Raw genomic sequence first — 111,167 nt, forward strand, 5'->3', positions numbered from 1 at the left:
GGAGCTGTGCTGAGCGCTGAGGAAAGGTTTCCTCCAGCTTTGTTTTCCCTTTAAGCTAAAGGAGATGGTGGGTTGAAGAAAACTCTGTAGCAAATTTGCCTTGCCCGGAGCAGAAGCTGAATGAGCAGCTTTCAAACAGATCATCTGCTACCACGAACCAGGCGACAGGCTCAGTGTGAAACTTTAATCCTGTTCCAGACGACAGACACAGGGACAGGCTCATTCTGTTTGAAGAGAAGGTGTGGGTGAGGGAAAGGAGATTGGGGGCAGGACTGAAAAGACGTGGGACCAAAATAGTTTCATACCAGGAAATAAAATTGGAAGAGATTTGCTTCTGAAAAATGTGTTGCTTATTCATAGGGGGTTTTTATTTTTGTTTTTTTGGTGGTTTTGTTGTTGTTTTTTGTTGTGTTTTTTTTTTTTTTTTAATTAGGGTATATTACAAATACACGTCTGTTTAGTCCCAAAAAGGGATTAAAGGAGCTCATGAAGGTTGTGTAACTATTTCCATATTAATTGCCTTGTCTGAGAAGCTTAACTCTTTTTTAACTCCACTTTGAAAGTGACATTGTGTAAGCTTTGATTTCTGTTACAAAATTGACTATTATTTTTTGGAGGGATGCTGGTGAAAAAGTTGTGCTGTCTCTTCTTGATCAGGACTGTACCTCTTCCTTACTGTCTGGGATGGAGAACAGTCAGACAGTGCTCTTCTACCTTTTCATAAATGTCTGGGCTTCCAGAATAGATGAGAGGAGCCAGCTGGCATGTGAAGTTCTTGATTTGATGGTATACAAAAATCTCTTCAAAAACCACACTGAGAGCAAACTTAGAATATTTTTGTCGCATGCTCTGCCATTAAGATTTAAAAACATATAGCTCAGAACTTGCCCAACTGCCAGCTTGCGCCTGCACAGAAAAGCAAAGCACATGGTTTTCTGAATCGTAAAACGAGTGCAATCCTCTCGAAAAACTGCCTGGCAAAGGATGAAATCCCCTAATGGCATTTGCAGACGTGACTGTAAGAGAGGCTGCCTAATGTCAGGAGCCGAGAGTGCTTGAGCTTTTCTTATTACTATTTGCTATCAACAGTTCCATACCTTTCATGACTCCTTACAAATATCATTTTGAGACGGTGGCAAACTTGTGCTTCTGCAGATGAAGCTGAGGAAGAGGTGGTTGCTCTACCCTAAGACTTGTGTTGGTCCATGTACCCTGGGAAGCAGATGAAAGGCCCATTTTCCTCTAGGACTTCGATCCATGTTTACGCTTAAACTTCTGATTTCTGTACCCCTTGATGATGATGAGAAAAGTTGGTGTGCTAACAGGTTTGTTGATGCTGGAGTTGCAGGCATCCAGCACCTTGCAATCCTGGGTGATGTTAATGCTGACCAGAGGCAAGCTGGCTGAATAAAACAAACCTCCAGCACAACCCCAGCTGATAAGGAGAAGGCACTGATGTTGTTTGGAGGAAGTGGATATTCAGACTGAGGAACTGGTAGTCTGGAGTTACGCTCATCAAGTCATTAGACAATGAAGATGGAAAGGAAAGGTGGAGAGCTGGAAATGCCACTTGTCATGCCTGGTTGCAGAAGGGGCATCACTAACACCAGACAGATTAACAAGTGGGTTAAAGTTTCTGCTAAGAGGACTGTGGCTCAAGCATGAAATTGTTGTTGAGCAGAAGCGTTTTGGAGATTTGCAAATACCCACTGTAAGAACTAGGCTGCAGTAATTAGCAGTCACAGCACGGAAGCAGAAAGGATTCATGGACTGGGGTGGGAAACACCGCAAGGCAAATATTTCTCAAACCTTCCTTTGAAAGCTGTTGAGACTAAGCCGCTCTGGCTAATCGTCCCCTCTAGCCCTGGCTGGAGATGGGAACCAGAAGGGGTTTTGCTGTTTCTCTGTCAAACACCTTCTGGAACATCAAGGAATGAGCTTTGGCTTCAAACAAGCCATGGAAAACTTCTCTCAAGGAGCCACCTCACCCTTACTAGACATCAGTCTGTTCTTTGCCTTCTAAGGGGAGGGGTCCCTGTGCCTCTATACCAGTTACCTCCACAAGCTGACAAGTTAGCAGATGAAGTTCATTCAGGTTAGAGCAGTCAGAAAATATTTAATTGAGACCCTTCCTCCCCATAAGTCTGCAACCCTGCGGGCAGTCCAGTGCCAGCAAAAAGATCATGAGCGTGTTGCCAGGGGTGCTCAGCATGATCAGCCCTTACAGTGAGTTTCTTCATTTAAGCTGAATGACAGAAATGCCAACCCCATTTTGGCGTCACTGGAGACCAAGCTAGAGGTAAAGTTGCGTGTGATTCTGCAGGCGCTACCCTGGATCTCGCTTGCCAGCAGCTGACTGACCTCATCTACTTGTGAAGCAAACTTCAGCAGTTCATGGAGAACACCCGATAGCTGTAGTGTAAGAGGCACGATAAATTTTAGTGGGCAGAAGAAAACAGCGCCCAAGTTCTTCTCATCCTGCTTCTTGCTGTCCCGCTGCCTAAGACTCAGATCTGCAAATCACTCCGGTGATGGCTACTCAGAAAACAGAGTTGAACTTTCTTTCAAACATTATGCTCCTTCAGGGCAAAGTTAATTGTTTTCTCTCGTGTAATGTCTCCAGTTATATTCAGAGAATTAGGATGTAGGATAGACACAGAAGCTAGAAATTTCAGCAAGGCAGCTTTTATTTCTTTATTAGATTGTCTGTTCATACTGTCTTCAGCATGGGTGCTCCTTGGGCTTATTATTGATGATGAATAAGAATAGACTGTGCAGATTAACACAGATGGTTGTAGCCTCAAGACTCAACGAGCTGTAACCAAAGAAAATAAATCTCTGTTTTCAAGGAGAGCCTTACACAACAGAATTTCATGTGGCTCAGCTGTATTCAAAGTGGAATATTAAAATTGCTGAGCAACAAATTGAATGGCTCATGTTGTGAATAGCCATGTTGTATGGGTAAGTCGCTTACCACAGCCCCTCAGATGGAAAAAACCTCAACTATAGTGTTTTCTTTTGGGTTAAAACAAACAAACAAACCCATAAAACAAACCCACGGTGATTCAGAAATCATTGGAGAAAAGCAGTGTGGTTCACCAGAGCTAATGCTGAATTGCAAAAGCAGCGCCACTGAAAATTTTCACAGAGGAACCCTTAACCTCCTGCTACAGAAACTGGTGTAAAAGCTAGAAAATAGGTTCCCCTTTCCCTTCAAAATCTCTCTTGTGTTTTTCACTCTTCTTGTTTATGAAAACATGACACAAGGGCACCATTCTGGTTCAAACTCCTCTTTGAAACCATGGAAGTCTGTTTTAAAGGAGTCAATGCAGTGGAAAACAGCCGATATGGTTGTGTAACCTCTTGCTGCCAGTGTCTGGGGCTTCAGCAGCCCAGGGCAAAACAGGGAGAGTTTTCCAGACTAGAGGAAACTTGGCTCAATCACGGTGTTCTGCACTGTGATTTAATAAAGCACATCTTCTTTTAAACCAACGCAGATTAAATTTGCTTATCAATCAGTCATGATACTCTGTTCACTGCACATGGGCTTTGGGCTAGGTAAAGCTCCCTGAAACAGATGGTTGTGCTGGTGGGAATGTCTTAGCCTGTGACTCCAGCTAAGAGGAGGAAAATCATGGAATATTGCACCAGCTCCCAGTCCACTCAATTGTTTCATCCAAAGGTAAAGACTGGAAGGGTTTTGCAAGTTCTTGTGTTTTTTTCAGGGAAAGGAGAAAAGGGAACATACTCTTAAATAGCCAATGTCTTTCACGTTGGTCTGAGAGACTTCATGAACTCACTTCATGACAAATTCTTTCATAGGCTGGAGGTTCGACCATCTTTCCTTAATAGGAAGGTACAAAGTGCTCTGAAATATTTTTGACCACTCCAAAAATATATTCCTGCTATAGAATTCTATCCTCATTTTCCGTGTGATAGTTTAAAAACAAACAAAGAAACCAAGCCCATGGCATGAGATTTCAGCTGGAACATTCTTTAAGGTTTTGGGGTATTTTTGATGTAGAATCCATTAAGGTTCCGTGTCATTATATTGGTTTCATCTCCTCCTATTTTCTATAGTAGTCTTAAGTAACCATAGTTACAATTATGCTAAAAATAAATATTTCTTTTACTTTATTGCTACACTGTTCACTGAAAAAAAGAAAATATGAGGGCAGTATTGTAATTAAATCGATCAGCAGGTTTAAGACCAGCAATTCAGCATGGTTTTCCAGCTTTTTATTTACCTATTTTTTCCCCCTAAGAACCCCATTGCTACGACCTAAGCTCAGTTGCCCTTTGAAATGTCAATTTACTGGCTTCTGCTCTGTGGGCAGCAGCAACCCAGTGTAGATGGGTTTCCATGTGCTATCATGGGCTTTTCTAATGTCTGATGAGATCTTCAGTGAAGGTTGCTGTAGCGCTTTCTTCCCTTTACTCAGCTGCTTATTTTAATGAAACTACAGAGTGATGTCCCGGAGCCTCCCTTCACTTTCTCAAACTTAGCGATGAGTACAAAAGTGAGTGGAGAAAGCCCAAGTGTCATCAGATATGTCTCAGATCTATAAGAAGTTAAGGAGAGAATAAGTTGGGTGGTTAGCAAATTTAACGTCATGGCGATCAACGTCCTATCATATATGTTCAAAAGATCAGTTTTGCAAAGTGTCTGAACTTCCTGCTGGTGAGGAATATTTAGATTTTTCATCCCTGTGGCCTTGAAGACTTTCATGGTACCCTTCTTTATCTTCCTAACCAAGGAGCTGCTTTGGGTCACACACTGCCATTTCTTTAAAATTTGTCCTTAATAATTGTGCTGCCACCATCAATTAGATTCACCAGATATTTTTCTTCCTGACCTCCTGCAGCTTTAATCTGAAATTTTCCATTTTCCTGCCCATGGACACCATCACAGCCTGAACAGAGTCCAATTTTCCATTAATGGACACAGCAGGCTTTTAAAATGAATCAGACAAGGGTGGAGTCTGCAGCTCGGGGTGCACCATGTGGAAGAGTCAGCCAGACCCAACTCCCAGTACTGCATAAGCTTCTTCCTGCTTATCTTTGCATTTACTGACATAATAAAAGGTGAACCAAGAGGAAAGAAAAAAAGAAATAAAGAAAAACCCCACCTAAACAGCAGCAGTCAAGTGAAAAGCAACTAACAAGGAATAAAAGAGAGAACATGATGTCATGATTCTTAATCCATCTACATGATCCATAATTTAAACTGTGATACCTGGAATGTTCCGCAGAGAGTGCATTTGAATGCAATGCCTCATACACTCCACTGGTTGCCCACGAAAGTACTGATGGGCATTCAGTCTCTGTTGCTCGCTGGAGGACGTTTCAAAATAGCTAGGAGGGTGTTGCTCCAGAAGAAGGCATCAAATATTGAGCACAGAGTGCATGTAAATGCCCTGGAATTGCTTATAAGCTGGAGTTGGTCTAGTTTTGGCTAGAAAAAAATGTTCACAACTAGCAGAGACTGAGATTGGAACAACTTCCTGATGTTTGCAAATGAAATGTGTTGGACTTCGTCCATGTGAAACATCTAACTCATGCTTAGATATTTTCTTAAAATGCTTATGTTCCATGAGAAGCTACAGTGCAGGTAGTTGGTGGGCTGGATCATGGGAGGCCAAAGCACAGACCTGGTGCTCTTTGAATAGCTCACTTTTGGCCTTGGGGCCAGAAGGTAAGTTTGCTAATGATTGTATTTCAGTCATGCTGTTCTGTGCCCTTTTAGTCACAGAATCACAGAATCACAGAATGTAAGGAATTGGAAGGGACCTCGAAAGATCATCTAGTCCAATCCCCCTGTGGGAGCAGGAACACCTAGATGAGGTTACACAGGAAGGCGTCCAGGAGGGTTTTGAATGTCTCCAGAGAAGGAGACTCCACAACCTCCCTGGGCAGCCTGTTCGAGGCTTCCCAGGTCCCTTTAAGGTCCCTTCCAATCCCTAGCATTCTGTGATTCTGTGAAGAGTATAAAGGCTGGCTCATTGGTGCCGGTGAACTGAAAAAGTGTAAGTTTGGACCTCGTGTTGGTGGTTCTGGAAGCCTGGTTTGGGTGACTTCCCAATGGAGGTACTTTCTAGTGTTAGCTAAAGCAACATGTCACTGCACTTTGCAACTCTTGGAAGAGGATTATTTTCACCTCTCTTTTCTCCTTTCAGTATCTTGTCTAACTAGATACCTGACCTTTGTTAAGAATACCTGCTGCCATGGAGGACCCACCCACCCCATAGTTCCCATGCAGAAATATTTCAGTTTCAGGTTAGATTAAATACTGATATGAGTTCAAGAAGTTATAAATTAGTCACCATTGAAATTTGCTTGTGAAGTGGAAGGCTTCTTCTGGTGGGAGGCATTAAGTCCTGGAGCAGTGTAGCAGAGAGAAGGTTCCTAGCTGGTTTGAGATGATGCTCAGTAAGCTTATGGAAAGGGTTGTATGACAGGCTAGAGGAATGCATACGAAAAGTAAATTCATTTCTGATGGGAGCCAATATTTAGCACTCACTGAGCTACCCAAGTCAGCAGCAACTTCTTGGTCCCCCCTGCCTTGCTTTGAAGGCATGCAGGCCATTTTCCAGGGACCTGTGAAGTGCCTGCTCTTTCCCAGTAGCACACTGGAAACATTACTTCTCACTGTTGATCCTGGTGTTTGCCCTTAGGGGGTCTGGGCAAGGCATTTTTTGGTTTACAGTGACTGAAAAGCTCTTCTCTGAGCTCGTCTGGACCAGCAGGCTCCAGGCTGAGGCAGGGAGTCTTTGGGTCTGTGGGCTCACAGTAAAGTCGGTGGGAAGGAACAACATTCAGGGTTTCAGAAAGACCTTTTTGCTTGTGTACATGTTTCTTTGAAGGGATGCACCTGAATTTCCTTCTTCCCAATTGTTTTTTTTACTCCTTCACTACAAAGTTTAAAATATAAGATGAACCAATTAAGGTCAAATTCACCTCCCACACCTTTCTCCCCTCCCCAAACATGCAACTTGGGACAGATTTAGCCTCAGCTAGTGGTGGTGGCATCATTGCTGTGATTGCTCAGTCTATCACTTTGCTAAACTGCTGTTACCTTTTTTTCCTTTTTAAATTTTTTTTTTTTTAATGTTTATGTGGGGCCTGGTGCCAAAATCCTTTCGTGTCGTGGGAAGGTGTTATCATTTCCTACCAAACTACTCCTCACTGCTTCCAGAAAAGGGCTTATGCTGTGAGCTACACATGATGGGGCAGGAGCAATTAGCTGAAGTTCTCTCATTTAAAGACATTACAGATTATCCCAAAGATGTCACTGCTTGTGAGTAGTTTCGGAAAGTGATTAGTAAAGCGTCTTCGTTACATTTCTATGTTCTGAGATCTGTGTAAATCCAGCTGATGTTCAAACTGCTACAAATCTGACTAGAGGCAGGTTGAGGTAGGGAGCCAAACCTTTAGCACATCTTTATTAGAGTGGAATGAAAATGCAAAATAAGTGGGTGCTGTTTGTCAAGACCATCTGGCCTACCTAAGTGTTGGATTTAGGGGAGAAAAATAGCTTGAATGCCAACAGGTGGTGGTTAATTTGGTTGTGTGCACACTCGTGAATGTCCAAAATTGAACTTTTGTCCTCTCAAGTGGAAGCAACTGCTCGTAAGCTACAACTGGTACAGGGGCCAGTTGTAAATTTTACTAACACCTGGACTAAAGTGGTATATCCCATGTTCTCCAGTGAACAAGGAGTCACGAAACGGGGGCACTGCTGAGCGGTCTGCATGTGCCTCGTCCTTCTGCACACTGACAGTTTGGACTGGGAGGACCAGGGCCTGGCAGATCCAGGAGGAGGAGCTGCTGCCAAAAAGAAGAGCTTAGAAAAGAACAAACCAAAAAAACAATGGTTTCAGAAGAAGAAAGTGAAGATCTTGGCTGGAGGAAGTGGGGACTCTGCAGGGAGACAAATCCCACCATTGGCTTATTTAATAAGCAGCTTTATGTCGCAGAGGAACAAAAAAACCAAAACCATTTGACACATAGAGATGGGAGAACAGAACACATATTGTCACCGATGAAAAAGAGCCTGGGTTTTTTGTCTTCTTTTTTAAACTTTTATTTATTCTTTTTTAGAAAAGGAATAAACTCTGCATGGTAGAGTGTACGGTATATAATTTCAAAACAGAACAAGTGATATGGAATGGATTATTTTCCCCAACTATTTAAAGTTAAACCTAAAATCATTTGTAAATCAACACTCATTACCATGTAAGACAAAGGCGAACAATCAACATGTTTTTTTTTGTTTGGTACAGATTTCCTCTACCACTTCAGCTTGAATTTCCCAGGGTTGGGGAGGAAAGGGGGGCAAATCCTGCCCGTTGTCCTAACCATAGTCGTACTGACCAAGCTTTGTGCTCTGAGACCTAGCATCATATGGCTTTATATACGTTCCTAAGTGAACAGTGCAACATCGTCACCATCTTAAGTGTTTATTCCACATTCAAACTGTAACTGAACATCACTCTGGGTTTCCCACCCCCAAACCAATAAGAACAGCAACAAAAAGCAGAAGTCTCCAGCAATCAGATTTCATCCCAGAAATCTGTGTAAACTGTAGATCAGGGTTGGGTAGCAGCACAGAAGACAAAAGATGTGACAGCGTGATTCAATAGCGTCTCTAAAGACTACTGTAAGACTGTCATTCTTTAGTCTGCATCTTGCAATCACAATTTGCTTTTTCCCTGCAATACTATAAAGCAACACAGAAATAAAAAAATCAGACTCAAAAGCAAAAGGTAGAAGCCTTTACAGAAAAGTACAGCTTCTGCTTAGCCTTGAGTGGTCGCTATTAGAAACAGATCTCTGCAATCAGAAGCGAATCTTGAATGTACATACACAATTTTGGTGGGAAGGGATGCAGCCAAGGATGGAAGCCCTTCTAACAGACCTGCAGACCTTTTTGGCTTGTAAGTCAACACTACACTGTCTTTTTGGGCTGAACACACTGGCAGGACAGCCGTAGGTGTTGAGCACACACCAGGCTCTTGGCTTCTCTGCTCCTTGGCTGCGTTGGGGCCAGGAGAAGGAGGATGAGGAGGGAGCAGGAGTGCCGGTGAGGGCCCCGTCCTCCCCTCGCTCCGCAGCCGGCCGAGTGATGTGTGTGTTGCAGCGGGGAGGTTAAGTGCACGGTTCTCTCTTTACCCCCTCCTCCCCAATCCTGTTGGAATGTATCTAATCAGTAATTAGATAAGTATTAATAATAACTATAAGCTAGTATTGTCACCCTCCCCCTTTAAATGGAGGGAGAGCAACAGCATCAAACAAATACCCCTTTGTCCTGACATGTATTACCTTTCCAGATCCTATAGAGCAATCATATGCAGGCGTTTTGCATACTAGAATTTAAAAGAGTCAAAGGTGGTAAAGAAACGAGATGTTTCTTGGCCTAACTGAAGGAAATAATACAACTGATTAAAGAGCAAAAGAAAGTAAGCATTAGTGTGTTTACATCCTCTGGTACATCCCACTTCTCTACGTTCTGCTTACAAGCCCTTTCCATGCTCTGCGCAAGCACTCCCAAACTTAGAGAGGTAAGGCTTCAGCTAAAATCTCATGGCTGAGATTTATTTTTATGCAAATACTATAAATGTATTTGATTTACTGGATCCGTGTGGGGCATGCCAAGGGCAAGGCTTGTTAAGTGAACCAGTACAGGAGGAGATTGGACAGGGGTGTAATCCCGCAGGATAAGAGCAATTGAACGATGTCCGTAAGCATGGCACTAGCTTAGTGTGTATGGAGCGCTGGGGAGCCTGGATGAAACCCTCCAGCTTTCTGGGTGTCCAGTCAGAACCAGGGAAGCTGAGAGAAGCTTTACTGTAAAACTCCAGTACTGAAATGCCTAAAGGAACTGGACCTCTAACTTCAATGGGCACTGATTTTAGGTTTTGTACAGTCAACTCTAGTTAAAAAACAAAACTGTAATAGCTGATGCCCCTGCTGTTGGAGCCTTAAGACACCTGTTATACTGCTGAGCCCTACTCTTTTTTTTTTTTTTTTTTTTTAATAAAACACTGTTTTAAGATAGAGCACAATAAATGTGCTTATTACGCACTCTAACATAGAGCACAGAAATACAACACTACAGAGTGCAAGTCTAACCATCTCCACAGTGGGAAAAGTGCGAAGGTTAAAAATATGCATGTGGCTTAACACAAGATATTTTTAAAAAACATGACATGGAAATCTCATACTAATGCTTTCATCTTTATAAACATGACTGAAAACTTAAGGTCAGTTGCTGATCCTTCTCTCATAGTAGTAGTAGTGTAATCCTTTCAAAGGTACAACATTGGAAAGATTAGAGAATAAAAAAAACCCCAAGTGTCCAAAAATGATCCCATTTACCACTTTTCCAGTAGTTATGTTTTTCAAGAAGTAAACACGTAAGGTCACCTTGATCTTCGCCATCGGTAACTGATCCACTTGGAAACAGCTAAGCCAACCACCTGGACTGAGATCAGCTCAGTGTCGCACACGCACACACACACAGCTACACACACAAACACCCCACAGGAGAAAGTGCACTTTCAATTGCTCATACAAAAATAGATTGGCACATTCTTTTTTGACACAGTGAAGAGAATCCTCTTTAAAAGCTTTTCCACAACGTTAAGAAGTCCTTTTGGAAGTCGCAGCAGGTCTGTAGAAAAAGCGCTATGAGAATGCACTCACGTGGGCTTCCAGGGTTTGTGTGATGGAGAGAGGGGTGGTGGCAGGGGCTGCCCTTCTAATTTTTGCCTACTTTTGTAGCTGTAGTCCCCACAGGTAGGGTCACTCACCACCCAGTTTCAGCACATCAACCATTTACCAACAGCTCAGTCTTCACCTGCTTCGAGAAAGTAACGATATGTGAATTTGTCAAAGCTGAGAGCCTTACGTCGACGCAGTGTTTCCTATATGTTGCCGGAAAAACTGGTTTTGGGGGGAGAGAGAGAGTGTGAAGTGTTAGGAGTCTGATTTTGCATTTCCAGTAGTAACTGTGGCTCGGGAGAGCCAAGCGGGAACAGTCAGGAGCTCCTTCCCCGCAGGGCAGCCAGTGCTAGGAGTTCTGCACTAAGCGTCTGTAGTGCGGCATCACCTCGTGCTCGGGAAGGTGGAGAGCGAACTCCAAGGCCACCAGCACTGGGAACTCGAAGGCGATCAGCTCTCGCCTGTTCAGCCGGAACTTCTCTTCCAGTTTCTGCAACAACAGCCAAGGAAAAAAAAATTCTGAATGAGGATTTGACTTTCTAGCGCTTTCTTATAGACATTATTCAAAACACAGGTGCTGCTGGCATTAAACCTCTGTCCTGCTGGACTTGCATGGCTCTAGGTTCAGAAAATGAGAGCAGGATGAACGGGATGTAGTGATTCCTTCCCATGAAGGTGAACTCACAAAGCTTAGCCAGCCATGCAATTTCTGCAATGTTTGTTGTTTCACTCATTCCATCTCCAGCAGATACATCTTCTAACAATCATGGTGATGACCACTGCTGGAAGAGTAATCTCCTGACTTCGTGCAAACATTTAAATCACTTGTGTAATTCAAGACACGCGTCTCGTAACTGCCCACAAACTTCTCACGCTCCTTAAAATTGCTAGGTTTCCTTCCAGCATCAGACTGTGTTATGACACCCTACTGAGGAAATTATTTCTGCTACAATGAGATACATTTGATCTTAATACCTCAGAGGCAGAAGGTGTCACCTGCAACAACCATGAAAACAGTGAGTAATAGGAACTACTGTCCTCAAGGGGGATGAGATGGGTTTCATAGTTGGATTTCTGCTGTAACATACTAAATCTTCCATCTGTTGTTTTCCCTGGAGCTGGATGCTACAAGTAGGCAACCAGCTGTTTGGGGGTATTTCTCCCCTCCCTGTCCTCTTCTTCTGATCTCCCTGGCCTGCTACTTCTTTGCTCTCTGGTCTACTGAAAAGCTCAATGTGTCTGAAGGATGGACCAGTGTTTCAGGATAGCAAGAGAGGTCAGATCTTCCAACTCCCACGGGGTTGATTTTTCTTTTTCTGGTTATTTGGACTGCATTCTAACAAACTGACTGTTAACCCAGCTCTGTGACTGTGGCAGAAGGACATGAGTCCAGTCCTGCCCTCTGAACAAGTTCCCATGTCTGTTGAACTGAGCTGGTTTTAGCCAAGCACCCAGCTACCTGCCCTGTCTGCTGGACTAAATCAGATTGGCATCTCAGTGCTTGCAAATGGATTATGGAATAACACTCCCCTCTGTTAACTTATTCATATGGATGGGCTAGAAGACCAAACACCATACTCTACAAAAAAAAAAAGTGGGGGTAAGGTGTTCTAGTGGGAACACTTCTTTAAGTTTTCTTGCCCAAAAGCTTAACTTGATGAAAGAACTACAAACTTGATAACCTGCTAGACTCCCTCTCAAATTCGTATCTGCATTCACCTCTCGAAGGAAAGTCCCTATTGACACTCTTGAAAACAAAAGCAAAATTTATTTCCTGAGGGTTAACTTTTGACTTGTATTGACAGAATGGTGGTCAGTTTCCTCTCAGACCCCAGAGTTTCTGATACCAGGGCCTTCAATGACATCACATGAGCCTCCCATGTCTCTGCAGTGACATTGATCAGTATTACTTCCACATAAATGTGTAACAAAAAAATGGTATTTAGCTGGCTGTACAGCTGGAAACCCAGAGGAGAGCGTGACCACTGACAAGCATGCTTGTGTAGACGCCACACCAACACTTCATGTAGAAGGAATACAGGAAATCTATGGATACGTACATCTATAAGATGCTTGACTTCATGTTTTCTGAGGTCACTGCCAATTTTGGCTGCTAAAAGAACACAGGCTCCAGCACATAGCTTTCTATTCTGCTTGTTCAGCTTCCCCTTGAGAGCGAGCTTCTCAAAGTAGACAAAGGCCATGGCCACTGTGGGCTCTTCAAAACCACATTCTTCTTGTGCAAGCTTGCGCATTTCTCTCTTCAAGCTGAGTAAAGAGACCAGTGAAATATGCTGTGAACTGTGTTTTAAAAAGCATTTCTCATTTCACCCGAAGAGCCATCCTTTCAGAGATTCCTCCTTAGTCAAATGGAGGGGAAAAGGAGAACGTAATTTACTGGGCAGATATTTTTATGCTCTGTTTTGGGGACACATTTCATGGCACATTTTGACCTCACCCTTCCCCCTCACTGCCCCCAATAGATAATTGTGTCAACTGAAAAGCTCTGACAATTTTAGTAACAATATTTCACCAGAAATCTTAAGCTGCATGGAATTTATTTAGTAACAACAGCTTGATCGCTTGTGCTCTGTCTGCATCTTTGCTGCTGCTTAGAGTTGGTCAAATCCAAACCGACAGTCCTTCCATGTACCCCAGTATTGTCTGTTTACAGAGCAACACGACTCAGGATCCTTACGGCTACTTCAGTCAAATGAAATTATCATTAGTCCAGTGAAGCAATATGTCCAGCCTGCTACACTGGAAACAGTGATGAAATATTACAACTTTCCTGTGAAGCTGACCACTTGTTTTGCTTCTGGCCATGCTCTCTGAACAAGGCACAGAAGTCGTTTCTCTTTCCTCAGTCTCTTTTTAAGCTAAGTACCGTGAGCTCTGAGACTCTTCTGTGTTATTTTTCTGGATGTTTTAATATAGTGCATGCTAAACTTGCAACCTCAGTCCATTAGATGCCACATTTGACACCTGAACAGTGCATGTTTGTACATTCCCCTATCTTGTTTACTCAGCCCACTAATCAAAGCAATCATCTGACTTGCTGTGCACCTCTGTCCGTCCCTGCTCTGGAAGATCAATCAGTGCTGTGCTTCCCCTCAGGTACAACAGCAATTGCACCGAAATGTGAGACAGCTGCATCATGTTGCAGCCTCACCAGGCTTTGCAACCTACCTTCTTATTTTACTGAGGGTTAACTTGATGTGAGGGAACTTCTCCTTAAAGGTCTCATTCATGTCCTTCTTGAGATCTGATGGCTTCACGTAGTCTATGACTGTGGTCTGTAACACATAGTCAAGAGAGAATTACTCTTTTAGTTTGTAACAAACAACATCACTTGATTCCCAAAAGCAAGGAATACCAAACAAGTGCCTGTCAGTTCCAATGCTTTCAGTAGAAGGGAAAATTAAGTCTGAATTAAGGCAACAATTTGTGACTGCTCCGTCAGAACAAGTGACCTGAAATCTGAGATGACTGTTGAGCACAAGCCCCTAACAACGCATATTAGGATCCTTCAAGTATTGCTGAGAGTGAGTTTAAGCCAAATGTGGGTGAATAAAACCTAGCTGAGAAGTCTTGTTAAACCAAAAGAAATCATTACAATAACCAGTTTGATGACCAGATTTTGTGTGCGTATCTCCGTGAGGTTCTGAGACATATTGTGAAATTCTCTCAAGTTGATTCTTCAAAGGAACTGCTGCTACAAATTGACTGCCATTTGTGATAAAAGAGGTGATTAGCCTACATGTCAGGTAATTCAGTAGAGCGCAAGGTAATAATACGCTCATAAGTCACACAGTAAACAGACAGAAATACTGAGTTAGGACAACATTCAAAGTGTGCAGCCTCTTTCCATTATGTTGAGCTTCCTATTCCTTTTTGTCACAACCTAAAGAATTTCCCCAGGCAGCAGAGGGCCCTCCAGGCCGGTACTGTGACACCAGTGCTGGCATCTATGGGTGCACAGCACTTCTCTCATTCCCTCAGTCTTCTTTCAGGTAGCATTTTGCCCAAATCCTCTCTCACCTCTCACCTGGCCAAAATCTATCAGCTGCACAACAAGCCAACCCTCATTTTGGGGACATGCCAAGTTTCTTCCTGCCTTTCACTGTTCTGGCTGTTGGACAGAAGCAGAGGAGCCCCAGGGCAGCCAGGGGACAACCTGGTCCCCAAGCATCCAACACCTGGACAGCTTCAAGCACAGGCAGTGGGACAGCAGCAGACTGCAGGGCACTCTCCTTCCAGTAAAATAATTTTTCCCTTCTAGTTTCTGTTTATGATTAACCTATATCATGGCAAAGGGCCATTAACACTAAGCAACAAGAGGTGGAAAGAGGTGTGAAAAACACTTGCCAAGTGTTATGCCTTTACAGAAGATGCGCCCTTGCTGTATATATCCTCATGGGAATCTAAATCAGCCAAAAAGACTGACTGCATATGCTTGCAGGTTTTTTTTTTCAACAATTAAAATAGTATATGGAAGGGCTTGGGGAAGAGAGAGTGTAATGGATCTAGAGAGCAACTGGACAACTCTTGTTATCCGATCATGTCCTTGGCTGGATAAGAAATTAACACAAAGGGCAGAAAAACACACCTAACTTGTCCTGCACTTCATTTAGGAGCTATGGTACTGAAATAATGGATAATTATAGGAATCTAAAAGAAAGCAGAGTACATGTTTCCCCTAAATAGCGCACAGCAGTATTTGAGAGAAACATACAGTAATAAAGAGGAAAAAATAAACTTCTTGCCACAGGTTGCTGCTATGGTCATAAATATGTTTTAAAATGTGGGCTCTTCCACTATCGGACTTGCAACGTGAGCAGCATCCTCTTTCTAGATAAATTACTCCCCACTATGTCCTGACAGGCAGTTCTACCGGGCACATCACACACAACAGCTGCCTGCTGTTGTCCCGAGTAGAAATGCTTGCAACCCCCCCACCCACACAGTTACGTGTTAAGCACCAATCCAAATTTTGCTCAATAAAGAGGACAATTTAAGGGATTTCAGTCCTATTAAGGAAAGCTGCCAGTTGTAAGAAATCATCAGAAAGGAGAAAGCCACATCAAACCCCTTCAGCTACTCCTGCTGCCCTGCCTGCGTACAGATGAGCCAGAGCACGGGTCTGGGCAGAAGCTGCAGTGCCACTGAGGTTAAAAACTCATATGCTGTCTTGATGACATGCTACCATGCTTGAGTAAAAGGAAGAGAGGAGAAGACAGGCAGGAGAAACCTTGCCCTGCTGCTCAGGGCTGGAGGGAAACGCTTCAACTGAATGTCAGAGTCTGCCTGGTTTTAATCTTGCTGAGGTTGGAAAGACATACGCACACACCCGTATGGTCGCGGCTCTTTGTCACAGACAGCTTCTCATGTGCTTTATTTCACCTGGCCAGGGCTCAGCCCTCTGAACCAGAAGAACAAAAATCTCACCAATTACTACTCTCCTTTCCCTGGGACATCAGTGCCTGTCTGCCTACTCTTTGGTTTTGTTGCCAGATGACCATCAGCAAGTTGGGTGCTTCTGATGCTTACACAGATATACCACAAGTTTGTGCTATTAAGAGAGTTCCTCTTAGCACTGCTGTAAGAGGACTACTGAAACAAGGCACATAACATAATTTCGAACAGTGCCATCTGATACTCAAAGTACAGAAACATCGGTCCACACTGCTCTTACTTACAGAGCCAAGAGACAGTGAGCACATAAAGGTTACCTGCTGTTAATTCAAAGATTATTTTAGTTACTACCAGCATTTTTTGGTTGTCTTGGGCAATCCTAAAAAGAGTGAGCTCGGTGTTACTGTGCAAAGCTACACGGCACTTTATTTCATGCTTCACTGCAAACCTAACTGCCTGTTGTTTGCTCTCCATTATCACGGAGCTCCTTAGTTTTATCTTAATTACCTCCTGCAAAATGATCACAGGTTTTTCTGGCAGACTTGCCTTTGGCCCTCTCCAGGTGGTCATCTTCCCTTGCACAGAGGAGGATGCAATCACTCATGAACCTCCCGTGCATGACAGATACCACTTTGCAGCCGAAAGGGCACCACAGTGGAGGGAAAGCACAACCATCCTCCGGACTCAGCCAAAGGGCTGCACAGAAATGATGCTGGACAGCAAGTTTCAGTTGCTTTCACCTCTAACAAGTGGGTGCTGGTACAACCCCAGCTATGGGGTGACTGCACAGAGAGGGAGCAGCAGCCCCCCGGGCTACACCTTTCCCCACAGCTGCTCTGCAGACACCCTCTGTTTTACCCAGGACTCCTCCAGCCCCTGGGAGATTTGCCAGAATTCAGCTAAATTCTCTTTAGAAGGAAAAAAGCTTTTTTTAAAAAAAAAAAAAAAAAAAGTTGTTTAAAGCAAAACACTTGGAGGCTTGAGAATAAGCAGACAGCTTAAAACTGAAAATGGTAAGGAGGTATGGCTATTTTTAAACACAGAGATTTGTCAATTTTGTCCTGTTGATAAGAATCTTGCCCTTCCCGCCCCCCCAACTCCAAATACTGCTGCTTCCTGCGAGACAACAGTCTCTACGATATAAATCACAATAATGAAATCCAGATGAAAGCTGGTGCGTGCTGGTTTTGATTCATGTAACAGGATAACGGCAGCATGTTTGAACACACTGGCTCTCAGGCAGCTGTCTCATCTTGTCAGTGCCATGCTGGAGAGCTCAGCTAACTGCCCTTGTTCTCAAGAAAAGGAATTGTGCAACTTTTCTTTCCTCCCCTTGAGTTTGGTTTTGTTTTTTTGGTTTTTTTTAGCTGCTGCAGATGTCCAACTTTGTCTAATCAGTGGGATTTGCCCAGCTGGTGCCCACAGAAATGCATGTACATGGGACCCTGCCCACCAGAGAGGCAGGCAGAAAAAAAAAGTTGACAGGTAATTTAAAAGCAACGCTAAATTCATGTCTATTGAGTGATGGAACTAGCTACCCCTTCTATCTGTTTCTGACCAGGTACCTGAGCACCCCTCTTGCTGTCATGCCCTGGCTGGGGCACAGCACCCACAAGCCTACACAGAAATCCTGCTCCCCAACCCCTCTCCTGCCCAGGGCACCTCCTGCACCCCATGAACGGCTTGGAACTGAGCAACAACCCCGCCCACGAGGGACAGAGTGCAGGAAACCTCTGGGGTGGCCCAGTGACCCAACAAGGACCAGGTGGGATCTGACACAGTAGGGCTCTGACCTAACGTCATCCTTCCCTGCCTGCTCTCTGCTCAGCATTTACATTTCTCCTCACTCTTTCAGGCCATTGCCTGGTGCTTGAGCTGCCTGCATGTCCCAAATGAAGCCACCATGTCGAGGAGAAGATGTCATAGAATCATAGAACTGTTTGGGTTGGAAGGGACATCTTCAACCAGGTCAAGTTGCTCAGAGCCCCGTCCAGCCTGGCCTGGAATGTCTCCGGGGATGGGGCATCTACCACCTCTCTGGGCAACCTGTGCCAGTGTTTCACCACCATCAGTGTAAAGAATTTTTTCCTCTTGTCTAGCGTGAATCTCTCCTCTTTTGGTTTAGAACCACTACCCCCTGTCCTATTGCAACAGGCCCTGCTAAAAAGTCTGTCCCCATCTTTCTTATAGGCCCCTTTTAAGTACTGAAAGGCTGCTAAACAGCATGGATTTTTGTCTGTCTGGAACAATTCTAGTATTGCCCATGTAGAAGCACCGTTCAACACTGATGTGCCAAATTTTACAAAGGGTTTGCAAATATTTCCCTAAAAGGAGCACGGTGTTTTTCTATCCAAACATGCTTTCTTACACCCAATGTTATTCCCCACCAGGCAGGCACTTTGCACTCCCAGAGCTGTCAGACACACGAGCAAGGCACTGGGAACTACCAAACTGTCTCTCTCATACTCTAATCTCGAATGTTTGTAACTTCTGTCATCCAGAAACGTCTGTCTTGTTTCTCACAGCTTATTTGCACAAAACACATTTCACTTCAGTATCCAGCCATACTCCTTTGTCAGCTCTGTTCACGTCCTCTGTATACAAATCTGTGTATGTATATTTTAGTTTAGCAATAGAAGTTGCACAAGACAAATGAAAGCCTTGATATACAGTAGATGCCTGGACAACATGACAAATGCTTTGGCTGAAGTCTGTACTCTGCACACTTTTTGCATGGCTGGCAGTTTTGAACTTGGAGGTTGGCTTGTGTGTTATTCACGAGCGTTTTCAAACAGCTGCTTTCTCATAGGAAAGCTGTATATATAGTTTCATAAATATGGGAGGAGGGAGGATGCCTGAAATGGTTGGAAAGACTGGCAAAATGAAATATTGTTGAAAATAAATCCTACTTTGGCATGCTACCAGTAAAAGATGATCTAGCCTTGGATGCTTCTACCTCCTGTTTAAGAAAGATAAAATCAGAATAGGTGAATAAAGTGAAAGGTATATGATAGGTTCTCTTCAGCTGTCATTACTGTGTACCCCTGATAAATCTACTTGACAAAGGGCAGACAGAAGGTTGATACCTTTAAGAGACTTTTGGTAGGTCAGTGTTAAGTTCTCAACCATATAAGAAATGAAAATATCTCTGCACTGCCTGGCTACCTTATATGTAGCTATAAACTGTCAGCAATCTAATGCATATACTTACGGATGACAGTGCATATATATGGGAAATCCTGCTAGAGCAGAGGCTTAAAACAGTGATAGAAAATGGGAGAGATTCCTTCTTTATAATTAAACAAAAAAGAAATACTAAAAGAAGATGTTTTTGTTGTTAGAAAGGTATTAACATTCATGGATTTTAAACTGAAAGATTTAGAATTTCACAAAGCAAATAATCTCAAAAGTGTCTCTTTGAATTAAAGCACATGGAAGGATGCCAATTATTTTATACAGTTAACACACTGAAGTAATTCTCAATTAATACAGTGTGTCATTGTTACAAAATATGTGTTTATTGGAGCCTCAGCCAAATACAGCATCAAACACATAGAGCACAGGGTTTAAATATGAATATACATCACCACTGTGATCCTCTGCTCCTTGAGGCTTTTGGGTACAAGGTCAGTAGCCGATAAAAAAGCAGTCTGGAGATGCTTAATTTACAGCTACGGAAGCAGCTCGAAGAACAGGGTGACGGCACCAAAGGACGCTGGCTGTAGCGGAGCACTCCTGACCTTGATGCTCCTTGGGAAAGACAGAACGGGGGAGCGAGAGACCGAACGCACTAGATCATCATGCAGGGCTTTTGTTAGACTAAACGGCCAGGGCAGCAAGCAGTTCTAATTTTAAAAGCACACTGAAGGACTAATATTTAATAACTCAGCCTGGCTGTGCTCGACACTAGTGCTGTACCTGGCAAGCACAGGGTGATAGTCAGCCCGCTGTAAGAGCACTGCAGACTTTTGCGATGTGCTTTTTTATTAGTGGTGTAGAGATGTCAATTTCTTTTGACATAATTAAACCACTAACCTGAAATAGTAGTTAAGTACCCAAACCAATTTCCAAGTGTATCCCTTGGGCACGGACAGATGGATATATTGCAGGGATGTTATTACAGAAGGGTCACTCAAAGTCAAGATGCTGCTTTTCTTCTTTCACTGCAAGTTTTGGCAGCACACAGCAGCTAGGTAACACGTTCCTGTGTTTCTGTGTTACCAACAAAAGCAGGACTGCAGGGTCAGTCTCATTCATGTTTCAGAGTGAGTTTTCTCTTGCATGGAAGGAGTTTGTTTCTGCTGACAAGAAAGCGTGGAGGCCAGGGAGGCACTGGGGAGGCTGGACATATGCTGGTCGACATGAGACTCGAGCAAAGAAATTACTGCTCTGTCTGGTAGATAAAGTTCCTGTTCTAGAGAGATTTAAGAATCTGCAAGAATTCCTGTTTTAGCAGTATCAGCCAGGAAGACATCTGTTAACCATGACATGATGTTTCCCTCCTGCCCCCAGCATGAAATTTTTCTACCTCTCACTGTTTATATTGCGGCAGAGGTTGTAGATTCTCCTAAAAGACGACGCGAAGGGAAATAATTTCTCCAGGATAGACCCGAATTTTAATATGACTAATATAATTAATAGAAGCCATAGAGTTTGTGTTGGGAAAGTATTGAAAGCTGCTTTTTCAGAATAAGTCCCCTGGCAGGCTGTGGGTATTACTTTTAGAAATGCAAGAGGGAAGTGTACACCCTTTCAAGCCACGAACTGCACTGCAAAAAAAAAAAAGGCCAAACGAAAAGCACTTCTCCTTCCCCACAGCTTTCTTTGAGGAGTAAGCTTGGCTACTCCTTGAAAACAGCTGAGGACTTGCGGTTAAAAACACTCTGCAAGCTAGGACTAATTCAGTTCAGTAAACTTACAAGACTATAAAGTGATGAGAAACTCAGGCTCTACAAAAATGGAAGGAACTGCACGTCAAGTGCTAACTGCATGTATTTCAGAGTAAAATCCAAGCTGGACCACACATTTTGTTCGTCTTATGCCTCGAGATAAAGCCTGCAGTGTTTACTGATGCTGCATTCACACAGACCTCCACAGAGTTTTACCAGTGGTGTAATTTTGTCCTGCAGAGCACCAGCCAGGCTCCCAGGAGTAATATTGGTGCATGTGGCTCTATCCTGCGGCCAGCACCGCAGCCCAGCACCCAGCCTCGCTCATCCACACCGCCACACGTTCACCATCCTCTTGCACACCTTCCCCCCCTTAATTGCTCTGAGAACCATGACTGGGGGGTGTGTGTGGGGGAATATCTACAAGCTCGCAGCTGCCAAGCATTAACGCTAAATGCTGGCCAAGTAACAAAACTTTAATTACAAGCTGCAGCGCTCTCCACACACAGCAAAATGTTCAGCGCTGACATCAGGGCTGCTCTCAGCTGCTCCGGCACTTGTGAGAGGCAGTAATTACAGATATATTACGCTCAGGACCAGAGACTGGTTTAAATCTGTGTACAGCAGCTCTCCAGCCCTGTGGTCATTTGGCAGAGGTCTGTCACTACCATGATGGCTGTGCGCGGTCAGGGAAGAACCACGGGTTTCTCACTCTCCTCACACTGCAATTCGCTTTAATTGCAGCATATGCTGATTTTTATATTTGGGGAAGAAAATGACTTGAAATCACAGTCTATTATGTTCCTGTTCACACTGATGTGAACTGCAAGGAGGGGGAATGCCAGCCGAGTCAGGAACATCTTATGTGGATGTGAGTAAAGTCTCCTACGTAGCCGATATGGCCCTATATTCACCAGCTGGATGCACAAGCCCTCCTTACCCACAGCCCAAGCTGCAAAATCCTATTTAACCTGCAAGCTCCCTGGGCATTCTGGCACCACCTTTTCTCGCTTCTCGTGGTTGAAAGAAGCACCAGCCCCTTGTGAAATCTCTCACCCGAGCACTGAAGAACAAGCACCCACTCTTTGGTTTCTTGCAAAGCTGTGCAGCTCCTGCATGGCACCACAGCTATGCTGCTTCAACCTGGGGCAGACAAACACCTGGGACAAAATGGCTCTTGGCACAGGCTTGTGATTTCCACCACCAAAAGAAACACAGCACTTAATGTCCTTCGGCCCTTTCTTAGGTTAGTGCCTGCCTTCAGAGAGGGAGATTCAAGTGCTGCAGACCCAGGCAGTGGGTCTGGCAGTGCTGAAGTGATGGCTTAAAGGCAAATTCGGGCAAAAAAAAACCCCAAAATGTGAAATAAGACATTTTTCCAGACACAGCATTAATTAGCCCCTAGAGAAAATGAGAAATCAGGGAGAATCCTGTCAATGCAGACATATTCTAGACAAACAAAGACGCTGATTTTAGCAATTGCCCTTGAAATCCATTCTTCACCTTTAAAGCATCTAATCATACCTCTGTCACAGCGGAAATCCCCAGTCAGCTCCTTACTGCAATAGAAGTACCTCAAAATGCTGTGGTTAACCAGCACATAGAACAGAAGCGCATCGAACACCCGCTCTTGGGCAGAGATGTCCCTGACCTATTTTGGCTCACCTGACCCCATCCATCTCAACATCAAGTTGAAGGGGATCAAAGATCTCAGGTGATCTCAGAGGACTCACGACCTGGTGCACATTCGCGGCCTGAGGAAGGTTAGAGACACAACCATGACAGCTAAGGCTATGTCCACTTTGGATGCCAGTTAACGATATCTTTCTCTTTGAGGGAAGGCAGTTCCCTGTCCATGACAGTAACCATATCAAAACCTAACAAATATTTTCCCACTCAGCTGCCATAAAAGGCTGACACTTTGTGGGTTGGCAGCCAAAAAACAACTTGCCAACCCTAAAAGTAAAGCTGTTTGAAAGTAAGCAGAGGACATACCTGACTTCCCATTTGAAAATCTAGTACAAACACAGCCTTAGAGATCAATCAAGCCTCTCTGTGCAACAGGCAGAACATTCCTGCCAGCAAGGAGATAAGCTTCAATCTATATGGAACATGTAAAATCCATTCATTTTGAAGAAGCAGCACCCAAGAGCCCTATTATCAAATAAAGACCAGGGTGGGAGGCAGAAAAGAACCAACAAAGATTGCATGTTTATACACATGAGTAGTTTCCTAAATCCAATCTCTGTTCCAAGTTAAGTGAGAACATGGATGACACTTTGGCCCTCAATGTATTAAATCCCATCCTATTTGTATATAGATAAGAGTACTAGGTCAACACTTTGTGGGGAAAAAAAAAGAGCTTTACCCCGTTGCCTACTACTACTTTGGATGTATAACTCACACAGATATGTGCTCACACTCATACGATGATGCTACATCTTGCAACAGTCCTGCCAAAAGAGCACAGCGGCCTACAGACTTGGTGCAACCAAAAATAAGGCTATGGAAGTCTCTTGCCACAGAAAACACAGAGTTAGAGCACAGATCAAGGAACCGTTACACGTCTGTATTTTTACGGGTTTGGATGTAGTGAAAAATGTACAGGCTTTGCTTGTGATTGCTGCAATTAAAGGAAGGACTATCCCACGGTGAAATAAATACCTTGGAAACAAAGGCCCTATTAGACACTGAAACACTGTTCTGAGGACTGAATGATAAGCATCAAAACACAATGTAACTTCATGACTTCAGAAAAACCCTAACGGGCATCCTCCTATTTTGTAACAGATGACAATTAGAGCAAGCATAAATTTTCCTCCAAATGCGAGAGAATGAACGTATTGTTCTAACAAGCCTTTCATCTAAAGCATTTATGAAATACAGCAGTAATAAAAGCGTTTACTTTTGTAATACCTCCATGAGTTTGTTTTTACACGTCCCAGTAAGTAACTGTCATTTAGAACAAAGCATTCCAAACAGCTGTTATTAGTAGATTAATAATAATAATAATCTTCTTAAAATATGGCCAAATGTAACATTAACCATCAAAATATTGTTACCAAAATTTATCTGTGCTACACCATATTTTGCATGTCACCTACCATATATGAAGGAAATATTAAAACCCGCTTATGTTTGCCACATGGCCATTGGGGATCATCTAAAAGATTTGGGTCATATTCAACAAAGTCTCCCAGGTCGCTACCTATAAAACAATGGTAGATACAAGAAAGGATCAATTACATGAAGAAACCTCTGGACTTAACAGAAGTGGTAAATGAGCTCACAAATAATACAAAAGATTACCTTCATACAATATTTTTGAAAGAGTCCAAAGATTTCTCTAAATTTTGAAGACTCTTTTCAATACTAATAAAATTTGAAAAGATACAGAGGACCTACAGCTTATGAATTACCTGGTAAATGTGAATTTAGGGCTTAGAGAACTACAAAATTATATAAAGCTCCACAATGATTTCTATTTCTGGCAACAAGTTTTCATCTGTTGATGCAGATGTTTTGATTTGTTTCATTTGACACGCCAAAATATCCTAAGCATATAGTGCTTTGGCTTATGTTTTGTGACCAGTTTTGTAAACAAAGCCCCTTCCAGCCTAACAAAGGTCACAAGTATTATTTACACCTTCAGCTTATGACTATCGTGTTGCCACTGTACATTTTCCATAGCAAAGGAAGGTAACGATGAGCCTGATGCATGAGGAACAAACAATGCCAGTGTCAGGAGGAGGCACGTCAAGTGGCATTGGGGTCTAGAGATACAACCAGCAGTCTTGTTTACTTAACTTTCTGTCATCTGTAAGCCAGCTTTCCTCAACAAACAGGGAATGAGCTGTGATCCACCCACGTGAGACATATTTTGCTTAATTTAAGCAAAATAAGGGGCTAAACCATGAAATATGTCTGTCTTTCACAATAACTGCCTATCATCGGGGTACGTAAGGATATTAAAACACGCTTCTTGAGAAGTTACCTGCGTCAATGCTCCCCTGGGTGCTGTTAGCTCTTGCCAAAGAAAGGCTACGATGGCTTGCATTGCGAAATTGGGAGAAGGATGAGGTGGAGTCGATTGTGTTCCTCCGAGTTCCCAGAGCATTGGTGGGAAATAGGAACTGTGTGTAAGAAACCGTCTGAAAAGAAAGAACGGACAGACAGTTACTATCAGCCCAGCTCAGCCGCAGCATCGTGCCTTTGGTGCATCCCAATTGGAAGCAAGGGAAGACAAATTAGGGGAGGATTTGCTGGATTTAATGGTTAGGCACAGATGAACAAACACCAGTCACCTACATTTGTTTCAATGCAGTCAGTTTATCCATGCAAAAAAAAAAAACCTTTTGCAAAGCCATTAGTTCTTCAACAAAACCAAACCACCAACACGCACACACATACAAGCTCTAAATACCCTGGATTTAAAAATCCTACTCAAGGGTCAGATTTTAAAATATGCCAATTTCTTTTTGTTTGTTTGTTTGTTTGTTTTCAACAGGGCTTTCTCTGTAGCAGGTTTCAGCTGCTACTTTACTTAAACAGCATCATATATATGGGCCCCTCAGCACAGAGCTGCCAGAGGCAAATCACCTGAACATTGCTAAACTTGAGGACTTTCTTCAGTATTTTTCTCCTTTAGGATTTTGTCTGGCAGAATCTTATTGCTGTCACAAGTGAGCTACTGGTTTACAGTCATGGTTGAGGGAGATCATTTACTACATCCCAATATGGACGAAGTGTGAATGAATAACTTGTGACAAAATTATTTTTAGAGCATACCAATTCTCTGCTTGCACCGTTGGCCAGGAATAGACTATGTCTTGCTTCTTCTAGGTTTATTATCCAAAAATAATATTATATTGAAGAAAAAAGTCGTCTCAGACTCTAGACTGGTTTATAAGGAGGTCAGAACAGGTATCAAATAAATCATGTGAGCTTTCATTTATTTATAAGCTGACAGATTGTCCTCAGGAATTTACAGCCTGTGGTCTGGCCTGACACCTGGTTAGGTGAGTGGATCATGTGTAGCAGCATTGACCTAGGGCCTTTAAATCCATAAATGACAGCAGACTGGGTAAACTGAACTGTAAAAAGTAAATCAGGCTTTCAGAAAAAAAAAAAAAAGTTTTAATTTATGATTAAAATTGTCTCTCCTCTGTATATTTGTTTAAAATGGATCACTTTCCCTAAAGGTTCCTAATTGCTTTTCTATTCAAGTGAGTGCACTCTTGGATTTTGAAATACTCATCAGATTTGTACTACTGTCTTCCTGCTCTTTGGAAAAACATACTGTTAAACAAAATTTATTTTATTAAATAAAATTAAGAGCAAACAGACTTACAGTTTACAACTCTCACCAGAAATTATTTTCAAGCCTCTGACAATATACCTCCTGTTAAGAGCCAGGGGAAGGCTGCGTGATTCAGTAATGCTTTACAGACTCAGATGTTGCCAGAGGCAAATTTCTTCAAGAAGACAGAGTTGTTTGCACTGACAGCTTGGGCAGTCCTCCCGAATTTCAGTTTTCACATACTGTGCTTTACCTATTGTGTTACACTGCACGTTACAATTTATTTTTATATCTGTGCTTGTTATTTGTTAAGCCATTTTTTCCCTTACTACACAAGATCTAAGGAACTGAAGAACCCCCACCTTCCCATCTGCTCCGAGCTCCACACCTTCAAGACCAACTATCTCCTTGAGAGACACTCCTGCAGAATGGCACTGGCGTCCACCATCCAGCTTCATATCCCTGGGGAACAGAAAACAGAGCAGAAACAGCTCTTAATACACATGCATGCCTTATTCACCTTCCAGCACCCAATGCTACAATAACCTATAGCAGCATTAATCCAAACATGCCAATGCAAAGCACAGCCCGGATAACTTTTCCTACAGGAAGCATTTGCATTGTCTAAAATACATTATAGTGATTAGTTACAGAAAAAAACCCACTTTGTTCCAGGTTGCACCTCATACCCCACCTATGGTGTAAAGCAAGGTTCCCAGTAACTGGGTGCCTCTGACAGAAGCTGGCACTGGGAGGGAACTTGGAGTCCTATAAACTTCAGGTGAGACCCAGCAATTTAGCCTAAACACTTGACAGCCACATGTCCAGCAGATGGACACTCCCAGAGTACAAACCTATGTCCCCCTACACCGTTGGACAGAGGTAATTGTCCATGAAAGCCTCCGGGAGGGATTCCTGCTCCTCTGGAGAATGTCCGAAGCCCAGTGACCCTCCTGCTGGAGGCCAGTAGGAGAAACCCAGCTCTCCCTCGCCTCGGGTGGAAACCTGGGTATCTGCTTCAGGAAGAGTGACCCACTTGGCATCTTACATGCTAAGGACAACCTGGCTGTAACCCACGCTTTAGCCTCACAATTGAAATGTGAGTGAAGGTAAAAAAGACTATGAGCAAATTAGTGCTCTGCAAATGACAGCTGTATACAACTGCAGAGTATTCATCTCACAGTATTTTCCTGGCTGATTTCTGCTGAGGTCCAAGTATGTGATTAAAAATCTGTGTGGGAGAGATGCTGACACTGAGGCAGGGAGAAGCCATGCAAGCTCTTCATCCTGTTTCAGGGCTGGGCTTTCTCCTACTTTGTCTCTGTACACTCTGTTTTTTCATCTTCCCTTTCCAACCTGTCATTCATTTTATTTCTCTGAAACATGGCAATCGGCGAGTCCCCAATAAATCATGCACTTTACTGCTAGAAAATCCAACATGTCTATCTGCTGGAAAACATACTTCTGTGTCAAAGGAAAAGACTGGATCAAGTTTCTAATCCCAACAAAGCCCTCTTAGTTTCTTGATTGGGATTCACTTAGCACAGTGTCACATTATCATTCTTGTTTCCCGATATTGTATTACTGAGGGGTCAGACAAATAATTACGTAAAAATAACCCTCTGTCAGAAACATGTGATTAGCCTCTCCGCTCTTGCACAGAATGTGCATAAAGGTACTATTTCTCATAGAGATAAATGCCAAATAATAACCATTTCAGCAGGGCTTATCCAAGAAACAAACACACAACCTGAGGAAGCCTCCAACCCCAAAAATGGAAACAAAACAAAAATCTTAATTACCTGACATAGCGTAAGAACAGTCTAGTTTCCTTCAACTCAAAACTTTACAGACACAGAGTAAGGAATAATGCCACTACGACTTTGAAAATAACTCATGGAGAAATCTCTCCATGCAATTAACAGACTAGGATTGGTAAGTCTGTAACTCATCAAAGTAAAATCTGACACCCTTTGAACAATCAGCACAGCAGCTTTTAAATAAGTAAATAAATAAAAAAGAGCAGCTCTGGGGACTGAAAACAAACCAGTGCTCTTGGAGCTGGGGTCAGAGTCAGCTGACAAGTGTGAACACACACAGGAATGATCCCTGGGCATTAGCTGAAGATCAGTGGATGTTCAGGCCTCCATTCTCCCTCTCTTTCTGGTGTTTCTGAGGAAGACTCTACCTTCAGGACCCTGGGAACAACACCAGTTATTATCCCTCATCCTGAGTAGCAAGGGCTACGTAGCTTCTACTGCTCGTGTACATATGCTCTGTATTTCCAGGTAGTATATGATTGCTTGTGTTGTAAACCAGAGTAATAAAATATTACTGTTTGGAGAGAAACCTCTCCATAAAACAGAATTAATCTCTGTCTCTTGAGGAAAATCGAAACTGAACAATGTGCAGTTTCTTATAAATGTATAAATGGAGAGGTTCATCCCAGCTTTTGCACATCCTCCTCTCACTGGTAAAAGATCTCAGTGAACACTTACTATGGAATTCCTAGGTGACTTTACCTTATGCTTTTTGAATTCCTTATTACAACAACCAACACCAAGCTAGTTAAGCTTTTGCAGGACAACCTTTGTTTTTTTCCCTCCCTCCTATTACAGACAAGTAAGTTCACAAATGCCTCAGCAAGCCCAGAGGCTGCCAACCTGCTGCTGTGGGAGCCCCAGCACTGCTGCTTCCTCCCCACACATCCCAAAATCCCAAGAGCAACGAGGAAAGACCTGGGGTTTGCCTCTGCTTTGCCCTCTCCAAACGGGTGAATTTTTCTGGGGAACAGTCAGGATGGTTGTTTGGGTACGGCCAGCCCAGCAGTGCTGTCAAACACAACCACCAAGTCCTTCAGGACACATGCCCTTGTGTGGCACCACGGCCAATGGGCCCCATGGGGCAGGAGCATATGGAGAATAGGCACTTCATATTAAAAAAAAAAAAAAAAATCAAGCTTTCACTGTGTTTAACTTATTTAGATTACTGATAGCACTGAGAAACTGCACAAACCAACAGCCAGTAGTAAAAGGTGATTACAAAATGCAGAGAAGGAAAGATGGTCCTTGCCAAAGAGGATTTTAAGCAAAGAAAACTTACTTCTTCCTCAGTTTTTATTTTCCTCTATTTTCCGAAAGTGCTTTTTAAAAAAGTTTTCGAGGGATTCAAGTTGACAACGAAAAGCATAATAAATAATGGGAACTTAATTCTGCTACCTTCAATTTCTTTGAGGAGGGAAAGCTTGACGAAAAGAGAGGATCAGGGTCCTTAGGACGCAAAAAACTAGATCCCACTTTCCAACGAAGTTTGGGGAGATACCTTGATTTACGTCAGTGTCAAGCTCTAAATATTCTATTCGTGCATTCCATTTCCAGAAAGCTGAGCAGCGTTACAAGCTACGCTCAGAACTAAGCACATCATTTTAGTTGTCCAGAACTGCAGAAAAAAACTAAAGTTTCTCCACATAGTGAGAGTTCACAGATTTTCTTGGAGCAGTACTGGGTGACTTGGGATCGCAAATGTGTTGTGGGATGGTGAAAAGTTTTACCAAGCAGGTAGATAAGAATAAAAACAGGAGATCTCACTCTATCTTTTATTAGTCAGGCCAGGATTAACAAAATATAAATTGCATACTATTACCTTTGGAAGTATAACATTGCTTTAATGAATCAAACGTTATGCTTTGATGTGATCTACAAAGCCTCATGGAAGACTCCTGCTGGGCACTTGCTCTTTAAATGACAGCAACAGTTGAACACTTTAACCTGTGAATAATTTAGGAGTCCATGAAATATTAAATAGATTTCCAGATACATGAAAAAGCTTTCTGCTCATTGCAAAAGGAATCTGATAATTGTTAGTTAGAGATCTAAGCCTTTTGTGTCTGTATTTTATGCTTAGTGATTCTTGACCATTAAGATTTATTCTAAAGGTGATTCATGAGACATCAAGAAAATATCCTGTTCGTCTCCTTCACTGTAAATAACTTCTACTTAATGTTTCTGTTTATATGCACAAGAACAATGACATCTTTGGAAAAGATGCGCTGCCAGCCAGCCCAGCAGCAGATTTCCCGCTGCCTGAGACTGCCTGCTTTAATTGATCGAGAGCTTTCAGATCCTAATTACCATTAGTGTTGCTAGAACAACTCCAGCGGCAATTTACAGGGAGAGTAGGTGGAGAAACTCCTGGAAAGATGGGTCTGATGGGCCAGTCTCCTTTTTCTCTCTCCAAACATATTCAGGTGTCAGCACGTTAGCTTTTGTGCTGATGTTTTGCCCAACGTGGAGTTAAAGTTCAAAATGTTAACGTTTTAGCTTTTTGGGATTCATTGCTTAATTTCAACCTAAGGGAACACAGGGCACCTCACAAAAAGGCGCAACGATAGCTCTATAAAATTAATATATGGGATTATTAGTTTTGAAATGTCCTATTGTGGGAAAAAAAAACAGATGTAGATGTCTTTCCCTAAAGCTGACACGCACTTGGGTTTTGATTGTGTTTGATTTGGGAGAAGCAAGTAAGGTTGGCAATGGCAAAGAAAAGCAGGGCTATTTCAGTTTCTCTGTCATAGGCTAAAAACAGATAGTTACTCTTCCCCAAGCCAAGATTGATGACTTAATCAAAATTGCCTGGCATACAAAATCTGTTGGGCATGAATAGCAAGGAACTGGGTAACAAATCTGGAGGGCATAACAGAGTATCCTGCTTTGCTGTGAGCTTATTGCTACTGTTCTTACGGCAATCTGGATGCTCTCTTTTCTCCTGTAAATATTCCCATCTTCCACACTCACTGAAATGCTTGTTACCTCACCTGCCAAAGTAAGTGACAGCACAGGTGCGGTGCGTGAGACAATCTCACCTAAATGCTTCTTTTTGCCTCCTTTTGCATACAACTTTCTTACCCAGTTTAAACAAACAAAGATCTCGGAGTTTAGATAATGAAGGCCACTGGGAATGCCTGGCCTATAGACTCACTGATTGTTGTGGCTACATGTTATTTGGGGTGATGGTATTGAAAACATCTTGCTTGCAGCATCATTGAACTCTGGCCAGCACTTACTTAAATTCAAAGTTAAATTCAACAATGATTTATCTTCAGAAACTGGATGAAGCTGGTTTGTAACATTTCTGAGGGCACAAATTCTTTTTATCTAATTACTTGCTGCTTGACTTCAGAAGAATGGTCCATTTCCTGGGCTCCAATCCATTCAATTACCCATATTGTGTCACTTCCCTTAACTGGAGGCAAGTTCAGTCAGATAAATACCAATATTCTTGTCAAGACAGCAATATTCAGCAGCTCTGCCTGCTGCAGGTAAGTTTCTAACCACTTAACAAATTCACTGCCATGAAGAATAAAAGACGAGGTGAACTGGCTGGTTTTATAAGGACACGCACTGCCTGATGCTCTGGATTTTCTGCCCTGTAGCTCATCACCTCCAGCCCCAGTGCCACTGCAAGCCCAGAGGCTGAGAACGGGATGTCAGACCAGCCGTGCTGCAGAGCTGCGTCCCTGAAACACCACCAGCTCTTCTCCTGCCCCAGGGACTTTCAGATCCATCTCCTGGGCGGGACTTCACAGGACCTTGGAAACTCTAAAAATGTTCTTATAACATCGCAAAATAAAATATCATTCAAATAGGTATGATTTCAATCTGCGAATGTTTTTGCCATTAACAAAAGCAAGCCTAAACAGTCACTTTTCAAAAACGTGGTTTAAAATTATGAACCATTATGATGCCAAATTAAAAAACAGAACTATAAACCCAATTAACTTCATTGCTGTTTTTCCTGGGGGGAAAGACAATATGGTACCTTCTTCTTCCTTTTTAAAACCACTAGCAGTGACAGACATACATGACCACCTACTTTTTTAAAAATGCTTACGCACCTCAAAATACTAACAAAAATCGGATTGCTCTCAGTTCTCTACGAGTATCTTCCGAGCCTTTCTTCAAACCACATGGAGCAACTCCAATAATACGCATGAGGACCATCAGAATTGTACCATCTACTTGGAAGTTAAGAAATGGTGTCTAGAGAAGCTTCAAGAGCAGGTAAGCAATGGAGAACGGGTTCCCTTCTTCCTCTGCCCAGGAAATCTGCCTTTTCAAGGGTAGCTATCTGGAGGCAGAACTGAACCTGGTCCTTCTCCATCCGAGCTGGGGTCACACGGAGGGTTCACAGATCGCCGTTGCACAGACCGTGCTGGGGAGTGAGGTGGGCACAAATCTGCAGGCATGTTCCCCTGTGCTGGCCACAAGGGACAGCTGGGTCATAACAATTCTTCTCTGGGGACATGCACAGGGACCCTGGCACTCAGAGCACAACCTGCATAGTGCCTAAAGGGCTAATATCTGCTGTGTCTGATTCCTCAGCTCCTGTCTCAAAGGGCTGAAATCCAGTTCACCTGAAACCACCTGCAGCCCATCTCCAAAGGAATGATTCCTTCAAGTCTTGTTTAACCCGTCTTCAAACAGCTCCACTCTTTGGTCTGCCATGACACAAATCCCCTCTGAGGGGCTAGAGCAGGTCAGCATGTGTGTGCATGTGCTGAGTGCGTGTGTGGTGGGGCAGCTACTTGTTCATGACCTGAGGCATCTCCCCCTGTCCTGGAACAGCACCAAGGCTCAACTCCACTTGCCATGAGCTTCCACCATGACGACCTCTGACAAAGGAGGTGTGTGACACAGTAGCTCAGGGGGTGCACAAGGTGCATCTCTGATAACTGTCATTACCTCCCACTTTCTGCCCCTCTGCAGAGCTATATGGAGATTAATTCTCATCTGCCGAAAGGAAGATATGAAGTGGATGCTAAGCCAGAAATCCAGTTTCAATACCCTTTGCAAAGTAGCTCTTCCATCTTTCAGAGCATTATATTTCAATAAGAAAGAGGAACTTATTTTTAAATAAGAGGAACTTGAAGAATAGTATTAGCATAATATTAGATATGATGTTTCAAATTTGTAAGTATTATTAAAGAATACTGCAGTGTCAACACGATCCACAGTAAAACATCAGTGAATGGTGAGAAAGCAGAGGAGAAACAGTTTTTATAAAGCACAAGTACCTCTTCACAGTGGTAAAAAAAGTTTAGTCATCACTACTATATCTCCTCATGCATGTGTTTTGTTTGTAAATGCTACCACAAAATCCCTGTGGTAACAGCATGTGTGTTTCACAGGTGAACAAGATGTTCAGCAGAAAAATCCACATCATTAATATCCTTTAGTCAGGAAGATTTCCAACACATTGAAAAAAAGAGCAGCAACTGCACAACTGATCCTGCAGTACCACCGTTAGCCCTTGAACTGCCTCGCCTCTAACCTTGTGCATCACACAATGACTTCGTACTTCATAAAAACATAAAGCCAAGCATTCAGCCAACAATATCAGTGTTGCTGGGTCCTGTATGTGCTACCTGCCTCTGCAAATCAGCCTGTAATGATGATGAGTGTATGTGTGTGTGTGTCAAGCAGAGGCAATAGCACTGTTACAGCGCTGTCAGTACAGGGCAGCTCTCTTATCGCTAAACCCTGGGTAGGGTCTGATGACTCTGGGCTCTTAACACTGCAGGACACTGGGGGCCAAGGGAAGCCAACAGGGAAGACACTCAGTGTCTCTTTCAGCTTCTGCCTTGCACTATAGCCTTCCTTACACTGCTTTCAATGTCTTCAAGCTTTGCTCCTGCACATTACTCTACTCCTGGTCATGGAAACGGGTGACGCTGTGCCAGTCTTCAGCCAGAATGGGGGCAATCTTAATGTAGCCAGACCTAGAGAGGAGAACTTATGGCCCAGATCCACAAAGTACCTGCCTCTCGGTGACTCCAGGAGGAGATAACATGTCTTGAAACCTTTGTTAATTTAGTTTTAGTTCTCTCCTTTTTACTTGCACAAAAGCACTATAAGCTAAAGCATTGGGTTTCCATCAGATGCAAGATACAGACAAAATTTTGAAGGCAGAAAATTCTGGGGATTACTTCTGTTCACGACTTCTTTCTCCCCACCGCGTCACTCTTTGCTTTGTAATTTTCACTTCTGTTCAGCATGACAAAGAAAACTAGAGAAAGTAATTGCCCTGGCACACACTGTCCTAGCTTCTCAGCCCCAGCAAGTACCACCAGATGGGCCTTCTGAAACCACCAGCAGTAAAAACCACCATTGATCACCGGCAGCCCCTGTACTGCTCTGGAGCACGTTTTCCTTCAAAAACCTGCTGCCAGCCATGCTCCAGTGAGCCGGCAGCTGCCCAGCCAGGGAGGGGAACTTGGGAAACCCAGGGGACAACTCAAATTTCATCTTCTCATGTATTTCCACAGCTCTCCTCACCACACACCCCCAACCTTCATTTGTATTTCTGCAACCATTGAAAAACACAGTCTGGGGGCTTGGGGAGGGTTTTTGCTATTGTAACTTGACCTCAGCATGAAGGTGGGCAAGAAAAGGACACAGCCAGAAGGATACTGCTTGTGTCTCATTGTAAGGGCTGACGCCGCCCCATCCACCCTGGCCACGTAGGCAGAGTTTCGCTGTGTCTGCAGGATCTGCCTTTCAGACAGGTTTTTCAAACAGGTCTGCTAGTGCAGTTTATCTGCCAGCATTGATACAGTAGAGCTCTTCTGAGCTGCATATACAACATAACGGGAGCTGTCAGCCTCTCCGAAACACAGCTGTGCCTGGAGCTCTCTCCGCTGGCCACGGTGCCCGCAAGTCGTGGTAGAGGTGGAGAAGCAGCAGCAGCTCCGCCGTGTGCTCCTCTCACAAGGAGCAGCCTCCCCTGTGTGCGTGTCCGTCCCATTCTCCTGCACTCCTGACACGGCTTACTCCAGCCTGTGTTAACTGCAGACAAGCCAAGGTTGCCTGCAACAATTTCTTTTTCTAAACTATTCACTAATGTTTGCAGAATGTAAACCAGTCAGGACGTTTTGCCTGGGAACACACGTCAACGATCCAGAGATTCAGAGAAATCGAAGCTAAAGGGTGCAGTCGCTACAGCACTTCAAAAGGGTACTAGTGTCTCCACCTTCTCCTACCACACATCCAAAATTTGCAAAGAAGCATGCAAACACTGTGCAGCCCAAACAGAGTGGCTACAGTTTATGCCATACTGCCTCATCTGTTCTTTGCACCAGCTGTTCCTGGAAGGAGGTACCATTGAATTGTTTCTCTCCTCCTCTGATGCTCTGGTAGAAAGACAGAGGGCATCTTTTTAAAAATTCTTGCCTTTTTAGCAAAGGGAACAGGGCTGGATTGTTTTGTTCTGGCACTTGCAACTTTCTCATCCCATGCCCTTCTTGCTGCGTAAGCATAGCACAAGACATGACATGCTGAAATAATATTTAGGTTTGCAGCTGAGCTTGTTACTGCTCTAATTTAGAAACTATAACCAGTCATCAGCATTTCAAAATATATTCAATTTTCAATAAAGAGGCAATTTCCACAGGCCAATGACCATAAATGAATGACAGTGTACCCAAGAAGAACAAACAAAGCTGTCAGTCTGTCAAGAATTTGCCTCATGTGTCATCCCCATTTAATTAAGGGAAAAAATGTACTGTAAGAGACAGGGGAGTAAGTCAACTCTCCTATAAAGGTGTCTCCTTTCTTTGTGCATTAAAAATCATCTCCCTTTGTTTTGAATTACTGATGCAAAAGCAACTTGTGGCACATCATCCTCCAGAACTGAATAGATGGCTGAAAAATACAAACCAAATTCATCCTTTCTGCACTGGATGAATTTGACTCTGGATGATTTGTGGGTCTTTCGAATGCACCTCAGTGTATCAGCTGAGTGTTCCACACAGAATTTAAGCCTCGCAGGCTCTGAGCTGACCCCAGCTACAGGCAACTCCCAGCTTTCTGGCAAGTGGCCGTGGTGGCCAAGCTTCACCCTCTGCCCCAGGGACATGGAGCTGCCACCCACCAGCATGACCCTTCCCAGCTTTGTGCTGTGCCTCTGGAAACACCCAGCAAGCCGTGCCCCAGAGCCTGCCAGGCAACGTGTCCTAGCCAAGTTCAGTTTCTTCCACTTCTACAGGTTCAGTCCAAGAGCAAAAGTCTTCTCAGTCTTTGGAGAACTGCTTCAATCCAAATGAACTTTTCTATCAGAGGTGTCGCATCTCAGCACATTGAGGGATGCATAGCAGCTCCAGGGATGTTGCTTATACCAGCTAAGAACCTGCATGGTATTATGGCCGAAACAATCTGTTCTAGCTGACTGAACGATCTGACTAATGGTTAAATGTACAATAAAAGGGTATTGTGTTTAAATCCAAATATTTCTCTATAGTTCTGAAAATCTAGATACAGTAGCACCATGTTTGTGTGGGAGAATAAGAAAGCTAAGACTCCTTATAAAATAAAAGCTGCGATGTCTAGAACACTTGTTTTGTCAAAGCTGAGTGAAGTCAGAATACACAATAAAACCAGTGTATTTTTCAAGAACATTGATTTCAGGAGGGTTTAATAACCAAAGGTACCACAACACATATAAATAAATTGGTGACTGAGAGCTGCAGTTTCAACTTGGTAATGTTCCACAAGGCAAATATATCTAAGTGCATTTATCTCTTCTTAGAGCAGATACATAAAAGCATTAGCCTCCATCATGCTGTTGTCTTGTTATCAGGTCTACATGCAGTCCCAGAAAGACTATGTAGTACATGCATAAATATACATACCCGACTTGGGTACAGTCTCGATATGGCAGCACTGAAAATATGCTACAGAAGGATCTTCTGCTGCTGATAAGGACTATTCTAAAATATAAAAGAAAATAAAAGAAATCAAAGACTAAAATTTTAAAATCCCACCACAATAAGCAAAGCAACAGACGTTACCGTTGAGAAATCTGTAATCATAAAACTTCCATCGTGGGTGATTTCTCCCTCCTCTTTTTTATCTCACAGGTAGGCTACCACGTTACTGATTCTTCACAGAAGCACTGAAACCTGTGCCATACATTACACAGCAAATGAGTAGTGGAGTCCCAACCCCTCCACAGGCTTTCTAGGAAGACTACCTGGAGTACATTACTTGGAACCTGAGACAGATGTTTTTCTAGTGAAAGGAGGCCTAGTGAGAGGAGTCCACCCAGAGAGGCAAGGAGTCGTTCTGGCAACTCATCGCTATGGCTGAAACCAAACAGACAAAACCCCGGTGACCTACACCAACAACCACCTGTGATGCACACCACAACTCCATGGGTGACTTGGAGTCTGCATTTATCGGACAAGAATTTCCAGCTGCTGGTCATGATCTTTCTCTGCTAAACCAGACGACTCCCTTGATTTTCAGCTTCCTGTTCCTGCAACAGACTGATTCATGGATGAAGTCAAAGTTCACTATTGTCATAAGCTTTCAGATCCTTTCACTGTTTCCCAGGTTTCTCCTTGAGTCTTTTTCAGTTTTTCCCCATCACCCTTCTTGGTCTCTGGGCAGTAACACTGGCCTCAGTGGTTGCACAGATGGCGAAGATAAACATCACATCTTTCAGTCTTACCTTTAAGATCAGTGTCTAACCCTGACAAACCGCCAGCCCCTGCGCTCAGTAACCACATCAGCCCTCTTGGCTCTGATGTTGCATTGACACTCAGGCACAACTGATCCCACCACCCCTTCTCCTCCAGTGCCGCATCTGTCTTGGTTACTAAACTGTCCCTCCTCTAAACACAGTTTGCCTTCATTCCTTATAGGCAGGTAGCTCAAGATTTGGCTACATAAAAGCACACATTATCTGCCTGCACAGAGCTTATCTCAGAATCCAGGCCACTCTTACCTCAAATGCCTTGTATTTTTAACCAGTCTCCAAATCTCTGTATCATCTGCAAAGTCATTGTGTGGCCTTAAATCAAATACCTTAGAGCAACCTACTTGTTTTACAGTCACATTGTTGCCTTTAGCCATCATACTCTGAGGTATCATTAGGCAACATTAAAACCACCCTGAGGTCAAGACCCACTTTACATTAAACTGTCTGGACCACCAGTAACTACATTATTATCGTTTTGGGAGACACAGACTGGCAAGAAGCCAAGAGAAGCTTGTTCAAGACCAAAGATACAAAATGCCAATAAATAACTGATTACTTATAAATATAGGATCATAGAATCATTTCAGTTGGAAGAGACCGTCAGGATTGAGTCCAGCCATAACCTAACTCTAGCACTAAACCATGGCCCTATATCCTTTTTCCTTATTATCTTCAGGACACCACAATTGTACAATATACGCTAAAAAGACCCTTTTTCCCTTCTAGAGTGGGCCAACAGGCTGCATCCCCTCAAATTCTTTTGAGACACAGTCAGGGCAGCTTGTGCCATGTTCTAATCTGATTAGTTTTAGAATTTACTGGTGTTTTACCTTTCTAAAAATCTTCACTTGTGGTCCAAATGCTAGGACCTACTGCTAGGTTGGTTGTCAGGGCTACTGCACTCCCTCACCCTGCTCTTCAACATTGATTTTTTCTGACATTATCTGCTACAGGTCTGTATGTGAAGATTTCAGCTGAATTTCTCATTCTTTGTCCTACTCTGGTCAAAGCTGGACAACAAGCGCTAGCAAGCAAGTTCTTTACTGCCCAAAAAACACTATATGCGCCTACGAATCTCATACCAGTTACACTGTTATTAAAACACTGTTTCCTTAAGGGACCAGCTTAGTCATCGTTCTTGGAAAGGGCTTAGATCCCCAAGAGAGCTGCTGTATGTAACACTTGGGAAAATGCAGAATGATCAATTTTCCTTCTCCTGGATCATTCTGCTAGAGCAATCCTATTTTCTTCCTTAAAAGCATGTTTAAAAGCAAAGTGGTATTTACCTGCTAATAAAGAAAGGTTTCTAATAATAGACATGGATACGGCATTAGGAAGTTCTGCAGCAGATAATGTATGATTTCATTGTTTGTCTGAATGCTACAACACCCTTTACCTATGCTAAATATCTCAGATCCCATAAGATGGCCTCATGGTGCATCACTAAGTTATAAAGCAGGGGGGAATAATTTTTCACATTTGAGAAAGGCAGCAAAAAACCCAGCATATGATTAATTTTGTGCTTGCTACTGCTCACTGCTGAATGGTTGCTACTCACAACAGCTTGCTTGTTCACTGGAAGCCTTGTTTGCTGATGTATGAAACTTGGCACAGATTTTGAGGCTGACATCAGAAATCAGCTCTGAATTCCAAAAACCACGGTACCCACTAAGCATATTGCCCCCACTCCCTCTGGCTTCTTCAAGAAATACAGCTCTTCCACAAACGCCCTATACCTCCCTAACAAAAAAACCCAAAACTAACCAACCAAACAAAACCAAAACAACCAAACAAAAACAACAACAATAAAAACAAAACCCCCTCAGTCCTTAATACTTAAACAAATTAGTGCTTCCATGTCCACAAGCAGAGACAACAGAGGGAAGGTGCCACCAAAAAACTTGTTGTGTGTATCAGGAATCAGACCAGAAAGGAAATAAAAAGCATCAGCCCAGCCTCTATTTTTTCAGATTTCTTTCCCAAATATTGCCTTTCTTTCAAAAAACCAACTGGGGGACTGACTTTACGTAAAGATCTCCCAGGCAGAGCAGGAAAGGAGCGCACAGCTTCCACTGCTAGAATGCCACAAAACCTGCTGGCGGGGGCTGGTTCGAAACAGCCTTAGGAGCTGGACTGGAAGAGAAGCAGGGCAGGCAGCGGTCAGAAGCTCATCACAGAGGGACAGAACTGCATTTTACTTGGAGGTCTGATGATATGCATGGAAAATAAAAATATTCTGAGGGCCAGCAAAAGTTTGCCAGAGCAGAAGGTCCAGAAACTTGTCGTAAAGTGCACTTTGAAGAAGGTGTGGTTGTAGCTGGCTGCTGTTCAAGAAAATGGAATTGCTGTTTATGGGAGAAAAGCCTTCTCCTGGACTTCAGTTCTTCAACAAAGAGCATCTACAACCCTGTGCAGCAGTGAATGACTTATCTCTGACGTAAGAAGCAGTTTGAGTCAAAGTGGGTTTACGTGCCCTGATTGCTATTGTGCCACCTAGACATCTTTAAAATGACTTCATGAAAAGGTTTTTACTCACTAACTCTCATATTTCACCAAGAAGTTGTACTAATTACTATGGTTCAGAGCAACCATTCTTTTGCAAGAGAGCTCTGACAATGTGTAACTGTCTGAGACTGTACAAGCTAATCTTGCAATTTCTTTAATGAGGTGTATCCTATGAAACTACAAAAACTTATTGAGCATAAGGCTCTCAACAGAATCAGCAATTCACTTGACTTGAAGAAGATAGCAATGTCTGTTTTCTCTAGCATCTGTCTTAGGTTTGAGTGTGTTGTACAAAAAGGCTGCCATCAGCCAATGTGATGTATATCGTATGTACCATACACATGCAGAATATTGTAGCCTCTTCTTTCAGAGCTCATTGATGATGTTTGACTACCAGGGCTTTGCTGCCCCGCATACGAAGGTGAAACACAGAAACCATGGATGCTGTCTGGGTAGCAGAAATGATTTTGCAGTCTCCTGAGCTCAAGCTGGGGCTGCTGGAAGGTGGCTGAAAGTAATAAGGAACAATCAAAAGGGCACCAAACCAGACATTTCATACCCTACGGATGCTGTTTGGCCCTGGCATGGAACTATACGTATACTAACAAAAAACCTGAGAAAGCTATAGCATGGGGGTGGGAGAGAAGCACTGTTTTACTGCTTTTATATCTGCTAATATAGGATGACTCTAGAAATGTTCCTGTCCCACTCTCACCATGAATTGCTTGTTCAGCTGACTCAGGTTGTTGCTTTGGTGGTCTGTTTCTGCTGCATAGGGAATCTTCTGCTTCACAATTTATGGAAGATACCACCAACAAACCTGCTGAGTAAAGTGGGTGAAACCACATGCTGGTTGCTACTTGTATGTGCTATCTTGTATGTCAGGGTTGCCTTGCCTTTCTCTTTTAAAGGAAAAATTTATTTTGTGTTATTTTACAAGACTGTTTTGACAATACAGTCTAGGAAACCTAATTTTCTAGCTCCTTTAATAAGCTACATCCTAGAAATCTGAAGAAACCAGTTTAACTAGTGCACGGAACCATCAACAGGAAGATTTAAAAGGACTGGCTGATAAGCTGCAGTCTGGGCACAGGTGACTTCTCCTCTGCGCTGAAATAGATCACAGAATCACAAAATGGTTGAGGTTGGAAGGGACCTCTGGAGATGATCTATTCCAACCAAGCTGCCAAAGCAGGTTCAGCCAGAGCAGATCGCACAGGAATGTGTCCAGGCAAGTTTTGAATCTCTTCAGAGGAGGAGATTCCACAAGCTCTCCGGGCAGCCTGTTTCAGTGCTCCGTCACCCTCAGATGCTGCTAACTTCTGTATGGACATGATTTCCATCCCTGCAGCTGGATGTGAGTCTAGACTGGCTTCTTCCACCCTGCAGCAGTTTTCTGCAGGTCAAGTTCCTTCAAGTTTTTCCCAGCTCTTTGGAAAGCTAAGTATGCAGCTCAAGCCATAAAGCAGTTTCCCAGATCACAAAACTCTGAGGAATGAATACCAAAACCTTTTCTCTTTCATTTTTCCAGAATCAGCCATCAATGTCATCAATGGTGAGAGTTTTTTCTGCAATGTTTGTAGAGATGAACTCTTATTTTAACCACAGCCGGTCCTGCCTTGCTGCTGGACTGCCAAAGGCTGTACCCAGAGCATCACTGCCCAGCTGTGTCACCCCCATGGCTGAGAGGGGAAGAATTCTCACGGCCACAGGACAGGGACACCTCACTTCACAGGCTGAGAGCCACAAATACGAGCAGTTAGAAGACAAACAAGCCCTGAGCTATCTTGTATCAGACATAGTGTGGCCAGCAGGACTAGGGAAGTGATTGTCCCCTTGTACTTGGCACTGGTGAGGCTGAACCTCAAATACTGTGTTCAGTTTTGGGCCCCTCACTACAGGAATGACACTGAGATGCTGGAGAGAGTTCAGAGAAGGCAACAAAGCTGGTGAGAGGTCTGGAGCACAAGTCTGATGAGAAGCATCTGAGGGAACTGGAGCTGTTCAGCCTGGAGAAAAGGAGGCTGAGAGGAGACCTTATCACTGTCTACAGCTACTTGAAAGGAGGTTGTAGCATGGAGGGGGTTGGTCTCTTCTCCTGAGTAGCAAGTGATAGGACAAGACGAAACGGCCTCAAGTTGCGCCGGGGGAGGTTTAGATTTGATATTAGGAAACATGTCTTCACGGAAAGAGTTGTCAGGTATTAGAACAGGCTGCCCAGGGAAGTGGTGGAGTCACCATCCCTGGAGGGGTTTAAAAGATGCACAGGTGAGGTTCTTAGGGACGTGGTTTAGTGCCAGTGTCAGGTTAATGGTTGGACTTGATGATCTTGAGGGTCTTTTCCAACCAAAATGGTTCCAGGGTTCCATCATCCACACTGCAGTTTTCTTTGCTGTGACACTCACAGTTACAAGCCAGAGAAACAATTACTGAAAGCGCTAGCTATTTTAATGACCAGCTATCAAATTCACCACTCAAAAACATATTCGGTGTAGATGTTTTCAAAGCTGGGATCCTCAAGTTAAGTGAAAGGCTGACATGTCACAACAGAAGGCTCAGGGGTTTTGGAAAAAAGTGCAGAGAGCCTGACTCCAGCACAGCTCAGTGTCAGTGTCGTGACCAAGCACAAGCTGCCTGGAACGAGGTCCTAGGCATGGGAAGGAGTCCCAAGAGGTGTTTCTATCCACTGCAATACCATGCTCCTATGGTCACAGGGAACCAGGAACATCTTTAAAGGCATTAAGGTACTCAGAAACTCTGTTGATTTTAGGATGAACACATAGAGCAAATCCACTTGGATTTCCAGAGGTCCTTTTCATCTAGAATTCCTATTAACTTCAGTGACTGCAACAGCATTCAGACACCTCAGAAAAACAGGGTATGTGCTCAGATTACTTACTGCTAGACCTAGCTGGCCTTTGGGGTGACACAAAGTATTGACTTTGCTTTTTATTTTTAGCTAATATTGCTGTGGCTCTTTGTCTATAGGATGAAAAGCATTTCCAAAACTTTGTATCTTATTCTTATTCTACCTGTCTTCTACATAAAGGGATCTTTTTTATTATTATTATTGCGGAAATATTCTGGAAAACTGTGCCTGCTGATAAAGATTAGAAGCCAGTTGAATAGCAGAAGCTTACTCACTGTTTCCTTAGCAAGAAAAATATTCAGTTATATTATCAGACATAACAACTGATATATAAACTAAGACAAAATGCTAGGATATATCCTACAAACACTTTTTTGCAATGGATTGAAAAAAAAGTTCATGAATCAAATATTTATTCTTTTTTTTCAGGTGACATTTCTATCAAGTTTATGGCTGTTTTTTATGTAGGCATCTCAGAAATTAAACATTCTCTGTGGAATAAAACCTTAGGAATAAGTATTTTCTCCTATAAGAAATTCATAAAGCATACATGTATTTAAGCACAAAACAGACTGAAATTAGAGGGTTGCTTTTCAGCATTTGACTCCACATGTATTCGTTGTAAAGATAATCATTGGCTGCTAGTCAGACAATAGTTAAGTCAACAGTTCTGCATACGTCTGGTTTGCTACAAAAGCTGTTTCTTCAAAGCCGTCATCTCTCAGAGCCACCTTCTGCAATATTTATGTTGATTACTACCTTTCACTTCATTTAATTGTACATGTGAGAATAAACGTGAGGAAAATTTTGCTCAAGCCAAGTAACACCTACCAGAATTCAATTCATAAAACTTGCGGTTCAATGTAATGTCAGAATTTCTATTGACCTGGTTCCATGTTTGATGGAAACCACAGGCTACATGCACAAATTGGTCCACAAGAATGTACATGGTTCTTGCCCACAGCAGTTGTATGAGAACAGGCATGTGCAAGGGTCAACTCTCAGTGGGATGGTTTAGTCTACGTGAAGCCTGTTCAGACAGCCTATTTCAAACCTATTCAGGTTTGGAAGGACAAGAATAAAATCATGAGGCACGTGGGGAAATTGTCTTGGAGAAAAAAAGGAGAGGGCAGGTGTTGTCTTTATAAGCAGGGAGGAGCTAGTTTCCTTTCTGAGCTGGATGATGCTGCCATAAAGAACCTATTTTGCTGATGGGAACACCGTGAGAGGCAATGTGCCTTTGCAGTAAGGGAAGTCCCTGCTGACTGCTGCTGTACAGGTCCCACTGGTGCTGCAATCTAAGCAGATGCATCCCTCACACAACCTCCAGGTGCCCCCCTGTCTGCCTCTGCCCCAAAAACAAGGATCCCACTCCTCACCTTGCCACCACCACCCCATCTGGGAGGACACAATGGTGTGACCGGGATCTGTCACGTTTATAATTTATCTTGTAAGACTCAGGATAACCTTAATACCTTTCCCTGAAGCTGTTTTCCTGAGTTACTTGTCCGCTAAGCCTCCCGCCAGAGGCAGCCCTGACAAGCCACCTCGCTTGACGCCTACCCTCACACCCACTAATAGATGTCGAAACGTCATTCAGCCATTGCTAAACTTCTTCCCAGCAGGTTCGTCCTCTCACACTTAGCACCTGGCACTACTCTCGAAGAAACACAAGTAGACAATGCATAGTTTACTCCCACTGATCTTCATTTTACGCAAGTTATCTGCATTATGGAGACACAGGTCTTGAAAATCCACAGGCCAGCACCTCCATTGACTCTCACTTCACCCGAGGAAGAAGCATGGACTGCAACCTGCACCTTCACAGACTATTTTAAAGCCCATTATTATACATTGGCTTAAGCAGCAATAGCACACTGTGCCCTTGCACGGAGACGCTGACCCTGCCCTTTCCCTCAAGCACCATGGATTGCCTTTGCAGAAGCAGCCTTTGCATGCACAGTACCTGCCGTTTCTGGTGTCATGTTGCCGCATGTTCTTGATAAAATGAACCTTCTTAAAGTTCTTTGGTCTGGGTGATCCTGAGAGTGTCCGACATCTGAAAAAGAAATCAGTTGGGGGGGTGGGAAAGAAGAAAAAAATAAAAGTATTCAGTTGCCTGCTGTACAGCCAAGAAGTCTACACAAAGGCAGGAAGGAAAGACAAGACAAATGATTCAAGTCACCCTGTGTTAGGAATCAGCAAGAACAATAAAGACAATAAGTCTGGAAATGCGACAGCTCAAATAAAATAATAATAATAAAAAAAAAAGGCACCACCACCCCTCCCTTCACACACATAAAAATACATAATAGAAAAAATCTCAGCAAAAAAAAAATTTCCTGTAATCTGCTGTGACAGCTTAGCCCAAGCTTTCAGAGGAAAAAAAAATAAACTAAAACAAAACCTGGTAAAGATGGGATTTTTGCCCTTATAGCAACACACACACTTCTGTATCCTCCTCAACTATTGATAAAGGAGTTACTAAGGCAAGTTCTTTCTTCTTTTAATTTTAGAAACATTTAAAATCTCTCATTTGCAAGGATAATGCCTATTTGCTTTTTACTCTAAATATTACTTTTCACATTCCTGACAGCATAGAAAACAACTAAAAATAAATTGCCTCGGGGAAAAAAATACCTTTCTTCAAAACATTAATCCTTAAATCTATTTTACATCCAAATGCACTTTTTAAATTGCAGTTAGAGAAAGAAATTGCCAGAGGGAGGAGAGATGAGACAAACAGCAATATCCCCCCCCCGCTTCCAGCTTTGCTCTTTTTAATCAGCTGAAACCACAATGCATGTGGAAGCTTTTTCTCTATCTCAGTGCTGTTTTCTTGCACGGCACAGCACAGTGTGCAGGCAGCGGGGATAACTCCTGTGCTCGCTGCGGGCCCAGGGCTGCTGGACCGCAGCCACTGCATCCTCTGTGGAGACAAGGGACAAGCATCCTCCGCCTGCAGACAGGACCAGCACAGTCCCTCTGTGTTGAGGCTCCCTAATCTATTTTTCCCATCCTCCCCTATGCTTAGGCAGAGTTCAGCAGCTTCCCAACCCCAAGAGTTCCTTTTGTTGGACTGAAACCACAGCCCACCAGTCCCAGGCCTCCAGAGACTGTCCCCAAATGCCATCATGCTGCACAGGCACACCCTGAGGTGGGCTCCCATCACTTTGCCATTTCTGCCTTCCTTCTGCTAGTAAACTCCTTAACATTCCCTCACCCTCGGGTTGCAATTAGCCTTGTTACTTTCTTCACAGGAAGATAACACCAAGAGAGAGGTTCTACCACCAATTCTGCAAATTAGCAAGTAAAAATACTGCCTGGCAAACCATAATTTGTTTATATCTTTTGCCAATTATGCGTTTGAATCATTTATGAGACTGCTTCATAACATGCTGGTAAGCATTCAACAGTAAGCTTGGTAAAAATAATCAAGTCTTGGTAACAGGCCAGTTGGTACAGCCTCTGCTATTAAGTCTTTGCTTTGAGGTGGGGAGAGACAGCCAAACTGCATGTAGATAAACAAGGCTATGGGCTAAACGTCAATATAAACCAGCTGAATTGCAGGTCCCAAGATAAAGAGTCATTCAAAATCAAGCTGCTGCCTTGCTGAACAGCTGACCTGGAAGCATACCACGCACCGGTCAGATTACTGCTTAGCCCGTTTCTGAACTGTTAAGCAGTTGCTCCGTTTTCCATCACCCTAGTGACTAATTACTGCAGTGCCCAGAGAAGCTGTGGCCTCCTGGATGCAGGAATAAAGCCGCACTGAAGCTGCTGATATAACAGGGATGGGGCAGATTTATTAGTGAGGCAGCAGTCACAAACCCACCAGCCAATACAGAATGACAGTAATGTTGGTTACTGGAATAAGACCATGTGCGTGAAGAAAAAAAACCCTATAAAAATCCATAAAAAATAAGAATACTAAAAATACTACCCTTCAAAAGCTTACTTTATTAGACCAGCTTACTTAGTTTTTAAAGGTATTGCATTAGAAGCTAGTAATTCCTGTTAGTGATAACCAAATTTCTCTATTAATCAAATCTGACTTCTTATTTCCTGACATTTAATTTAAATACTGACTTTTTACTTAATGCCCTAAAGCCAGGGAACGTGTAATTCATGTCACCTACCACCCTGTAGTGTGCTTGAGGTTTCACTTTACCCACTATGAAGAACGTCTTAACGTGAACACCCAGCTGGTTTCCCATACGCACAGGGACAGTAGGTCTGTCTGTACACGTCTTACAGACAAGTAACCGAAGAGAGAGTAAATAAAATGACCTTCGCAGTGGGGCATTTTCCTCTATGTCCTCCAGAGTCTCCAGAGAAGATCGCTGGGAGATCAGCCGACGTCTGCAGAGAAAACAGAACAGAAAAGAACACCGTGGGTTAGAGGGCATGAGAAGGTCCTCAGAGCTGGTTATTTAGTAATGCTGACAAACTGACAATCACTAGCCGAGGTTTACCTTTGGATATTAATCAGTTTTGTTCTGTTCTCCTTACCTTACTAAATCCTATTGATGCCAACCAGAAGCAAACTTACTCCAGACAAGTTTCTGTAGCAAAACAGAAGTTGAAACTTCCCAACAGCTCCTCCTCAGTTTGTGCTTTCTGGTTTTCCTTCCTCCAAGGGTTTAACACCCACCTAACACCAGTCCCACGTTTACCATGGTAGAGCTTGCAATGCTACAAGTACAGTTCTTTGATAAAATAACACAGACGTAGATCTACAGAGTGCTTGTCATTCACAGTGCCATGCTTCTCTTTGCCCCGTGCCTTTTTTACCCAATAAAGGCCACTCACTTCTCAGTGATGTCCATCTAATCTCTCCTCTGAGGACTGACTGAAGAGAGATGAAAGATGATGGAGCAGCAGCACCGGGCACAAACCAGCAGCTTAAAAGGGAGCTCTGACCACCCCTCTGAGCAGCATGGATGAGTTCAGTACTGTTTTAAACCAGTTTTCTGTGGCTGAGTCAGATCCTTCTTCCACCTCCCATGAAAAGAAGTAAGGAAATCCTAGCATTCCAAGTTTTCTGACTGTTCTAGAGGGCAAGGAAGAAGCCCCGGTACAGGCTTGGTTTTAGCAGCAACCTCCAAACACCCCAAAGGCAGCACAAAACATGGAGCTGCACCCAGCCCTCCAAAAACCACTGTAAATATAAAAAAATAAATTTAGAAAATACAGCCCACCTAAAGGCACGTAATGAAAAATTAAGCTGGCCACCATCAGAACCACCCCGCTGGTGGGTGTCAAGCAGCTGCGACAGCCACTGTGCCCCAGTACGGTGAAGTATGAGTATGAATTTAAATTATAAAAGTCTTATTGACTACCACTATTTTTTTCCCCAACTACCTTAATATCTTTCCTACCAAGCTGCCTTAACCCCTTGACCTGCAAACGAAGAGTTTCCAGATCTCAATGTGTTTATACCCCCGTGCTTGGTAGGGTACTTGCACATTAATGTATTCCTGGGCTGTATTTTCACAATAAATTGTTTTCTCTGATGCCAGTGTAAGCAGCTTCTAATCCGTCTTGCAATTTTCTAGCCTCTCCAGTTGTGCTGCTACAACTGCTCCAGCAGCTGTGCTGCAAATCTGATTACTGAAATGTTTTTCAGTTCAAAATAACCCTGATGTTCAGTGGTTCAGTTTACTACTAGTTCAAACACCACATTTCTATCGCAAACCCCCAGACAATACATTTCAGGACAGTTTGAATGTGCATGTGGTTTTTCGTGTACTTAAAAAATGATTTAAAAAAAAACCCCTCAAACAATTTCTAGAGCAACTAAGTGTGAAGCGTAATCCTCTTAGGAAAATATGCAAACCTAAATCCCCTCAGGTTTCGTCTAAATTAGAATTTTAGAAGATCTGGTGCAAGACAGGATACACCTTCAAAATTCTAAGAAAAAGTCTGCATTTCAGAGTGTGCTGAACTTGCTGGCATAGACAAGGAAGAAGGGACCAAACATCTGCCTCTTGTGCCCATCAGTGCTGCCTCAGCTCCATCCATAGTTGGAGGACACAGAGATGCTCTTACAGAGAGAAATTCAGATCAGGAGGTGCTCCCCCTCAATTTTCAGTTGCACTGGTCCATAAACAAAAGTTAAAAGGTTCAATTACCAGCATCGCTGATGTAGCAGATCATTGTTGTTGCTTTTTAATACCTCTTTATACATCATTAGCTTAATAACACACTTAAATGATGGTACCCTCCCATCTCGTGGTGTTACAAAAGCATACTTTGCGTGTTGTTGGTCAAAGAGAGAAAAACAACAGTACAGCCTTGCTACCTTCTTCATATCAAATTTATTGAACTAGTCACACAGTATTTCCCCTAGATGCCTTTTAGATGCCATAAGGCGCTTGTATACCACCAGATGCATATTCCAGCTGCCACTGCAACTCTCCTCCAAGCCTCTCCTCACCCAAAGTTATGCACCATCCTCAACTTCATTGCCAATGGCTTGGCAGAGATCAGTTGGAAGATCCTACATTTGCCTCTGTTATTAAGGCAGATGCATTGGTTGGCAAAAATACATACAATTGCATTTCATTAACTCCAGAGCAGCTTTAAAGGCTGGTCATCCAGTTGCCTGTTCAGATTCCTTGGACTTTCCTTGCTGGTCACAACTTCTTAAACCCAGCACCAGGGATGCTGCCTCCTGGGTTTTGCTTGATAACCTTGAATGCAACAATGGCTGGATAGGAATCACTGCCACATCTCTGGCACAAAGGAGCTCACACCGATTTTCAACAGTAGTGATTCCGCAGTATTTTGGGGACCTACCATGGCAAGAGAGTCTGCACAGAGAAGTGGGGGATGCTCCTTGGCTCACCCACTCATGGGAGAGGAGCACGGATACCTGAGCTCCCTCTCAACTAGTGTGAGCATAAATGTGACTCTGGATAAATTCATCCAGGAAGGAAGGAAGGAAAGAGATAAACACCTCCAAATCACCAGCAATGAAGAAGCATGGGTCCCAGAGAAGCCTGCAGTGATATAAATGGGGGCTGCCCCAGCCCAGTCCCCTCCCTGTGCAGTGAGAGAAAAGACATCCAGGCCAGCACCCAACCCAGCTGAAAACTGCCACATCTTTCACTTGTCCCCAAAATCATTAGTTTTAATCAGTTCAGCAGCCGTGAGGCAGATTTGCAGCAACTCTGCTGAAATCAGTTCACTCTGCCCAGAAATTGCACCCTCTTTTCACTGAAGAGCTCAGTTGCGATGAAGTATGTGCAATTACTCCACTTTATCTCAAATCTTTATTTTGAAGCCTAATTAAGGTGACCTAAATACTAACCTTTTATAAGCTTTCCACAGCTGGATATTATACAGAAATGCCAACTAATGAACCCACCTGCTGTGAACAAAGTCACATCCTGTGCCACACACATAGGGGAAAAAAAAACAATTTTGGAAAAGCAAAGCTTTTGAAAGGGTGTTCCAGGGAATACAAGCAAAACCAGTTTTTCATTGTCCTAATTAAAAATTAATCACCTCAACTGGTGTTTAATATTTAAACTAATTTATCATCTTCAGTCAAGTAGTCAGGGCTTGTCTATACAACACCTAAAAGAGTTATTTTTCAAAAACTGGCTGAAGTGCTACAGCAGCTGGTATATGTAGACACTTGCACTGAAACAACCCAAAATGATTTATTACCACACACCACCATTCTGATTCAAAACTGTGTTAATACTTATTTTATAATAAAAAAGTCCTATTTCAATTATCATTAGGGGAAAATCCTCCTATTGTTAAGGAAGAGTTCTATACACAGACCAAAATAAAGTACCACTATGTGACTCATACAGGATTCAGGCTTTGGGTAAGTCTTTAGGTAGATGCATTTTCAATATAAAATGCTTTAAAACTTGTGCAAAGTAAATGTCAGCCAGCTAACACACACTAAAATGCAACTGCCCTTCATAACAAAACTGAAGATGTTTCAGTAAAAACGTTAATTTCTCCTAGTTCACAGAAAACCTTAAAAAAAATTCTCCTAGTTTAACTACCACATTCTAGGTATACCAAACTCACCCCTCTCTCTCTCCACACCCCCATACACACAGAAGCAAGCAGTTTAGCTCTGGAAAGATGACAACCTCCTGGTTCTAACCATCAGTCCCTGTAAGGACACTGTTGGTCACAGTCTTATCTTACAGATTTTTTTTGTTTTAAAATCATGTAATACCACTTTCCCTTAAGCACCTATCTAAAAGATTTTTTTCCTGTTACCTCCCTGTTCCCTCTGCAATTGTTACATGAGTCCAGAAACAACCGATACCCTACCATCAAATTCTAAGCTCAGTCCAAAGAAAGAGACTTGAGATAACTTGATGCCTTGGTATTTTAAACAGCTGTTTTCTAAGATACTCATAACCCTGTTTGCATACTGGATTTATCTGTGACCAGCTGTCTCAATCTCTGTGGAAGTTTCTTAAAACCTAAAATGTTGCTTCCGTTTCCCTCCTCCAAAGTCTGATTAATATGTGACTCAGTTGCAAAAATGAAATAAAATACAAGGACAAAAAAACAGAAAGCATGTCTGTAACCTAAACAGCAAATAGCCAAAGTGAGCAGACTGCAAAAAGATTCACTGTAACCAACCCATCAGTTGGTGGAAAATTATCTTCACTGTCAATTGTTGCAAAATACTCAGCTCAATTATGTTAAATATGCAAAATCTTAAACCCCATAGACAGGAGGTGATAAAAAAATGGAGCTGCAATCAGAACACCAGATAAATTCATCCAGGAAGGAAGGACGGAAGCCAATGATAATCCAAGAGATAAGGAAAAATAAATCCATGTGTAATGACTTTCTAGCACAGCTACAAAACCAGGAAGAAAAAGTTGCATTTTAAATAGACCTAATTTTTGTGAAAGCTGTGGGTGCAAATCCCCCCTGCTTCTGTTGAGATTACAAACCTACAACAGCTGAAGCCGGCAGCGTGAGTGCCGCTGGCTCCCAGAACAAAAGCATCCCTCTGGACAAGCTTCCCCACTTTGTCTGGGACAAATTAGTCCCCACAGAGATGCAGAGACGGTGGGACACATGAGTACTAATCATCTGAAGGTCTGCTGACTGCGTTAACTCTGATGGGGGAACCTGGGAGGGCAAAGATGCTTCAGATTGTTGGTAGTTCATGTGCCCAGTGGGTCACCTCCTCCCTTCAGATAGCCAGGGAGAATTAATGTGTATGAACAAGGGTCACGGAAACATCAGGACTATTACCTTCTGGTCACAATGGTGTTTCTAATATTGTGGCTTAGGAGCATCAGAGAAGCGCAAGACTGCTTGGTGCTTAGAAAATGTTGAATTCCTTATTTTCACCATGCCTTCATCACAAAAGGTGTCTCCTACACACAGGAAAACTATGCTAGATATATATATATACACAAGGGGAGCAGAAAGAAAGTCGTTAATATACTTGCAGTGATGGGGAATGAGATCAGGATACTGATAAGGATACATCAGGGTCTGCCTAGAGGTGTAAGTGGTGGGTTTTCCTCTGCCATCCATCCACCCTTCTGAAAAGTGCCAGCTCAAAGAGGAGCTCTTGTCCAAAAGCCAACCTACCACTGCCCAAAAGCCAAACTAGTCCTTTGCGAGCACTTCATGGGGAATTACCAACACATGCTTTGGACATGCAGCTCCCACATGCATCACCTTGATCCTACCTCTATGGGAAGAGCAACCTTAGGGCTGTTTTTTCATTGCGTTTCATATTGTTCCCTCCAACATCAAAATAGCTTGAACAGTAGAAGGAAAACAACGAGAGTATTCAATGAGATCTAAGATCAGGCTTCTAGGTGCCAGAATGGAAAAGAAAATATTTAAAGTAAATACATCTATTATATATTACAAGTAAATATGTATCTATAAACACAGTTCTGGTATACAGTCCACAACAAACCCTGGCTGTTGAGTATTCTAGTTCCTTCAGCACATGCTGGCCACAAACCTATCTTGCAAGCAACCCTGAGTTTTGAATAAGGTACATTTACCATTCTCCTCTTTAACTCCTTCAGAGTTAGGATTTGAGTACAAACAGAAATGCAGTCTCCTGGGCCAGGGGAGCAGGTTGGCACCAGAGACCTGCCAGATGCAGGCAATGCCCTGTCCCTTTGTCACCCCGGGGGAAACCTAAAAGCCACTCATCTCTGAGTACTCCTCAGCCTGCCAGCTGAACGCCCCTGCCCGAAATCCCAGGCTGAGCTGCTGTCAATTAATACACTCTTCTGAAATATTATACAAGACATCAGCTGTGTACGAATCCCCATTCGCTTCCTGACCCCTGACTGCGTGGCCCAGCATGAACCCAGATGAAAGACCCGCTAATGAGTCACCTCTCGCCCTCCCTCTGAAATTTTTACTGGGATTCTTAAGTCCCAGCTCATTTCTTCCTATCTCTGTGAATATCACAGGAAGACAAACACAGGAAAAACAAACCCCGAGACTATTAAAAATTATTAAGGGAAACAGAGTTTCCAGGAGCTGCCCAAATCGATATAAAGCAGTATTTAATTGTGTGCTATCATAATTACACAGCAGAACCATTCTCTGCAAAGAACATCAAACTCCATTTAGGACTTCCAGGCTGCACAGTGCGTTGGCAAGGTTGCCCACAACAGGAGTTAAAAGCGTCTGGCACATACTGAAAATGGGTTGTTTTGTGAATCCAGCAGCTCAACCCAAACACACAGAATCTACCAAGAGACCTCAATTTAGCTGTCACCTACATGCAGGGAAGATGTAAACACGGTTTAAGGCCACAACCTTCCACAGTGTGCTGCGAAGGAAAGTCTCTGACGCAGAAATCCTGAGCTAGCAGGACCCGTGACAACCTGCTCCTCCTGGCATACGTATTGCAAGGAGAGAGACCTTCAAACCTTAGGCTTGCAATAGTCAAGAAAATGCCATGCCAAATGCCTCCTCGGTCTCCACCAACCTTCTAGGGGTAACCAGGAAGACAGGCAGAAAACAAGAATGTAAAGGTGAGCTATGGCATGAACAGGACAGACTCCTCACAAACCAGATGTCGCCCCTGCACTGAGTATCCTTCCCATATTGCCATCCAACTCCTTCTCCAAATCTCATCCTCCCGCAATACCCAAGGCAGAAGCTTTGAAATACACAGCACGCAAACTGCTGCCTGCTGACCTGTCTGCATTTAATATCTCGACGTAACAAATACGTCCGTTGCCATCTTGAGGGTAGGATTTTTTTGTGCGTACAAATCACACTTGTGTCAAATACAGAGTGCAAAAAAGAAAGAAGTAAGAAGGAATGAAGGAAATCAAGATGACAATACTGAAGTATCCCACTGACCTTTCACATAATGCTCTGTTCACAATTATGTAGCTTTACACATGTGATCCTTCAAATGGCTCACAAAATTCTAGCACAGCTTTGTCACAATGTCCCAGAGAGATCATCTGGGTCTGGTTATCTCAAATATAAAATGAGGAATACCAGTACTGTGAAGAGATGGGGGACTTATACTAGAATTGCTGAGAAGCAAGCTGTTGACTGACAAGGCACCAGAGTGTGAATGTGTATACACAAGTGTGCAGAAAAACAGAAGGTACGATAGAACTGGTTTTTAGAGTCTTTCACAGTTCAACTTGATATATTAATTATTAGTCTTGCTGGAAGACATTATTCTGGGAGGAAATGCATTCAAAATTAGGCATTGATATGAAATCTCTAGTAAGGGAAAAAAAACAGGATTGAGTCTGGGAAGAATGGAACAGTAATCACCACATGTTGTTGATTCTGGGGGCTCTTTCATTTTCACCTTCCCCAGCTGGATTTCCCATTCTCTAAAGGCACATCGTGTTTGAAAATCTACCATCTTCCCTCTGCAGGCAGCTGCCTCTGTACCCAGTCCTCCTCCATTACCCAAGCCATAACGACGAGCTAAAACTGCAATTCAGTAAGATTCATTTAAAGACAGCAGAGCTCTCACATATCCTGAAGCACCTAAAATCTACATCCTCTATTATCTGTAACCAATGATTTACAGATTCACTGTCTTCACTTTACTGACTCTGCAGCAATGTGAGAAAATTCAGAAGGCTTGTGCGCAGTGATTTATTTTGAGTATGCCTGAGCACTGCCACAGCTATATTTTTCAGGCCAGCCATTACCTCATAACCTAACACATATAATCATGGTATGACATCAATGGGCACCAGCTTAATTAAAGACACTCAAAACTAGCAAAGGAGCAAACAATGAGATTAATCATCTGTCCTTACGAAAACAAGGATGCTTGCCAAAGCAGATATAATAACACTGTAAAGAACATACAAATTATCCATCTTTATGTCCTTTTTCGACAGTAAAACCCACACCATAATAGCCTTTGTCTGATCAACATTAGTCTAACAGATTCTTCATGTGTTGTTTCTGCCCAACAAACTCTGTGCATTGTAAAACAATACATATTTAGGTCTATCCACAAGCAAGGGTGCTTCTTAAAAGTCACATACTAAGGAGCTCAGTTCTTACAAGCTCAAGAAGTGGGCCCATGAACAACTCATGAGGTTCAACAAGGCCAAGTGCAAGGCCCTGCACCTGGGTCGGGGCAACCCCCGGTATCAATACAGGCTGGGGGATGAAGGGATTGAGAGCAGCCCTGCAGAGAAGGACTTGGGGTACTGGTGGATAAATGATTGGACATGAGCCAGCAATGTGCACTTGTAGCCCAGAAGGCCAACTGTATCCTGGGTTGCATCAGAAGCATTGTGGCCAGCAGGTCAAGGGAGGTGATTCTGCCCCTCTACTCTGCTCTGGTGAGACCCCACCTGGAGTTCTGTGTCCAGCTCTGGGGCCCTCAGTACAGGAGAGACATGGACCGGTTGGAGAGGGGCCAGAGGAGGCCATGAAAATGATTAGAAGGCTGAAACACCTTTCTTATGAGGACAGGTTGAAAGAGTTGGGGTTGTTCAGTCTGGAGAGGAGAAGGCTCCAGGGAGACCTTATTATGGCCTTTCGGAACTTAAAAGGGGCCAATAAGAAAGATGGGGACAGACTTCTTCACAGGGCCTGTTACAACAGCATAAGAGATAATGGTTTTAAACTGAATGAGGGGAGATTCAGGTTAGACAGGAGGAAGAAATTTTTTACAATGAGGGTGGTGAAACACTGGCACAGGTTTCCCAGAGAGGTGGTAGATGCCCCATCCCCGGAGACATTCCAGGCCAGGCTGGACGGGGCTCTGAGCAACCTGATCTAGTTGAAGATGTCCCTGCTCATTGCAGGGGGATTAGACCAGATGACCTTCAAAGGTCCCTTCCAACCCAAACTGTTCTATGATTCTTCCCTTCTCTTCTCGCTAGGGACAGATCCTGGAGCCAAACAGCATAATTGCTCTGGGAAAAGTAAACTACCTTCTCTTTCCCTCCATCCCTGCCACTGTGACTGGACACAGTATCTTCCTGTAACTGGGCACTGGGTTCATAGGTGGTAGAGCAAAGGCTTAGATCACTTTCTTCTCTCTCTGTTGAGGTCCCTTGCTCAGCACCGCAAACCGTAATTGACACATTCCCAGCCTGAGGTTGCTCTCTCCTGGAACAGATCTCTATTAAAAATGTAAATGTTTTCAGAAATTGGTTTACTCCATTCAGAACATTTAGTTCGTATGATCTGCAGGGTGAAAGACCAGCTACAAACTGAACACGACGGTACAGCTTATCACAGGTACACATACAAAGAATAATTATGGTTTAGAGAGCGACCTTTAAGAAACTGGATCTCTGCAAGAAACATTCCTTTCTCCCTACTCCCAGTAAGCAAGTATTACAGGGATCCTCATAATACTGGCAACATTTGGTTGTGTAGCTGTATCAGTTGCTCACTGTTAAGGTACTGTGGTACAGTAGTGTCCAAAATTTAGGTACACTTGCCAAGAAGCCTCCCAGTCTGTTTTCACAACAGAGAGTACCCAGCAGTCTCCCTAATTAACTTTTCATCGACTTGGCAAATGCAGCCTACATCTGCAGGCTGGGGAACTGCCTTTCCCCGGATCAGTATTTCCCCAGGAGCGGACAACACAATCGGCAGAGGCTGCAGACTCAGAAAAAGCACCTCCCCTGCTCCCTGGTGCAAACAGCCTCTTCCAAGGCCAGCATCCCCCGCTCACTCAGGGAACACGTGCTGCTCTGCCACCCTAGAAACAGCTGGATGTGAAGATCTGAAAGGGTCCCAAATTTATGGCCTTTTATATCGTTACATTCCACACATACTCTCAAAGAGCTGGGTTAGCAGATGTACAAAAATAATGCTTATTCTGGTAATCTAAGAAGTCTCCTGCTTAGTAAATTATTTAGTTATTAATCAATTACTATTATTATTAATTATATATTGTCTATTACATATTATATGTTATATATTACATAGTAATTATATTGTATTATGTATGATATATTAATTATATATTATATAATAATTGATTATTAATTATTTAATTATTAGAGGACTGAATTTTTCTGGGTGCCAACTAGTTGGCCAGCAAATACCCCACCCTGAAAGAACAGTTTTCAATCAGTTTTGGGGGAAAAAATAACTCAAAGAAATGTGAACAATGCCCTTAACAACATGCTTTAACTTTTGGTCAGCACTGAAGTGGTCAAGCAGTTGGACCAGATGATCATTGCAGGTGCCTTTCAACCGAAACATTACATTCTATTCTATTCTATTCTATTCTATTCTATTCTATTCTATTCTATTCTATTCTATTCTATTCTATTCTATTCCAGACTCATCAACACACCAAAAGTGAGGAAAGCTGCAAAAGCACTCTACTAGACTGGGCATACTTACATTTTAAGTTATCAGAGCAATAAGAAACATCTCAGTGCCAAATTTGGCCAAAAAAGTCAGTTTAGAGGGCTGCTTTAAGACCAGCATTTTAGAAGGCAGCACAAGACCCAAATTTCACATTTACGTACTTGGCGAGCTCCTCTGCCTTGGTTCGCCCACATCAGCGCCATGTTCACTATCTCCACATACAGCCATGATGTGCCAGAAGCGCCAGAGGCAGCAGCTCAGGCAGATGCAAGAGCCGGCATCCCTCTTAAAGCACAGATCACTGTACGAAATAACTCCAGTGATGATTCCTGACATGTTCAGTCTCTCCCCAGCACACCCTAAAGATACATTGCATTCGTATTTACGCAATGAAAATGGGAAGAGGCTGGCTGGCCTAGTGTCACAGTGACCTACTTCAAATGTCTCTTGAGCCCGTGACCTGATCTAATCTACAGTACATATAACAAAACAAACAGATAAAGCAATCATTAATAATACAGTTACAATCCATCCTCTGGTAGAGATGATTAATGGAAAATGGGTTCACACCCTAAACCTTATGGGAAATGTGGAGGATCCAAATCACCCAGCTCTTTCCATTACAAACAAATTGTTAACACAAATGTTAAGCTGCCTGTGCCTACACATTACTTCAGATGGGGACCTACACACACATGAGGTGGGAGCAAAAAGTCTAAAAATTACAGTAAAGTTCCAGGAGGGGCAGTTTGTTAGTGGATCTCACTCATCTGCTTCCAAGGCTCAGCAGAGGCAGGGATGGCTTCCACAGTCCCACATTTGATGATGGACTTTTCCCTTGTCCAAAGGGATTGCCATAAGCTTGACCAACAAAGCATTTAGAAAGGTGTAAAACATCACTCGACATTTCCAAATCTTCTCAGCAGTCAAAGATGGCTGCCTGAGGCCCCTCTCTCCAAATGTCTGGGAAGCACAGGAGACCTGAAGAACACCTGGCACAGGAACAGGAGGCAATGCAGTGCTCGGTCCCCTCAAAGCTGAGGTGTCCTACCCTTACGTAGCCTAAATGATTTCCAGGGCCTGGCAGGAGCAGTGTTGTGGTTACAAGCGTAGCTATGTTAAGTACAACCTTAGGGAGAGTAACAGACCTTGGGATGGCAAATTCCATGACTACAGATGCAAGAAATTATTTAGGTCTTCTTCAGCTGAGACCCTTTTTAAGGCAATGCAGAAATAGATATGTTTGATATTTAAGGCTTTGCCTATCTGCCTGGAACAAATCAATCACATTACCATTTCCCTAGGGTGAGTAGGCATAAGGATAAAACCTATGTGGATGTAAGCTAACAAAGTTTTCCTGTTTTTCTGGTTTCCTTTTCCTTTCTCTTCTCAAAATCGCTGCACTTCCACCGGCACCCTTTAGAGACAAGGGACCCAAGACTTTTTTAAGAGTTGTACTACAGCCTAGTCCTCTGTGAATTGGAGGATTTTTCTTGATAACATAAAACAAGGCACTTTGTCATCTGACTCAGTAGCAATCTTAAAGCTCTGCAATGAATTGCAATGAACTTGCAGCTCATTAGCAATGAATTCAGTTGATGAAAGGTTACAAGGAACCAAGGACAGTTTTTACGGAGCATCTCCAGGCAGTTTTTCCAGGCCATCAGCTCTCTTTGCTAACCAACGAACACATCTTGCACTCTTTAGAAAGTCAACTGCCTGTTTCCCCATAAACTCCCCCCAAGTATTGCCTAATGAAACGCACAAAGAGTCCTTCTCATGCTAAGGGACCACATTTCAGGATTCTGCTCACATGTTTTACTCGGGGATGCTTTGATGTAATAGCATGGGAGAGAAATTTTGAAGGATTTACAGATTAATCAGCCAGAGCAAAGATGTGGGTTAGGACTGTGAGAAGCGTGCTCCTCTGGGATATAATCTGCAGCTCAACTTACTGCAGATGAAATGAAACACGCTTTGGGAATGCAAATGAATTAGGATGTTACAAAAAGTAATTCGATTTGGACCAGCAGGGTTTTAAATTTGGTTAGTTACCTACAAGATCTTTATTTAACTGTAAACCTGGCACAATACCTAGTATGATCACCAATTTGGACTTCACTTTATTACTATTTTAAAAATTAGGTTTGGTAACTTATTCTAACAGGTTCTCAGGTCACATCTATATTATATATATGTATATCTCTATGCATTTACACACTCATGCATGCTGTGTAACAGATTTGCAGAACAGTGGGATGTTTCATACGCATAAAAACAAGGCTAAGATTTTCATTCATATCACCAGTGTGGAAGAGATAAGTGGAACAAGACAGCTAATTAGTCATTCTCCGTTTCAATCCTCAATAACCACAAAGAGAACTTGTTTTTTTACTGCAGGCATTGTCTTACATCAAACAATTTGTAGATAAGAAAAATAAGTTCTCTTCCTGAAGGCATATAAGCAAGTATTTTGATACAGAAGATGAAAGAGCATTAGAAATTAACTGTAACACTTCTTTCCTTCCCTAGCCACTGGAGTATGTCCATTAGGGTGCATTGCTAACATATCACTACATTATCCAGACTGACAAATTTTGCGCAGTCTGCTGCTTCAGTACTACAGAGCACAAGCCATTAATAGCTGACTGCCTCGTTCAAATGAAACAAGACAATTATCAGCTGTAACTTACACAATTAATACTACTGCTGCCAGCATTTTCAGCAAAGATTTGGTTCTTTTATAGATCATTTGAAGTCTTTAGGGGATGTATTATTAGTACATCTGTCCTCCTGTAAACATAATTATCATGCAAAATTCCATTTATCATGCTGATCAGGACGTACTTTCTATCAGCTGATAAACAGGGAAGGCAATTTGGCTGCCCTGGCTAGTTGGGACCGTGCTTATCTCCAGGAGCATTTCTGCTGCTTTCCAGTCAAGCCTATGGCAATTTTTTGAAAAGACACAAGGCTTGTGATAACCTCTGAGTATGGGGTATGTTGTATTTGAGCTTGGGGTACAATGTATTTGACACCGCTTGTTTGTCTCATTAGTTGGTTTGATGTTCTCCTGTAATTCTCTGCTCCTCGCTCCTCCCTCCAAGACTGAGCAAATGCCTTGTAGGTGTCCAGGCTAATGGAGCTGCCGCAGAGGGAGCAGGTAGCAACCAGATTCAGCATGATCACGACCTTTTATGGGTACCATAAATCATGTCCATGTCATAGACAACAGGCAACACCTACTTCAACACAGCATCACTTTTAATATACAAAAGTGGGCTTGGGCCAGATGTAAACAGACATCAGTAAACAGGTACCAATCCACACCATAGTGAATTTTGTCTAAGATGGGTATGAGGTTTTAAAGAGTGAACACCATTAAGACTTATCACACTCTGGTGCTTTACATGCAGAATAGCCCACAGTTGGAGGCTTAATGTGCAGAGAAACTGTTCTCATGGACAACAACCTTCAGAGACCTACAGAACATACTGAGACCAAAATAAGATTAAATGAAATAAAGGCCAGCCCCCGCGCAGACCTCCTGCAAACTGCGGCTTCATAATTGGTTTAAACCAGCCTCATTTATGCTAATAAACTTATGCTGTGACCAAAAGGCACGGTGCTGCTTCAGCTACCTACCCACCCCCTGCATCATGCCAGCAGAAGGGCTCCTGCAGCCAACCAAGTAAGGGAATCGATCCGCTAACAAGCGCACAAGTGAAAAAAAAATGATTAGTGATCAGTTCTTACAGGGTTTTTTGAGGGAGGAAAAGACCTACTGTCCTCAATGGGATCAGCCCCAAACAATCCCCAAATCACAGCAACAGACTTGCTGTTCTGGCACCTCCAGCAGTTGATCCCGTAGCTCCCATCTATCCCCAAGCTTTTCTCCATCGCAGCTACAGGTCTCACCTCCAACTCAGCCAGCTAGCAGCTACAACAGTCACAGGGAACAAGTTTAGGCTGGACTCCTTCAAGCTCAACAGATACAGATGCCAAATAGGCCTGTGGCCAATACTGACCAACTTCGGCCTCTAGGTACCGCATAGCACAGCTCCCGCACAGTTGATGGTTTTCTGCTTGGTGCAAAGGAAGGAAAGCAACACATTGGCAGCAAAATGAGAACCTTATCATTTTTCTTTATCAGTTTAAACATCCTTTTTTAAAAAAAAATTGTTTTATAAACTGCCTGGCAGGATGTAAGGGACTCGCGGGATACCCCATGGCTGATGGAATCATGCTGCTGGAGTGAAATGCAGAGGAGGCCAAGACTAATTCCCGATGACATCAAAAAGCAAATGTTGTTTCAAAGATAAATTATTTTACTGCTGATAAATGTGTGATAAAGTGTATGAAATATTCTTTTAAAAAGTGGGACAAATTCATAAATCTGAACCAAGACAACTGCTATTGCAGGCTGACACTGGTACATGCAAAACAACTGCATGTTCACAGAAACTACTATGTTAACATATTGATCCATTACATATTTTAGGCAACTTATTCCCAGATCAAACTGATTTAATTTAATTTAATTTATTTTAACTTTTTTAAGACAGGGTGGCTGTGAGAAATGAGCTAACACAGTGGTTCAACCAATTATTCTCTTTATCATGATTTTCCAAGCTGCAGTAAAGCTACTTCATGACCTAATCCGATTTCAAATGTACTTGTTGATGCAAGCGCTGCTTGGTGTGAATAAAATACATTGCAGAACAGCATCTGAACATAAACACTGCGAGCAAAGGCAGACCTGCTTTCTTTTACACCGAGCTCAGACTTCCGCTAACAGAAATGAGCAGGCCAAAGGGACACTCTTAGGTTTATAACAGCAACAAAAAAATGCAGAACGCAGCTCTAAAGGCAAAATTTTCAGGCTGGAAACCCCAAGTAGATCCAGCAATCAGGACCACAGGCTATACTGCTAGGGGGCAGAGGCACTGCTAGTTGTTGGGTGCACGGTTTTGACTAAATTAAATAATAATAATAATAATAATAATAATAATAATAATAATAATAATAATAATAATAATAATAATAATAATAATAATAATAATAATAATAATCTGGTTTTATTTTAGCCACTATTCTCAAAAATAATAAAAAATCTCATGTTTTGTGGGGAACAGAGCATTCTGATTTGCCTGAAGCCAACGTTTCACTTCATAATTTTGTCTTACTATATATATATACACACACACACACACATATATATTAATTAGATTATAGAAAAGACACTAAGAAAAAACAAACAAACAAACAAACCATTTCCCATTGTTTGAACATGTCACCTTTCCGAAAAATTTTTCTTCCTGAAAAAATAAACTCAAGAGTTTCCTCTGGTTTGGCTTAACAGCTTTAAAGGTTGTGTTTCCAGGCAGATGGAAAATCTGGCTTACCCACAGCTTCCTCCCTGTTCTCCACACACAACAGTTCACCATTGTGACCACAAGAAAGATGTCAACCACTGCTAACACTTTAATTGGCCCCCAAAGTCACAATCTTTACATAGCAAATATAATAAGCTTTCTCAGTGACATACTGCAACAATGTTTAACAGGATTGCATAAGCAAAGTTATATTTAAATCCACTGAAAATGCAATCCGATTCTCCCAGAGCATGCTCTGGTTATAATTAATGACATATTTGATTAATATTCACTTATCCAATTTTTTTTTTGTTTGCTTTTAGGCTTGTGCCCCACTAACACATGGACGGCAGAGAAAAATATCTCTTCTACTAAAGGAGCTCTGGCAGGCATTATGGATAACATATGAAGTGTGGCCATACTGTTCTCTGTCCTCTATTACTCTCAATTTTCTTCTCCAAAAGCATTTTCAGCAGCTACTTCCAGGCTGTAACCACAGCAGGAGCCGGAGGTATTCAGCCATTGACGTCAGGCAAACCAGCAGAGGATGGAAAAGGAAAAAAACCTAAATTCAAAGCACTTTCCAAAGTGTCCCAAACACTTAGAGGTGGTGAGGTATCTCTCCTCCTGGCCCTCCGTCCACAGTGTGATGCTGTACCAATGAATCACTAAAATGATGTCTTTATCCTGTACCCTGTTTTACTGCGTGTTTCCTGAGCTGTCCTACCGCTCTAGTGAGGAGATCCTTTGAATTTAGCTCTCCTGATTACTTGCAAAAAGCATTTGAAAAAAGGAATGAGAAGATCAACTCTATGGTCATCCAAACAACCTGTTTAGTTTCATTTGCAGACAAACAATGTGTTCCATCGCTTCACACATCCACAAGGTTTCATACTGACGGCAATTTTCTGAGCAACTCAGAGCACAGGCTCTCTGAAACAGGGAACGCCAAATTATCTATCCTATTCTTACATGAGAACAGTCAAGAGAGACTTTTTTACACCAACGAAATTACAGTTTTCTGAGGCAATAGCAAGACAGACACCCCAACAGACGGCCTCTTCAGGGCAGGCCTCATGAATGCTGCCTTTAGCTCCACGCTTAACATGAACGTATGAAAAATTACACAAAGGTATACTCCCCAACCAGTCTCCCAATTCACATCTCACTACAAAACAAGTCTTGACCCCAAATCTCTGCAGCATTTCAAGATCCTCCCAGCAATGGGGGAAGGACGGGGAAACGAAGAAGAAAGTGGGAGGAAGAAGGAAATGGCTGCTTCCCCTTCCCAACCTTGTATTTCTTTGAAAGCTTTAAACATAGAGTAAAAACAGCTGCTGCTTTATTTTCCTCTTTCCTAGAAAAAGATGGACAAAAAAGCCCTACCTTCCTTTGCTCTGGCAAATATCCCATCCCCGACAGGTTTGCTGGGGAGCTGGAGCCCTGGAGCAGCGGCTGTGACTGGGCTGCAGAGTCCTGCACACAAACAACTTTCATTCCGAGTGTTTCTTATTTTTAATTCCCATTTGAAGCCTAGTGTACTGCTCCAGAGCATAACTAAATGTCCATTAAGCTTTTCACAGAATCAGGCCTTTAATTTTAAAAATACTTCTCTCCATCTCTGGAAGACACTTACTTCTAACCTCATCTACATGGGCAAATGATTTGACAAACCATACATACATAAAAAAAAACACAAACTGAAGGGAAACTCCTTAATACCAACCCCATGAGCTACCACAGCCAATAAGCCTGTCCAGTTCCACAGAGACTGGGGAGCTGGCCATGGCATCGCCTAATTTAATGAATATTTGGGAGAAGATATGACCTTATCTCAATTCACAGACTACAACAACTGAAGAAAAATTCCTAAAAGAAGGACCAGAAATACAGGGGGTAGCCCTGTGTCCCATCCCAACACTACACACTGTGACTATTTTGCAGTGCCACTTCTTGATCTTCAAGATACTTTTACTATTGCTGGTAATTCCGTTATTGTCAAAAATCATTAAGTCATCCAAACTCATGTATTGTAAAAAGACACTTCATGACTGGCTTCATGCCCCCAGGATGGGATTGTGGGCAGCCACCGTAACCCAAGCAAGTGGCTGCTGTTGGGACGAGTTTCAGCAAGAGCCAGCGATGAGCCGCTCACAGGCACCACCCCCAGTGTGACAATAAAACACCATTACGAAACCCTTACTCGTGCAAAACAGGTAATTTTGAAAAAGCTCCGAGCTGGATTTGAACATTTCAGTCCGGCAGGCGATGACACCCCGTCTCGTGACAGGTTAACAACCTGTCGGGGATATAGCACACCCCAGAGCAGCCAGCTGGTTTTGTTGAGACAGGCAAGGGTGCCGCTGGGTCATGTCCACAGGTGAAAAGCATTTTCGAAAAAGGAGGCAATTGCCTCGCAGGAAAAAAAAAAGAAAAAAAATCAGAAGTCTGTCCTGACTGATTTCAGTATTACAAATTTCTGGACACAGAAGGTGCCCACATCCAGGGCCCTCCCACAAATACAGTTGGAAAGGTGATGACAGGAGAACAAAATTAAAGGGTTGGAGGAGGGATGCATGGGTGCCCTTTCATTTCTCTACACCTATCCCCGTAAACTCAAGAACCACATCGCTGGTCGTCAGGGTGTGTTGGGGAGATGTCAACGCAGAGGTAATTCAGCAGACAGCCCTGCTCCTGCGGGACACTGCCATACCAAGGTCCCTGAGCTGCCCCAGCCCATCTGTGCTGTACCCACGTCTGCCTCAGAAGCAGCATCTTCCCATGACCAGCAGTCCCAAGGCAGATACTAAAAGCAAAATCGTGATGGAGACAGTTGTTACCACCTCCACGGTGGTATGTGGGATTTTTCTGAGAGCCTTATCTCCATCAAAAAATACATGCAAGGACTCTTCTACATGTGCATATGGGGCCTCCAGTATTCATCACTGATTCTCTGAAAGCAGAAAGCACGAGAGACCCATGACTGTTATTCTTTTAAACAACAATACAAAGCTAAAACATATTAAAAATTTATTAATTTCTGTAAATCCTAAAGAGCCTGGTTTTTGCCTTCTGGTATGTAGGTCTTTAAGGCTGCATCATTTTAAAGGTTTTTTTGATCTTGAAAGTTAGAAACTTTCTCAAAGAGACAGAATACAAGGAGATTAGACTGAGCATCTGCACCTCGTCCCAGTAGTCCAGGAACTTAAAAAACCATCTCTCATACATTGCAAGACTTTGAAGCTGGCGATATTGGAGTAAGTCCCTATGCAACAAAGAGGAGACATAGGATCCTTTATTGGCTCATGTGATTTAGAAACGTTGCTAGTACTTCCAACTGTCATGAAAAAACATACTAAAAATCCTTTAAAAAGCTACTAAAAATCCTAAAAACCTCTAAGCCACAGCTCACAGTCTAAGTTGTTTGCTCCTGTTTCCCCTAGCCAGGAGTGTGATGTGCATGTATATGCTACCTTTCAAATGTGATTATTGAGTTCTGCTGAAGGTACTTGCCTATGCAGATAAAAAAGGTTTGAGTCCCTGAAAACAGATGCAGTGGATCTGGCTCTGCTATTCCATTCAACTTAAAAAGCTATGTATTTCCAAAAGCTGAAAAACCTAAACGTGGTTTAGAGAGCAGAGTCAGACCTGTTCTAGCTTAAACCAGCACCTATTTCAGTTTAAGGTGATACTTTGGGCTGTGAAATAAAACATTGGAATTGTGAGCGTATTTGCTTCACCCAGCCTCTGCTTTGGTCCAGTAATCCCTTTAATTGCCCTTAATCACCTCCAGGCACCTCCAGACAGAACAGTCTTTGCTCCATAAGCAGCATCAGGCAGGCAACAAAAAACTTAAAAACAGAAAAACCGATGGGAGAAAATTTTGGCAGCAGCGGATTGTCTCCTTAAAAGACTAAGCATTATATATATTGAACCAGCCTCACTTTGCCACAACTTTGGATAAAAATCAGTTTTTGTCACAGACTTCACTGCTTTAGTGCCTGGTATTCTCCCAGGTTGTAGTGTTATATTCAGCTTCTAATATTACAAGAACTAATTACACACATTCATTTACAGAAACATCTCTAAGGTGATTGCTGAAAGCCCATTTTCTCCAAGATTTTACAATATACCAGGCTAAGAACTAGAAAAAAGTCACTAATACCAATAATTAGATCTGATCCTTCAAAACCTCATGTACTTCAACATTCCAAACAAAGGTTCTAACTGCATGACTAATGATGCACTTCTGCAGAAACCTCGGCTGATGGGGCTCGTGTTCAAATGAAACTACAGAACTGCTCGCTTTGAGTGTCTTGGGCAATGACTTTATAAGCCAGGGGCAGCAAGTTACCTGGGAGTGTAAGACTGAATGTATCCGTGTTTGCAGCATTGGGCTCTGATTTAAAATATATATCTACATATCAATGACAAAAGCTAATGTAGAAATACTTATTTGAAACTAATCACCTCTTTCAAAAGATGTGACTAAATGTAACGCCAAGAGGATTGATTTACTTTACAACAGCCAAGGGGGTGGTGAAAAAACAAAAAAAATCTATCTTTTTAAAAGGATTAAGACATACACAGATGGTACAAACATTAAATGCAGACCTAACAACTCCAATACTGATTTTACATTATTTTTGTGTGAAATGGCTAACCTTATAACATCACACATCTTAGATCATCTGACTTGTGTGTCTGTCTGCATATTCAGCATCACGGTCCCAAGCTGAATAAACACAGAGAGAGAAGAAAGAGATTCTTGTTTCCTGGCAAAGCTTCTTGTATCAAAGAACTGAAAGCAGGGCAAAAGGCCCATTCAAAAATGTGTCACAAAACATTTAACCACAGACCTGGGAGCTTTGTTGTGAGAGGGGAAAAAAAACGGATTTTGAACACCAACGTTGCCTAATGTGATTATGTATATACAACAAATTCCCATTTAAAACTTCCCTGCCTGGGAGTTAAATGCAAGCTTGTTTTACCTGTGCCAGTATTGGTTACATCATTTTCTAAAAAATATTAGGCAAACAGGGTACAGACCACAAAGCTGCTACTGAAAATACTTAATTTTCCAAGGAGGCTATCAGATAGGCAATTGAAGAAACAATATACCTCTCCATTACAATATATTTTATGATCTGTCAATACACATCTCTTTATTTTGGCTTTAAGTAGGAATTCAGGAAGCATACACTCTGTAGTATATTTTTGGTTTCCTAAAGCTTTCAGATTACATATAAAGTAGCATTTGGGTAAGTAAGTAATACACAAATATTAGTACCCTGATGGCAATACTACAACATATGAAGATGAACTGCTTAGCATCCTTTTGAACTTTCTTGCATATAAATATTTCTCTTCATATTAGCCTGAAGGGTACAGAGAAGGAGGTTCTGTGTGTTCCCCCTACACAATTCCTTTCCTTGTTTGTTTTTTTCTTAATGTCTAAACTAATTCTGCACCTAACCACAACAAGCATACCATGCTTTGAAGGTTTTCAAGAAAACGAAAAAAAAAAAAAAGAGAACCAAAATTGGGAATAGAACCACTGCAGTTCTAGACAGGAAAAAACTCTTTCGGCAACTGGAAAAACTTATCACTGCACCTTATAAAGAAGAAATGCAGCTAACAATACAGAATAAACATCCTTGCTTGTACTCAGAAGGACAAATATAATGTGGACATACAACTATTGTTTGAAGTAAAGCACACCTAAATCCTTCACAGTGACTGCTCCAGCCATCCCACCATGCTCCAACAGGCTCTACACCGTCTCGCAGCCCGCAGGAACAATGTCAACAAGAAAAGGGATGGTTGAGTAATCCCTGTGCCTGCCGTGAAGCTTTCCAGGGCAAGACGGTGCAAGGAGGTGGTGGTGGGGAGGTCAGCGGAGCAGGGTTTGCAGCTGGTGCTCAGGTTCTCCCATGGCTGGTGCTCAGGTTCTCCCACAGGAGCTGTCGCGGGGCAGCCAGCGGCACTCCCGGCAGCGGTGATCGAGATACTCAATCCCAACAGTGGGAAACCATCCGTACAAGTTTAACAAGTAAAATGGGGGATGCAAGTGCTAACAGATCAGCCTTTAGTTACTTGTGAAAGACCTACAAGGAGAACTGAGAAGGTTTCCTCTCTTGGCCAGGATCTGTTAACCACTAGTTCAAAAATAGGAGATTTATAAATCTTTTTTTTTCCTTTAGAAACAGCAGCAACCTTACAAAGAATCCGTCCAGTGAAGGAACCAAATACGCACTTCTGGCACTGTCTCTCCGACTGCCCAAGCACCCACAGCATTTTCCCTCCTCCCCGCAAGTCTCTGCAGAGGAAAAAGTCTGAACTAAGTGCTGCTGGGGGGGCTGTTGCCACAGCTCACAGAAAAAAAAAATCAAATTACACAAAACTCGCATTGTTTTGATTCTGTCTTCCTTTGCCTCCTCAGACCTGAACAACTGAGGCTGTCTAACATGGAAGGGAGAAGGGAATGGCTTTGTGCTTGGATGGTCCAGAGCAGAGGAATGCACAGATGTGTTCACCAAACGCTGCCTGCATCTGGCTGGGACAAGGGGAAAAGTGCAAATGTGAGGAGCTGCAAACAGCAGGGCCCGAAGAGGAAGCACCCAACCCTCAGCCTCTGTGCCAAACCCCAGTGTGGTTCTCCCTTGCAAATCTTGGGTGGGACCAACCACGAAGACTCATTTGGTAGCTACTTACACAGAAGTCAAAGGCAAATTTTTGTCTTATGGCTTCCGCTGAAAGTGAAATTAGCTATACTTTGTATAAAAGTGGTGGGGTTTTTTTTCTTTCTTTTAATTAAACAAATGAACTCTTCTCCCCAGGTCTCTCGAACTGAAACCACTACTTCCTCAGCCGCTGTGTGTTCCCTTCTAAAAACAGCGCAGGGCAAGGGTAAAACTGTGGTGGGTATGACACTAGACCTCTGTGTTAATCAAGTTCACAAACTGCCATCAACATGTGATGCAGAATTTTGAAATTTCGGTTTTCCTGTTTCACCTTTTTCAATAAACAGACAGGAAAGATGCCTGTTAATGTGAATAACTGTAATTAAACAAACAAACAAACAAACAAAAACACCAAAAAAAACCCCAAACAAACAAAACAACAAAACACCAACCAACAGTTTTCACAGAACTTACCACATTGCTAAATGAAGATTTAGAAAGCTCACAACTGAACAGTAAAAAGAAAACTGATGTCCAGTGCTATGACTCAACAAGCAAAAATCATGTTTTCCCTGCAAAATCTTTTTAAAACCCCCAATGGAAAGAGGGAAGTCTGTAACTCCCAATGGAAATGACTAGAGAAAAAGCATCTGAATTCACAGGGTCAAACAAAAAGCGTATTAATCCAAGTGGCTAGAAGGGTGTGAGAAATTTACATTAGTTCAATATGAATCCCTTTGTCCTAGAACAGGGACCTGAGACTCTGTGGGCCTATCTCCACTGTGTTTGAACGGTGCAAAGCCAGGTGGCACGCTGCAGGAACACGGTGCCTGTTCTCTGATGACTGACTGGTGTCCAGTCCAGAAGTCCAGGCTGGAGCTGGTCCGAACCTCCGCAGCGTGTACATCTGGTTCTCAGCACCAAGCTCCTGGGTCTACTGACCTGCACCTGATGGGCCACGCTGCTTGTTGACGCAGTGATGGGCCTTCTGGGAGGAGAAGGCCCAATTTTCTCACAGAGGCTCCAGGCTCAAATAAATTATAGCGCTGGTGTTTTTTATGTAGCTTTCTTTCAGCACATTGGATGTTTAAAAAACTTGTGCAAAACAAGAAACAGTGTAACCCAGTGGGACTGACCGTCCATGTCACAGGCACATCATGTGAGGAGCTGACCAAGCCTCTGAGATGTCTTTCTGTTTCAATTTTGCTCTCGTTCTGAGCTTGTGGAAACAACAGCTTCAGAAGCAATCAGAGAATTACACTCACATTGCATTAGAAAAGCACAACCTGCACCTCATTTTTCTGCTTGTTATAGCCCATGTCTCTCCATGGGCTGAGATGCAAAGGATTAATAGTGCTGTGGCCCCCAAAGTCACATTTCAAGTTTTATAAAGGGCATTTTTGTCCATTTCTATTAGTGGGTCAGCACAAAGCAATCTCCCTGACCCAGTGATTAAACCAGAGGTGTGCTGTTAACATCAATAAAAGCAGAACCACGATTAAATCCCACAACAACGGCAACCACTCCCCAAAAAAATGCCAGGGAGGACAAGTATATAAATGGGAGCAGGTTCGGACAGTGTGGTAAGGAAAATCTGTGAAAACCCTTAAAAAAAAGCACATGCTGTCTTTTCAAAATGAGATTTTCAAAGGAGCTCAGAGAGTTCCTCAAAATTAATGGTTCAGAGGCTCCTTCAAAAATCCCAGTTTGAATTGCTCGACTGCTCTGCTCACTTTAGCTGGAATAACACAAGACAGACATCTAACTCAGAACAAACACTGGAGAAGTGAAGTTTTCATTACCGTAACCCCACATCTTGGCAAAGTGGATGTAAGGGTCAAGAGCCTCTCAAAGGCTGGGTTTCTTCTAACGTGTGTAAATGACGGCCACAAAAAAACCCCACCAAAACTACCATGTTGAAATATTGCTGGCGATCACAAAAAACAGAGAACTGCCACAACTGCAAGACGACTGCCTGTTACACGAAATACCCAAAACTGTTGATATCACATTCATTTATCCAGTAAGGTATTCGAGATATGCAATCACTCAACAGGTTGGAAATACCACCTCCGCAACTTGAATCAAAAGACAGGCCTAATCCTGTTCTCATTTGTACCCGAGCAACCCTGCAATTAATTCAGAGCCCATTTGTTTTCAGGTGCCTCAACCTTTGCAAACACACAGTGGCTCACAAGGGCTTTTCCACTCCAGCCTCTTTGATCCCATCCCACCATGGGAGGTAATTCCAGTTACGACCCACACCTTTGTGCAGGGTCCTACTGCACACAACTGTTTGCGGGCTCCTAAGGGATATGAAGGAGCAACAGCATTTTGTACAGCACTGAGCACAGCTTCAGGTACCACACCATAAAAAATCCTAATTTCTGCTGCAAGGCTATGTCCTTTCAGACGAAGGAAGTTTATGAGCTCACAAACTCACTGTGAGAAAATCCATGTTTCTGTTTTCATCACCCATTCCTCCTTCACACAGAGGATGATGAGAGCAATAGAAAATACTCCCTTGAAAGTGCCTATTTAAGGGTGCTGGCAAATTCATGCAATTTGCATTTTTTACTTTTTAAATGCATTTGCTCAAACTCTGCTCCCTGTTACACTCTAGCACTATCTTTGACTTGAATATCCTTACATCAATAAGGAAACGAATGAACGAATAAACCAATATTTATAATAATCCCTTTAAAACAAATAGAAGCAAAAAAACTTGGACAATGAAGTCTGCTCCTTAAAACAAATGTGAGCAGACACTTGCTATTTGAGAGGCTGCTTGTGAGTTCTGCAGACCTGGAGTGCCTTCTAAAATAGAAAAGCATTTTATCTTGAGGTGAGTCATGCACACAGAAAAATACGGATTTTACAAATAAATCTCAAAGGTCAGGACGGAGGCACTTGACAGTGGCACTTTGTGTTCTGCTGTAAACAATTCTGCCTTTTTAAGCAACCACCTCTTAGCTGCCACTTCTTCTGGATTAGGTTATGCTAAAAGATGGCATTCTACAAAAGAGTAAAAACCACCAATTAAAAATCACACCCAGTTTTGCTTTAATTAAGAAAATAATATTAGGAAGGTTCCTAAGATACACAATGGGTTGAAGACAGGAGGTTATGTGAACTCCATTGTAGAAAATGTCGTTACACTTTTGTATTTTAAAGACCATGCTTCCAAGACAATAGCAGAGGGTGAGATTTCCACACCTTTCTGCATAACCTGCTGCAGCACCTGCACGACTCACCTCCCCAAGCCATTAAACGGCACTTTGCACTGTAGCGTCTGAAAGCTGTTTTTCCTCTCTTCATATTACCCAAAAAAACACCTCCAAGTTTTACAGTTGGAAACAGTATCATTCACTTAAAGTAACTCAGAGAACTACAAAGTTTGCTTGTTAACTACCAAGCCTGCTCAACTGCCTATGCTACAGGTATCAAGACAGAGTCCTCATTTTCATGTAGCTCTGTCACCTAAGGAGGACTTCACTCTCTGGTGTGCAAGTCCACCGCACCCCACGGACATGTGGGTGATCCCTCTGTCACTCTGCGTTTGCCTGGGTGTAACTGATAGCAACCTTGACTGAAAAATGAAGAACTGAATCTCCTTTTCTGTGGGATCTGTAGGTACTAATGCAAGTGCAGAAGCAACGGAAAAATAAAAGTTTTGCCTGTAGAGGGGTATGACAGAGAAAACACAAGGAATTAAGTTGTCAAGCAAAAAGAAAAAAAAAAAATAAAAACATGTTTTTGAAGTATATTTCAGACCATAGCTGACATCTAGCTTCTGCTTTAGGTTATATTCTTCAGATGGACTGAGTATAGAGTACAGTGGGGTGGGAAATGAAGGTTCCTACTACCACGTGCCAGTGCAAACAAGGTGTAGGTATGGCCCATATTTGTGTACACACAAATGTATGAATATGGCCCAAGCGGGCCTGAAGGCAAAGGGCCTCATGTGACAGTTATTTCCTGGCTCCCCTTGCTCCATCCCTACATATGCTGGGGGTACTGGATGAAACCAGCCATCCCTCCAGGTGACACAATGGTCCTCCCTGAGTGCCCAAGGCATCCTAGGTCCTTGGGATGCCCTCCCCCTACAGCAGCACATCTCTCCCTGAAGTCAGCTGGCAAAGATGTGCCACTTGCACCCCTCAAAGGGCACACCACCACGCTAGGGTTATAATCTGCTTCTGTGCTAGCAGATGCAGTAGGGAACAAGCTGCTCCAGTGCTGTCAGTTCTCTCTATAAAAAACAGTGGTAGTAACATCCAACCCTTTCATCATGATGAAAATCCATGCCACAGTGCCAGCAAGTACACCTCCTGTCAGACAGCTCAGCTCCAGGTCTCTCACCTCCTCCTCTTCCCTTCTGGCATATTAACCTGTGTGATCCAACCTTGTTGGAGGGTTGGGGCCTCTCCCACCAGAAACAAGGATGCTGGGAATGCTCGAGCCTCCTGCATGTTTCCCCATCCACTTTCCTTACTGGGGGTTGCTGACTCTGTACCTGCAGTGGCTCTTTCCTTATCCTGAAAGGGGAAAGGAAATAATGCTACATGGCGGGGAGAACACAGAGAGAGACCCATCACCAGCCTTCCCACACTGCAGAAGGCACAAGCTCAACTCCAAGGACAGTAACAGCACCTGGTGGCCGGTGTCTCTTGAGGCTGCACTGACAACACCACAGCATCCCAGTATCACTTCTCTGTCCCCTTTGTCTACACAAAAAATGTGTGCAGATATGTCCTGTACGGTCATAAACGAGGCCATGTGCACCAGATAGCACACAGATGGCTGAAAAAAAGTTACCTGCAAACAGGCTGCAAACCAAGTGGCACTACCAGTTTCTTGGCCCTCAACATTCGACCCAAAGCCCAGAGAAAGGGAAAAGCAAGCTGAAGAGCTTCATCTCTCTTCATTCCATGCAGCTTAGTTCCAGCTGCATGTGTTGCAGAAAGAAGTCAGCATAATATCATCTTACAGATTTTTCCTGTTAAAAAATTCAGTGTTTTTTTTCTTTGCAAGAAAATTTATGCTTCTTTTGAATGCTTTTACCCATAAACTGATGTGCCTATGTCTGATTTGCCTTGACACCATGTAGATTTGAAAACCTAATCATATTTACCTTGGTAATATGGTTATCTGTAGGAGCACAAAAATGCAATCCGCTGTTGTCTAAAAAATTATTAAAGTTATCTAGCTTTCTATTTTTTAATCTTCCCAGTGTTATACAGTAAAATCCCTGATATTGTAAAGATTTACTTACTAGCATAACTTTATACACTGGTGCTTTTTTTTAACTGAGCAGTTCTATACATATGTAAACACCGTTCAGGCTTTGCAGGATCCTGGGTCAGAAAGGACATACCTTACTCTGCAATCCAAGACCAGCAGGGGAAAACACATCACAGTTGTGGTGAGTGAATCTTTTTTTCTCCAAACCTCAATTTCACAAAATTGCTAGCCTGGTCTATAACAACATGGAGGAAAACATTACTGCTTGCTCAGAACATGTGCTTGTCCTTTATATTCATATATAGGCTGAAAGGCTCTTAAAAAAAAAAAAAAAAAAAAAAAAGAAAGAAAAAAACTTCTAAAAAGGAAGGTAGCCTTTGCTTCACTTTCCATTCGCTTCTAAATTTTCCACAATAGAAAACCTTCCTTAGGCAAAAACTCTGAAACGTAGCTGCCAACAGTAGTGTTGACTTTGAAATACATGATAAGAACAGAAAATACATTTAGCACTCATGACAGGAAAACAGTTGCGATTAATATAACACAGTAGTCCCTGTAAAGGAACCTCACAGTTCCTTAAATACATACTTCTCTAAATCTGCCTATTGCAGCCTGAAAAGCAAACCCTAAGAGTCCTAAAAGTTTGCCGCTGGCACATCGCATTTTCTCCAACCACTGGTGAAATTTTCTTCTCCTGATTTGCCATCTTTACCCTACCCTTGCAGCAAATAAAATTTCTGCTAAGCTCTTCTTATGAAATCAAATACCATTCCTTAGATTTCTCAGCGTGTTATTTGCAAACTGCAGGTCAGCAGACAGATACTCTTCATATGCCAAATTATGTCATTTCCATTTTCTAGGAATAATACTTCTTACAGCAAACTGGCAAGGGGTTTTTAGTTGGGTTACGAAAAGAGCCAGCTCTGTGTCTCGCTGCACCTGCTGTGTTGCTAAGCCTGGTATCTCATGGCAGCCCCACAGCCATCAATAGGAATTCTGAGTGTAGAAGAGAATGTTTGTCAGAAAAGACTGATTACATCCTTGGAGGTATTAGCATACATCCAGAGGTGAATTTTGTGGGTATTTTCATGGCTCAAATAGAATCTGATTTCCCATATTTAGCATGTTCTAAGTTGATATCTACTGAAGTTTCAACGTACAGGAGTCCTAACATGTAAAACCAAACTTCTGAATTTTCAGGTTAAATTATGAAGATGATTCTTTATGTTTGTGTAGCGGAGATCTTGCCTGAGAGACTACAAACAGCTGAAATCAGCTGAATCAGGATTTGGCTTCTTTACCTCGTATCACACTCACCACTCTACAGAGGCTCTGCACAGCCCACCTGGTATTTATTTATTTGAAACAAGAAAGCCACAGAATTAATAGAGGGTTGGTTTTTTCCCTTTCAGAGAGGATACATGGGAATCACATATTTGTATTTTAGCTGTTTTGAATTGTTCCAAGATAAGCTATATCCTCCACCATAAGAGTTCTCAAAGTCATAATAATTACAGATTAAAGCATACTTCCTATCCAAACACTGGCATCAAACTATGATCTGTCATTATGCTATGTATCTACCATCAAACTATGTTTTTGTGATGGTCTGGAGGGCTTCTAAGGAAAAGGGCCTGGCTACCTGCACAGGAGCTTTTTCAGTAAAGAAAAGGGTGAAAAGAAAGATTGAGTAACGGAAATGCACCGACCACACAAGCAAACCTGCTGAAATGTCTCGCTCCCCGCTCTCCTGATGGCTAAGGAGTGGTCACCGCACACCAGTCAGGCACCTGCACACTATAACCACAGGACTTCCCAAGGCAGCATTGGACCTGGAAAGATCTGAATTGGTGGCCAGCCAAGGCAGCCAACACAAACGCGACTCTTCAGGTGTTACCAGCTCAGGTTTTCTCACAGGAGTTAATAAGCAGCCACCCAGTGTCATGGTTTAACCCCAGCCCGCAAACAGGACCACGGTAGTCACTCACTCTCCCGCTAAAGTGGGATGGGGGAGAAAACCAAAAAGGAAGGGAGAAAATCGTGGGTTGAGGTAAGAACAGTTTAAAAGACAATGACGACAACCACAGAAGTGATACTCAATGCAATTTCTCACTAACTCCGTTTGTGCCGAACAGCCCATTCCAGAAAGGAGAGCACCCTGGTCCCAAACAGTCGATCCCAGCGAGAGCGCAAAAGGGCAAGAGGCAGACAGGCCAGAGGGTCACTGAAAAATGGCAGGAGAGCAACAGGCTGAATTCCAGCAGAACTCCAAATGGACTAGAACCAAACTCCCGAACGGAACCAAACTCCCAAACAGAACTAACTAGCTGGAGAAGTCAACTCCAGTTACATACCCAGCATGCTGCTGATGGTGGGGAATATTTCAATGACCAACCTGGATGTCAGTCTGGGTTCTGTCCCATTACTCTCCCTCCCAGCTGCTATTTTGCACCTGCGGCTGGCAGCTCAAAAGTCCTCGGTCTCCCTGACAACAGCTGAAATATCAGTGAGTTCTTAAATTCTTTTCATACCGATTCCAAAACACAGCTAGCTACTGCAAAGAAAGAGGGTAGCTCTTCTCAGGCAAAGATTGGGAAACATAGGGTATTATCTCATTCTCACAGAATATCCAAAACAAAAGACCGTGCTAGCTACTAATAAGTTCCTAACTGCAAGAAGAAAATTAACCCAATTTCAGCTAACCCAGCAGACCCAGGCAGAGCCCTCTTACCTGTCCAGCTCCAAGGCCATCTCATTCTGAAACCTGCCAAGTCCTGAGGCTTCGGGAGAGGCAGCTCCCTCTCAGCATCTGTCCCTCTGTGAAGGTGTCTAATTAATTCCCTAGTAGTCGTGAACACTACGTTCTGTTCCAGCTCCTCTTCAAAATTAACAGCAAAGGGTTTTTATTTTGTCTGATGAATATTACCTTTTTTATCTGCCAGAGATGCTTGCTAAGTAGTGTAATAAAAGCCTAAAATATGCCAGAGCAAACTTGTGTGGGATCTGTTTTTAAAAGCTTTGTGTATTGCAGTGACTTCTGAATCATGGGTCAACTTCAATCAACAGCTAGAAGATGACCACGTTTTCACAAGTTTCAAAGGAAGCAACAGAGGGAGGTGCAAACCGGTGCCCTGCACAAGGGACAAAGCAGGCAGAGACCACCAGAGATGGATGATGGTCAGCATGATGTGGGCCTGGCCAGGCTCGGCCTGTGCACAACTCCAGAAGCCCACTGGTGGTCAGTGACTGCTCCTGCACGGCTCAAAGTGACCGTGCTCATGCTGAAGGACATGGGTGTACTCAGTGTCCCTGACAGGACTCCCAGATGAGCTTGCAAGCTTCATGCATGGGGACGCCAGCCCTTATTTGAGGGGGCAGCCCTTGGGAGCAGCACCAAGACTTACACAGGGCCTGTAGCACTGAAAACAGGTCATGAGGGACCTGCCCCAAGAGGTGCAGCGGGACGCTGGTGCGGCCAGTGAAATAGCCCTTATCACCCAAGTCTTAACCCTGTTGCTGAATGTCACCTCTTCGGGGTGGCACAGGAAGGCCATTAAGCCTCCTGAAGTGACAGCTGAAGTCAATAAGCATCCCCTTCTTCAGAGACAGCAACCATCAGTGGTATTCAAGGTCACACACCTATGAAAAGACTTAGTTCAGCACGTGTACTTCCCATTCACTTCTCAGACCATTAAATTGCTGTTTTCACGCTACTCTTGTATACATCATTTTGAAACCTGGGTTGTCTGAAGGGCTTTAGGTTCAGTGAATAGCACAGGCTTCATCACACACAAAAGGTCTGATGTGTTTCCAGCAGCTCACAAGCCCACTCCTGATGCTGGGATGACCCTGCAGGGTGGACGGTGCCCCCAGCTCTTTGTGTTGCTCCTCTTTCAGGATTCTGCCTGCAAGACACTTGTTCCTGAGAGGCTCTATTTTTGTCTCCAGCATGTTCAGTTTGGAGGCATCTTCCGTGGTGGGCTGAGTCCGCACTGCCTGCAGGATCTGACCTCACAGCACTCCGCCACCAAACTAAACAGCTCCTCAGCAACATCCTGGAGGCTTCCTCCAGCACTATCAACCCATCACACTTTGCAAGCCCTAGAAATGCCAGGCAAGTCAACTGTTCCAGCATCCTCCTTCACTGCATCTCTCCAGAAGATGAATACCGAGACCATACGCAGCTCTTTATTTTCTAACGGGTAGAAACAAATTCAATCTTCAGAAGCTTTACTAGTCATAAATTAATTTTAGAATCACTCAGGAAATGAGATTTGCCTTGTAGGTCAATAAATTCTTAAGACAAACCTACTTGGACCATGATAACTTCAATGTCCTTTGGAGTGGACCTCCCTGCAGCGATTACTCAGCAGATATTCCTCTCTGCTTCCTTCCCAGCACCAGCTGCACCCAGAAGGAATTCTCCTGCCCATCTGCCTTCAAGCCTGACACAGCAACACAGACAAGCAACTGTAAGCAACATTTCAACTACAAATCCAATCACTGATTTGCTTCCTTAGGAATAAAAATAAAAGGCATGCGCTTGTTTCTAACTACCAGGCTCACTGGGAAAGGCCTTAGGTAGAAAAGGAAGCGTCAGCAATATTTTTCCTGAAGAAAACTATGGCACTGAAAATTCTAGGCATCCATAAAACCAAGTACCTGTGACCATCACCTAACCTCCAGGATCTGGACTAATTTTAAATGAGTGTTACTGAAATCTTGTTCCACAGAGTTAATTTAAGAAGTTATTAAAACAAATTATGATTTGACACAAAGGAAAACCTGGCAGAACCTGCCCCTGGTTTCCAACAGGCTCATGTCCTCAGTTACCCATTCACCACAAAACTGAGAAAAACTACTTCTGCACTTGACAGGAGCCTTTGGCATCAACAAGCCAACTTCTGAACAAGCATTTTTTTTCCATTTACATATAATTACATACTAGCCTCCAAACAGCTAGAAGCTCCTTGTTCTTTTTTTGTATCGTTTGTTCCTTGTGAATACACATAGAGCACAAACCCAAACCACATTAATGATCACCTTGTTAAATATAAACTAGCACGCAATTATACAAACTGCTAACACAAACAAAAAAGCCAGGAAACTCTGATTATATTTTCACAATGGTTTCTGAAAACTAAATAAAAACAACAACATAAGACAGCCTGTCCTGCCTGATACTGTAATAGAAAATGGTTTCGCATTACAACATAACTTACATGTCTCAGCACAGAGGACTAGTCTGTCAAACAACGCATCAAACTCAGTATCAAGCCTGCTGCAAGGAAAGTGGAAGGGTGAGAGGAGAGACAGCAGATGCACACATGAACTGCAAAAAAAAAAAAATCTCTGATTTTCCTCTCTGCTTCTCTGCATCCTCCCTCAGGGGAGCTAATGTCCGTCTCCAGGCAGCTGCAGTGATTCCCACCCCGTCCCACCGAGAAAGGCAGGCCATGTGCTGGGCATTTGGTTCCTTCCTCTCCATTAAGAGAGCAGAAGGTCTGCTTGAACCCTCTAACCTTGGGCTTGCGCCAGCCCTGTGCATGCCTATGATTTGTCTTCTGCGCAGCCAAGGCTGACCCCAGCAATCGGAGCCCCTACCACAGCTTTTCATTGAGACGATGAGAGGCAAACGTTTGATACAACCACGGTCTGCAGCTGTCCATTCCTGATGTGTAAAAATATACACCTTTTCCATAACTGAAACAAATCCACTGAAAGCAGGCCAAAGTCCGCCCCAGGCTGCACATGTGCAGCATCAGGGCAGTCAGCAAAGCTGGGGGCATAACCTGGAGCTCTTCTGCACCAGCGCCAGCTGTAAGCAAGTGCCACAATAGAGAGCCTCACGCCTGGGGGAGTTATGCAAGGTCTCCAACCACAACTGAATATAGCTCTCAAAAAAATGAAAGAGTATGAGAAAAACAGCACTTTCCTTACATCTTATGCCACAAGAAAATACACAGCACAAAGGAGGGATGTTGTAAGACTGGAGGAGCACCCTGACCAGGTTTTGATAGGCGACTTCCCTTGCCTCGGACTTGGGCCATCCATGCAGCCTGTCTGCACACTAGCAGCACAGCCAAGCTTGGACAACACTGGATTTCCAGGTTGTAAACAAGAACAGTAATTACCTTTCCCTCTTAAACTCCACACTGTTCTCATGTAACAACAACAAAAGCATCAGTTGTGGAAGGAAAAATTCAGAGACTGGCAAACAGGGGCAAGGGAAAAAATGACAGGTGGAGGGAAGAAGTGATACAGGTGAGATCTGGGCATCCTTCCTAGAACTGAGCACAGGATCAAAGCGTGCAAGCCAGGAAAACCAAGGAAGATCCTCGGGAATCCAGAAAGACGACACACGAATCTTTCATGAATAATAGACTCACTAACTACAAGGCCAAGGAGAATCTAGTCTCTTGAACTAAGAGGGTACTGCCAAGCACATTACCACCAACAAGTAAAAAGCCCAAGAGTAGAAAGGTAATTCCCAAATCATGGCCTGCGGGTCACTCCTAACTCACAAGGCCATGTGCAACAGTGTGCAGAACCATGTCACAGACTAAAATGCCCATGTGTCACGTTGCTGTGCTGGTGAACCACAGTGCAATTGCAACCGCCCAGCAGGCATTTTACTTGGGGAGGTGGGGCACCCTAGCACAGCACCTGAAAAGGGGCTCAAAAAAGCCACCAACAGAATCCAGATGGAAGGGAAAAAAAAAAAAAAAAAGAAAAAACACCCTCCTCCCCCAACAACCAACAGTGGGGCACACAGCTAAGACAACTTTCTCCTGGAATACCTCCAATTTCTCCAAGCTGGTTGGTTCTGAAAGGGATTTTTCTACAGTGATCTATGCTCAATTACCCTTATAAACCCTTGCAATAACATGTGACTCAAAGTCTACCTATTTGTCCAAGGGAGAAAAAAGAAAGGAGTGTGGCAAATGGGGAATGTGGGAGTGGCGACCGATGCGGGCTTGGGGAGCACAGTAATTTCCTCCCGCTTCTTCCCTGGTTCTTTCCTCCACCACAGTCTTTGATATCCAAGCATGTTGTTGAGGAAGTGAAGGAAGATGATTTTGTACCCATGGCGCAATTAATCCATATGCATTTGCACATGTTTACATGATTGCACATTCTTAACCAAAAGTCTCAGCTTTTCAAGCAGGTGAGGATATTCCTTTAGGAATTAAAAGGCAAAAGAGTACCTGGCAGCAAGGAACAACCCAGAGGAACATGAAGCGCTTGTAGACAAATAGCTTATTTAGGGAGTTAGTGAGACGCTGCTCACACTCTGCATATACACCATAGTCCGTTGGGCATGGATGGAAAGATTTCCTTCCCCTTTTGTGGGCTACAGATCTGGCTACAGTGCCCTTGGCTCAGGGCTGGTTCCCAGCCTGCTGCCGATAAGCCAGGCGGCAGGGCGGGTTGAATCCGCCACCAGCCATGAGAAAGGGGTGACAACTGCTCCGGAGCTGTGCTCGGCTGCAGAACGGGACGGCGGCGGTGCAGCCGTCCGCCGGCACCGCTTAGCAGGAGCGAAACTTTGAGCATGACTGCTGCCGCCTGGGACGCTCGGGCACCTTTGCAGACCTGCCCCTGCACGCCCGCACATCCCATCCCGTCCCCGCCGCTGCCGCTGCTCCCCCCGGCCAGGCAGCCAAGCGCCCAGACGCCCGCCTGGCCCCGCCGAGCGAGCCTCCGGCGCTCCCACCCTGCGGCTAACGGCCTCCACCCCGCCGCCCGGCTGCCGAGCCCCCCCGTCCCGAGGGGCGAGCCCGTCGCCTGCGCATCCCGCGCATCATCTCCGCATCCCGCGCATCCACCATCCCCGCGGCGCGGCTTACCGGGACCGCTGCAGCTCGAAGGCGGCGGCGGAGCCGGGCTGCCCCAGCTCTCCGCCGCCGCAGACGGGGCCCTGGGGGCTGGCGCGGCCGAAGGGCGCCGGCAGCACCCCCGCCGTGAAGGAGTTGAGGCGGCCGCGGCTGCCCGCCGCCGCGGCGCCCAGGAAGGCGGCGGCCGGCACCTGCACCGCGGCGAAGGCGTCTTCCTCCTCCTCCTCATCCTCCTCCTCCTGGGCCCGGGGGGTCTCGGCGGGCGCCGCCGGGGGGCTGCCTAGCCGCGGCGGCGGTGGTGGCGGCGGGCCCTGGCGGGGCCTGGCGGCGAGGCCGTCGTTGCCCGGCGGCGGGGGCCGCCCGTCGAGGGAGATGCTGGTGAGGAAGGAGAGCGCGGCCTGCCTGCGGCGGGGGTCGCTGCGCGCCGGCGGCGGCTGCGGCGGCCCCGGCGGCGGCGGCCCCTTCCTGGGGCAGGGCTCTGGTTGCGGCAAGGGCCCGGCGGCGGGACTGCCGGGGCTGGCGGCGGTGGCGGCCGCCGCCATGGTCGGCCGGCTCCCCCTCCCCTCCCCGTTGGCCGGGCGCTGCCTCTCTCTGCCTCCCCCTTAGGCGGGCGGGCGGCGGGACATGGGTGCCGTCGGCCCGCCGGGGTGCATGGGGGTTCCGCGGGGGTGCCCTCCGCCCAGCCGCGTCGCACTGCCCCGAGCCCCCGCCGCCCGCCCGCTCCGTATTTATAGGTGCAGCCGCGCCGCCGAGCGCCCTGTGCAATAACACGGCAATCACGTGTGGGAAACGGGGAGCTGGAGGAAAACAAAAGCCCGGCCAGCAGCCCGGAGGAGGAGGAGGGAGAAGGGTGGGTCTCGACAAGCTCCCTCCTTTCAACCTCTCTCTTTTTTTTTTTTTTCCCTTTCACCCTCTTCCCTCCTCCTCTTTTTCCCTTCCTGGATGCGTGGGGGCGGGCGGGAGCGGGGGAAGGTGGAGTCTGTGTCCGTAGTACACGGCACATGGCTCTCGGAGGTTGGCACCGGGAGCACCGGACCCGGGGGCAGCGGCTCGGCTCGGCCCGCCCGCGGCCGCTGGAGTGGCACCGGGCTGCAGCTGTGCCATGGGAAGTGGCCCGGTTGCTGCCCCGCTGTTTTTGCCGGGAAGGGGCCAGTGCCCCGGGGCAGGCGCTGGCGCCCCGGCGGGCAGGAGCGGGGAGGCGGGGACCCCCTGAAATGCGCTTGGCAGCCGGCGGCGCGTCCCCCTTTGCGGCTAAGCCTGGCTTGTCCCAGCTCGCATAGGTGGCCTGCTGCTGTGTGAGACGTGTGTAACATCTCACGAGTTCCTTAAACCAGTGAAGCAACCCTCTCCCCAGCCTTTCCCTTCAACCCCCTCCCCGACCATTCCTTCTCTTATGCACTAGACAAAGTGTGGTTATTTAGTTTGCCCTGTCTTATGTAGCCCAAGCCCCAAATTTGTGTATTCCCTGTCTTTTCCGAAGTGATGGCTGTTGTGCAGCTGACTGCAGGTCTGCACGCTCCCTCCTCCTGCAGTTGCGGCTTGGAAGGGCAAGCAGCCAGTCCCACCTCAGCATAAAGCTCCTTCGTTTTTTATTTTGATCAACTCAACCATGCTACAAGTGTTCTTGTCCTGTGATGATAATTTAATCAACAGCTTATGTAAGGGTTGGATAACAAATGCATACAAACAGCAGAACATATGGTTGTTGCAAGATAGTGATGTGCGCCGTCTTCGTAAAGCATTACAATGGCTTGTATTATATTCCAGTTATAGTTGGTAGATGATTTACAAGGCATCCCAAACTGTCACAAGTATTGTAATGTCGCCTACAATTTTATCAAAATCTTGCTAATTTGATAAAAAACAATAGATTGATCAGAGAGGGGAACCTAATCGTATTGTTGGTGGAAGCCTAGGTTTGTGTTCCCCTCAAAACTGACCTTTTAAGCATTCAGTGACTTTAGAATCAAGCTCTTTGGCACGGATTGATTTCTGAAAGTTTGCCTTTACTGACACTGAGTGTCACAAAACCTGAACGTTAAGGGCCAAGTCCCTGGGGTGTGCTCCTTATGCAGTAAGGATGCTGAATGGGCAGCATCCAGAGCAGGAAGCAGTGAGCAAGGGAAGAGACAATGATGGAGGAAAGGTACGTTTCCTAGATCCGACCTTCTTAGTAAGTGCTATTCTGAGATGGGCTTTCTCATTTCAGACAGCTCTCTTGAGGTTTATGCCGATGCTGGTCTTTCTAAACAGAGGGCACTGGTGTGCCTGTCCCCGTGACACAGCAGGGACAGATCATTTGGTTGGGAAGTGGGTAAGCTTCAGTGCTAGACTTGACTCCCCAGAGAAGAGCCCAGTTAGCATCTCCCACCTGCTTGGGGGATGCTCTGTACCACTGTGGTTGCAAAGTGTCCTTCAAACTTCTGCTTCGGAGAGGAAGACCAAAGAGTTGCAGGCCTGCCGTCTTCCTTTGATGGGGCAGGCAATGCCCGTTTCTGGCTGGAGGCCCTGTCCCTGCAGTGGGAACCAGAACGATGTCTGGTGTTGGGGCAACGATGTACTCAGCTCCCATGGAGAAGCTCCATGGTCCTTTTGAGACAGTACCACCTCTAAAAGAACTCAGGATGTTTTGAAGGAGGGCTTCTGGGCCACAGAGAAATGTTGAAGCTCTGTAGCCTGATGGTCAGCATGTTCGCTGGATGCTGACCTCTGGTCCAAGGATTACTACTAGATGGTACACAGGTCAATGAAACTCAGACCTGCCATGTTACGGCTGAGTTCGGTATAATACACTGGGAATATTTTTCCTCTTGCTTTTCTGAGGGGAAGCAGCAATAGTGTGTATTTTTCTCTGGAGCTCAAAAGCTTGCTATGGCAACTGAGTCCTGGAGTGTATTTTCTAAATCCAGCCTCTCACAAGTGAAGGGTCTGGGAAAGAGAACCACCATCAACATGCCAGTGGTGGAGTTTCAGAAGCTGGTCTAACTTGGGACATTTTTTATGAGTGTAGAAGTGTGCACTCCTTTCACAGAATTACTCCTGTGATGGGATAAATCGCTCTCTGTTGTAAGCATTATTTTAAATAGAGCCATGACCTCTGCACTAGAGCTCCTCTAGAGCTGTCCCAGATGAGAGTGTTACCTCATTCCCTTGTCCATGTGTGCATCCAGTTGCTTTTCGAGACCTGATTTTTACTGTCTCTGAAATGGGGAATACTCATGTGAATAGTTGAGTTTATCAAACCTCCTTGCATCAAAATTTGAGCGGTCGGGGTAAATCGTAGGTCTTAGCTAATCTGGCTCATTCAGCTGAGCTGCCACCCCAGCACAACATTTGCAAAGCGCACGTCTGTGTTTACCTTGATGGACCCAAACTGATGCCCATAGTCTAACATACGCAAGCCACCTCTGAGGGTGTTGTGTGTACATGGACTACCTTTTCCAAAAATTACACTGAAGATGAGTTAAAACATCTCTTCCACTGCACGTGAGAATAAACCCGTTTGATAAAACCACATACAAGAAGAAAAGCCTGTCTTTTTCAGTCTGAAGTGAAGCTATTTTTATAACGAGTGGGGTACCGCAGTACAAAGATAATTGGCACATTAGAAATACCAGGTTCTCTAGACCTATTTGTACATTTAGTAGCAAATGAATGTGCACAACTTAAGGTGAATGTTTTTTTTGAGTTAGTTATGTCCTTTTGATCTGTGCTTAGCGAAACTGTAGATTACATGTGCTATAGTAGTCCTGTCTGCTGGAGGATATGTGGAAATGTTAAATAAATTTACTTTGCTGATTGAAACTTTTTTCTTTGATGGGGAACCAGTGGTTGACTAGAGGAAATAGCAAAGTTGAAAGGAAAACCAGAAAGGCATATTCTGGAAGCTTGCTTCTGTGACTGTTTTTTCAATCATTTCCCTCTCCGAGTTATCTTCCAACCAACCAGCTCTACCCAAGTGCAAGCAAATGTTTTTATTTCAGAGGTCACAAGCTTATGTAAGTGGTTGGATGACAAGTGGTAATAGGAGTGATAGAGCGTGATGGCTTTTTCACCCAATGCGCCAAGAGCTGGAAGAGAGACTCATTAGTTGAGGGTGTTCAAAGACAACATGGAATTTGGGGGGCCAATTAACACAGGTGAGTGGCAAGCCTGGCTTAAAGAGCTTGAGGAGGGTGGAAGGAACCTGGACTAAAATGAAAGCTCAGCAATTTACCAGTCTGAGAAATTAGGTTGGAGAAATGATGCCTCTGCATACCTGCCTTCAGACCAAAGTTAATCTAAGTGTGGAAGCCTCATGTTGTCTTGGGTTTACTTGAAGCAGTGTGAGGGCAGTCCTGCTGGAATGCAAACACGTGAAGAGCCAGTCTGAAAGACCACAGACCTTGAGCTAAAGCTGCGCTCCTGAGCAGCTTGCCAAGTCAAACTTAAAGGTATCTTTGCAGGTGAATCAAAAACTTCACCTCAGATTTCAGTTAGAGACAAGATTTCTTTATACTGACAGTTAACTCTGCAGAAATAACCAGTCTTGAGTCACCAGTGTGAGTCACCAGGCCAGTTCTTGAGTGGCCTCAGCATAGTGCTTTCCTGCTTTAGTGGCAAAAAGATGTTTCTTGTTGTCACTGATACTTGTTAGAGCTGCAGAACCAAAGCAGCTAGTGGAAGAAAAAATAAATGCAATTATCTCTTGTAATTTTGACAGGTTTGTTTTCTGACTGTCGGGATCAGTCAGGTAATGCTGTTATGCAAAGCTCAGTGAAGATCTAGTCTCAAGATAACACTTCTGCAGTCCTGTAGCTGAGAACAGGGGTCATTATTACTGGTGGTTATGGATATCACTGTCAGATCCTAACGGTTAGGCAGATTTCCCATAGCCTGTGAGCACTCTTGCTTTGCAAGACTTTGGAGAGCCAAGAAATGCACAATCTTTATAAATGCTTTTTAGAAGAGAATTGCACTTCGAAAGAGAAAAGCAGATGTAACATTGGAGAAAGACTTAGAATATGAATTTAATAATCATCTGCTTAGGAGGAGTGTCTGGCAGAAAAAAAAGTAGAGGGAGTTTGAACACGTTTCACTGAGAGCCGTAGTTAAGAATGGAAATTGGATAAAGACAGTACAAATTCTTTACAAAAGACTAATACTGCATCTGGATAGCAAGGCCTGTTTTCGTGCTGGGCTCTAACCTTCAGTCTTGTAAATTCAGCCTGATTCTCAGAAATGCTAAGTACTAAGTACTAAGTACTAAGTAAATGCTAAGAAATGCTTCCCACTGGTGATTTTTCAGGAGCCTGAGTGTTTTACTTGTTGAGGGCCACCTTCGCTAATTGAAATGTAAAAGCTTGATACTAACATAAGTATCACTGTATTTGAAGAGCAGCGTTCCTTGGATATGTGTGGGTCCACACTTCCCTCTTATGAAGAACCTAACTTTGTATTGTTCCAGGGTAGGTGCCAACATCAGCCAGTTAACCTAAAACCAAATTCATGTATGGCAGCAGGAAAGCGGGAGAGATTTGATCCTGCCTGCCGTGGTTGGAGCAGTGGGTGTGCCCACAGGGCAGGGCGTGCAGGAGCAGGTGCCCTCAGCAAAGATGAAACGGTGTCTCTGCAGATCAGCTGAGGTGTGGATGGTCGGGGCACCCAGCCTGCCACTTATGTGAGATGTCAGAGGTGCAGCATGCGTGATGTTGTCATGTGCGTTGAAAGGTTCCTGAGATCTAGGGCAACAAAGATGATTAAGGGAGTGGAGCATCTCCCTTATGAGGAAAGGCTGAGGGAGCTGGGTCTCTTTAGCTTGGAGAAGAGGAGACTGAGCAGTGACCTCATGAATGTCTATAAATATGTAAAGGGTGAGTGTCATGAGGATGGAGCCAGGCTCTTCTCAGTGACATCCAATGGTAGGACAAGGGGTAATGGGTTCAAACTGGAACACAAGAGGTTCCACTTAAATTTGAGAAGAAACTTCTTCTCAGTGAGGGTGACAGAGCACTGGAACAGGCTGCCCAGGGGGGTTGTGGAGTCTCCTACTCTGGAGACATTGAAAACCCACCTGGACGCCTTCCTGTGTAACCTCATCTAGGTGTTCCTGCTCCAGCAGGGGGATTGGACTAGATGATCTTTGAGGTGCCTTCCAATCCCTGACATTCTGTGATTCTGTGTGATTCTGTGATCTTCAGTAGGCTAGTAGTGCACATATGGGTGGTAAGGGCAAATTTGATAGCTGTTTGCCTCTTGGAGAAATTAGCGCAGTCTAGTTAAGTGGTCAAAACTGGAATCTATATCAGTTCTCCAGCTTAAATTGCCTTTATGTGGGGATGGTGGCAGCAGCCTTTTATTAAGAATACTTAACATTTTCCATTGCTACATCTGCACCAGATGAAATTCAGGACAAATATTTCTTGGAAAACTTTGGTCAAAATGGTTATGCCAGCTCCAAGGGCAAGACCAAGGAAAACACATTGCTTTGCCCACCTTAGAAATTCTTGTGACATTTCCTTTGAAATACCCCAGCATCCTGCAAACAGACAAGAATTCAGGAGTTGGGCTTCTGTCTCTGAGGTTGGGCTGGGGAAGGAGGAGGGGGTGCCCTTCCTGTCAAAATCCACCTACCTCTGTCCAATTTTAAGCCTTTGAATCATAGCTCACATATGCCAGCTAGGGACTTATTCCTGCCTAGCAGCTAAAACTGCCAGTGAGGATATATCTTCATGAAGCAAACCTCAGCCTTCTGCCTTTGCTGAACTGGCTGAGGACATGAGGTCGGTCCCCTGAGCTCCAGGAGCACTGGGAGGGATGTTTCCAACTGCTCTGGGCCATGGCGGAGGCAGCTGCTGGACCACGGGTGCAGAGTGGGCAAGCGGAGCAGAGGAGGGAGCAGCCTGTTTGGGTGTGGAGAGAGGGAGCAGCAGGAGGAAAAGATACCATCCTCGGGTCTGATGCATACACACAGGGAGGGGCTGAGGGCTTGCACATCCGACATGAATTCCTCCTCGCTTTTTGTTTTGCATGCTTGAATTTTTAAAGTTTCTTATTCAACTTAAGCTGGCTTTGAGTTTTTTTTGTTGTTGCTGCTGTTTGTTCCTTCGATATGCTACTGGATCCCTTAGACACCCACGCTAAACCAGGAGCTCTGCTTTGTTGGGTGCTGCTCAAATGCTCCCCCATGCCTCAGTGAGTTTGTGGGGTAACTAGACAAAACAAGGACGGTGGCCATGTCGGAACTGCAACTGGAATGTGGCCGCTGCTGGCTCCTACTGGAGTGATTAAATGGGAACAGGGCCACATAGCTCCTCCCTCCTTTGAAAAACAAAAACTGTGGGCACTTGTACAGAAAACAACCCCTGTCTCTGTTTGTCCTTGTCTTGCTGCGGTTTTCTTCTGCGAAATCAGATTTTTGTTTTTTTCAGTATCATAAATTAACATAGGCGTGAGGTTCAAAATGGAGTTGAAACAAGAAATGGGCAAATACCCCGTCTGCCTGGACGTCTCCTTAAGCAGCAGCATAAATAAAAAGCAACTTGTAACTGCAGTAGAACAGAACGACTGGTCACTAAAAAGATCTTTTTTTGAGGTTTTCATTAAGTGACGGCTGTGATTTATCCTGTTCTTTACCATTTTGAGACAATTTTGAATCAAGTACAGGACCACTGGACATTAAGATTTCAGAAGGAAGCCTGGAAGAAGATCTGTCTTTGTCACGGCATCTGTTAATTTTTAATTGCCTCGGGATAATTTTAAAACTGGCTGAAGATTTCTGAAACATTCATGTGAGCAAGTCCTTCAGTTTGCTGGCTGTTGATGGTAGGAAAATCCTCCAGTTCGCAGGGCAGTCAGACTGAGGAGCTGGATGAGAGTGAAAACGCTGTTGACACCTTCTCAGACATAGTTTTCAATGAGTAAAAACATGAAATAAATAACATCTGAAGTTCCCAGAGGGACATGCTGGTGGAAGGTTTCACTTCAGAGACTCTCCTATGAGTTCAGCTTGACTGGAAATGTTTAATATCCAAGAAAAAGAAAAAAAAAGTTCAAAGGATTTTTTTTTCTCCTCTTGAAAATATTGAATTCAGGGAGTGTGACTCCAAGGGGAAATGAAGGAGGCAAACGGAAAACTTTTTGGCGGCGGGAGCTGGGGTTTTGCATTCACCTCAATGGCATTTTTCAGTCTGCATGCAACATGATCTCCCATGAGCACCACACTCAGTTCACTCCGAAATTTCAAGGAGGGCTTAAGAGCCCTTTTAAGTTTGGGAGATCCTCAGCGGGTAGTGCTCGCTGCAGGCTGGTGTGGAAAGCAGGCAACCAGAGGGGAGAAATAAAACCTACACCACCAACGTTGTGTCCTGTCACATTGAGCTGCTGGCACAGGGGCCTGGGGGGTCGGCAGCCACTTCTCCTTCACACCAGGGTAGGGTGCGGGTCCTGCCTGGATCCTCCCAGCAATACTCCCAGGTAAATATTTGCCACTGGCAAATTTCCAGCAAATTAAACTCAGCCAAGTCAGCTCTGCCTCTGTCCCGGGGCGGCCAGAAAAACTGGTGCAAGTGACTGAGCTTCTCAGAAGGAAGGTGAAATCATGGCGACCTTGTTGGCCAGCGGATATGGGGCCAGCCTCAGCTGTGGGCTGGGTGGGAGGAGGATGGTGGGCATCTTCTCTCCCCAGAAACCTCTGAGTTGCTGCGTTTGCTTCCTACATTTGCCTTCATGTTGGGAGGGGAGGGAGTCCAGCCCCCTGCTCGAGGAACAGCAAATTCACCTGCAGAGGAGTGGCCATGGGTGTCCCAGCTCTGTGCTGGGGTCCCCCAGGGTAGGTGGCTGCCCGTGGGGCTGGGGACAGCTTGCTGCCACCAGGAGGTAGACCAGCAGCTCAGCTCCAGCCGGAGTAACCTTAACTTGCCACATGCACATCTCACGTAATCCGGTAGAAACTAAAGCTGCTAAAAATTGGTCTAAACAGGATACATTTCTCCTCTGAATGTTTTGGCAGGAGAGTTTTGTAAGCAGCAAATGGAAATGACATAAACAGAAAGGCGATCGTCTGGCAAGACAGATCCAAAGTTTTCTGCTGTCTCTGCTCAAAATGAACAGCACCTCGGTGTAATAATCTTCATGTTGAGATCAATGAGGCTGTTTAAATAAATGAAGCACTCAAGTGCAGAAGTAAGGGAAGAGAGATGGCATTGAAATAAAAAGACTAAAATTCAAGCCTCCTTGAGCCCTAAGGAAAGGATAAATCCATTAAGCTCTGAAGAAATCAGTGATGGAAAGAGTCCATCAGATTAATTCTAAAATTTATTACAAAATAAAACTTAGGGGCCAGAAAGTGAACTGAAATAAATGGCAATGTAGCGGGAAGAAGCAGCTCTCCTAGCAGGGCATTTGGTACATATTTGGTCCCTCTGCAGGTCTTTTTGTTGGGAAGCTTGACACAATGGTGTTTCCTTCTTCCAAAGTGAAGGTTTAAGTTCTGATTTACTGCAACCAAACCTTCTGAAGTTTAGTTCTAATTTACTGCAACATCTTTGCAGGTGGCTGGTTTTTGTGCCAGTCCCTCAGGAAAAAGAAGTGTTCAGATACACACAAAAAGGAATTAACAAGATTTTGGAGAGATATATATATATATTAAAAATATATGTGAATGTATGTGTGTGTGCATATGTGTATATATATATTTCACTTTGTCCTGTAGGGATGTAATTTTGACTACCTATAATAAGACATAATACATATGCTCAAAGTAGAGCAGGAGAAGCAATACATAGCAGAATTATTCTGCTAGCTGTTTTTGGAAATGTTTTAGCCATCTCCATTATGCCAGTGTGACTGTGTTCCTATGGGAACAGGCTGCCTCAAAGTGAGCGGCTTCTATAGCAAGAGTAGGTGAATCCTGGCTAAAAACTTGGGTTTTAGCACAAATCTAAATATTCTGTAAATTTCAATTATTCTGCAACATTCTGATTAAATTCACTCATTTTCAAAACTAATTAAAAGAGTTCTTTTCTACTCTGCCAATGAGATGCAATCAGCCACATTCAAACCATCATTCAGACTAACTAGTAGATCCTCAGTAGTAAAAGCTTGTTTGCACCCTCCTTGCAACCACGGTGTTACTTCCAGAGCTGCATCCTAGTGATGATGCCCCTTTTGAAAAGTACCATACTGCAGGAATAATCCCATGGGCTTTAATGGGACTACTGCTGGACCAAAGTGCTATTCTTTGTGAAAGAGCATATTAGAGTCTGGCTTGATTCTGATATTTGCCTTAAATGTGTATTTCCTCTGAAAAACAAGGTCTTGTGTTGTATATAGTGAGAGTTTTATGTTGCCTTAATGTTGACTTGCAGCAGGAGTAGTGCTTACAGAAGAAAACCCTGGAACTTCAAAGCGCTGTCAAATACAACTTGAAAAGAAGGGATTCTGGGGAAGAAAAGCGTCGATCTGACCAGTCAGTCAGAGACCAGAACGATCACTGCAGCTAGCTCTGTACTTCTTTGAATCAATATTCTGAGTGTTCATTCCCTGAACTGAAGCAGATCAAATGCATCTTTGCCTTTTTTTTTTGTTTTTAAGATTGGTCTGTGAAAATTGCCAGCAAAGTAGCTGTTGTGCTGGTAAGTGATATGAAGGAGACAGAACTTAATCTGCAGTTCTTTGCCAGCAGGTAATGAATGAATGAACTGGGAATTACAGGGAAGCCAGGACTTGAATTTCAAGGCAAGCTTCTAAGTTGGGGAAAATACACAGTTAAATGGAGTCATATGCTGTATGTAAAGATTACAGATGTAAACGAAACCTCAAATGTGTGTACTGTCCCATGCAGTACTATGAGTCCAGAAATACCAGTTTTCTACTGGAAATAAATGAAACAAGGGTGTCAAGAGTTGCATCTTCCAGTCCTGGTCTTATCCTTCCTGTAACTGCTACTGAAACTTCTCTAGCTCTGTTCTCAGTTGGTCTATGTCTTGCCTCTGCTGGCGTGGTCCTGATGCTCCAGTGTCAGTACTGCTCCTTTTGCACCTCGCTTGAGGTGCAGAGGGTGGCCAGGGTGATACATCCACCAGCTGAAGGCACAGGGACCTTGTGTGTGCTGGTTCCCCTGTCATCCTCAGGGCAGATGATGGTGAGATGACCCTAAGAAGAAATCCTTAAGGTGCTAAGACACAGCAGATTTCAGATGCTGGTAAAAATAGCTCCAAGGAAAGGGCTTTGTGTTGAGAAACTTGAAGCATGTTTCAGGAGAGATCTGCTGCCTGCACAGGATTATGCAGTACTGGTGTAACAGGTCACCTCAGCACCTCACAAGGGGCCACAAAGTCCCATCTCCTTGTACAGTTTCACCTGAGTGATTGTTTATTTTTGGGAGTAGAGCGCATGTTTGGGAGGAAAAGGAGTGAAGAGGAACACACTGTAAAGAAAGGTTTGAAAACTGCAGAACTTCAATTAGTGTTGAAATTCCTCTTTCAAATCCCAAGAAACATCCTGGTTTAAATTTCCTACTGCTCTAAGCAGCAATGACACATTGTCACCACTCCCTATATTTATTCTTAAGAAGGTACAGGAGTTTTAAACTGACACCTGAGCAGAATTTCAGTGGACTGTATATAATATCTGATAATGTACCATGAAGCATACTGTGCCCTTGGAAAAAAGGGCCTTTGTTATTTGCTTGCCAAGCAGAATGAAGTGGGTGAGGGATATGTGGCTTTTATTGCTCTGTGCAAAGCATACCTGGACTGTTGAGAGAAGAAGGAGGATGAGGGCCCATCAAGGTAAGAGGATGACAAAAGCAGGTCAGACAATTTGTCCCAGAGCTTCAAATGTTTACATTCAGCATGCAATTGTTTACAAATTGGATATATTTAAAGGGCAGCAAGCCAAGTAATTTTAGGCCAAATGTGTGGCCAGTTAAGGAAACACATTACAGTGCATTTAGAGTGATTCCCATGAAACGTAATTTTATACTGTACCTGTATCTATGCAGTTTTGCCCCAGTTCAGAGCCAGAGGATAGCACACAGTGAGGCAGGACACTGTTACACTCAGTGCCAAAGAGACTGAGGGGCAAAGCTCTGAAAGGGGCTGGTCCCTTTCACAGAGGATCTTTCCCCTCTCCCCTTTGAATATTCCCTTGTGTTACACAATGTAAATGCAACTGCAGTGTGTGGGTGAAACCCAGAAAGAGCAACTCCCCATGTGAAATGTGCCATCCCTGCTCACCATTCGCAGGGAAAAACTGTGTTTTGTGTCAGGATGCCTAGCATTGAACAAGGAATTTCCTCTGCTCAAACAACAGCAACATGACTTGGGGTTGCCCTGACGGTGAGTGTTTTTAGAGGGGAGGAGATGCACAGGACGAAGAGAAATGGTTTGCAAGAGAGCCAAGATTGATTTTTCCCATGAATGCACCAGGATGGTGTAATGGCAAACCCCTTCAAAGCAGGGTTTGCTGGTTTTCCATCTGCCATGTGGACAAAGAGCCTTTTCCCTGGTCATGGATGTGGTACCTGACCTGGGCAGCACTCCCTGCTCATCCCTCTGCCCTCCTGCAGGATCCTCTCTGGAAGCAGCACAGCCCTGCACGCACTGCGGATGGTTTTACCTAGCTCTTTGAAGTCCATCAAAGCAATCTTTAATACAGTGTGACCGACTTACAGGCTTTCTTTTTTTTTTTGTCCTTTTGCATTGGCCACACAAGGAATAAAACAGGAGGCATGCAGGACATGGCGAATGCTTCGTCCTGTGCTGGAGCATGAGTTCTTCAACAGGACAGACTGCCAGAGGAACATAATCTCTGCCCTCGCTCTTCCTGACCAGGGCTGATGGAGCTGTTTTTCCAGTTAATTTCCAGCTAGGCTATCAAAATAAACATCTCACCAAAAGCTTCTGCCTTGAAGTAGCCACACTCCCTCTGGATTTGTCTTCTTTCTGTTAATCCCTGTGCTGTCGAATGGGGGTCTCCTCTCCCAGCCTTTCACCTGTGCAGCCGAAATTATCCCCTGCACAATCTTACAGAGCATGAGCACCTCACTTTAGTTACACAAAAGCACCTTTTTAAGGGCCTAGAGGTGTCCTGTCCCTGTGACAGTTATCTGAATGAAAACCCATCACCTGCATCACAACCCAAAGTGAATGGGATTTTCTGCTGTGCCTTGTGCAAATTTTGTCATTAAGTCACTAGGCAAGAGGATTGGGTTTTGTCTGTTTTTATTTTGTTTTGTTTATGTTTTAATCATCATTATTTGCAGACAAATACTAAAGTCCATGGTTAGGGCACCTATGGTCAAATTTCCTTTAACTCTTTCTAGCAGGGGGTGAAAATTGAGTCATGACCTTATGATCAGAACATAAGCAAACAATCTGTTGTGGCAAACTCGTGGGGGGATTAAAAGAATATGATGATTCAAGGCAACAACATCCTCAACCTGAGATCATAGTTTTCACAAGGGCAGGGGGTAACAGCTGTCTGTTCATCAGAGGATTATATCTTCCTGCTGTTACTGCTGTGACCCTAAATAAAACCTCTAATGCTAGTGCAGCGATGTGGCCGGGGAACACAGTGGTGGCAGGAATGAATCCCTCCCTTCTGCTTTGGGGGGTTTCTGTGAACAGGGTTTCTGGAGCCTTAACTAAATTATTTTTCCTGTTATGTCAAGAACTTGGAGATTCAAGTAAACTCCCTTCTAACACTGATCCCTTTCTAAAATCATAGGTGAGAACTCCCCATCCTGCTGCAGATATAATTGAAAGGCATACACAAATACAGTGTTTAATTCCAAGATTTTCCTGTATTTTGGTTAAAAATCTGCTGGATTTTGAATCTTAGGTTGTGCTAGATTTAAAAACACTTATCTGTCCAAGAGCACAACATGAATGAATATGAGCACTAAATTCTGCTGACCATTCACTTGCACATTTTTCCGCTGCATATGATTCCAGGACAAATATTGATTAAATAACCTCCATGTGTGTGAAGTGTGGCCTGACACCCAGAGCGACCTTTCTCTTCCGTGTCTAATCACCAGAGATAGCTGTAAGCTTCCTTTTGTATCAAAAATCTTGTTTCATAACCCAGCTCCCCTGCTCTTTGGAACCTGAGTTTCTCCATTTGTTTGTTCAGCCAGTCGAGGTCTGCTGAGATATTTCTCTGTTTAATTTGCTTGTTAGCTTTGTCGCTGGCTGAAATGGCCTGGGGCTGGTTTGTTCAAGGCTTTTTTAAATTTTTTTTCTGGAAGAGCTGATGGAGGGATTTGCTCTCCACAAGTCGGCTGGCATCGCTGCATGTGAGGTTCGCCTCGCTGCCCACTGCTCCTCCACCCAGATGGGCAGCATGGTGTACACGGGCACTGAGCATCCACTGAGGCTCCGATGGGTTTTATCCAATGGACCTCCCTTTTAATTTATAAAAACACCATGTGATATTTTTTAAATGCTGATTTTTTTGGGGATGCAAGGAACTGACACTTTTTCTTGCAGAGGTGCTGAGCTTCTGGGACAGACGGAGAGGGGATGGGGTCAGGGCCAGTGTTTGTCCAGGTCTGGCTCAGCTGAAGCTGGTGAAATGCAGAGTGCAGCAGAGCAACAGTGTTTGAATGAGATGCTGTCTCTCTTAGGGGTGCTTTGTATTACAGGGAAAGAAGAAAAATATTATAACTGACTGGGACTGAGTGGAGTCTGCAGCTTCCTCACAAGGTGGGGAGGGGGGACAGGTGCTGATCTCTTCTCGCTGGCAACCAGTCATAGGACCTGAACGAATGGCAGGAAGATGTGCCAGGGAAGGTTTAGGCTGGACATTAGGAAAAGGCTCTTCCCCCAGAGGGTGGTGGAGCACTGGAACAGGCTCCCCAGGGAGGTGTCACGGCCGGAAGCCTGACAGTGTTCAAGAAGAGACTGGACAACACTCTCAGACACATGGTGTGAACTGTGGCATTGTCACATGCAGGGACAGGAGTTGGACTCCATCATCCTTGTGTGTCCCTTCCAACTCAGGACATTCTATGGTTCTATGATTATAATTGCTTTTCATAAACATGAAGTGCAGTGTATGAGGCTCCTACAGAGCCCCTCGCCCGCCCAGTAGGCTTCCCATGGGAAATCTGGGAGAGCGCCTGGGCCCCTGCACACACTGCTCTGTACCCAGCCACCCTCCGTGTCCTGGGGATGTATGCTGGGAGCTACAGTGGTGGGAGCTGGGCCCTGGATTTGTTTGTCTGTCATTTATGCCCTCATCAAAACTACTAATGTCCAGGCTTCAAGCTCCCAGCAAGGACATGCACATTTGTGCAGCATGCATTGCTCCCTTCTAACCTAAGAAACAGTAGTATTTCTTCTCATGGTAACTAAAAATATTCATATTGGTTTCTCCTGAGATTATGATTCTTTTCTAAATACGTATATATAAAAAATAATAACTCAGACTATATATATCAATAAATACATATTTATGTGTGTATATATATATCCCTGATTTCCCCTTCACTTCTCACAGCCTGAGCAGTCCCAGTGAGTGGACAGTAACTTTCCATCACAAATGCTTTTCCTGTGACTGTTTTGTTTTTGTTTTCAAGGCCTGCTGCATGAAAATAGACATAATATTTTCATTTTGGCTGTCTATAAATAAATAGAAAGTTGACTTCCAGAATGTGTTACTAGAGCACATCAAGTCATTCTAGGATTACTATCTTTTTAAAAAATACTCTCGTGATTTACAGGCAGATAAGCATTGTGATGATGAACCAAAATCTCTGTTATGCAGTGGTCACTTATAGCAGCTTCAGTTCTTAGTTGGTATTTGCTTTGTTGGGTATTCGTACCTCAAACCAATATGCTAATATCTTTTTGTTACAGTTTCCTGAGACCTGATTAAAACTAAATCTTGGTCTTCATAGGTCCAAGCCTATGTCTGGAGCCTTGCATGTGCCAAACCAAGGGGATGAAGTGCCATAGGAAGCCCTCTTCCTCTTCTGCCTGGCCTAACCTGGCCAGTAAAGGCTGGTGCGTGGACTTCAGCTGCCAGCAGAGCTTCACTAGGATTGCATCCTCCTCTTCCCCCTGCTCGATGTAATGGCAGATCTCTCTCCCTGAGGATTCTTCATGGAGACTGTCTATGCTTTTAATGTTAGCTCAGCTGGCAGAAGGCAGCAATGCCCCAAGTGTAGTGCAAGCAGTGTAGTCTGCAAGCGGAAAAGCAACACTTTTCTCTACTGCTGAACCCCATGGTGCCTCCTGAGATCATACTGGGACCTCTAGGTGGGTCACAAGTTAGTGTGGGCACTGTCAACTTCTGCTGGTCTGCTCCTACTCCTTGACCTCAAGTTACTTCTGGGCATACAGCTCATCTCCATGCAAGCTGATCTGCTTGAGGGAGATGGGACCTAAAGCAAGACGCAGGAGTGACTTAACATCACCCAAGATTTCATTTTGTGTGCCATGAGCAAGCATTGCTAAGGCAGCCCCACAGCAGAGAGGCAAACTCAACTCAGTGTGAAAGGAAAATACGGAAATATTTCTTGTAATGCCCCACACAGGGCTATCATTACTGAGTTGGAGCTTTAGCAGGCTCCAAGCTGGCACCCTTTGGCAGGGTGGTAGGATGTTCCCAGCCCTTGCTGTTGGGGCATGTGGGATGGCCCTGTCCCACAGACATGCTTTGCTCACTGCTACTTCCACTGGGATATCTGCTTATTTCACGTGGGAACAAGCCTTCCCCCTCCATGGAGGGTGTGAGTAAGCTGTATGTCCAGACAATGGTCCAGACAAAACCTCTGGTGTGGGAAATCTCCAAACTGCTGGAAGCTGGGATGCTGTGTTATGGGAAGAATGGCTCGCTGTACTTTCCCGATGTCTTTTTCTGTACTCTAAAGTCACAGCTCTGGTTTAGCGGACCACTGCTCCCACTAGATGTGCTGCTCTTCTTGTGGCTATCTTTTTAGACATATGGACCAAGCCTTGAAGCTGCCTTTCAGTTCAGCTTCATCAGAATCTGGCCCTCAGTGAGGATGACTGTCCATGCAGCACACACTCAGTGCACTGGCATGGAACATATCTTGCCCGAGCATTTTGCACTTGGGTTGCTGTATTGCCCTCTCACTTTGACCAGCATGTTTCACTGTTCGTTTTCCTGGTACATGATTTGGAAATCCCTGCTCCAGAAGTATGTAGCTGCTGAGTGAGCAGGCTGGATATTAGGTGGAGGTTAGAGAGATCCTTGCTCCTTCTTTGGACACGCTCCAGCACCTCAATGTCTTTCTTGTAGCAAGGGGCCCAAAAACAGACACAGTACTCCAGGTACAGCCTCACCAGTGCCGAGTACAGGGGGACAATCACTTCTGTAGTCCTGCTGGCCACACTATTCCTGATACAAGCCAGGAGGCTGTTGGCCTTTTTTGGTTTTGTGTTTTGGTTTGGTTTGTTTTTTCCCATCACCTATTTCTATGTCATAGAAAGCACTGGAAATCAGGAAGGACTTTTTCTTACCTTTTTTTTCAACCCAGGGCAAAGCCTCCAGCACAGGACTGTGTCACAGCCCCAGCTGTCTGTACATCTCGTGTGACAGGACTGCCTCGTATCAATGCATGACTTAAAAAGGTTACTTATAAAAGCTATTTTGCAGGGGAAAGCGAGAGTGTAGGCCAGCTATTCACACTTAACAATGCTTGCAAAGTGAAACTGGCTCACTGGGGACCAAACACCACACAAGTGAGTAAGGCTGACCGGGTTCCACTGTGCCTTTTGTTTTCCTGGGGAGAGGACACAGGTGTCACCTGTAAAGTTTGCCCTCTCAGCTCAGTTAGGGGGTGGGTTAGTTGTTCCAAACAGTGTCACAGCCAACTCAGCCCATCATCCTGGCATTTGCTGAGGTGTTGTTTCTGCTTGATACCATGTCTCAGGAATTTAAAAGGATCCCTGGAATTTAAAAGGACCTGAAAGCTTTCCATTGCTCTGCTTTCTCAAGGTTTTCCTGTGCTTGCTTATGTTTTTGATGGTCAGAGCAAACAGATGCTTGTTTAGAAAGAGGTCAGAATTCCAAGACTCATAGGAAATATTGTCTGCTTCATTTTGCACTGATTGGTACCCGAAGTTAAGCACGGGAAGTGTCCCTGTGAGTAACCTGAGCCATTCCCCCATTCAGGGCACTTCTTGCTCATGCTGAGAGCTCTCTTGCAGCATAAGCAGTGGGAGGCCATCTGTGCACAAGCTGGAGAAACATGTAAATATTGCTGCTTTGGGCCTGTTATTTAGAAGGTGCTGGGCTAAATGATTTATGAGTGTGCTCAGCACTGATGCTGAGAAGGTTCTTCTCAGGTTGGCTTTTATCACTGACGCCTCCTTATGGGGTCTCACTTACTGGAAAATGCCTGGTAACTGGGTAGTGGGAGGGACCTGCAGCCCCAGGTCACTTAGCCCATCATCTTGTGCTCAAAGCTGTGCATGCCCTTGCAGCATGAGAGGATGAAACCCACAGGCACTGAAGAGAATGAAACCCACCCTGGAGGCCTCTGCACTAGTTGCTGCTCAAAGTTTATCCCTCTGTAGTTTCTTTCTCATATATTTGTACAGGGGCCGAGTTAGAGATTGCCACTGCAGCTGTCAGAAGTGGCTTCTCCCTGTAGAGATCCTGGAGCAGACACCAGTAGAGACCAGACACCATGCATCTCTGTAAGCCTGGGGGAGCACAGTACTGACAGCCAGATGTGTTATTTTTTTGGACATCATGGGTAACAGTTGCTGTGTGATTGCTGTATCATGTGCCAGTTATATAGACCGGTTCTCACCCCAACAGGTTTCCCTTGTCCACTGTGGAGTCATCTACTTGTTTAATGGAAATCCTTGGTTTAGAACCCCAAATGATCTAAAACTCATTCGATTTCAGACTTCAGGTTGGTTATTCATCCCATCTGCTTTCAGCAGAGCACAGCCCTGGATTTTGGGACTCTGTTTTGACATTCATGCAGCTTTATTTTTTGGAGGTTGCTGGACCCAGCAGTACAACAGGCAAGGCTGTCTCAGCTCCGTGCCTCAGATCCAGACTGTGGCCAGGCTGAGCACAAATTCCCAATAGCCACACACACAAAACCTGTATACATACTTGCACAAGCAGCACAAACAGCTTCAGTCCTGCCTTCGTCTACATCTGATCAGGATGAAGGGTCATCAGTGGGAAATACATACCTTTGCACCATGTGGACAGCAGCTGTCCTCATACACCCAGTCTATCCAGTAGCTGCTGACACCTGGGGGGCACACAAGCCCCCAGGGCCCCCAGCCACACTCCCATTGCAGGCACACAGACACACAAGAGGCTGTGGACTCCTCCAGTAACCAGCCATGGCCACCCAGTCCACCCAGCAGCTGGCCCTGGATGCTCACATCTCCCTTTGCACAGACATACACACATGTGCAGACAGGTCTCACAGTGGACCCCAGGCCCCACAGTCACCCCTGCCACTGGCCTAGAACCCCTGGTCCTGCCACTGGCCTAGAACCTCCAGCTGTCTCACAGGGCAGGGACACACATGCATTTGGCCCAGGGTTATCTCCACTTTGATACCTGGCTCCCAAGCCACCTGTCCCACTTGCCTGCCAGCAAGGGTGGAGACCTCTCTACCCTGAGAAGTAGATAGAAATGAAGTTTAATGAGGAGACAGGCCACATGGCAGCAATGGCATGCTGGACATGGCCAGACAAATGTACTGATCAGCTGCTGTTGGCATGTGCTGGCCTCTTTTTTCCCTAATTTCCTCACACTTGTTATTCCCCAGACCACCATGATCCCTCCTTTTTGGTGATTTTGTTTCCTCCCCATAACATCATGGTCTACAGCTTCCTCACAAGAGGAAGAGCAGGGGGCAGGTGCTGATCTCTTCTCTCTGGTGACCAATGACAGAACCTGATGGAATGGCAGGAAGATGTGCCAGGGGAGGTTCAGGTTGGACATTAGGAAAATGTTCTTCCCCCAGAGGGTGGTGGAGCACTGGAACAGGCTCCCCAGGGAGGTCTCACAGCCCTAAGCCTGACAGTGTTCAAGAAGAAACTGGACAACACCCTCAGACACATGGTGTGAACTGTGGGGTTGTCTTGTGCAGGGCAGGAGTTGGACTTGATGATCGTTGTGGATCCCTTCCAACTCAGGACATTCTTTGATTCTATAAGTTTGTGCAATCCTAAAATGCTGTTCCCCTGCATCCCATAATGTGCCACAGTCTGTCAGGTGCTCAGGAGTGTTTCTCTTCTTGTGTCACTATGATGGATGTCACCCATGATGCATGTCACCCATGGTCCTTGGGGCTGAGTCTTCTCTGGGACAGCCCTGCAAGGAGCCAGGGAGGGACTCGTGTCCTCACAGAAATGTTATTGGGGGCCTCCACGCTCCTCTGTGTGTGGGGCTGAGCCTTTTGTCAGAACATTAGGTCTGACATATAGAAAACTTTTTGCCCTCCCATCTTATTTTGAAGGCTTTGTTTAAATAAAAACAGAAATTGATACAATCTTCTGATTGTAGGGGCTGGAGCTTTAGTGACACAAAAACTGTGGGCTTGGCGGTGAGAGCACGACACTCAGAAACATTGCAGAGATAAAAATGGGAAAGTGGGATGGTCTGAAAACACAACCAAAATATCTAAGTGGACAAATGTAAGTAGCAAAACAGAAAGATTTCAGAAGGGCTGTCAGTCGGCCAGGAAAATCCTGGAATTCCATGTGTTGAAAGTTCATCAAACCTGTTTGATATAAAGCAACCCGCAGACCACTTCTGGGCAATAAATGAGTCTCTATTATCCCAAAGCCTTGACAAATTGAAAAGGCTAATGAGTGGGCAGCTCAGAAATCCTCCCTGGAAAATTCTCCGCTCTGGCATCAGCCAAGGAACATCAGATCTTTTATGTTGTAGCTTTTTTTTTTTTTACCTTTCAAAGAATGAGAGATGTGCAGAGCAGCAGCTCTCCTCCATGAGGTCTGCAGGGATGGCAGCCACAGACATAATCACCTTATTTTATTTTTCTCTGCTCTGTTCACAATATTTTTCCACTTGCATGATTTGTTCTTGGTTAGTATATAGCATAAATAGATAAAAAAAGATGCAGTTCTCTCTGCCTGAGTGGTAAAAAATACAGAAAAAGAGGTGACTCAGACTTAAAATATAGTAAGCCAATCTGAAATATTTGATTCAAGAGCCATCAGTTGTATGATGGCTCAAGGAAAGCCACCAGAGTAGAGAGTTAATCCACATTGGTGAGTTTTGAAAGTGGCTGCGGAATAGGCCAAGGTCTGACAAAAGGCTCTTGGCCATCTTTATGTTAACATGCTTCTCAAACTCTGAGGAAACAAAGAATATTTTCACATAAAACTCCTTCAACATGGATTGTCCTCTGTCAGTACCCTAAACTACAGCCAAGCTTTCTGCAATGGGATGTGAAATAGAGCATCTTGCTTTCTCTTTGCTGAACTTGGACATGTTTCAGAGTGTCTTGAGTCTGTTTCCCTTTAAAACAAGCACCCCATTTGAAAGATTTCAAGTTGGTCTGAACCAAAAGCCAGAATCCAGAATTCTGAGAGAGATGGGGAGTTGTTGAAGGAAATATTTTACCACGAGGAATGCAGATGATGTCCCTCAGCAGACAGTTTTGCTCCTGAAAAGGTTCATACATACAAGACTCAGACGGGTTGGTCAGGTTAAAGCAGGGTGCTACCTCTGGGTAGCAAATTAGAGTGATGGAAGGAAGTGTTGGTTTTTGGGAGACTCCTGCAAGTCTCTTAACTGTGTGTTGAAGACAGTTCCCTCTTGGAGAATGACTCAGTGCTTCCTACAGCTCATGGGTGTCTCTGCCTGGTGTAAAAAGAGCTACCAGGGGCTATGAGGACATGGGTGAGAGCCCATAGAGTAGCTCATGTCAAGCTTACATACCCACTTAGAATAATCATTTGTAGGCTCTTGGTAATAAATGCCTTAATTCTTAGTGCTCATATTCTCATGTCCTTCCCAGTTCAGTCCTAGAATAAACAGATTCTGCAGTTTTCTTCTGAGAAAACCCACGAGATCCATTTTTATATATACCAAATTGGAAATAGTTTTCATCACAAAGGAAAACATATTTTTAGAAAAATTGTTTCAGTGGTAGTTCACATTTGTTTTAAAGAATACAAATGCTTTTATAAATGAACCACTTTCTGTGAGGAGATCATATATGCAGTAACTTTAAACAGCTGGTACAGCCTGGAGACCACCAGTACCCACAGCACAGACTTGGGGTTTTTTTTCAAGAAGAACTAATCACATTTAATGACTTAGGAAATCTTAGTTTCCATAATGCTATGTTAGAACTGTTTGGCCATCTAACGGCTTGATATAATTTTCACAACAGCCTCCTCTGCTTATTCTTAGCATGGAGAAGAGCCTCAATGAAGTCTCGATGAGGGCGATTGTGGAGTGTCTTGTCAGTAAAGCACCACTAACCCAAGAGTCCCCCAGCTTGATGCTCTCCATTAACAAAGGCAGAAGATGGAGCAGGTCAGACACACATGCAATTCCTTCCTCAGGAAATGTGTAATACCTTTCAAGAGTCACTAAGAAAATACTGTGTCAATACTCAGAGGTTGAGGGATAAAAGGGCTTTTTGACATCCCCCCACAACCAGCTAACTCTCTCAACACAGGCTTGAGAAGAACAGTCATATTTCCAATCATTTCATGTGCTTATATGTAATAGAACAAGAGAGAAGGAGAGTGTGGCTAAAAACATATTCTTTATAACTTTTTGTATTTCCTTTTTTCCTTGCTTAAGTGTCAAACTATTAGGGTTAAACTTCAAAGTCCCGTTGGTTTGTGTGAATGATTTGCTGAGCATTTAACAATTTATTAGCAATTAATAGAGCGTATTTGGCAGGCTAGCAAAGCGAAAACTCTTCACTTGATACCCAGCAAGCAAACCACTTTAGAAATGCATATAAAGAGCACAGTGATTTCAGAGAGGGTTGTCATAATGAGTTTGAGTTTCTTGCCTGCTTCTATTCATTTGGCAGTAATGATATAAACTGAATTGCATTAGGACAGAGTGAAATAATAAAAAGTAGTCTAATATTTCAAACCTAATTCTTTTAGATGTAATTTTATGGAAAATTTTGGCTTTTTGTTCCGAAGTGGAACACTACTACAATTTGAGATACTGGATGTTTTCATGCAATAGGAAACCAGCTTAGAAAAGTAAGTGATTTGTGAGTAACTAATTTGTGAGTATCAGTGTCTTCATTCTAATTATATTCATCCTTACATTTGTGTGATAGAGTACCTGTATTTTTTAAAACTGGCTTAAGTAAAACAAAATTCTAATTAAAATAATTGCCTTTTCTAGGACATCTGTTCAACATTAAAAGAGTATCAACTCATTATCTGCTACATATTATCCAAGATAATGTTAGCATTGTTTTTCTTTTATGTTTCTTTTCAATTGCTGCTTAAATTCCCAAGCGCTCTGAAATAGTGAGTCATTAGGAATGTCATTTCAAAGGCTGTATTTAATCTCTTTATCTTTTCCCACAACTGATTTACCCAAGGGCACAAGTAAAGCACATGTAAGAGATTCCCAAAGGCCCCCAGATCATTGTTTCTTCCTTATCTAGCCTTATTTTATTGTCACTTTATTTAAAACTATTCTGAAAAGACTCATCAAGTTGCTAATTTTGACTGTGAGGGAATTGGGTGGCTTTTGTCACCACACTGGATCTGAATTTTGTCTCTTCTGCTTCTTGTTTCACATATGTCTGATGCACAGAATGGTCTTCTGTCTACTTCTACTGTCTTTGGAGCACAGGCATGTAAAGGTCTCGTCTTTTCTACCACCATGTTTTTTTTAAAGCCTTCTCCACCTGAAACTGTTAGATAAGTATAAACAACATCAAGTAAGGTATTAAGAAAGTGAAAACTAATTAATTCAAAACAGTTATTTAAGTTGGTGAATATCAAGCATAAAGAATCAAAGACCTAACTGATCTCTGCTCTGAAATTTTAAGTCCTAGGTAAGAACATCAAGGATGTTCTACGTAAACTGCTCAGAAATAAGAAGGGGAAAAAAAAAGGGAGATCTTCTGGATTTCCAAATTCTGGTTAAAATTAATGTATACTGGTACAGTAGTTGAAATGGATTGATATGTGTCATCACCACACAGAAATGGTACCTTCAGAGAAGAAATGGGTAGGATAGAGGTAGACATGGGACTCTTCTTACCATTATTTCTGGGGATATTTTCCTTGTTTTGCTTGTCTGAATATCTCATCCGTGTCACCAGATTGTATTTAAATCTTTGCTTGTGCATTGGCTAGTTCCGAGAGTTGAAGTTCCAAGTGGTGTTACCAGTGTAGAAAACATGTACCAAATGTTACTGTTCTTACCTGGTAACATACTCTAGTCTGAGGATGCCTTCCCAATAAATAAATGCTTTTAGCTTTCCTGTCTGTAATGAGAAACTTTCCTCCCATGTTGACTTTAAGCTCCAACTAATTTTCCTAACAAGATGCTAAAAAGGAGCCTTGGCTACAAATGAGACTCTGATTAGCTTTGCTCATGGCTGCAGCTGGAATGTAGACAAAAACCACCCAAGGGCAAGTGGTCTTCAAACGTCCTTCTCAAAGTTCCTGCTGCGCAGGGTTATCTCCCACCATTGCCAAGAGTGGGAGACAGACATGGCTGTCCTTGGCTGGAGACTCCCAGGGTCTCTCTTCACAATGAAGGTGGTGACATATCTCTTCCCACTGTCTGGGAGTCCATGTGTCTCTGCTGTGATGATGCTTGCACCTCAGACACTGTGCCCAGGATGTCAGATGTCTAGCTACACATGTATCCTAAAAGTATTCTAAAAAGGAGAAGCAGATTAAAGAGATGGAGACAGAAGACACAACTGTAACCCAGAAAAAAATCTCATATTAATATGACCATCTAAGGGAGAAGAGATTTATCTGTATTTACAGCACTCATCATTTAAGACTTGATGGTCAAAATGCACTGTGTATTTTTAGATCACATCCTTGTTCTAAGACACAGCAACACAACCTGTGCTGATCCATCACTTCGTAACCTGTAAAGTAATCCGCATAAGACAACACTGTCTATATCATTTACAGCACATCATATTTCCATGTGCTGACATACAGGAACACAAATTGTCCGCCAAGACTTCATGCAAAACAGAGACTAGGGCAGCAAGAGGAATTCTGAGAAAAACACTTTGCATTTCAGTTTTTATCCAATTAAACTGTTCCCCGTGTGCATGAAGCAAGTCTGGTCCATCTTCCACTGAGTCAAACTTTGGGCTTATTTCTGCACTGTCTCACTCTTTCCCTTGGTAATTAGTTGTTCATACTTGTACACAGAAAATGCTCCTGGAAATTTATGCTTCCTCTGTTCAGGAACAAAGCAAAGTGTGAATCTGTTCAGACTAAGCAATATTTCTGCACTAACACATGCAAGAGAAGGTATCATTAGTCTTTTTTTCCAAATTTTCCACAACTAATTAATTTAAATATAGTAAAGCTCTTTCTTTGAGGCTTGGGGTCAATAAGGCCAGGCTGATTTTAGTGTTGATTATGGCTAAAAAGAAGAGTCCACTGATACCACATGATGTATCAACAACTAGCACCTCACCACTCTCTTCCTTTCCTTTCTCTGCTCCTCCCCTGCCTATGATTTTGTTCTCCTTTTTTGTTGTTTGTTTTTTTTTTTTTTTTTTTTGGATGGGAGTTTCCATTAATCAGCAGCCAGATATTGTCTTCCTCCTGCTTCATTAGGGACAAGCCACTCGTCCTTTTGGTGTGAGAAAGGCACAGTTCAAAAGCACTACCAATGGCCAAGTAGGCCTTGCAGGCCATGCAGGAACCGCAGCTTCTGTGGACATTTTAACAACCATCTGCCTGATTTCTGTGCTCCCAGCAGCCCAAGAAACGGCTTATGACCCAAGGTTTGCTTTTCAGGCTGAGATCTGTTTGCAGACTGAGGCCTTGAGTCCTGTGTTCAGTTTTGTGTCTCTCACTACGGGAAAGACATAGAGGTGCTGGAGAGAGTTTGGAGAAGGGCAATGAAGCTGGTGAGGGGCCTGGAGCACAAGTCTGATGAGGAGCAGCTGAGGGAGCTGGGGCTGTTCAGCCTGGAGAAAAGGAGGCTGAGGGAAGACCTTATCACTGTCTACAACTAGCTGAAAGGAGGTTGTAGCATGGAGGGGGGTGGGCCCTTCTCCCAAGTAGCATGTGATAGGGCAAGAGGAAATGACCTCAAGTTGTGCCAGGGGAGGTGTAGATTGGATATTAGGAAAAACTTACTGATGGAAAGGGTTGTCATGCATTGGAACAGTCTGCCCAGGGAAGCAGTGGAGTCACCATCCCTGGAGGGGTTTAAAAGACATGTAGATGAGGTTCTTAGGGACACAGTTTAGTGATAGAGGTAGGTTATGGTTGGACTCGATGAGGGTCTTTTCCAACCAAAATGATTCTATGATAAGGCTCTGGATGTGCTAAAACCATCAACTTGCCATCTTCATGTTTTTGGGAACGGCACTAGGCCACTGACTTGAAGGCTGTACCATCACTGGGGCTGTGCCCATGTCTTAACATCACAAACTTGAATATACGCCAAGAATCAGTAAGAATACAGGGATGTCATTGTGCCCTAGTACTCCAGAAGAAGCTCTGCTGGAATTCCTGAGAGTTACCTTGGATCGGAGGTCAGAAAAGCTGGCTTTCACAAACCACTTCAGTCCACTCCAACGAGGGTTGTTTCTGATGAGGTCAAATGGATGGGTTTGTAGATATTACTGTCTCTTTGGGACCTGTTACTATGACAGATTCTTATAAACAGAAGTCAGATGAGGTTGCCATGCAAACATGGTGTTGTCAAATTCTCCCAGTCACAGCTAATGTGGTAGCAATAGATATCAACATATTCCTTAAAAAAAAGACACACAAATCCTAGCATTAATTACCCTAAGTATTCCCTTATTTCATATAATGAGAAGTCTTAAGAAATTGGCTAACTAAAGAGGAAAGGGTAGTCTTATATTGTTTTAAATGTAAAAGCAGTTCCTTACTGTCCTCTAGTGGAGCAGAACTCTCCTCACGGACACCGCTTTTTTAAAAAAAGTGTGTATTGCTGAAATACTATGTTGTACGTTGTTCACTCGTATGTATAAAAAATATCTGCAAATTGTCATTTGTATGTATCAGTTGAAATACTATTGAACTTTGAAGTAGAAGTTAGTAGCAAATGGCAGAGTTTAAACAAATGACACATTATCAACAAGCTTTGCAACTATAGATCTGTGGATACAGGATAGATGTAATGTATTTAGTGACAACTCTCAAGCTATCCCTAGGTTGGCAGATGCACACCAAAAGATGGGGTGTGTCACATTTTGAAGAGGAAACTGTATCTCAGGTAGTAAGATTCTCTAGTAAATATATTGTAGAATTTGCCAGTATCAAACATGAACCAACATGAAGTATGGCCAGACAGAGGGACACCTACAGAGAGATATCTCCCCCAGGATACTCTCCCAGCTTCCTACAAGTCAGACTTCAGAAGCTATTGAGGCAGTGGCAGTATCTTGAACACACCCTGGATGACTTCTTCCCACCTTATGTTCTTGTTAAGCTGCTCAGACTTTCTGTGCTCATAACATCCTGCAGGAGCTCCACAGCATAATCCAAGGTCCAAGTGGGTTAAGTAGGAAGCTGCTCCTTTCTGCTTGTAACTAAATCTGCTACATGATGTCTCTTAGTGAGAAACTCATCCTATTTACCACTTCCACACTTCATGACTTCATTGGTGCCTATTGTGCCCCTTCTTCTGTGTCTACCTTCTGCTTTGTGAATTCTTCCCTTTACTGTATTCTAGTTCTGATTGCACAGTGAGTAATTTAACCAACTTGCTCTTTGCCCTCCCCACTTTCTGCAAAGAGGCTGACTGAAATGCATCCTACTAGCAGAAATCCACAGGAATT

The 111,167-nt window shown here is 43.8% G+C and overlaps 1 protein-coding gene across 2 annotated transcripts; it reads right to left on the reverse strand.

The window, feature by feature from the left end:
- Nucleotides 1-7,856: 7,856 nt before the first annotated feature.
- On the reverse strand, nt 7,857-84,083 carry CABLES1 (Cdk5 and Abl enzyme substrate 1). 2 transcript variants are annotated; one of them, XM_082044914.1, is made up of 10 exons: nt 83,204-84,083; nt 47,528-47,599; nt 45,204-45,296; nt 37,013-37,090; nt 26,688-26,787; nt 25,021-25,177; nt 24,131-24,234; nt 13,912-14,018; nt 12,783-12,990; nt 7,857-11,212 (listed from the first exon to the last, which is right to left on the reverse strand). In XM_082044914.1, exons 1-10 carry the CDS (start codon nt 83,731-83,733, stop codon nt 11,072-11,074), a joined length of 1,590 nt encoding a protein of 529 aa, XP_081901040.1. In that variant the 5' UTR covers nt 83,734-84,083; the 3' UTR covers nt 7,857-11,071. The 2 variants fall into 2 exon arrangements, with proteins under 2 accessions (XP_081901040.1, XP_081901041.1); XM_082044915.1 differs by lacking the exon at nt 37,013-37,090.
- Between the last annotated feature and the right edge of the window lie 27,084 nt (nt 84,084-111,167).

The sequence above is a fragment of the Streptopelia decaocto genome (assembly GCF_964273445.1).
Source record: "Streptopelia decaocto genome assembly, chromosome: 2".
NCBI classification, from domain to species: domain Eukaryota; kingdom Metazoa; phylum Chordata; class Aves; order Columbiformes; family Columbidae; genus Streptopelia; species Streptopelia decaocto.

Excerpts from the sequence above, each read along its gene's own strand:
- CABLES1 (XM_082044914.1), bottom strand. The coding sequence starts at position 83,733 with ATGGCGGCGGCCGCCACCGCCGCCAGCCCCGGCAGTCCCGCCGCCGGG. Across the intron at positions 47,600-83,203 it reads TTCGAGCTGCAGCGGTCCCG|ACGTCGGCTGATCTCCCAGC; the intron begins GTAAGCCGCGCC and ends TTTTCTCTGCAG. Across the intron at positions 26,788-37,012 it reads CGAGACTGTACCCAAGTCGG|GGATATGAAGCTGGATGGTG; the intron begins GTATGTATATTT and ends TCTGTTCCCCAG.